Source organism: Piliocolobus tephrosceles, chromosome 3 (assembly GCF_002776525.5).
Source record: "Piliocolobus tephrosceles isolate RC106 chromosome 3, ASM277652v3, whole genome shotgun sequence".
Classification (NCBI taxonomy): domain Eukaryota; kingdom Metazoa; phylum Chordata; class Mammalia; order Primates; family Cercopithecidae; genus Piliocolobus; species Piliocolobus tephrosceles.
The window spans coordinates 133,633,058-133,777,236 of record NC_045436.1 but is presented as its reverse complement, the minus strand read 5'-3'; the positions used below and the strand labels follow the sequence as shown (position 1 = coordinate 133,777,236).

General features: G+C 41.1%; 1 protein-coding gene across 1 annotated transcript; it reads left to right on the top strand.

Moving 5' to 3' along the window:
* Positions 1 to 41,825: 41,825 nt before the first annotated feature.
* On the top strand, positions 41,826 to 124,698 carry KIT (KIT proto-oncogene, receptor tyrosine kinase). Its single transcript, XM_023183161.1, has 21 exons — positions 41,826 to 41,973; positions 79,997 to 80,266; positions 82,796 to 83,077; positions 84,144 to 84,280; positions 87,787 to 87,955; positions 91,172 to 91,361; positions 93,508 to 93,623; positions 107,566 to 107,680; positions 109,797 to 109,978; positions 111,222 to 111,328; positions 111,420 to 111,546; positions 111,827 to 111,931; positions 112,015 to 112,125; positions 113,339 to 113,489; positions 115,343 to 115,434; positions 115,887 to 116,014; positions 117,072 to 117,194; positions 120,485 to 120,596; positions 120,708 to 120,807; positions 121,161 to 121,266; positions 122,417 to 124,698. The coding sequence occupies exons 1-21, from the start codon at positions 41,907 to 41,909 to the stop codon at positions 122,543 to 122,545; spliced, it is 2,919 nt and encodes a 972-aa protein (XP_023038929.1). The 5' UTR covers positions 41,826 to 41,906; the 3' UTR covers positions 122,546 to 124,698.
* Positions 124,699 to 144,179: the final 19,481 nt, after the last annotated feature.

Below are 144,179 nucleotides of genomic sequence, written 5' to 3'. Positions count from 1 at the left end.
CTGGCTACTTATACCCATTTTGGGATCTGAACAAACTAGTTCTACCAGAGCTGACTGATGCCATCTTAGAGTCCTGGCCCTTTTCACTTCTTAATGCTTCTGGTAGACTAGTTTGTATTTAGGATCAGAATTGATAAATGCCAATAGCAAATTTAGTGGTCTTCTCTAAATCCACTAGGTACCAGTAACGCAGCTCCCACCCACCCCATTCTATGAATGAGAGATAAGTGCTGGATATTAGAAGGCCTATTGGTCTAAAAGACAGAAGGTTTGGGTTCAGACTCCTCCACTTACTAGCTATATGACTAAGGGCAAGCCAACTAACCTGTCTGAGCCACAGTGTTTTTTAATTATAAATTTAAAATACATGTATCAGTTCCACCAACACATCTGGTCCCAGAAAGCATTAGTGTCTCCTTCATCATTTCCCATAGACATGCTATTATCTTTCTTGGAGGATTCATCTCAGGAATGAATTGGCGTTGTTCAGATAGGTGAAAACAGGGCTCTGTTTTGGGGATGGGAGTGAGGGGAAGGAACCTAACTCAACAATCCATCAAAGCTTCACACTGGAATAGGGCCATTTCATTGAGCCATCTCCTTTTCCTTTAAAGCTAATAGAAGGACCATTTTTTCCATAAACTTAGTACTTTTGTGTGTCATTTCCAAGCCACTGATAGCCTATCTAAATTGATACTCATTTTATGTTTGAGCAAGTTTTTAAACTAAGGTTCAATGCATGGCATAGACTTGGAGAACTGGATTATTCACAGAAAAATCAGTGAAGCTGGTGATATATCATGAAATAGAGGTATTTTTTATTCTCAAAGATATAGCAAACTTCAGGATAATTTCATATATACTTGAATCAGTGATTGTTTTTTGCATTAAGCATATAGTGCTAAATGAGAATATAGATAAATATTTAAATATTCCCGTGTCCTCAACCCTCCTAGTGGGAATTGAAAAAAAAAAAAAAAAGTGGCAGGATAAAGTTATTGTATTACTATTGCATAGTTCTTTTCTGCCAAGAAATTCTAAGAGTTATGCTAATAATGCAACTTGTCCTGGACAAGGTGAAGTGATACCCAAAGTGTCTCAATTTAATAAGTGGGAAAACTGAGGCCAGAAGAGGTATATGCCCAGCTTGTCAAATACGCACAGAAAAGCCATACTGTAGGTTCAGATTTTCTGACTTCCATCCTGTAGCTTCTGTTTTGTTTATTCATTCACACCCACATCATTCATTCACTTATTACTCATTCAGTTGATACAATGGACATAGCAGTAAAAGGAGCTATAAAGAATACCAAAGAAATAGAAAATAATTTTTGGAGTTAAGGATCATAATCTAGCTGAAGAGATAAAACCAACACAGCAAAAACAAAACACAACAAAGCAAAGCCAAAATACAACGTGCCTGGTACTCTGGTTGGAAAAGTACTTTAAAAATTCAAAGAGTCCAGTATAGTGTGAAGCCTACCTGTTAAGGTTTCGCAAAGAGGGCGGAACTTGATGTCAGAAGTGACAACAGTTTTCTTGCGATGGGAGCGGCAAGATGAGGATGGTGGCAGGGTAAGTCTTTTCAAAGAGAAAGTTATGGTCTGAATATCTGTGCCCCCTATGATTCATATGTTGAAATCCTAACCCCAGGCACTGATATTAGGAGGTGGGGCCTTTGGGAGGTGATTAGGTTATGGGAGATTAGTGACCTTATAAAAGAGACCCCCGGCCAGGCACAGTGGCTCACGCCTTTAATCCCAGCACTTTGGGAGGCCGAGGTGGGCAGATCACCTGATGTCTGGAGTTCGAGACCAGCCTGGCCAACATGGTGAAATCCTTTCTCTACTAAAAATACAAAAATTAACCAGGCGTGGTGGTACATACCTGTAATCCCAGGTACCCAGGAGGCTGAGGCAGGAGAATAGCTTGAATCCGGGAGGTGGAGGTTGCAGTGAGCCGAGATCGCGCCACTACACTCCAGCCTGGGTGACAGAGCAAGACTCTGTCTCACGAAAAAATAAAAATAAAAGAGAGAGACCCCAGACAGATCCTTCATTCCTCCTGCCACACATGAAGCTACAAGGAGAAAATACCTGTTTATGGGGAATAGGCTCTCACCAGACACTGAATCCTCTGGCTCCTTGATATTGAACTTCCCAGTCTCTAGAACTTTGAGAAGTAAATTTCTATAGTTTTTAAGCCACCCAATCTATGGTATTTTATTATAGCATTCTGAATGGACTAGAGGAAAAGCATAAGCAAAATAGTAGGAAGGCAGAAATGAATATAGTTTATTAAAAAAAATAGTGGGGTTGTTTTGAAATGAACATTTCTTTTGGAAAAGAAGAAGGTGAAAGGAAGGAAAAAAAGCCAAAAGAAGAAAAGAAACCCTACAAGGGGAAAGGAGATGAGGATCTGTTGCATATGCAATCGACTGGCATTCAGAATCTATTTCCCTTGCCCCTGGTATATGTATGTACTGCAGAAGCTAGATAGCAAAAAAAGACATTTTCCCAGCCCCCTTGAAGTAGGGATTGTGGATGTTAATTAGGTCCCACCAGTCAGGCCAGCTTCCAGGCACGTAAGCTGTGTTGCATAGACCCCTTGCTCAGAAGGGCCCCAGGTTTGTTTTAATGCTCTGCTGCTGCAGTCTTGAAATCCTGAATAATTTTAGCTTTGAATTCATGTTTTGTAAGTGAAGTCCAATGGAACAGTGAAGCATGAGCAGAGGGAATATATGCAAGATGGGTGTCCACTGTGGTCCCTGCTGCCCCATTCCCATGCAGCTTCAGGGGTGCCCCCAAGCACAGAATGCGGTGGATCTAAGATGCAAGAGAGTTCAGCCAGGCTCAAAACTAGCACAGAGTAAGTGTATCAGAGAAACAACTGAGTCTGCAGGCTGCTGAGGGCATGAGAGGCCACGTTCTCCATTTGAGACAGTATTTACTTGGAACACAAAAAGGTGAAGGTATTCTAAGAAACGTGAACCACTGAGGTACTCTTATCATACGTTTTCCTACTTGTGTATTTCTTATCTCTCTGTATTAGGCAACCACTTACACTGAAAATAAAGACATACAAGGAAAGCAAAAGATGGGGCAACACGTAATTCCTTTCCCTTTCTTTCTGTCTTTCCTTATTCGTAAGCAAAGCCAAAGGTAGAGAACATTAATGGACTGTCAGCATATCAAGAAACAAAATACAAACAGTTGAGTTTGTTTTATGCAGTGTTTTCGCTGTTCTGGTAAGAACAGGATAACTAAGTATGTGTACAAGCTACCAGGTACAAACTGTGTGCTTTTGGTGATTCTACATATAAGTGAAATGCTATTATATTTGCTTCTGCAACTGGTGTTGTACAATGTAAAAATGAATGTTAAAAGTCATACTAATAATTTTAATGTTTAATTTTTCCTTACTTAGAAAGACATTAATACCAAGTAAAAAACACCATGACAAGAGAAATACCACAGAAAAAAGGCAAAAGCTTTCTATTTTAGTACCTTTAGTGGCACTTTTTTCCTCCTTTGTGAGCAAGATGCCCCGCATATTTTGTAGCAAACCCTGTTCACAAGTTTGTTTCCCATGTGTGAGATCTGGAAGGCAACAACAGTGTGGGCACGACCTTTCTTTCTACCCACTACCTGCATCCGGGTCATTGCCACTGCCTGAGGCCAGCCATGTTTCATGATTTAAGACACTTTCATCACAAGATGAAAACAACGTGAATCCCAAAGTAATGTTTAAATTAGTTTTGGGGTTCTTTTACTTATCCTAAAATTAATTCAGGGTTTTGAGAATAATATCAGTTTTAAACTCATTTTAATTTTTATTGAGGTAATACTTTTGTGTAATTTAACATTTCAAATAACATATGATTTTTTAAATTTAGATATAATTCGCAAACCCTAAAATTCAGCTTTTCAAAGTATACAATTTAGTAGTTTTTAGTATACTCACAAAGTGATGCAACCATCACCACCATTCTAATTACAAATATTTTCATCATCCCAAAAAAGAAACCGTGTACCTTATTGGCAGTCACACCCCCTTTCCCCTCTCCCAAACTCCTGTCAATTACTAATCTATTTTCTCTCTCTGTGGATTTGTTTATTCTGAATATTTTATACAAATGGAATCAAACGATATGAGAACTTTTGTGTCTCGCTTCTTTCACTTAGCACAATGTTTTCAAGATTTATTCTTGCTCTAACAGGTATCAATACATCATTCCTTTTTAGGATTAATATTCCATTGTATAGATATGCCACATTTTGTTTATCCGTTCATCCACTGAAGTATATAAAGTTTTGTGTTTTGTGATTTTGTAGCTTTTGTTTGTTTGTTTGTTTCTTGAGACAAGGTCTCATTCTGTTACCCTGGTTGGAGAGCAGTAGTGCAATCATGGTTCACTGCAGCCTCCATTCCCCAGGTCAGGCCATTCTCCTACTTCAGCCTTCAGAGTAGCGGGGACTAAAGTCACACGCCATCAGGCTTAGCTAATTAAAAAATTTTTTTTTGTAGAGACAGAATCCTGCTAAGTTGCCCAGGTTGGTCTCAAACCCCTGGGCTCAAGTGATCTCCCTAACCCGTACCCCACTTCAGACTCCCAAGGTGCTAGGATTATAAGCATGAGCCACCGTGCCTGGCCTGCAGTCCATAAGGTTTTCAGGAAATAAGAGTAGTTGGCCAGGTGCAGTGGCTCACGTCTATAATCCCAGCACTTTGGGAGGCCAAGGCAGGCGGATTACCTGAGGTCAAGAGTTCAAGACCAGCCTGGCCAACATGGCGAAACCCTGTCTCTACTAAAAATACAAAAAAAAAAAAAAAAAAAATTGCCAGATGTGGTGGCGGGTGCCTGTAATCCTAGCTATTCAGGAGGCTGAGGCAGGAGGATCGCTTGAACCTGGGAGGGGGAGGTTGCAGTGAGCCACTGCACTCCAGCTTGGGCGACAAGAGCAAAAACTCCTTCTCAAAAAAAGAAAAAAAAAGAGTAGTCACTTGCTCCATTCTTTCCTACTTTTCCTGCTCTCCAAAGGAAGTCACTTTCCAGGCTTTTGGTTATTTCTCCTGGTATTTACCTGTGTTTCTATATATCATCTTTATACTGCTATTTATTTATAATTTATATATATTTATTCTATTCTTACTTTGGAAGATGATCATGCATCATTTTTATACCTCTTCACATACTTATTCTTTCTTCTTCCTTTCTCTTAATATAGTTTCCTCGACAATTTTCGGTTAAATTACTATTTTGTGACCATGTCAAAGAATAGTCACTGCTGAGCCAAGAATTATATTCCTGTTACTTTTGCTTTTCTGAACTGTGAGAATCACCCCTTTTCCTGATCTCGCATGGGGAAATGCCACAGGGCCCAGGACTTGTGCTGCTGCTTTCCTCTGTCTACACTCCCTCCCTAGCCATCCTCATGGCTCAAATAGTAACCATGTGCTTTTGACTGCTAAATTCATACTGCCAGCCTGTCTTCACCGGAATTCCAGTCCCTTCCTTCCTTCCTTCCTTCCTCTCTCTCTCTCTCTCTCTCTCTCTCTTTCTTTCTTTCTTTCTTTCTTTCTTTTCTTTCTTTCTAACAGAGTTTCTCTGTTGTTGCCCAGGCTGGAGTGCAATGGCGAGGCTTTGGCTCACTGCAACCTCCACCTCCTGGGTAGAAGCGATTCACCTGCCTCAGCCTCTCAAGTAGCCTGGATTACAGGCGCCTGCCACCACGCCCAGCTCATTTTTGTATTTTTAGTAGAGAGGGTGTTTCACTATGTTGGCCAGGCTGGTCTCAAACTCATGACCTCATGTCATCTGCCCTCCTTGGCCTCCTAAAGTGCTGGGATTACAGGCATGAGTCACTGAGCCAGGACTGAATTCCAGTCTTCATTGGTTTTGCCCAAAGCTGACTTGACATTTGCTCTTGGATGTCTAACAAGTATCACGTACTTAATTTGTCCAAAACAGACCCATCTCCCCTCCTGGTGAGCCACAGACTTCACCATCTCAGTAAATGGCACTGCTATTTTTCCAGTTGGTTCATCCCCAAGCCTTGAAAAGATCCCTTTCTTGTTTTTGCTTTCATACTCTATATCTAATCCACAGAAAATTCTGTTAACTGTGTTCTTAAAATATATCCAAAATCCAACCACTTCTCACCACCTCTACTAGTACCTTCTCAAAGCCAGAACAGCAGCATCATTCCTTATGGTTGTTACTGCGATAACTTCCTGACGGGTCTCCCTCCTGCCCTCCTGGCCCCCTGCAGTTTTAGACACCAGTCATTTTCACATGATCCCTATAGCCAAATCTCCCCAGTGATTTCCTATGTCACTCAGATAAAAGGTGGTGTAAGATCTGCTCTGCTGTCTTTGACCTCATGTCCTTCCACTCTCCCCTTCCTCACTCTGTTCCAGCAGCACTGGCTTCCTAGACATACTTGGAAATCTCTAAGTTCATTCTTTTCCCCTTGCCATTCCTGCCTCTTGGAATGCTTTGCTCCCAAATAGCAACATGACTTGCTCCCTTTCTTCTCAAAAGTCCTGCTGGCTCAAATGTCACTTCATTGGCGTGGTTGTCCCTGATTAGCTTGTATAAATCTACACCCTACTATGACTCTCTCTATACCTCTTATTCTGCTTTATTTCTCCCCATGATATCTATCACCCCCTGACATATTACTTATTTATCTATTGTCTGCTTTCTTCCCATGGAAGGCAGGGATGTTGTCTGTTGTGTGTGCTACCATATCTCTAGTTCTAGAATGTGCCTGGAATACAGTAAGCACTCAACAAATATTTGATGAGTAAATGAATTAATAAGAAGTGCCAATGAATGCATGTATTCAATCTACAAGTTGAATTAAGAAGCAGAGTTTCATATTCTGCATTAAATTCCGTGTAGCTTCTCTTCATAAATGCATCCTTAGTCAGTAGGACTCCGTGTTTAAGTATCTTTCTCTCCACTAAAATGAAGATTTTCAGAGGAATTCTCAGTGCCTGCCTCAGAGGCCACTCTCAATAAAATGTTTGCGGGACTGTGCCACCTTAGAGATTTAAAGAATTAATGGACATAGCTGCTCATTAGAGTCACATGTTGTCCATCCCTAAAATATGTTTAGGAGTGAGTGTAATACATCAAAGAAGGATGATTCCAAAACCTCATTCATCCATTCATTCATTCATTCAACAGTTATTGATCGCATATGTATTAAGTACCTTCTCTGTGAAAGTTTCTATTTCCTGAATACTTTCTATTCTTGTGTCTAAATTACCACTCGATTTTCCCCCTCCTAGTGATCTAAAACACTGTTTCTTGCTCTGACCTCAGTGGAGCTGTGGAACAGCTGGGTACCAGCATCTATCTAATCACCCTTCATCCCTTGGCAATTGTTAAGACATGACAGGATGCTCTTTGCTGATGCCTCTCAAATTTAAAATGGGAATACTGGGTATTCAATACAGAAGCCTTGACATTTAAAATACCTGACTCTTCTTTCCCAGCCTGAGAGAAATGCCTGGTTGTTGACATTCAGGGTCTAGCACAGGCCAGCCATCCTTCCTTGGGGCTGGTGTTTGGTTTGGTGGATTGAGTTCACAATGGACACATTTTCCTAAGTCATCAAAGCAGGAGGAACCCACATCTTTGGAAGCAAATTATGGTAGCATGATAAAAGAGGGATAATATTTTATATGAAAATTGAATTCTTTTTTTTCTTTTTCTGTTTTTTTTTTTTTTTTTTTTTTTTTTTGAGATGGAGTCTCGCTCTGTCACCCAGGCTGGAGTGAAGTGGTGCAATCTCCACTCACTGCAAACTCCACCTCCCAGGTTCAAGCAATTCTTGTGCCTCAGCCTCCCTACTAGCTGGGACTACAGGTGCCTCCCATGGTACTTGGCTAATTTTTTTTGTATTTTTAGTAGAGATGGGGTTTCACCACGTTAGTCAGTCTGGTCTCGAACTCCTGATGTCAAATGATCCACCCGCCTTGGCCTCCCAAAGTGCTGGTATTACAGGCATAAGTCACCATGCGCAGCCAAATGGAGCAATTTTAAAATGTGGGGAAAGAAATGAGGCCAAATTGGAAACAAAGCTCCCAAGTCATATAGGAGGACTGTTTTGTTGTCAGGACTTTGCAATTTCTCTACAAAGTCCCTTGGCTCCTTGCACATTCTTCCAAACTTCTTGCTTTAGTTGGAATGAAAAGGTGTCCTTGGAATGAGTTTCCTGAAACTCTGCTCACTGTGTTATGTAAACAAACCAGTTTTATAAGAAAGTGCCATGGGGGACTTTTCCAGAGGGCCTTATTTGTAGGTCAGAGGTCAAGCAAGGAAGACAATTAACAGTATTTTGCAACATTTCTTCACTGTTTTTGTTAGCATCATTTTAAAAAGCTGAGCACTTGCAGGTTAAAGATATGTTTCATTTCAAGAAAACAAGAGACAAAAGTTTATTCTGTAGAAAAAAATTTTTAAAACCCTCAGAGCCTAACTCTTGTAACTCAAGGAGGCAATCTGAAAAAGCAAGTTCCCCTGTTGTACCTGAGTGTTCAGTTTGCACATACGGGTTTACGTACACACACTCTCTCACACAATTTGATTTATACCCGGCTTTTTGTTTGTTTGTTTTTTTTCTTCTGGTTCAAAGGTATTGTGTAAAAGGAAGCTATAGCCATTGATTTGCCTGTGGGACATTAGTAGGGGAAATGGGCTCATCTGCCTGGAAAGGTGAGCGGGGATTTCAGGATACAGTACTGACTGGGACCTGATTCCTATCATATACATTTGCCCGTGAAATGACCCATTTAGCTGTAATGAGGTAGAGTTATTGCCGGTGGCCAGATTGTTGGGAGATCTCCCTGGAGCCACTCAGGGACCTGCGGGTGAGGTGAGTTGGATGGTTTCCCCACACAGCTTCTGGGTTAAACTGGGGTCTTTTGTTTTCCTCTGGGAAGTTGGCTTAAGCCTTCAGAACCTTGCATGTGGCCAGTTCCCCTGCCAAGTGACTCGTCCTTCGGAAGGAATGGGCTGTAAATACAGGGACAGCCCAGGTAGGACACATGGTTTGTAATTTTTAACTAACACTGTGCTTTACTAACACTGTGCTTCTCCCAATATGCCCAAGCTTTCTTCAGAATCATTCTTTCCTTTTGGCTTCTTTCTACTAGGAATGACTGTCCTTTTCTCTCTTTAAAGTATTTTCAAAATCCTGTGTTCTTTATCCTGATTTTCCAAGTTTTACACTGTTCCCCATTATTTCAGGGAAGAACATTCTCAAACTGCATTTTTCCTCTGCTCTCAAACCACCACCACAGAAGACTTCTGTGATCAAAGATGTGGGGGGTTTTCCCCACACCCCAAGCAACAGATACCAGCTCGGCGGCCTCCAATTCAGTTCCGACACTATCTACCCAGAGATAATGTCAGATTCCACAGGTTGAGGGCTCAGTCCTACAAGACCTGTTCCCCCACTCCCCCAGTCTCAAGTCCAAGCCTCCAGCACTTCTGAGTGGCTTCAAGTTGGGGTTCCCACAACCCCCACTTCAGGTTTAATTAATTTGCTAGAGCGGCTCACAGAACTCAGGGAAACACTTACTTATGTTTACCAGTTTCATAAGAAGAATATTTTATTTTATTTTATTTAAGAGTTGGAGTCTCACTAGGTTGCCCAGGCTGGTCTCAAACTCCTGGCCTCAAGCGATCCCCTCCATCTCAGCCTCCCACAGTGCTGGGATTAAAAGCATGAGCCACTGTACCTGGCCCAAGAAGGATATTTTTAAAAGTACAAATAAACAGCCAGACAAAGAGATATATCAGGGGAGGTCTGGAAGGGCGCCAGGCACAGGAGCTTCTGTCCTCATGAATTTGGGGCGTGCCACCCTCCTGCGTGGATGAGTTCTGCTATGCCTTCCTGTCAGTCTCCATGTGTTCAGCTCTCCAGAAGCTCCCCAAACCCTGTCCTTTGGGCCTTTTATGGAGACTTCTTTTGTTGTCTGTGATGGAAGCATGGACAACTGTGAGGAAATGAGATTGGGCAAAAAGAGCATGATCTAAACCCAGCAAGACCTGTCTGTTCAGATTCTTCTTAGCCTCTTTGTGCAGGATTTCTTCCTCCAGAATATAGGGCAGGACCCTCTTTAGAATGAGGGTCATAGGATCCATAATCAGGTTAGAGTTCTGCCTTGGGCAGGTGAAAGGAGGATAAGAGAAGGTCAGAGAGAGATATTTCGTTTCCTGAGCCTTGAAATGCCCCCAACATTACAACAAAAGACTGTAACAATGGCTATGAGAGTTAGGAGCTAGCAACCGTGGACTAAAAACCATATATATTAATATAATCATAATATCCCATCCATCCTACCCACAGGTTCCAGATCAGAATGTTCCACCTGCCTTGTGCCCTCGATTTCTACTGGAATCACATTTCCTCTTAGCACGAATGCAAGCAGGTTGGGGATATTCTGGACTGAGCCCTCCAAAGAACATGAGCAGTCAGGTCACCCACTGATACCCGACTAGAAAAGCATTGTTTTTGATGCAGACAAATAACAAAGAAAACAAAAGCAGTACATCTTAGGGAGTTAAGCAACAGAAACAGGTGGCTGCAAATTCCTTTCTTAACTCTACCATCAACTCCCTGTGTGACCTTGAGTTTCTCAGACTTATCATGAATATAGAGAACTTCAGATAATTTCCTAGGGCTATTTTGAACAATACATAATAATTAATTGGTTAAATAATGCAGTGATTACAAATCATTTTCTGTATGCAGAACTTTCACTAAGTAATTCTGCATGACTTACTAAATGACTGAACTGAAAGCAATGAAAGCAATGGAGTGAAGTTCACATTTTTTTTTTTTTTTTTTGGCTATATAATGAAAGCTAACAATTATTAAAAGGTTTATTACATACCAGGTGCTTAGCTTAGATGATCTCGTTTAATTTTTCCCAACAACCCTAAGCTGTCAATACTTTTGTTTTTCCCATTTTAGAGATGAGGACACTGAGGTACGAATCAATTAAATAACTTCCAAAAGTCTTGCAGCCAAAAGGAGCCAGAACTAGAATGTAGACTCTCATAGTTCATTTTTAGAGTTAATGCTTTTACTCATTCTGCCATAATGCTCACATATGTCTGTAAGTCTCTCAAACCATTGCAGGAAAGTTTTGACAATTCTTTCTTTAAAACATTCAGTCCCGTGGATGAAATAATGAATAACTAACACTTATTGAACAATTACTATGTACAACTGCACATATTAAACCATTTAATTTTGACACTAACCCTATGAAGTTGGCACCTATATTATTGCCAGTTTAAAGATGAGGCACAGAGATGTTAAGAAACTTGTCCAAAGTCCCACAGCTAGCAAGTGGCAGAGGTCACAGCTTTGAACCCTGGGAGGTCTAGGTTTCGAGTTCATGCTCTTTATCAAGAAATATGCCCAACAAATGACTAAAAGTGTAGGGAAACATGTAGAGTGCTGTTATGGACTCAAGGAGTAGACTTGGCCACCAAACTAACTGTGTGACCTTAGGCTTGAGTTTCTTCATCTGACAAATAAATGTTCTCCCTAACCCTGCCAGCTTTATAATTCCGTAATTTAACATGTATGCCTTTCTTTTTCTTTTCTTTTTATTTATTTATTTATTTATTTTTTTAGACAGGGTCTCACTTCAATTGCCCAAGCTAGATTACAGTGGCACAATTTTGGCTCACTGCAACCTCTGCCTCCCAGGGTCAAGCGATCCTCCCGCCTCAGCCTCCCGAGTAGCTGGAATTAGGTGTGTGCATTACCACATCCAGTTAATTCTTCTATTTTTTGTAGAGATGGGGTTTTGCCATTTTGCCCAGGCTGGTCCTGAATTCCTGAACTCAAGCAATCCACCTTCCTTGGTCTCCCAAAGTGTTGGGATTACAGGCATGAGCCATCACACCCAGCCATGTCTGCATTTATAATAAGAGTCCGGAGACAACCATTGCAGTTTCAGAAACAAATGGGGTAGAAAAGATCAGTTTTAGGAATTTGAAAAGAGGCAGGAAGGATACACAGGTTTAGAGTTTCATTCAGGAGCCCTGGGGTGCCAGAATCCAGAAGTGCTAAGGAGACTTCAAGGAGATAAAGCCACTTGGCAGGAGAACAGCATTTTGATTCCAGCAGGAGAGCCAGCTGGTGTGGCTTATGGAGATATGAGCAGAGGGGCCCCACAGGATTCACCTAGAACAGAGGTGCCAATGGAGAGGAAAGGGAAAAAAAAATACAGTTTAGTAGACAACGCTGGCATTGTGTTTTGTGGACTGAGACGTGATATCAGAGAAAGAGTAGTCACAAACCCATTATTCTTAAAATTCAAGGTTTTATTTATTTTATTTTATTTTTGAGACAAAGTCTTGCTCTGTTGCCCAGGCTAGCACGCAGTGGTGCTAACCCTAGTCCCACTCCGGGTTCAAGCAATTCTCCTGCCTCAGCCTCCCAAGTAGCTGAGATTACAGGTGCACACCACCACACCTGGCTAATTTTTGTATTTTTAGTAGAGACAGGTTTCGCTATGTTGGCCAGACTGGTCTCGAACTCCTGACCTCAGGTGATCCACCCGCCTTGGCCTCTCAAAGTTCTGGGATTACAGGCATGAGCCACTACGCCTGGCCTAAAATTCAAGTTTTATGGTCAAGGCAGCATATAAAGAGCACCCCTAAGGGCTTTGTGGTGGGAGAGACATGGTTCGTATCCCTCCTCCACCACTTTTTAGCTTGTGATACTGAGAAAGTGCCTTAATATTCTCCTCGGTAAAATAAGGATCATACAGACACCAAAGAGGGGCTCAGTAAATGCTATTTTCCATCCAAACAGGCCAGGATGGTTTCTACCCAACCCCACCGTAAACCTAAGAAAATCAAAACCCAACTAACTCCTAGCAGTGAGGAAAATCTTTGATCTTGAAGAGGAAGATGTTATGTTTACTCCTGTTCCTCTTTTCAAGTTGCTATAGATTTCTCAGAGAGCTTAGCCCTGATATCAGAGAGGCAGGGATGGGAATACAGTGATAGGCAGCAAAACAAGCAACCCAAAATTAAGAGAGATGAACTTACTCCCAAAGGTATGTACAAGAGGGTTCTACCAACAGCATCGGAACAGGGGTTTCCCTTCCTCAGTCCTTTTTCCTCACCACCACCCCAGGTAGAGTCAGCTAGGCTGATGCTGGCCAATGGCTGACCCACTTCAAGGGGCAATTCAGAGAATGATATTTGCTTATGCAACTTCTCAGGGTCCCCCAAATGGAAGAAACATCAGGCTTAACGTCACTCCAGGGCAAAAGTGGGGAGATGAGATGTCATATACATAGATGCATGAGAGCAAGAGGTAGTGAGTGGGAAAAGTTGACCTACATTTGCTTCCTATCGTTGCTACAACAAATTACCACAGACAGTGGCTTGAGACAACACAAATTTATTATCTCATGGCTCTTGAGGTCAGAAAGCTAAAATGGGTTAGCAGGGCACCACTCCTTCTAGAGGCTCTAGTGGGTAACTCGTTTCTTTGCCTTTTCCAGCTATTAGAGGCTGCCTGTGTTCCTTGACTATGGTTTTAAACCATTCCTACCTCTACTTCCTCTTCACATCTCTGACTCTGACTCTGACTCTTCTGTTTCCCTCTTGCAAGAGCCCTTGTGATTCCTTTGGGCCCACTTGGGTAATCCAAGATGTCTCCCTATCTCAAGATCCTGAATTAAATCACATCTGTGAACTTCCTTTTGCCATGTGAAGTTAACATGTTCACAGGTTCTGGGGATTAGGACACAGACATCTTCAGGGTACCATTATTCAGGCTACTACACTACCTACATTTTGGTATCCAAAAATTTGTTTCATCTCCCTATTAACTTTGTGACCTCAAACAAGTCACTTCTCTCTAACCTTGCCATCTATATCAGTAGCAATATTTTACTTGATTTCTTTACTTTGAGGGTTTTATGGGGTAATCCATATAAAATGTCTACCACTGAGCCTTGCATGGTGTGAGTTCTACTTCCCCTTTCCCTTCTCTACCACATGAGTAGACATTGTGGAGATGATGGTTGGGAAAGGGCACTGGGACTCTTGCCAGCTGTCACAGGCTGAATTCCTAAGAAAATTGACTTTGCAATGGAGATATGCGTACAGAAAGTTTATTAAGACCTGGTCTTAAGATGGACACCTGTACAGGGGTATGAAAGAAGCAGGTCTGGGCAGAGGGAGAAGTTGAGCTGCCATAAAAATGCAACAAAGGCGCATGGGGAACCCAGAGTTGACTCAAGTTAGGACAAAGGGCCAGGCTTTTATATCCCTCCATGAGCTAGTCATTATATGTGAGTTGCCCAGAGAGGACCATGACATTGGCCAAGGTGGCTCTCTCCCATGGAGACAATCCTGGGTGGAGGGTCTCATCCGTGACCCACACTTCCAGTAGCTGGGGGAATGCATGCCCCAGTCATGCAGCAAAGACCTGGAGAGTGTCCCATGGCATCCACTACAGCAGCTAACCCTCTTGGCTCATTAAGTGAAGATCAGAGAGAAAACAGAAGGTAAGTGTCCTAGCAAGGCTATATACCTCAGAGGCTCAGCGGTTTTGATCCTAAGCAGGTAAAACTGAATTCAAATCCCTTCTTCCCATTGTATGATTTGGGGCATGCCCTTTAACATCTTTGTGTCTCAGCTTCCTCATCTCTAAATTAGAGGATTTATCTCTTAGAATTATTGTGAGGATTAAAAGGACAGTCAATATCTCTGCACCCATGAACAGTGGGTCCCGTACATGTTAGATTTTGTGATTAATAATATTCTCAGAATCCCTTGCCTACTCATCCTTTTTGGCTCAAATCTAGATGTTTAAAATATGGACTGGAAAGAAAAAAGAAGACTCCTACAAGAACACTCATCATGATTTAAGACATGTATCAGTAAAGACAGGGATTGGGGGTTAGAAGGTGGGAAGAGGGGGTGTTAAGAGCACACAACCTGGAGCCAAGCTGCCTAGGTGAGATTCCCACATGTGCCACTAACTAGCTGGATGACCTCGCACGTCATTGTGAGAACTAAATGAGAGAAAGCAAGTAAACCTAGTAAGACACTGCCCAACACATACTAGGTGTCGTATGTGTTGTAATAGTATTCTTAAACTACAATATAATCCACAAAGGCAACATTGAGGAAAGGTTCCAACCTCAAAGATTCTCCAAGAAGTTTAAAACACTCCAGACACACAAAGTGGATTCCTAAAGTTGGCTACAGACCCTCTGTCTCATCTGTTACCAGGTTAATCCTTTGCTACACCAATTCTTTGGATTATGTGTTTAGTCATTTACAATGACAACAGAACAGTCAAAGAGGATGATGTTTTCTACAGTTTCAGGGGGTATTGAGTGGAGAAAAGAGGTTCAGGAAAAATGATTCCAGGGATCAGCTAAAGGAATTTGTATTCCTTGAGAATCCTGCCGGCCCCCACCCCCATAAAGGTAAAATAAGAGTGTGGTAAGGTAGGTTCAAGTCTCCATGCATTATATGATCTTTTCATAATTGTTTTTTTCTACATGAAAAATTAAAACTTGTAGGCTGGGTGCCGTGGCTCACGCCTATAATCCCAGCACTCTGGGAGGCCAAGGCAGGTGGATCACCTGAGGTCAGGAGTTTGAAACCAGCCTGGCCAACATGGTGAAACTCTGTCTCTACTAAAAATACAAAAAATTAGCTGGGTATGGTGGCGCACATCTGCAGTCCCAGCTACTCGGGAGGCTAAGGTGGGAGAATTGCTTGAACCCAGGAGGCGGAGGTTGAAGTGAGCTGAGATTGTGCCACTGCACCTCAGCCTGGGTGACAGAGTGAGGCTCCACCTCAAATAATAAAAAAGGAAAATTAAAACTTGAGGAACTGAATTCAAGCACCCTTACAAACCTGCCATTTGCCCCAGTATTTGCTGTCTCCAATCTTTTTTCTCAATCCATCCCTGCCTGGCATACTCATGCTGGATAGGGCTGCAGAAGATATGAATTATCAGAATCGAGCTGGATCTATACTACTGGAATTGACAGACATAGAGAACAGATTTAAGAGAACACTCTCCTCACAGCTAGCCCAGGCTCCAAGCTGAGAGCACTTGCCCTAGCCATTCTCCTCATCTTGCCCTTTGTTCTGCAACAAGTTGGAAAGAAACTGCCATCAGAGTGAACAGGCAACCTACAGAATGGGAGAAAATTTTTGCAATCTACTCATCTGACAAAGGGCTCATTTCCAGAATCTACAAAGAACTCAAACAAATATACAAGAAAAAAACAAACAACCCCATCAAAAAGTGGGGAAAGGATATGAACAGACATTTCTCAAAAGAAGACATTCATACAGCCAACAGACACATGAAAAAATGCTCATCATCACTCGCCATCAGAGAAATGCAAATCAAAACCACAATGAGATACCATCTCACACCAGTTAGAATGGCAATCATTAAAAAATCAGGAAACAACAGGTGTTGGAGAGGATGTGGAGAAATAGGAACACTTTTACGCTGTTGGTGGGATTGTAAACTAGTTCAACCATTATGGAAAACAGTATGGCAATTCCTCAAAGATCTAGAACTAGATGTACCATATGACCCAGCCATCCCACTACTGGGTATATACCCAAAGGATTATAAATTATGCTACTACAAAGACACATGCACACGTATGTTTATTGCGGCACTATTCACAATAGCAAAGACTTGGAATCAACCCAATTGTCCATCAGTGACAGACTGGATTAAGAAAATGTGGCACATATACACCATGGAATACTATGAAGCCATAAAAAACGATGAGTTTGCGTCCTTTGTAGGGACATGGATGCAGCTGGAAACCATCATTCTTAGCAAACTATCACAAGAAGAGAAAACCAAACACCGCATGTTCTCACTCATAGGTGGGAACTGAACAATGAGCTCACCTGGACTCGGGAAGGGGAACATCACACAATGGGGCCTATCATGGGGAGGGGGGAGGGGGGAGGGATTGCATTGGGGAGTTATACCTGATATAAATGATGAATTGATGGGTGCTGACGAGTTGATGGGTGCAGCACACCAACATGGCACATATATACATATGTAACAAACCTGCACGTTATGCACATGTACCCTAGAACTTAAAGTATAATAAAAAAAAAAAAAAAAAAAGCAGATGTTCACTCTGATTTTCCTTTTCAAATGCTCTTGATTTTCAAGCCCAACTTCTTTGGGATACTGCTTCACTAGGCCCAGGCTGGCTTTGTGGACGTCCTACTCCACAGAGTGAAAAAACAAGTCACAGGAATCCCAAGTCACATAGCAAGTCAGTTTTTTTTGGACTCATTTAAACTTTGTTCAAGATCAACTTCTCATTAGTTTTATTTGGTTAAGGGTTGCTATAAAGTTTCTTCTGCAACTATGGTGTCCTTTTTTTTTTTTTTTTTTTTTTTTTAGCAAGTAAGTAGTAAAACGCATGCACTAAGTATTTTCTTAAGAGGGGCAACTCTGCTGTTTCTATCTTTTATAATCTGAGTAACTCCTTGTGACACAGGGTTTGGACATTAAGGGAGATATTTAGCAGACAGGATCACACCCCTGACTTTCATCCTTATGGACTTAAACTCAGTGAAAGTCAGTTCACAGAGATGTTTTTATTAGGCTGGAGTGGACTGTTCATTTCCTGCACTGACTTTTCATATCAGAAGACATTGTTGACTTTAAATCTTGTGATTTTTATTTCCTAGAAAAAGTCAAGAACAGCCTAACAGAGTCATGGGACTTGAGGAAAAAGCCCCTAAACAAACTACATCTGACATCTGTGCCCTTCTCACTATCTGCAATGTCACCATCCTAGGGCAGTCAGCCTTACCTCTTCCTGAGGTCACTACTTACGATGGCCTCCTCATTGATCTCCCTGTGTCAATGATTGCCTGATTCCTGTGTGCCTTCTGCACACACAACAGCCAGGAGGATTTTTCAAAAAGTGTGAATTAGATCAAGTCATTCCCCAACTAAAACTCTCTAGGAACTTCCCTTGTGCTTAGGGTAAACCTGAAGTTCTTACTGTGGACACGTGGCCATGTGTGGTCTGGCTCCTGCTTGTCTCTCCAGGCTCAGCCCACTATCTTCTAGCCCCACTGGATTTCAAGTCCTTGAGTAGCTCTTTCAGGCCTCAGGATCTTCACACATGCTGCTCTACTTGGAAACTTTTTCTCTACCCCATCCTTTTTTTCCAAGTGACTTTCTCCTTATTCTTGAGACTTCAGCTTAAATAACATTTTCTCGGGGAGAACTTGCCTGACTATCCTATTTCAACTAGACTTTTCATTCTTGTCATTAGTCTGTTTTAGACTTTTTCAGAGCATTTATTATGATTGTCATCATTTTTACTTTTTCTTTTTTTCTGATTTATTTTCTGATTCCCGTGGTTGAATGTAGAGAGCCAAGATCATGATTTTGTCTTTTGCATTTGTACCCTTTTTGTCTAGGAAGTCACTTGGCACAAAGTTAGGGACTCACCAAATAATTGTTGAATAAAGAAACACTTTATTGTGATAGAGAAAACAGCTGCATTTTCCAAGAAGTAGTCTTCTTTTTATTTATTTATTTAATTTTTATTCTTGGTTTTGTTGTTGTTGTTTTTAGAGAGAAGGTCTTGCTCTGTTGCCCAGGCTGGAGTGCAATGGTGCAATCATAGCTCATTGCAGCCTCAAGCTCCTGGGCTCAAGCAATCCTCCTGCCTCAGCCTCCCAAGAAGCTAGGACTACAGGTGTGTGCCACCATGCCCACCTATTTTTAAAAATTATTTTGTACAGACAAGGTCTTGCTATGTTACCATAGCTGGTCTTGAACTTCTCATCTCAAGCAATCCCCCTGCCTTGACCTCCCTAAGTGTTGAGATTACAGGTATGAACCATCACGCCTTGCCTGCTTTTAAAGCTTTCATTTTATTAAACTCTGTAAGACATTCTGAAGTGTCAAAATCGTCTAGCTATAACTTTCTTTGAGATTTTTCCCATCCAGCTCCTTATGTTTTGTGGTCTTGTCTATTGTGAATTCTATGAATATGAATGTAAGCTTCATTTTGTCTGCCGTATCTCCAGTATCTATAACAGTGCTTGGCATATAGTAGGTATTATATATGTACTGACGCGACAGAAAAGCTATCCAGGATGAAATTTCTAAATTGATTTAGCACTAGGGCCACAAACTCACAGAGCAGTGATTCTTAGAGAATTTGCAAACTGGTAGCCTAACGGCTAGCAGTGTCCCAGAAAATTGTATCATTTGACCTGGTTAATATTTTAACTTGTATTCAATCAGTTGCCAATATATTAGAATTGGGAGACTTCATATAAAAATCCTGATGTGACTTTTCTTAAAAAGCCAGAAGATCTGGTCATATGGGGCCCTCTGTGCCACGTGCCACAGTGGGGTCAAGCTGCCCCTTTTGGAGGTTCATCTCCTCTTCATTTGCATTTTCTATCCATTTGTGTTGATGAAAGAATCATACCCTGTTACAATCATCCTGAAAATAATAGTGGGGGATTTTAAAACTAGGTAAATATAGAATTCCATCAGAAAATTCATCAGAAATGAAGAACTAACTCGGGGAATATTTGTGCAAGACTGAGATGGCATCAGGCCTGATTAGTTCTTCAGAGATTTGTTCAAAGCTCTCTGCAAGTGGTGCAGTAGGTAGTGGCTGGAATAGAAATTATTTACCCTTGAGATCTTCTATCTTGTTAAATTCTGGGCATGGAGTAAGAAGTTAAACCAATTTCTTCCTCTCAGGAAAAAACTAACTTGGCTCATAATTATTCAAGGACACCACACCCACAACTTCCAAAGAAAGGAGGAAACAATATAAAGGCAATATTCAAATCTACTCAAGGTCACATGCCTTGAAAGTTGGCAAACAACTAGTGCCTTGACAAGTCAAAGTGCACATTCCATCAATTGAGGATGAGTTAGCAGGAGCACAGAATCACCTTCATCACCATCACCATCATCATCATCATTATCATTTTAGAAATCTGAGTTTTAATATGGACGTTTGGAAACAAGTTGCTATAAAGGGTGTGAAGGTACATTTGATCAGAAAATACTTTGGCCATGTGGGCAATAGGGTCAAAATAAGAAATGATCTATGAGAACTGGCGATGAGTTATTGGCTCAAGTAAATTTAGGCTGACTTCAAAATGTTAATTAAGTTTATGATAATTTTGCTCTTAGAATTTTATTTTTTGCTTCCATTTACTTGTTTTGGTCATCGTGGGAAAAAAAAATAGGCCTGATGAGGGTAAAAACATCCAGTAATGCTGAATTTGATTTGGCCTAGCAATTAGATACATTCTTGTAAGTGCTACTAATTGTCCCTTAAAATAAACTGGAATGTCATAGTCTAAAATTACTCATCTATTTTGAAATATAATTCATAGCTTCCACTGAAATGTTTACAGATTATAGTAAAAAATAAGAACTATCAAAATTATAAAATGTTTAAGTGTAACTTTGAGGAATTTATCATTCATGATTTAATTAAGCAGTTTTTTGCAGCTGTTCAGATTCATTCCTGGGTAAAAATATCTTGCTCCAGCAGTACTATTGAAAACCAGAATTTTTTCCACAACAAGTTTTGCTCTTTTTTTTCTTTAAAAATGTAAGAAAACAAGAATTTAGGAAATTAGAAAATAATTCTTTTTAAATGTGGAAAAAATTAGCTGGAACAGTAGCACACTGTACCACGTTAACGGACCACTACCTTGGATTGGGATTAATCTGCAATTTCTGGTCCACCTGGGCCCTTAGGGTAGAGCAGCTGAGCTTCAGAATCACTGATGGAGTTAATTAAAAGCATGCGTGTCCCTGGAGCCTCTGATTCCTTCATTCTAGGTTGAAACCTGAAAATCTGTATTTTTGTCAGGTGTATCTGAGGGTCACCCATATTAGACAAGTACTAGGCTAGTTCCAGAGGATTTAGAGACACTAGAGGGACCTGAAATGGATTTGTCATCTTGTTCTTCAAACTCAAGTGAACCTAGAACCCATGATCTGAACCAGACAAGAGCCCCCCAGTCTGATTTGGTCCTTACATTCCAATAGTCTCAGATTCAAATGCTTAATCTGAGTTGAATGATTTCAGGGGATTGGCAATCAGAAGACTTAGTTCTAGGCATCTTTTTGCTTATAACTGGCGGTATGAAATCAATCTTTTCTTTGGCATTACCATCTTGTAACTGTTACAGTTTTGTTGGCCAACGTGCCGTGATTCGACACACCAAGACACCAGGGTTTGCAGCAGAGAAAGAGTTTCATCATCGTAGGGCGGCAAAATGAGGAGATGGGAGGAAACCTCAAATCCACCTCCCTGAGAGGCTGGGGTATGAAGGTTTTAAGGGGTCTGGGTGTGTAATGGGCTAAAGTGTAAGGATTGCTGATTGGTCACAAAGTAAGAGGTGAAACCGTTGGAGAGAGAGATATAGAATCTGCATTCTTATGCTGAGTCAGTTCCTTGGCAGGGTCTTCAGATGGGTTGGTGTTTGCTGGAATTCATAGTCTGAAAAGCAATTTTGGGGAAAAAGGTCCAGTCTAAGATTCCATCTATAGGAGCAATGAAGGACCAGGTGGTCAGCGAGCTACCTGACTCTTGATTAGTAGGCAGCTGCAAGGAAGTGGGTCAAAGTGCATCAGCACAGCCTGATCAATCCCTAACTAAATCTGCCTAAAGCCTGGATTGTAATTCTCATTAATCTTGCGAGGGTAGTTTCAATCTGTAAAATGAACAAGGTGGGATAAATGGTCCCTATGAAAAGGATTACAAAGCAGGGTCCTGAGGGCATATCCAACCTGCAGACTAATTCTACTTGGGCCTACATGGTCTTTGAAAAGGAATTTCAGTTATGTCCCAAGTAGGGATATCTCACCCTCTAAAAATCTGGATTTTCAGATTCTCTTGGAAAATTTAAAATTCTGGGCAACACTGGGCCTCCCGTTCTTATCTTGTAACTATGCTGGGTAGAGTAGTGTTTGTTCCCTTGAAATAGGCCATGAGTTCTTATATTCCAACAGTAGCTTCCGCTCTTTCCCAGCAGCCTGCTCATCCATTTATGTTTCCTGCTCAGCGCCTGGAGCTGCTGGAACTTTTGACTTGCCCCTCGGTCATTTTCAGGGTTAAAGTTTCTGGATTCTCCAGTTTACATCTAAGAGCTGGGTCCTTTAACCAGGCCTGGCCTGATTGGCACCCTCCTTAATTTTTGAGTCTGAAAAGCAATTTTTGCTGTTTGTTTTTCAGGGTACAGTGAGTCTTTAAAGAAGAGGTGGCCCTGTGCGGTGGTTCACACCTGTAATCCCAGCACTCTGGGAGGCCGGGGCAGGCAGATCGTGAGGTCAAGAGATTGAGATCATCCTGCCCAACATGGTGAAATCCTGTCTCTACTAAAAATATAAAAATTAGCTGGGTGTAGTGGCATGCACCTGTAGTCCCAGCTACTCAGGAGACTGAGGGAGGAGAATTGCTTGAACCCTGGAGGTGGAGGTTGCAGTGAGCTGAGATAGTGCCACGGCACTCCAACCTGGTGACAGAATGAGACTTCCTCTCAAAAAAAAAAAAAAAAAAAAAAAAAAAGCAGGGTGGGGGGCAAGAGAGTAGAAGACTGAAGGAACGTGGTTGCTGCTTTTTCAGAAATGACCCAAAGAAACTAGAAAATTTCTATGTTTACAAATTCCTAAGTACAATATACCCAAGTGGGTCTTATTTGGGCCAAATGTTTGTACCATGGGTTATATGAAGTTCTAACAAGAGCAAAGAGATTAGTTAATTGCCAGACTTTTGCAAGTTATAATGAAAATTGTATGGCACTGAGTCTAAAATCTTTGTACCAACACAATAATTGCTGGATGACTAGAATTACTGAAAGGAAGTGGCTTTTCTAGGGAAACAAAAAGTGGGAAATTTTTTTAGCTTTTTCAGAAGCATCTTAAGCTTAAAGATGGGGCAGTTAGGATTGAGGTATATGTGTTTGAGATGCTATTGAACTGATATAGACTGCTTGTGAATTAATCAGATCTCAGAGTTATCAAAGGGACTGACTTACCAGGACGTGCCCTTCACACCACTTCCACTTAAACTCAAAATATGCCAAATGCAGAGTGGGTAGAGCAGATATTCTTAGCTTCCCCAAGGGAAAGTAGTGTCAAAAGTACACTTCCTGTCATCTCTTACCTCAAATCAAGCATCCCTGGTCCCCAGTAATGGGCATTTCTACATTACAAAAGATGGATACAATTTGAGCCCAGAGCTAGTGTATGTTACAGATATCTACGCAGGTGACAATTTTTTTTTTTTTTTTTTTGAGACAGAGTCTCACTCTGTCGCCCAGGCTGAAGTGCAGTGGCACGATCTCGGCTCACTGCAAGCTCCACCTACCGGGTTCACGCCATTCTCCTGCCTCAGCCTCCTGAGTAGCTGGGACTACAGGCACCCGTCACCACGCCTGGCTAATTTTTTGTATTTTTTTAGTAGAGATGGGTTTCACTGTGTTCGCCAGGATGGTCTCAATCTCCTGACCTCGTGATTCGCCTGCCTCGGCCTCCCAAAGTGCTGGGATTAAAGGCGTGAGCCACCGCGCCCGGCCAACTGTTGAATTTTTAAAGGAGCCCATTTTTGAGAAATAAACAATGTGCTATGTAAATAAGAGAAGGATATCATTTAGATTGGGCCTGGAAGGATGAGTTGGGTGGTGAAATGACAAGGAGCATTTAGGCAAAGGATCTGTCAATAGCAGCATGTGTTTGGGGGACCCCGAGTGATCTGCTGTGATTGGAGTTGAAGCTTCTTGGATGATGAGAGAAATAAAAAGGAATGAGAATTGGCAAGAAACAAGGTTAGAAAGCTAATTTATAGCCAAATTGAGTACAGTCTTGAATGCCATGCTATGGCATTGGAATAGTATTTTTAGGTAATAGTGGGTGTCATTGAATGTTTTTGAGATAGGCATCAGAAACACATTGTTTTTGTTTTTGAGGTGGGATTTCAGTCTGTTGCCCAGACTAGAGTGCAGCGTTGTGATCATGGCTAACTGCAGTCTTAACCTTCCAGGCTGAAGTGCTGCTCCCACCTTAGCCTTCTGAGTAGCTGGGACCACAGGTGTGTGCCACCACACCTGGCTAATTTTTAAATTTTTTCCGTAGAGACAAGGCCTCGCTATGTTCCCCAGGCTGGTCTTGAATTCCTGGGTTCAAGCAATCTTCTCACCTTGTCCCCACAAATTGCTGGGATTGCAGGTGTGAGTCACCATGCCCAGCCTGAAATATCATATTTTTATTTTAGAAAAATAACTCTCCCTGCCATGTGCAGCATGGATTGGAGAGGCAGGTATGATGGAAGATGGGTGGGGCGAGGAAGAAGCAACGTTCTATTGAGGTTTCTGACTTGGGTGTGTCATTATCTTCTGCCTTAAATCTAAAAAAGAACCATTCATATTTTGTTCATTAACATTTGCTAACTGTTAATTTAAGGTTAGATTTGAATAATAGTCCTTCCAGTAAATTGAATTATTCTGTTAAAATAAATAATATATATTATTTTATTCTAATATACTCTTTCATTAAAAGCATACATAAAAAATAAGCACAGCTTAATTATTTAGGGATTCCTCTCACCCCCTTTATGAATTTCCCCTTTATGTCTTTCACTGTAGTCTAAGCAATTTTTTGGTACTTTATGAGCAATACAATGAAGTTTGGCCACTGAATCAGTAATGGGAGTTTGAGGTTTGGGCTGGGGAGCTGAATGATTCTGGATATCCCTTCTCTCATTTGCTGACAAAGCTGCAAATGTTGTAAGACATATAGAATGGAAACTATTAAGTCAAATGTGGTAATAAACCAATAAGCAAGAAATCTTATTATGACAAGAAGTAACCATGAAAAAGATGCATAACCCATTGAGAAGGGGACGAAACATACATATTACTATTTCCAGCATGTTTTACATTGGTCCATTATATATGGGACCTGTTTCAGCCTCATAGAAAATGGATGATTTTCAGCAAAATCTACCAATGGCAGGCCTTTGGGGACACTGGAGGGAAAGGGAGCCCTTGTGTATAAAATGCAATTATAACCATGAGAAATGGCTTATTGTTGGGTCTGGTATTATTGTACTGCTCTGGTAGAGACATACTTAAATGTTCTATTTCTATAAACTGTGGGAAATGATGGCTGATAAAGAACATGAGGCTGTTTCATGAATTTCACATAACTTCAGACACATTCTGCCCACCTATATGCATGGGAAGAAGAGTTCCATGGAATGAGAAAAGACTGAATTTGATCTTTTTAACTTTGCTAATACTTTTATTATTTTGTAGAATTACTTATAAACTTTATGCATGCCTTTATTAAGTAGGACTGTTACTAATTATAGATGAATATTATCTTAGTAAAAATACTACAATCTCAGAATATTTTGGTTGGAATGATGGCAAAGAGCAATTAATAACTCATAGAAATCACACTTTGAGCTAAGAGAACAGATGAAGTTGAAGACACCTGCCTCCAAGTTCCTATACGGTGACAGTGATGGACTCTAGGAATTTATGGCAGCAATTCTCTGTCATGTAATCATAAAAGTCACAGTGTAACACAAGATTATTTGCTGCTTTCCTGCCAGTACACGGCGGTCAAGGTTAAGACCTCTAGAGTCAGACAGGATTGCTCTGGAAACTGCTGTGCTGCTTACTGTGTGGTCTGAAGCAACAGACCTACCTAGCCTTTCTGTAACTCACTTTTCTTGTCTGTAAAATGGAAATGACACTATTCTAAGGTTGTTTTGGGTTTTAAATGAGATAGTTTATTGAAAGCAGGATTTATCAACTTCAGCAGTATTGTGATGTGGGGCTGGATAATTCTTTGTTGTGGGAGGTTGTCCTGTGCATTTTAAGATATTTAGCAGCACCCTGGCCTCCATCCACTAAACGCCAGCTTCACCTCCCCAATCTCCTCCTCCCCTAGTTGTGACAACTGAAAATGTCTCCAGGCACTGCCAAATGTCCTCTGGTGTGCAAAACCACTCCTCCACGGTAACCAGTGGTTTTAGGAATCTACCTGGCACACAGTAAACACACACAAAAAATTAGCTCTCACAATTATTATTATTTTGTATTCCTATTAAGGAGCAGTAATTTTGTACTTACAAAATCTTTATTTCTTTTCTTGGCCTTCATGAAAATGTGTAGAAAAATGGTAAAATGCAAGGCATAGGGAAAAGATGAGCCACAAACTGTAGAACCAGCTTCTAAACAGTTTTGTTAAATGTAGTGATTATCTTTTTTTCTCATTCTCTAAGGAGAAGAAGGTGACCCCATACCTAACCCTTGGGTACTTTCTGATGTGTTCTAAATTTTACCATGCCCTGCAGATGCCTGAGTCAAGGGAATGTTGTCACCATACCAAGCCTGATGTATGAGGAAAAGAGAAAAAGATAACATGGTTAAATCTCTTGCATGCTATTAATACAAGTTGCGCTCTGGTGAGCCAAGTCATCCCCGAATGTAATTTCTGTGTATTTCTTCACCTCTCACCTTCTACCATTGCTATTACTTAACCCACTGACCCAGATAGCTGCTTATTAACATTTAATACATGTTGAAGTGTTAGTGGGCTTTGAACAAAACATGAAGAAGTTTCTGATTTGCTTTTAGCTCATTGCCCTTGAACCATTACATGAGTAATTCTTTAAAGTCCTGCTCTGTCATTGCTATAACTGTGGGATGCATATTTTCTTTAAGATAAAAATGAACAATTTATGAAAAAGAATTTCCTCCCTCCCCCATGCATGCAAGCTTTCATTCATTTAACAAATGTTGATGAGTTCCTATTATGCTAGATTCTAGGCTGGAGAGGTCACAATGAACAGACATGGTGTGTATTTTCCAGTGGCTTGTAGTAGGGGAGGTTGGAGGCTGGGAGACAGGAGCACATAAGAGGGGGATTACAACACAGTGTGAGAAGTACAAAGACATTCAAGGTGTGTGTCTGTAAGCACACAGGGGACAAGTGAAACCTGTCCAAGGGCCCCTAACCAGTCTCAGGGGTTAGAAATATTTTCTCCATTTAAAAACAAATGAAAATAGAAGTATCCTCCCTCCCCTCCTAAATAAATAAATAGTCACACTGAGAAAAATACAGGATTCAATCATGTGGGAACCTGAAAGTCTGTGACATCTGAAGTGTGTAACCCTCATATATGCAAAATGCAAGAGCATTTGAGAATAGGAATGTTTAATTTGACATAAATATTTATTAATTCCTAAGTTCATTCCAGAAAATATTTGCCATAACCAAATTGGGCAAATAGCAATTTTTTTTTATTTCTTAAAACGTAAAAGTAATACACGAACATGTTTGAATAAAAGTTCAAACATTACAGAAACAAACAGAGGAAGAAGTGAACTCCTCTACCTAGCCCCCTCCCCCTCATTCCTTAATGTTACCCTCCTAGCCAAAATGAGCAATTAACAGTTTGGTTCATGTCTTTTCAGAGATATATAAAGTCACATTATCAGCATCTTGGTATGATTCAACCTAATATTTAATCTAATTCAAATTATCCTATGCATATTGTTCTGTGACTTTCTCTTTTCTTTCTTTTTGAGACAGTTTTGTTTTAGTCACCCAGGCTGGAGTGCAATAGCGCGATCTCGGCTCACTGCAACCTCTGCCTTCCAGGTTCAAGCAATTCTCCTGCTGCTGCCTCCCAAGGAGCTGGGATTACAGGTGTGTGCCACCATGCCTGGCTAATTTTTGTATTTTTAGTAGAGAGGGGTTTTCACCATGTTGGCCAGGCCAGTGTCAAACTCCTGACCTCAGGTGATCCGCCCGCCTCAGCCTCCCGAAGTGCTGGGATTACAGGCGTGAGCCACTTCGCTTGGCTGACTTTCTCTTTTTCTTTAACAACATATCTTTAAACTTTGTGTGAAAAAATAGAGATTAATTTTATTTCTTTGGCACATAACATCTCTAAAAGCATTATTAAAAAATACTCTTGAGAAGATAGATTAATGCTACAGCAGAGATGCCAATGATGGAAGAGCTGCTGGAAAAATTACGAATAATAAGGGACAATTTGAAAAATAATTCCTGGTCACCTGAGGTCAGCCCAGAGGCCCAGTTCTTTCCAAAAGGCCCAGTGTACATGGTTAAGAAGCTTTTCAGTATGCAAACAAAAGAATGCCCCTGTCCCCTTCTCCCTGCTGGGCTGGCTTTTGCTGGCTGGTGTAATTTACCTTCCAGCCACCCAGCGCTCTCCAACTGCACTGTGCCGGGCTCCAAGCTGTCTGGGAGATCGGCTGGCTGGCTCCAGGACCCAGAAGCCGCAGTCTGAGACTCAGATGAAGTTTTTGTAGTTAACAACAAATGTTAACTTATTTTCTGATGACTGCTGGAGTCTTGGGATACTACCTGATCCTCCTAGATTGTTGTCTAGTATAATTTTTCATAATTTGCTATTTTTCATAACAATGCCCTAAGAGGGCAATTTGAGTAGAAGCAACATTGGATTTATGGTTTAAACATTGCGTTTAAACATCCACTCTCTCCACTGTTTATTAAAACAGATAGACTGGCTAGATCGCATATCCTCACTAAGCCACGATTAGTTTTAATAGCTATAAAACTAGAATAGTAAAAAAATATGTATCTGTCATTTATTGGGTGCCTCCTATATGCCAGGCACTGCTTTTAGCACTTTACGTATATTAACTCATGTAATAGTCATCATAGCCCTAGGAGGTGGTTATGACCCTATTCTCACCCTATTTTACAGATGAAAAAATTGAGGTACAGGGGGGAGGTTAAATAACTTGCCCAAGGTCACACAGCTAGGAAGTGAAAGCAAAAGTGCAGTGTTTGAAGAGGAATGAAGAGAGAATTAGGAGTGGTTTCGGTAGCTCCACTTGGCCACTAGAGCTAGCCAGGACAAAGAGGGAACTTTCTTTTTACCTTTAACTTTTTTTTCCCTCCCTCCCTTCCTTCCTTCCTTCCTTCCTTCCTTCCTTCCTTCCTTCCTTCCTTCTTTCCTTCCCTCCCTCCCTCCCTCCCTCCCTCTCTCTTTCTTTTTGAGACAGATTCTCACTCTGTTGCCCAGGCTACAGTGCAATGGGGTGAGCTCAGCTCACTGAAACCTCTGATTCAAGCCATTTTCCTGCCTCAGCCTCCTGAGCAGCTGGGACTACAGGAACATGCCACCATGCCCGGCTAATTTTTGTATCTTTAGTAGAGATGGGGTTTCACCATGTTGGCCAGGCTGGTCTTGAACTCCTGACCTTGGGTGATTCGCCTGCCTTGGCCTCCCAAAGTGTTGGGATTCCAGGCGTGAGCCACTGCATCCTGCCTTTTCCTTTAACTATTGCCCTCATATCAGATAATTAAAATTTTAGAGCTGGATGGAACCTCAGAGATAAGAGATCGTCTGGGGCAAACCTCTCATTTTAAGAGGGATAACAGTAGGTCCAGAACATTGAAGGGACTTGGACAAGGCTCAAACTTGCTGATAGAGTGCAGGGCAAAGATTTTGCTGACTATGGTCCTGCCATTCCCTTGGTTTTCTCCATTTGGTTAAATACGTCAACAATTTAAAACCACTGTTTATTGTGGAAAAAGTTAAACATCTACAAAAGTATAACGAACCTCTGCCTCCTGTCTCCCAGGCTTCAGCAACCATTTGGCCAATCCTGCTTCATCTGTCTTCCCACCCCCTCCCTATCACCCCTCATCCCTGCTCCACTGGAAAATGTTGAAGTGACTCCCAGGCACCATAGGATTTCATCATAAGTACTGAATATATCACCAAACTATAAAGACCCTATTTTTAATGTTAGTACAATGCTACTATCACACCTTAAAAATTATCTTGCTTAAAATCATCAAATATCCTTTGATGTTCAAATTACCCCATTTGCCACATGTATTTATTTTTATAGTTGGTCTGTAGGAAGCAAGTTTTGAACTTGTATTCAGTACAAGACACCGTAGAGGACACAGATATGGCTAAAAAAACAATCCCTTTGGTTCTAAACAGTAAAGTGTGAAGTTGAAAACCTACTATTACAATGGAACAATAGTGCACTATAGTCCCGTGGTGCAGAGGGAGGCAGCAGTGTGGAGGTTTGCCTGGGTCTATTCTATTCTATTCTTCTTTTTTTTGAGACGAAGTCCTGCTCTGTCGCCCAGGCTAGAGTGCAGTAGCGTGATCTCTGCTCACTGCAGACTCCACCTCCTGGGTTCAAACAATTCTCCTGCCTCAGCCTCCTGAGTAGCTGGGATTACAGGTGCCCAGCACAATACCCAGCTAATTTTTGTATTTTTAGTAGAGATGGAGTTTCACCATGTTGGCCAGGCTGGTCTTGAATTCCTGACCTCAAGTGATTCCTGGCCTTGGCCTCCCAAAGTGCTGGGACTGCAGTTGTGAGCCACCAAGCCTGGCCTATTTTACTTTATTTTATTTTTGAGATAGAATCTTGCTATGTTGTCCAGGCTGATCTAGAACTCCTGGGCTCAAGTGATTCTCCTGCCTCAGCCTTCTGAGTAGCTGAGACCACAAGCATGGTCCCAGCTGGCTACCTGGGTTCCAAGCCTACCTCCACCACTTCCTAACCAGGTGACCTCAAGTAAGTCACTTGACCTTTCAGTGCTTTCCTTTCCTTATCTGTAAAATGGGGCTAATGATAGACCTACCTCAAAGGGTTGTTTGAAGAAGAAATGAGATAATATAAGCAAACACTTCCATCAGCACATGAACCATCAGGATTAATTAACATTAGCTAGTATTATTTCTTGATATGGCTATGGCCCATAAATAAGTCTTAAAGTCACTTGTGTAGTAAAAAGATGAGTATTCTGATCATTATACCATGAATATACAATTATGTATTATTATAATGATAATGAGAATGATGATTATTTTGGCCAGGAATTTTATTTTTAATACACAAGTCAATACTATTGGTGTTTTTCTTTCTTTCCTTTCTCTCTCTCTCTCTCTTCCTGGAGAGAGTCTTGCTCTGTCACCCAGGCTGGAGTGCAGTGGCATGATCTCGGCTCACCGCAACCTCCGCCTCCCGGGTTCAAGCGATTCTCCTGCCTCAGCCTCCCAAGTAACTGGGACTACAGGCACGTGCCACTGCGCCCGGCTAATTTTTGTATTTTTAGTAGAGACGGGGTTTCACCATATTGACCAGGCTGGTCTCGAACCCCTAACCTTGTGATCCGCCTGCCTTGGCCTCAGGAAGTGCTGGGATAACAGGCGTGAGTCACCGTGCCCGGCCCCCTATTGGTGTTTTTCAACTGGTTTAAGCTCTCTCTCTCTCCCTGACACACCATAATCTTCACAACTTCCCCCAAAGCTGAGGTCAAAAGCATCAGTACTTGCAGCCACATTTCCAGGGCATTTCTGTCCTAAAGGGCCTTAGGGATAGAAGAGACCTGATTCCTAACTGAAAAGGGTGGCAGCAGAGAAGTTTCCACAACCCCTATCCTGAGGATAACCATTCATCCTGGAGTGCCTAGTTTATGCCTTTTGTTCTTTTTCACTACTAGAAGTGTCCTAGTATGGATGATAAATTATATGATCATCCTACTTATATGCAACTCAAAATATCAGGTGTGTTTTAAAAAACACAGCTTGTAGAGTCAACCTTTCTTTATTTATCTCCTTCCTCTTGCCTCTGGGCCATGCCAAATAAATATCCCCATCTCGAGAGTCACTTTAACCACTGGAGGCCTGTGGTCAAGCGATGATCAGAGACTCCTTCTGTCACTGGGAATGGTTTATGCTACAGCACCTGTACAATAAAGGCTATGCTCCTAGCAGGAAGAGCTGTCGAATTTTGTCAAAGGCCTTTTCTGCATCTATTGAGATAATCATGTGGTTTGTCTTTGGTTCTGTTTATATGCTGGATTATGTTTATTGATTTGCATATGTTGAACCAGCCTTGCATCCCAGGGATGAAGCCCACTTGATCATGGTGGATAAGCTTTTTGATGTGCTGCTGGATTCAGTTTGCCAGTATTTTATTGAGGATTTTTGCATCGATGTTCATCAGGGAGATTGGTCTAAAATTCTCTGTGTGTGTGTGTGTGTGTCTCTGCCAGGCTTTGGTATCAGGATGATGTTGGCCTCATAAAATGAGTTAGGGAGGATTCCCTCTTTTTCTATCGATTGGAATAGTTTCAGAAGGAATGGTACCAGCTCCTCCTCGTACCTCCGGTAGAATTCGACTGTGAATCCATCTGGTCCTGGACTTTTTTTGGTTGGTAGGCTATTAATTATCGCCTCAATTTCAGAGCCTGCTATTGGTCTATTCAGGGATTCAACTTCTTCCTGGTTTAGTGTTGGGAGAGTGTAAGTGTCCAGGAAATTATCCATTTCTTCTAGGTTTTCTAGTTTATTTGCATAGAGGTGTTTACAGTATTCTCTGATGGTAGTTTGCATTTCTGTGGGGTCGGTGGTGATATCCCCTTTATCATTTTTTATTGTGTCTATTTGATTCTTCTCTCTTTTCTTCTTTATTAGTCTTGCTAGCGGTCTATCAATTTTGGATCTAGAACTAGAATTACCATATGACCCAGCCATCCCATTACTGGGTATATACCCAAAGGATTATAAATCATGCTGCTATAAAGACACATGCACATGTATGTTTATTGCGGCACTATTCACAATAGCAAAGACTTGGAATCAACCCAAATGTCCATCAGTGACAGACTGGATTAAGAAAACGTGGCACATATACACCATGGAATACTATGCAGTCATAAAAAAGGATGAGTTCGTGTCCTTTGTAGGGACATGGATGCAGCTGAAAACCATCATTCTCAGCAAACTATGGCAAGAACAGAAAACCAAACACCCCATGTTCTCACTCATAGGTGGGAATTGAACAATGAGATCACTTGGGCTCGGGAAGGGGAACATCACACACGGAGCCTATTATGGGGAGGGGGCAGGGGGGAGAGATGGCATTGGGAGTTATACCTGATGTAAATGACGAGTTGATGGGTGCTGACGAGTTGATGGGTGCAGCACACCAACATGGCACAAGTATACATATGTAACAAACCTGTGCGTTGTGCACACGTACCCTAGAACTTAAAGTACAATAAAAAAAAAAAAAAAAAAAGAAAACAAATGATTTGACATTTAAGAATTGCAAAAGAATTCCTATGGGAAGAACCATAGACTAGAAATAGATAATGTTGGATGTGGAACTCTGCAAGACGCTATAAAAAACAGTGTGATGGGATATGTAAGGATTTGCTAATTGGACTGGGAATTTGTGAGAGAGAGGAGTTGATAACTCTGAAGTGATTTGGGAAAGAATATTGTGTCAGCATTATAATAAAATGAAAAAAATGGGTCAAAAACAAAATAAATAAAGGCCATGTTCATGTTGCTATTTTTCCATTGTGTTAATAGTTTCTGTCAATCAACAATGAGGGACAGGTGGCTCATGCCTGTAATCCCAGCAATTTGGGAGGCTGAGGCAGGCAGATCATGAGGTCAGGAGTTCGAGACTAGCCTGGCCAACATGGTGAAAGCCCATCTCTACTAAAAATACAGAAATTAGCTGGGTATTGTGGTGGGCGCCTGTAGTCCCAGCTACTCGGAAGGCTGAGGCAGGAGAATTGCTTGAACCTCGGAGGCGGAGGTTGCAGTGAGCCGAGATCATACCACTGCACTCTAGCCTGGGCGACAGAGCAAAACTCCGTACAAAAAAAAAAAAAAAAAAAAAAAAAAGAATGAGAGGCAGTCCCTGATCTGAGATCATTTAGTTGCAAATGTTAAGAATTGCATAGAGATTATAAACAGTTCTGTCTCCCCAGTCCCCCACCAATCAGGAAACTTGATTTATCTTTACTCTTTCTTGTGTTAAACACATATTTACTCCTTGTATTTACTCAATCACTTAAGACCTTTGTTCTTAAGAATAAAAAGAAAGGCTGGGTGAGGTGGCTCATGCCTGTAGTCCTAGCACTTTGGGAGGCCAAGGCAGGTGGATCACCTGAGGTCAGGAGTTTGCGACCAGCCTGACCAACATGCAGAAACCCCGTCTCTACTAAAAATACAAAAAATTAGCTGGGTGTGGAGGCACATGCCTGTAATTCCAGCTACTCAGGAGGCTGGAGCCTGAGGCAGGAGAATCGCTTGAACCTGGGAGGTGGAGGTTGCGGTGAGCCGAGATTATGCCATTGCACTCCAGCCTGGACAACAAGAGCCAAACTCCATCTCAAAAAAAAAAAAAAACTAGAAAAAAAGAATAAAAAGAAAACCAAGTTTTTCTCCTACAGCAATGTAATGTAAATTCTTTATCAGATCAGAAGGAAAATAATAAAAAGTAAAAAGAGTCATGGTGTTCACTACGAGATTAACATAGATTTGGATTATACAAATTTATGACAATAATAATAATATATTGGATTTCCTGGGGCCAAAACAAATCCTGATGAAGTAAAAATCACAGGGAAAAGCCTCCAGATGCATAATTTGTCAGTAATTACGGTTTTATAAACACAGTGCCTATTGGGTGCCTGGCTTGTCTGGCTTTGTTTTGGGTAAGCCCTTTGTTTGAGACTCACGGTTGACTTACAGTACAATTTCCTCAAATAATTTATTATTTAGTAAAGATGCTGTGACAATGTTACAAATAATTGTTATATAAGCCAAAAAAGGATATATGACTTAAAAGATGTCTGAACCATGTGCTAAGGAGATTTATGGAACTCTAAAGTTTAGAAATACTCCTAAATCTGGGAAGCAACACGGATTTAGATAAGATGCCCTATTACTTTACGTACGTATGTGTGTGTGTATGTATTTCTGTGCAGTGCCTCTGTTGCAGGAAGTTCTCAGGAATGATTGTTGATAATTATGAAAAAGTTACCTATTAGTATCATATTTTAAATACTCATATATATATAATGGGACTCTAGGATTTTTAAATTCACCCTACACACTTCTCCCATTTCTCACTGGCCTTGTTCCTTCTGGTGTCTAATGTTCATTCTTCTATCTTGGCTTTAGATTATGTTTCCATTTCCCTTTTCAAATCTCCTCCCCCTTTACCTGGATCTTCCAGATCTGTTTTTTTTTTTTTTCTTTTTCTTTTTCTTTTTTTTGAGACAGGGTGTCACTCTGTTGCCCCAAGCTCAATCGATTCTCCTACCTCAGCCTCCTGAGTAGCTGAGACTATCAGCACATGCCACCAAACTCAGACAATTTTTGGATTTTTTTGTAGAGACAGGATTTCGCCATGTTACCCAGGCTGGTCTCAACTTTCAGGCTCAAGCCATCCTCCCACCTCAGCCTCTCAAAGTGCTGGGCTTATAGGAAAGAGCCACTGTGCCAGCCCAAGATCTCTTTTCTCTGGTGCTTTCAGTAGAGCCTACAAACGCGCAGGGCTCCCCAATCTTCCCTTAATCTCTTGCCTCTTCCCCTCTTTCCTCATACCACCAAACTTGAAAACTTTCCAAGGAATAAATCCCTGGGCCTAACTTTTCACTTCTAACGTATTGCTCAACCCATTACATTCTTAATTCTGGCCCCACACACTGTGTATGTGTGTAGATGGGTATGTAGGTGTGACAATATGTGTTTAAAGTTACCAAAGACTTGTAGGTTTAGGGACGTGAGATATTACAGTAATTAAGCACAGGGGCTATGTCAAGGGTTCCAATCCTGGTATAGGATTCCAATTTTGTGCAAGTTACTTAACTTCCTTGTGCCTCAGTTTCCTCATTTGCAAAATGGGGAGAACAAGAGTATCTACCTGGTAGAGTTCTTGGGAAAATTAAATGAGTCAGTGTACATAAAAGAATTTAGAACTTTGGTAGACGTTGTCAGTTCTTATTACGATGACAAATTCCCACTGATGCTTTTCTGCCCTTATCTTATTTGACCTCCCTAAGAGATATGATACAGTTGAACACTCCAGCTTTCCTGAAAATCTCCTTTTGCCACAGCCCTTTTTTGCCTTTCTGACCCCTGCTTATTTGGATCCTTAAAGGAGTATTCTTTGTTTTTTTGAGACAAAGTCTTGCTTTGTCGCCCAGGCTGAAGTGCAGTGGTGCGACCTTGGCTCACTGCAACCTCTGCCTTCCAGACTCCAGTGATTCTCCTGCCTCAGCCTCCCGAGTAGCTGGGACTACAGAGGCCTGCCACCACGCCCAGCTAACTTTTGTATTTTTAGTAAAGACAGGTTTCTGCCATGTTGGCCAGGCTGGTCTCAAAGTCCTGATGTCAAATGATCTGCCGCCTTGGCTTCCCAAAATGCTGGGATTACAGGTGTGAGCCACCATGCCCAGCCCCTTTATGGGGTACTCTCTGCCTGTCCCTTATGGGTATTCTCCATGGAGAGGACATCTTTCCTCTGCTTTCTATGTAATGTACATTTTATCCGGAGTGACCTTGTGCAAATCTGAGGCTGCTGTCTCCTCTCTGCAGCCTGGTCCAGTGCTGAGCCCCAGGCTTGAGGATCTAGTGTTAAGAAGTCTGGCCTGGTGCAGTGGTTCATGTCTGTAATCCCAGCACTTTGGGAGACTGAGGTGGGAGGATCACTTTAGCTCAGGAGTTTGAGATCAGCCTGGGCAACACAGTGAGACCTCATCTCTTTAGAAAAATTAGCCGAGTGTGATGGCATGTATCTGTACTCCCAGCTACTCAGGAGGCTGAGGCAGGAGGATGGCTTGAGCCCAGGAGTTTGAGGCTGCAGGGAGCTATGAGGTCATCACTGTACTCCAGCCTGGACAACAGAAGGAGACTTTGTCTCTGAAAAAGTCAGCTGGGCACAGTGGCTCATGCCTGTAATCCCAGCACTTTGGGAGGCCGGGCTCAGGAGATTGAGACCATCCTGGCTAACACGGTGAAACCCTATCTCTACTAAAAATACAAATACAAAATTAGCCGGGCATGGTGGCGGGCGCCTATAGTCCCAGCTACTCGGGAGGCTGAGGCAGGGGAATGGCGTGAATCTGGGAGGCAGAGCTTGCAGTGAGCCGTGATCGTGCCACTGCACTCCAGCCTTGGTGATAGAGCGAGACTCCATCTCAAAAAAAAAAAAAAAAAAAAGGCCATGAGCATCTCAAAACCAACAGACTCAACTCCAAATCCTTGACTGTCCACTACCAACTACCTCCATGTCTTGCTGGATGGGAGCACATGTCCACAATACTTTTGGTCACACAGGCCTATTGAGTCTTCTTAACTTTCTTATTCATCCCCTCTCACTATTCTCACCTCTGTGGACTTAATTCAGTTCCCCGTTTCTCCCGTGGATCACTGCATTAGGCTCCTTACCGTTTTTTTCCTGCCTTAAGTTTTGCCCCCTTTCAAGTCCCTTTCACTGAGTTTCTTCACTGTCTTTCCAAAAACGTAAATCTTATCACAACAGGCCACAGCTTAAAGTCCTTTAGTGACTCCCCATAGCTCAGAGGATGAGGTTCTCATTTCCGAGTATTTACAGTTCTTGTCTGTCTCTGTGGCCTCGACTCTCCCCACTCCCCTCCAAGCCCCATTTCCTTGACTGGGCAGCACTCCTTGTTCTTCCTATTCCTCACGCTGTTTCCTGCCTCTAGCCCTGTGAGTTTGTCCTTCCCACTGCTGGAACATTCTTCTCTCCTTTCCCTTTCCCCCACTCCTGATCCTTCAGAGTCTAATGGCCACCTCTCTGGGAGGCCGCACGAGCTCACCGGACAGATGCTCCTCTGTGTGCAAGCATTACTGTGCATAGCTCTGTTAGAGTACTTCATGCCATGTAATTTTTGCCTCTTTATTAGTCTCTCCCCTCATTTGCTGGAAATCCCATGAGGGCAGCATCTGTGTCTTGTCTAACTTGGCATCCCTGGTACCTAATATACTACATCTGACACAGAGATGTTCATTCAATTAATACTGAATGAAAGCTGGAATGAAGACCACACATTATCTCCTTTCAGACTCACAAACTACGAAGTCGCTATTGTTAGTATAGAATCTAAACAGGGGAATTGTATTAATCTATTCATTTCTTCAACTTTACGGACAAAAGACTTTCAGGTGATTGCTGAAAACCAAGAAAAGCTATTAAAAAGCAAACTTGAAAAGGATTATACTCTTGGTGTAGTAATTCCAACCCTGGGTAGGAATGCATACTTAATAACTAATCAGAAGCAGGCAAGTTTTATTCACCAAGACATTAATCATCAAGTAATTTATGATAGTAAAAATATTGGGAAAAAAAGAGAGAGAAATGATTAAACACCCAGAATTATGCTACATCCATACAACTGAACATTATACTGCCATTAAACAGTATGTTTCCAAAGGATTTTTAATGATCTGTAATAATGCTCATGTTATTTGTGAAAAAGCTGGATAGAAAACTGAAAATATACTAAGATCTTACATATGTAAAGGGAAAAAAACCTCACAAATAAATAGAGAAAAAAGAAAGGAACATATTAAAACAAACTCTTCAGTGATTGTATCTTGAGTGCTTTTTTTGTTTTTTATAATTTTTGATATTTTCCAAATTTTCTACAATAAGCATCTTTACTTATACAGTCAGAAATATAATAAAATATTTTCAAGTTCGAGATTTTAGCTGTGTTAGTTGTATTTGGGTGGCATTATTCCTCTTTCTTCTGTTGATGGTGCATCAGTTTTTCTTTGGGGATGCACCCCTCCCCATCTCAGGCCACTGGTGTGAAGTGGACCCCTGACCCTGGCTTCAGGGGTGCGCACATGACTCAGACATGGCCAATCAGCATACTCTATCCCTCTGGCTCCTTCCCAATGGGCTCATGACTTAAGCCAGGTCAGTAAGACTCGGTTTCTCCCATAAACTGTTATAGGAGATGTTTATGGGGGCAGGAAAGCTCTACTTCCGTTGGTACTAGTGAGCTGTAAGCCTAGAGCCGCCCTGAGTGTATACAAGGATGGCAAAACAACACAGGAAAGTATTGTTGAGGATAAAGGAGGAAAGTGTACGTGCACTTGTGCACACATGCATCCACACACACTCACCCTTCAAGTCCTGAAAACTTTGAGTCCTTGGATCTACGAAAGTCTGAAACATTATCATCCCCGGACTTTCTGGTTATAAGAGCCAATACATTTTAGGCTTCTTTGTTTGCTTGCTTAAGTTAATTTACGCTGCTTCTATAAGTTGCAATCGAGAGTCCTTGCTAAAAGAATTATGAAAACAATGAAATACATAAAGCACAATCCCTGAACATGCCCAGGACTATCACAAAATACAGTATAGAATTAATCCATACATCCTACTTGAGATATACATTTCCATCATTGTCCATGTTCCACTGGACACTGCTGATCTATAATATAGTTCCTTATATATTATAGCACATATGTCCACTCATAGTGCCTTATATATATATACTTCCTTTCTTTATGTAACAGGCAGGGGGTATTATTAAAAACAGCTAACAACCCTAAAGGTACAAGTACTGGAGGTTCTCTGTTGTGGCCAGCATTAAAATTTTAATTCCTGGATCTAAGGAGATGTAGTATGTCTCAAGGTTGGGTTGGGAGATGTTTTAGGGGATTTTTTTTTTTTTTTTGTAATCAGTACAGAAGGATTTCAATATTGTGTCAACCAATAAGGCCAAATTGGTGTGTACCGGCTGAACACAAATTCTGTTAGCAGATATTATAGTTTCTTATTTGAGTACCTATTTTCCCTGCTGGACTGTGAATTCCCCTAGGCAGAGACTTTGTCTTACTCATTTATGTAGGTCTTATGCCTACCTAGATGCTCAAAAGATATTTGCTGAATGAAAAACTGGAATGACAGTCCAACATTGTATAACTCCCTATTCAGTTTTTCTTTTTTTTTGTTTCCTGATAGAAGTTTCTTGCCTAGAATTAAATTGCAATATGGTCTCTTTTCACCCATTCTTTTGAAGATGTTATCCTCTCCAATATCAGCTGATTGAAGAAGAAAATTGTAAATTTTCTCTCTCAGGCATAATGTTGATATTTTAACTCATAGTGATTTTTTCTCAATTCAAAATGGATTTTAGAAATAAATCAAGATCCCAGAAACTTATGATTGCTTTGAGTGGTATCTTTTATCTGTCATCCTAAGAAAAACATGAGATCTGATGGCCCAGAGCACAGAGACCTTTTGTATTTCAGTTCTCCTACAGCCACATGACTCGAACCTTCTGCTGGGAGACTGGGATGTAGGTCCCCATACTTGATTATAAGGACTGTGAGGGCAGAGGCCACATCTGCTTATCTGTCTATTAATAATAGTACTCTTGGTACCTAGCTCCTCCTTGCTCCACAGCAGACACTAAATAAATGCTTGCTGAGTGAATAAATACTTACATTTAAAGAGAGGCAATTATACACATTGATCATTTGATCATCCTCTAGTACTGATAATTTTTAAGTGATTAACTTTAAAAATCATTTTTCTTACATCAACCTGGGTCCTCACACTATTAAACAACAGGAGAGCTTTCAACATTAAATGAAGTGGGGCAGCTGGGCAACTATAAATTTTGGATGATACTTCAGAGAAGAGTCTAGGTGTATCTGTTCTATCCCTTTTTCTCATGGGCATCTGCCATTTATTTTCCATTCTTAAGTTCTCAAGAGGGATGTCTTTTTAGTTTATCAGAATCCATAGGGAAAGCCCATCTTTCTTGGAGTAGGTCTTCAAATAAGGGTTCAAGCCCTGGGTCTTCCCTCACTACAATAATAAACATACCTGCTCTATCCTCCTCACAAAGCTGTTATCGTGAGCATGAAGAGTCGGTGTGGGGAAGAACTATTAACCCCTATACAGATACCGTGTTGCTTCCGTTCAAGGATCCACCGTGAGACTGTGGGTAAAGCACTTTCTGGGCAGTGAAATCTGGCTTAAGAGAATCATTGTACTTTTGTTTTGCTCCTGAGACCAGCAAGGGCAGTTAAGAGGAACACAGGGATCCCTAGCCCTAAAACTGTCGTCTGATACAGAGGCAGATAAATCATTACTGGGGTTGGCAGCGTTGGGGGTGGGGGGGAAATGTGTATGAAAACCTGGGCTCCCAGAGCAAACTTTGCAACGCACCCCTCCCCACTTCACCGCCCCAATCTCCACACAAGTCCCGGCAGGGGCTTCTTGGGCGGAGGCCACGCCGACCAATAGGAACCCACTGTGTTCTTACAGGTTACGAAGCAGGTGGAGAAACTGAGCAGAAACAATTAGCTAAGCCGGGCTCAGCCTTTACTGCGGTGCCACGCGCTCCTAACAGGCCTGGACGGTAATGTCGGGGCTCAATTTCCTAACGCTCCCCTCCCCATCCCAGTGTCACCTCCACCAGCAGCGGCGTCCAGCTTCCTCCCGCCCGAACGTGCTCGAAGGGCGGGCAGCCGTCCTTTATTGTCTGGGGAGCACCTGGCAGGTGGCGGGCCCGTGCCCTAACGTGCGCGTGGTGCCCAGCTTCACAAAGCGAGCGGGCAGCACCTCTTTCGTCCGGGAACAGCCTCGGGCGGGCCGACTACATCCCAGGGGTGGAGAGGTGGAGAGAGAAAGGGGCTCCGGGGTCAAGAGCTGGGAGCTAGGGCGCGCGCGCGCCCTCCTCCTCGCAGGCACAGCCCCCTGGCATTAACACGTCGAAAGAGCAGGGGCCAGACGCCGCCGGGAAGGAGCGAGGCCCGGGCGGGCGCGAGGGAGGGGAGGCGAGGAGGGGCGTGGCCGGCGCGCAGAGGGAGGGCGCTGGGAGGAGGGGCTGCTGCTCGGCGCTCACAGCTCTGGGGGCTCGGCTTTGCCGCGCTCGCTGCACTTGGGCGAGAGCTGGAACGTGGACCAGAGCTGGGATCCCAGCGCAGCCACCGCGATGAGAGGCGCTCGCGGCGCCTGGGATTTTCTCTGCATTCTGCTCTTCCTGCTCCACGTCCAGACAGGTGGGTCACCGCGGCGCGGTCGCACCCCGACCGTGCGACTCCCCGGCGAAGCCTGTGCCCGGGAGGGTGGTACACGCCGGGGTGCATCCGGAGAGAGGACTACGGGCCCTCTGTGCCCGTGCGTTCCAGTCTCCGGGGGGAGACTCCAGGTGGCCCTCGGACTCTCCTGCGCCTTGCCTCGCTCACCTGCGCTAGGAGACCCCAGCTGCTAGTGGTGGGGACGCGAAGCCGGGGTTCTTAGGGAATGGGGACAGCGAGGGGAGGTTAGGCGTGAGCGAGGCTGCAGGCTGCGTGCGAGTTTGGGGTGGCTTTTGTGCCGACGTTGCGCGGGGGGCGGAGGCGAGGGGCTCAGGGGTTCCCACCGAGCGCCTTCTCTCGCCGTGCGAGGCGCGGCCGCAGCTTCCTTTTGTTAAAAGTTGCGTGTGTGTGACCGGTGCCCAGGAGGACCTGCCTGCAGGTTCTCCGCCGCGCGGAGGGCAAAGTTAGAGAGCCCTTTCTCTCCTCTGCGGTTGCTGCCTTCCAACCGCAGGCGCTCTTTGTGCCCAGAGCTGGGGACCGACCCGCTGCCGCCTCTGCTCACTGCGCCACCCGTGGAGACGAATCGAAGCCTGCGGATTTCCCCGCCTCCGGGTTAGGGTTTTGCGCTGGGAGTGCGCTGCGTGCGGCTGTGGGGCCGGACTCCCGCGAGCCTGGAGGTGGTGGGTACAGGGACAACTTGGGCAGGGCGTGTGGAAAGCAGCCGCTAGGTTGCAGACTTTTTGCTTCCGTATATCCCGTGCTCGCCCCTTTCGGCCGCGGCGCCGTTTCATTCCTGCCACGCGCCCCGGGGCGGCTAGAAGCTGCGTTTGCCGCCTTCTCCGGGAAGGCAAGGGACAGCGTGCTGGGACTATGCGTGCCCTGACCCTGGCTGCCTAGCACGCCGGCCAGTGTGCCCGGCCTGCCTGGCGGCCTCTGGAAGCCCCTAGTCCCGGTATCTGCGACCTGTATTCGCAGATCCTGTTTTCTTTGGAAATTTTTGAGATTTGTGACCGCCTGCCTCCCTGTCCCCGGGGAGGGGACGTCTATACTTCAGGGCTGCCTGGGGGTGGGGTGGGAGATGGAGTGGAACTTTCTGCAAATCCTACTCAGTTCTTAAAGCTGTAACAAAAAACCAGGTATATCCGCGCGGGAACTTGGGTCTTAGGTGAAGGATTCGCAGGCTGCTGGAGCCCCTCGGTCAGATTCCTGCCTCCCGTTCCCTTTTTTCCAGGTGTCGCTGGTGCGCGCGAGTGCAGGTCGCCCAGCTCACCCCTGAAGCCCTGCTCTCTCCCAGGTCATTTTTAAAACAAACCTTTAAGGTTACCTTGATGGTGTAAGGATAGAAAGTGAGTCTTAGCTGGAATCAAGCGCTTGAAAGGAAGCGGCGCAATGAACGGTTGTGAGACTGTCTACTACCGGTCAGTTTCTCTATAAAGTCTCCAGGCGTAGTCTCCTGTGTCCTGGTCTTGTAACTATTGTGAGGGCTTTCCTGTGGGGGCAGAGAGGCCTTGCATCTGGACCCCTGTGCAGCAGGAGGGGTCAGCAGGGGTCACGAGGGAGTGTTCGGATTCCCTGGAGGATTTGATCACCTAGCTTAAAACAACACATCTGGTCTTTATGTTTTTGTGCCTTGACCTTTTTAATATCAGTTAAGGTACGTGAACTAGACACCAGTAGGAGACTAGAAAGACCACATCGAATATCTATCTCCCGTTTACAAAATTAAAAGAATCAATGGTTTTCTTCTTCCCAATAGATTTTTGGCAAAGGGAATTTTAAGGTCTGTCTCCTGGGGGGGCAGTGTGGTGTAACGACAAAGCCTTGCTCTGTCCCCTGGGTTCTCCTTTTCTCTGCCATTTCTTGGCTGCGTGCCCTTGGGCAGGTTGCTTAAGGTAGGTTGCTTAAATTCTGGGGAACCCAGTGTCCTCCAGAGTACAAGGAGGCATCTGCATCATGAAGGATCCTTTGGGTCCAGAATTCTCCTCCAATGTTCTGAGTGTAGACTCAGCACTCTTTTCAACTGTTCCCCCGGTCCTTGTCTGCCTCATTGAAATTCCTCTGCCTCTCCTGCTCACGGGGACCTCATGGAGTATGGGTGCATCTGACCAGTCTGCCCCTGGCTGCAGCAAGGAGCTGTGGCTTATGCTTCCCACCCCTCAATTCCCATATATTCCTCTGCATTGCCCTTTGAGGGCTAGGAGGTGCCCACTTTGTCCTAACAGTCATTCTCCTCCTCCCCCCACCACCATCCCATTATTACAGCTCCTGTGCCTAACAGGATGAAGCTGCAAGGAATGGTGAATCATACCTTCCCCGCTTCGTTCCTGCAGGTGTGAGGCTGGAGTCATTCTCAGCAGCTGTACGCAAGGCAGTCTAAGTTATTATCCTGCTGGAAATATCCCAAATAAATATCCCAGATAATTCATTTATCCCTATTCTGTTTTTTCCCCCACTCATCCCCATATTTTTTCCTCATGACTCTCTAAATCATGTATACTATGCATTTATAGCATGCTTTGTAATGGGCCTTAAATTTTGTATGACATGTGTGTTATACATAGTTGTTGCTCTTCAGTTGGAAACTGTGTGCCAGGCCTGTTGCTTGGGGCTTTACCTGCTATTTCTAGTAGTCTCAATGAGCCTAGTAAGTAGTAGTATTATTACCCCTAACATTTTACAGCTGGAGAAACTGGCTAAGGATAAGCGCCAGGTCATCAGTGGTGAAGCCTGATGAGGTTGGCTGTATGTGCCCAGCTCTTTAACCATTCACATGATTCACTAGAATCTGTAGTAAGACTCATTCAAAAATATTTAATGAGTTTTTACTATGTGCCAGGGATTGCTGGAAGTTCTGGGAATGCAGAATGGCCAATGTCACTACCTTCCCAATTTTGGTGAAAAATATTTAGAATTGCGTGTCTTATGAAAGGGGACTATTTGTGGAGGGAGGATTAATTAAATTTTAGCTTGGAGGAAGGGTTGTAGGCATTTGACCCTGTGGTATGCTGGCTTAGTTGTTAGCTGTCTCATTCTAGTTAGCGTTCCTCAGAAATGAAGGTAAGCTGTTTCTAAAATGATGATGCAAGCCAGTTAAAAATTCATCTCCCACTCGAAAACATAAAAATGGTCTTGTGCATAGGTGTGAAAGAGAACACCCCCAATTATGGCTGATGCCATTGGCTATTTACCCTGGATAGCACGACAATATACCATCCAAAGCCATTTTTTCTCCCAAAAGAAATTCTCCTCAGAAATGTGCCAAGTATTGTGCGGGCTTCCCTTGGAGCACATTTATATACAGATGTTGTGGTGATGAATTGTGCTGCTATTGTTGACAGCCCTTCGAAGTTACCCTTAGGGTTTTGACTCATTTCCTCAAGTCTCTTCCAGGGGATTAAAGAAGGACACAAGGAAATGAACCTCGGTGTCTCTAGCAGAATTCTCAGAGCTGGACTGCAGTGTGGGGACCCCTTCAAAGTAGTGGTCAAGGCTGTGGCAGCGTTTTCTTCAGAATGAATTTAGTTTAAGAGTTGGCAGGCTAGGATGTGGGAAGTGCTTTCTTTTGCTGCATTAATGTGTGGTAACTTAAAAGTTGAGCTCAAATGACATTTGCAGGAATCCAAATATGCAAATTTCATGTGCAGTTTTGGTAACTTGAATAGATATTGCCACAGCTATAAGTCCAGAATGAGGAAGGCCTGGGAGTGAGTTAGAGGAGGTAAAAGTTTGCCTGGAGGGCAAATCCAGTGTAAATCTTTGTTGTATGTAGAGAGGAATTGAGTTGAGTCGGCTTGGCGCAGCAGCTCTGATTTCTGACATTTTTTGGACATGATCATACAGCTCATCTTTTGACCTAAGACTCTTAATAAGTAAAGAGCAGTTGTAATCTGATAGCCCGCGGAGACATGTTTTCTTTGGCCTACATGATGCTTTTCAGAAAACATTGAGGCGCATTATTAAGCAATCTAGAGATTTTAAAATCAAGATCTCTATTTATGTCTCCTCTTTAAGAATTATAGGTCATGGCTCCTGCAGATGAGGCCTGTGCTCTTCAGGTTGCATTAGGCTCTAGGGCCTGCCATCCCTCAGGCATTTCCCACTGGGCACTGGTGAGTGCAGGAATCCAAATATGCCCCTGGAACCAGGCAGATGACAAGTGGGAGGAGCACAGGCCTGCCTACCTTGTGTTGGTCTGATGGCTTCATGACTGACAGCTTGGTGGCCTTAGAGCAAATTGCTTAACCTTTTTGAGCTTTCATTGTTTATCCTAGTTTTGCCACTTACTAGCTCTGTGACTTTCGACAAATTACTTAACCTCTCTGTGCCGGTCAATGTGTTGCTACATGTAAAACTTTTGGAATGGTGCCTCATAGTACAGGCTCAATATGTGTTAGCCATAATTATCATCTGTAAATCAGGAATTAGTATTGTCCCTAAAATGGGAATAATGCCCCCTCTTTTAAGATGATTGCCCTAAAGATTAGAGAGTTTTTTTTTTTTTTTTAAGAAAATGTCTCACCCTATTGCCCAGGCTGGAGTGCAATGGCGCAGTTTTGACTCACTGTAACCTCCGCCTCCCGGGTTCAAGCGATTCTCCTGCCTCAGCCTCCTGAGTAGCTGGGATTACAGACACCCGCCACTGTGCTTGGCTAATGTTTGTATTTTTAGTAGAGACGGGGTTTCACCATGTTGGCCAGGCTGGTCTTGAACTCCTGACCTCAGGTGATCCGCCCACCTCTGCCTCCCAAAGTGCTGGGATTACAGGCATGAGCCACTGCGCCTGGCCTTACAGATATTTGTAAAGGTTCTTGGCACAGGGTTTGGGATGGGATAGGCACCTAATAAATGAGTGAATGCCTCAGGTATATATAGAACTTGACTACTTCTCTATGATTCTTGAGCATGGGTAGCAGTAAATATGAACTTGACAGTTTTTTTGTTTGTTTTCGAGATTGAGTTTTGCTGTTGTCACCCAGGCTGGAGTGCAATGACGCAATCTCTGCTCACTGCAAACCGCCACCTCCCGGGTTCAAGCGATTCTCCTGCCTCAGCCTCCCTAGTAGCTGGGAGTACAGGCACCCACTACCATGCCTGGCTAATTTTTGTGTTTTTAGTAGAGGCAGGGTTTCACCATGTTGGCCAGGCTGGTCTCAAACTCCTGACCTCAGGTGATCCACCTACCTCGGCCTCCCAAAGTGCTGGGATTACAGGCATGAGCCACCATGCCCAGCCGACAGTTTTTAAAATAAACTTTAATTTTTTTGGTCTTGTTTTATTTAGCTTTTGATAAGAGGAAATCTCTAGTCTTAGAGATTGAATAGATCTTGAACTTTTTCTTTCTCTGAGGGGGAAAAAAAACAAACTACACATCTTATAAGATTTCTTCAACAGAAACATTTGTGTCTGGTACTTTTCCCATTCATCTTATGTTTTAACTGTCATGCTTACATTTTGGTTATGACACACTTGTTAGACATCTTCCCATGCATACCTTTCTGACAAGTTTTCAACATTTTTGCAAAATTTAAGGTTTAAGTCAAATTATTATTCAGGACATGTGGCATCAGTTAATTATGAGCTTGGGCTCTGAAATTGACACCCTGGATTTTTATTCCAGTTCTGCCTCTTCCCTGCTGTGTGCTCTGGGACAAGACACTTAACCTCTCCTTAAGCTTCATTTCCTCATCTGTAAAATGGAGATGATGACATAGGGCCCCTGTGAGGATTAAATGAGATTCTGCATGTAATATGTTTAGCACAGTGCCCCTCATAGAGGAAGTGTGGGGACTCCACTATCGGGCTGATTTTCTTATGTTCCCCTTTCAGCTTTGCCTCTTAGAAAAACGTTGAAAATGTGTAAACAGAATATGTAGAGTGTTTTTTTTTTTTTCGTATTAAGATGAAGTTGTTACATTTAATTAATATACTGCAATTAGTGGTAATGCATATTTATATGCTTGGCCCTTTGTTTAGCTGTATTCTTGGGTTACTTTCCACCAAAAGAGATACAAATTTCTCGATAAAAGTTTAGATGGGGGAATGTCTGCAAGTGGCCATTTTCTCTAGGTGAATAAGTTCATGTAGGCAGTCGAGGAGCTTTTCCTTGACTGCTCTGTCTGGGAGTTCAAGGACCAAGCTGAACTTGGCCATTGCCCCAGGCTAGACACAGTGGTTGGTGTTCAATAAGTATTAGTTTAACATCTTTTCTATTCTCCAGCACTTACACTAAGTTTTGAACATAATAAATGCTCAGTAAACATTTTGGATTCAGTTTAACAGGCTTATCAATCCCCATGCCTTGGTCCTCTGTTACAGGCTGGGGGTGGAGGAGGGCCAGGGCAAGAGCACAGCCCCTGATTCGAAGTAGAATTTGGTTGTCTTACGTGCAAAGTGCTCTGGGCAGGATTTTCAAGGAGATAAGCTTAACTCTTGATGGGCAGGTAATAGAGATCAGGAATCAGTAAAAGCATCCACATAGGAGATAATATTTGAGATTAATTTCTGAACCTTAAAGGAAGAGGGCAGTATAGTTGTGGCTTCAGGTGGAAAAAAACTGCAGTACATGGAGCAAGGCATTAGGATCTTACTTGAGGATTATCAAACCTTTCTTTTGGTATTATGTTTGGAGGTAGGGAATTGACTGGGAAGGTAAGACTCCTCTTATTAGCCTCAAGGAGCATAGAGGGCATGTGTATTTAGTGCTGAGTTTGGTCTAGGTTATGAAGAAGGCTTTGAAGTCAAGGCTAAGGTGGACTCGACCGAGGAGTGGCCCCCCAGGCTTTGCTTACTAGTCCAGGGCTGCCTATTCCACCATTCTGTTCAGTTAGGCACACTCCCCAAACTGTTTCAATAGTCTGACGAGGCCAGAGGCCAAGCCCTGCCTTAAAACTTGGACACTCCCTTGCTGTAGGCAACCAAGACTGAGGGAGAGTCTGTTTTTATTATTCATTTATTTATTTATGAGACAGGGTCTTGCTCTGTTGCCAGGCTGGAGTGCAGTGGCACAATCATGGTTCACTGCAGCCTCCACCTCCTGAACTCAAATGACCCTCTCATCTCAGCCTCCTGAGTAGCTGGGACCCCAGGCGTGTGCCACCACATGTGGCTAATCTTTTAAATTTATTTTTTGTAGAGAGTAGTCTCGAACTTCTGAGCTCAAGCGATCCCCCAGCCTCAGCCTCCCAAAATGCTGGGGTTACAGGTGTAAGCCACCACACCTGGCCTGTTTTTTTTTTTTTTTAATAGTAAAACATACATAATGTTAAATTTACTTCCTTAATCATCTTTAAATGTATAGTTCAATAGTGTTAAGTACATTCACATTGTTGAACACTTTCATCTTGCAAAACTGAAATTCTGTACCTATTGAAGAGCAGCTCCCCTCTCCCTCCCCCAGCTTCTGGAAACCACCATTCTACTTTCTGTCTCTGAATTTGACTATTCCAGGTACCTCGCAAATGCAGAACCATTCTGAATTTGTCTGTTTTTTTTGGACTGGTTTATTTCACGTACTGTACCATACGGTAACATCCTCAAGGTTCATCCCTGTTGTAGTATAAGTCAGAATTTTCTTCCTTTTTAAGACTGAAAAATAATCCATTGTATGTATAGATCACATTCTGTTTACCTATTTCTCCTTTGATGGACATTTGGGTTGCAAACAATGCTATAACGAACATTTGCATACAAGTATCTAAGGGAGATTTTTTGTGGAGACTGTTTAGGAGGGTTAAATTCATGGCTACGAGCTATGTGTTGGGGAGCTGGGGAGAAGATGGGCTCTTTAGATTATCTCTGAGTGAAGGAGTATAGGACCTGGGTATTAGGGTGCATGCTTTGGAAAGAAAGTGCCCTTAAGACACAAGAGGAGGATAAAGGTGCAGGTCTTCACTCACTCGGCCTATTTATGGGCACCTTCATCAGGCACTGTTAAGACTGAGGGGAAGGAGAACTGGAATTATCATGGGTGTAGGTAACTGGGAGTAATGTCGGTACTATGGAATTAGTGGAAATAAAGCCAAGAGGAGGGGTGGCCTATTTGAGGGAGAGAATATGATGTTGGACTCTGCTGTTTGTTCATTGATTATTTGTGAGCTGCATTTTCTTGAAACTCAGTTTCACAGACACGGAGGGAAGATGTCAGTGAAATTCTTCTTAGGGTCAGGTCTCTGTAAGAAATAAAACTAAACCCCAAAGTCACAGAACATGGCTCTATAATATTATGGTAGCATTGGGGATTATAAAGAATGGTGTGTTAACTGTGAACCAGTCATATGGTGAAAAGGAAGTTTTCATGAAAGAAGGGTATACTAGGAAGAGAATCCTGGATTCTTCTCTGCATTAGGCCATGTTGAAGGTATGTTTTTTGTTTTTCTCAGAATAAAATGGCCATAATGGGTATAGAGGAGGACATAGAATTGATGAAAGCTTTGGGAAATAGGTCCTTTGAAGGCAACTTAAAGAAATTGGATTTATTAAGCCTGGAGAAGATAAGGTGAGGGAAGTTTTAGTGAATGACAGTCTTAAAATATTTTTAGTGTGTGAGTGAAGAGCAGAACAAAATGAGAGTCATTTAAATTGCCCCAGAAGGAAATTGAATTTTTTTTTTTTTTTTTTTTTTTTTGAGACAGAGTCTCACTCTGTTGCCAGGCTGGAGTGCAGTGGTGTGATCTCGGCTCACTGCAGCCTCCACCTCCCGGGTTCAAGCGATTCTCCTGCCTCAGCCTCCCGAGTAGCTGGGACTACAGGCTCACGCCACCATGCCCAGATAATTTTTGTATTTTTAGTAGAGACAGGGTTTCACCATGTTGGCCAGGATGGTCTCAATCTCTTGACCTTGTGATCCACCCGCCTCGGCCTCCCAAAGTGCTGGGATTACAGGCGTGAGCCACTCCGTCCAGCAATTTTTTTTTAATGGGAAAATACTTTCATTGGAAGGGTTGGCAGAGACTTTATTTGGTTATAGGGCCTTTGCTGGAGCTGTGAGGAAAACCAAGTAATTGTCATTTTGAAATGGTTCTTAGGTCCTCCCCAACTCAGTTGGTTTGACCGCCCTTTAAGGGCCTGCCTGACATCGTTTGGGAATAATTCGGAAATGGGAAAATAACCGACCGTTTTTCTTTCCTCACTGCCTTGGCTGTGGAGCAGAGTTTCTCATAAATGCTGACTAGACTTTAACATAATCCACTACTATAGTCACAATTTCGGCTATATTGAGAACAGCCAGTAAAGAACCCACAGCCTCAAAATGGGTTATCGATCTGTTAGGTGTGGCGGGATCTAACCACAGAATAAATTGTACTGTGTGATAGCTTAAACTGAGTGTCAAAATAAGACAAATAAAAGGAAGCTCAAGGTCTACAGAAATCCGTGATTAATCATTTAGCTCTACCCTAAGAATCGCTGTACTGTGACACAGCACGTAGGCAGAAAGTCTGTAAGGATGAAGGACGGCTCCCAAAGTCCTTTTCTCTTGATTACTCAGGGATGGATTGGTTACCCACCACTCTTGACTACCCTTTCCATCTGTCCTTTCCCTCTGGTCATTTAGTGGTCATGGCTCAGTGGCATGTTTGAGATCAAACTGTGGTCCAGTGGGGAAGGTGGTAGAAATGAAATTGCAATTCAGCAGCTATTGGTTGATAACATTTTATTAATACCTGTCACTTCGAAATTGATATCTGAGATGGGATCCCTGCCTTTAAGGAGCCTAGGACCTATAGGAAGATGGTCCTGGGTAGGCGCCAATGTTACAGGATTTATAATAAGATTTAAATTAACAATTTGGGTCCTATTCATTACCATTGGTTTGGAGGACATAGGCATCACTTCTTGAATTGAATGGCCAATTGAAAGGAAGATAGGGGCCGGGCGCGGTGGCTCAAGCCTGTAATCCCAGCACTTTGGGAGGCCGAGACGGGTGGATCACGAGGTCAAGAGATCGAGACCATCCTGGTCTACACGGTGAAACCCCGGGCGAGATGGCGGGCGCCTGTAGTCCCAGCTACTCGGGAGGCTGAGGCAGGAGAATGGCGTAAATCCGGGAGGCGGAGCTTGCAGTGAGCCGAGATCGCGCCACTGCACTCCAGCCCGGGCGACAGAGCGAGACTCCGTCTCAAAAAAAAAAAAAAAAAAAAAAAAAAGAAAGGAAGATAGGGGCCTGAATTAAATCTTAGAAAAGTGGGGTGGAATTTGGTCAACATGTGAAGAAGAGAAGCAAAGGTTAGAGTTAGCCAGAAGGCTCTGCTCCCACCGACGGAACGTCTGTAGAGACTAGTGGGAGATGAGATGGGATAATTTTTAGGGCACCTGGATTTTTATTCTTCAATAATTGAAGTCTTTCCTGCAGTGCTATATGTGATGAGAGTTTTGTAAATCTAATCTGGCTGAGTAGTTGCCTATTCAGAGAAATAACTTAAAAATGGAAAAGTATGGATATCACTTTCGCATGTATTACCTATTCAATGTGTTCAATGCACAACCAGTATAGATACGTATTTTTAGTTGTTTTTAAGTCCAAGGCTAATTCTTCTCCCTTCTCCCTACCCACCTTCCCCACCCCTAGCCAAGATTAGAGATTTTGTGGGCTCAACTTCTGATTGTGGCAGTAGATGACCTTTCATTTGCTTATTAACATATTTTAAATATTTAGCAAAATAATACACCTTATTTATGTCAGTTCATTCATTGAAGCAAAGACAGCAATAAACAAGCCTGCAAACCTTGATAAGGGGCCTGTGTGGTTTGGAACATTTTGAGATTCTTCCCCGGATCCCCCTAGTCCTGTTTTAGAAAGCTATTAGGGACACACTGGTGGCCGCCCTCCCCAACCCAGGGAGTCTGGGGAGGGAGGAGGAGGTGGCTGTTTGTGGTGGGCAGAACTCTGTCACTTAAGGAAAAGGCATGTCTGATAGCACTTGCCAGTAGTGAATGCCTCATTCTTGACCAAGTAGAAAAAAGATAAGAGGGAAAATGAAAAAGGTGAAACGGTTCTCCTTTACCTTGTATTTTTAAATTGCTTAGTGAGGCAAAATATCCACCTTCTTTTGGCTTTACCCCAGGTAACTCATTTCAGAGGGTGTTAGAAAATTCTTCCAAACAACTCCGGGACTCCAAGTAATTTAAATATAATGGCCTACGTAGGTTCTTAAGCAGAGGAAGTAGTTGACAGAGTTAGAACAAAGGAGAGCATTATCACAAAGAGCTCTGGAAGTTAATGTGTCTCTTTTTATTGGAAAAGAAGTATTTCTAGAACGGGATTCAATTGGCTTCTGGGGAAAATATTTACTGGAGATTTTAGAAGTGTGAAAGGTGGCAGGAGACGTTGGCTGTCTATTATTCTACTTGGCTAGTGCATGCTTAAAAATAAGACTATGTTAAAAAGATCTTGAGAATTCTACTTGGAAAGACTGAAGTAAAGATAGTACAGGTACTTTTCAAAGAATATAAATTTTGGCTCATAAAGTATTTTAAATGCAATTCCATCCTAACTTTCACAATGCAGACTTTCTTTTTATGGCTGATGTTGAGAGAAGGTACCTGAGAAAGATTTTCAATTCAAGAGATGGGTGATATTTATTTGGTTAATAAAACACCACAGGGACTGGTTTTTAGAATTTTTGTCATTGTTAAGCCAGTATTCTTAACCTAAAATATATTAGGATAGTTAATGAAAATACTTAATTGGAATGTTTAAATGTTTCTTTACTTAGTATAGTCTGTATATGTACTGCTGGGAAATAGTATATACATTTTTAGCCTAACCAAAAAGCATCACTTTGATAAAAGAGGACCCCCCTCCCTTTGCTTTTTTAAAATAAATCAGCATATGTAGAAGGGTTTGTGCGTTTTTTTAGTAGATCTGAATGTGTTGCCCAATTTACATTCCAGCATTTTCAAGGGATATTATTTAACAAGATCATCTTGGTTTCAGAACCACTGCCTTTCAAAGAGGCTGGCCCAGAGCATGTGTGTGTGCCTGCAAGTGATTTGGGTCCCCCACGGGGGCTAGTGGCTTTGCACCATCCTGGCCACTGGGAACACCAGCTCTGGCCATACAGCGGGGGCACTTAACATTACAGCGTCTTTCTCCATTCTTTTCGTCTCGTCTCATATGTTTAATCTGACCTTATACCAGAAATCCATAGATTTATTCACAAATGAATAAATTTGAAGCATCGGAGGTATAGCAGTGAACATACCAGGCAAAAGTCTTTGTCCTCTCTTGGGGCTTATGTTTTAGTGAATTATTTTTCTCTCCAGGAGAGAGGAAAGTCCAGGAGTCCAGAAAGAAAAAAAAAAAAAAAAAGAAAGATGTAATTTGAGGTGCTCTCATAGAAAGCAGTTTAATTTAGACTTATTTCAGTTCCACATTATGGTTAGTTAAGGAAGAAAGAGAAAAGAAAGGTTATGCAGAAGGTCCGAGGGCACCAGTTCAACAAAGAGGAAAGCCAGAGAAGGCAACTAGAACAACAGGAAAAGGAGATTCAGGGGCTAGGGGAGACAGGCAGGAGTGGAGTCAGGGAAGCTTTGTGAGGCGCTTTTCACTACCTGCCACCAGTCCTTCCCTCCAGAGGACTGAGCACCAGCTCCATCCCAGCATGTCCCTGCCCCAGTTTCTGTAACTTCAGAGCAGCAGGCCTCTTGATTCAACAGGTGTTTTTGATGGAGGATTTACCAGAGAGGGTTGACTAGTGACAGGTGTCTTCACTTTCAGGACCTTTGGCGCCTTTAATGTGCTTTAGTCTGCAGGTTTGGAACTGTTTGTTCTGGAATGTGCTGGAATGCTCTTTCACAGCTGAGAGAGATGCTTCAGGGTCCAGGCTAGATGCTCTTTGGTATCTCTCCAAGGACTGGAGGTTCCGCACCTCTTTTTAAAATTCATTCATGTTTTTCTTAAAATATGACCGAACTCCTAACTCTTGCTAACCATACATCTGGGATTCTTAGGCCCTCAGCTGAAGAACTTGATGAATTTCAACTTTAAAGAGATTCTTCTAACACTTGGCCATTTCAACCAGGCTTTGCTGTAAAGTTCTGTGGAATCTGGGGACTGAAAGCCAATTACTTAGATCACAACTTTCCTGTGAAAACTGCAAGGACCTGCTGTCAGGGCTCATTAAACCCCAAAGCATGGCACCCTGGCATGCAGACTACCCTGACCAAGAGGAGACTGGAAGGCGTCAGAAGCCAGGGCTTTGTCCTCTCCTGGTTCCTGCACCCTTTTCTTCCCCAGAGTGAGTCACAGAAACCAGAATTCTTTTTCCCCAAGGCAGGTCATAGAAACTAGAACTCCTTTCTCCCAAAGCCAGTCATAAAACCTAGCAAGGTCACTGTCTCCCTTCTCCCTGGAAGATCTTCATTCCCGAGGGGTCCTGCCCCGTCCCCAGGGAAGGGGGAATTGTCCAGAGCAGTCTTGCCGGGTTTCCCCACTCCATCCATCACCTTTAGGCCAGATCCTTTGTGTCCAATCACATTTCTGCATAGCTGTTCATTCATCAAACCTAAATATAAAAATAAAGCTTTTCCCTGGGGGAGAAATATGACAGACTTCGGTTTTAATCATAACTTGTAATAACTGTCAGTCTGTTTGACACGGTACTGGTTAGCTACCATCAGCCCTGCTGCATGTCAAGTTTCAATGCTCCTGTTACTGTAGCTGGCCTGGGTGAGGTGCCAGCAGAGAGGTGACAGGGTGACTTCATCCGGCTTTTTGCATTTTCGCTTTAGGGTGACCTTTCACAATTCCATGAAGTGATAAGCTCTCCAGTTTCAAATGAAGGACGCCTCAAATTGAGAACTGACACCATTGCATTCCTCAGGAAGGGAAAGTTCCTTCTGTCAATTCTTGGGCACTGGAGTAGGACTCTTGCTGCAGATGGTATTGTTCTGGTTCTCAGGCAGGAATCCAAGATAAAGTCTGTCTGGGGATAGAAAGTGGTACCCTCTTGGAATATGGGCAGGAAGGCATCCCTAGTGACCATAGCCTTGGTTGAAGGTATTAAAGAGGAATCTTGAGGTGCTTGGCAGGGTGTCAGTTGACAAGTTCAATGAAATTAGCAGCGTTAGGTCTGTAGGTGGCTGCTTAACTAATTATAAACTCAGCTGCTTAACTATATTTGCTCCAGGTTTCACAATTCCTTTTACCTACAGTAATTATCACTGGTTAGCACCTATTGTTTTGGGTGAGAATTTCAGGGTCTACATTTAAGTAGACCCTATTTAAATTTATTATCAGTTGACTAGGGAAGGGTTGAAGAAGCAGTAGGGAGTCTATGACTTCTAGAATATTCCCTGGCTTGTTTGAAAATGTGTTAGCAGCCATTTTATTTCAATATGAAAGAACTGAACTTTAAAAAAATCTTTATTTTTATTTATGGCAACATTTCAAATAGGATAGTGTAATGAACCCTCATATAACCATCTAGCTTCAACACTTACCAATATAGCCTCTACCCACTTTATCTCCCATTATTGGCAAGCATGTCTCAAGCACATAGAATTTCATATATAAATATTTTCAGTGGGTAGTCCTCAACTACAAAGACCTTCTTTTCTGAACATAATGATGATGCCAATATCAAACCCTTCCAAATAAATATAATTACATAATGTCATTGAATATCTAGTATTCACATTTTCCTATCGAAGGTAAATAAAAATATAAACAAATGTTTGCACGTTTAAAAGAAAGCAAACAAGATCTACACATTGTAATTAGTTGATATGTCCTTTAAGTCATTTCTTTTGTGTAGATGTTAGCCCCTTTTTTGTTAAGGAAACTGCAGTTGTCCTGTGCAGCTTTTCATTCTGATTGCATTCCTTGGTCTTCACCTGTACCATTTTGAATATGTCCTGTAAATTGGTAACTTAGACGTTTGATCATATTCAGTTTTTTTTTTTTTTTTTTTTTTTTTTAATGAGGGTACTGCGTAAGTGGTGTGTTCTCTTGTTTTGCTTTCTCTTTTTGGTGTACCTTTGGTTATTTGTGAAGATTCATATTTTTTGTTAGATTTGTATTTTTGGTTTTAACGATTGCCTTCAGACTGATACCTTTCAATAATACCCTTGTCTGCTCTTTTTGAGGGGGCTATTTTTCATTGGTTTGCTACCATAACATTTAAATTAGCCAGCGTTTGTTCTTTGCTCTCTCTTTACTCTCCTGAGCTGGGGATTGGAAGTAATATTCTTTTACTTCCAGTTAATATCTAAAAGGCAATCAGCAAACATATTCTACTTTTTGGAACTTCACCTATTCCCCATTTTTCCGATGGCTGTACTCATTTTTCAGAGCATACAGCAGTTATATACTCTGCTGTCTCCCTTGTTACCATCATTTAGTTTTAGCTGTACAGGTAAATATCTGTTTAATGCTGGGGGCCAGTCCTCATATCATGGCTTTCCTGGCATTTTCGTTTTCTGAAACGCACCCTCTAATAGATGCCTAATGGGAAGTAGATCCTGAATTATATGTCCACAACGGCGAGTGTGTGGTCTCTATATTTAAAGGTCAGGTTGGCTAGTATAAAATTGCTGGCCCATCTTATCTTTGCTCAGATACCTTTATTATTTTACTGTATTGCCTTTTGCCATAAAGTAGTGTCAAAATGTGATGATGATCTTATTTTCTTTCCCTCACATTTAACTTGGTGTGTTTACCTAGATACCCAAAGGAATGTTTTTCCACCTTTATTCTTTAAAGTCCACAAGTTAGTTTTATAGTATTGTCTGCTGTAGGTTGATTTTTTTCCCCATAGACACAATGTGCTGCTTTAATGTGTACTTTTGAGAGTTCTTTTTTATTTCCTCTCCAGTGAAGATTTCATTTACGATTTGTTCTGTTCTTTGTTGGCTTTAGGACCTCCCGTTATTCATGTTAGACCTTCTTTGCCTGTATTCTGTATCTGCCACTTTCCCTCAAATCCTTCCAATCTCATCATAATCCGTTTGAATTAAAAAATTTTCCTCCTTTGTGTCTTCTGGTTCATTTAAGGCACTGTTCATATTTATTTGCTCTCGTGTTGTCTTTACTTGTCATTTCTGAAATGATTATTTTCTTTATTTTTAATTCTTAGTTCTTTTGCCTCCATTTTTAAATCTTCATTTGCTTCAATCATTTCTGAGTTTTAAAAATTCTGATTTATGCTGTTCTTCATGGCATCTTTCATTTAGTTGATTTCTCTTAGCTGCTTCTGAAATATTAGGTCATAGCTTTCCTTTGTGCCCTTCTAGCCTGATTTTATTGTTTACACGATGGATGTCATTCTGCTCCTTAATTTTTCTTTAAAAATAACTATGTGGAATTCAACTGTGATTCTTTTCTGTTGTTAACTGAGTTTTTCTATACTTTTAGGAGGGCCAGTGTAGGTTTCCTAGCATCAGAGAGCTAGGAGACTCTTAGTTGTTTTCATTTTATTTTATTTTATTTTATTTTTGAGACAGAGTCTTGCTCTGCCTCCCTGGTTCAAGAGATTCTCCTGCCTCAGCCTCCCGAGTAGCATGTACCACCATGCCCAGCTAATTTTTTGTATTTTTAGTAGAGATGGGGTTTCACCATATTGGCCAGTCTGGTCTTGAACTCCTGAGCTCAGGCAGTTTGGCCGCCTTGGCCTCCCAAAGTGCTAGGATTACAGGCATGAGCCACTGCGCCCGACCTCATAGTTGTTTTCATAAAGTGGTAATACAAATATGAACTCTACTTTCCTATATCCTAAGACTTTTTTTTTTTTGTCCCTACCCACACTGCTCACCTGCCCAGACTTCCCCTTACCGTGCCCCTATTTCCTTATCTTAGATATCATCCCCAGGAGCTTCTCCCCAGTGTGGGGCTTTGCCTTGGCTTGTTAATTCATAGGAATTGGACCTCTCCCACTCCAGAACATTCTGGCACATTGGACATACAGGTGGCACAGCCCTCTCCACACTCACTAATTAAACTGGACCTTTTTTCTCTGTCTGCTCTCAGGACGACCCTCTGAGCTTTCCAGTCAGTGCCTGATGGTGGTTCCTGTAGCTGATGGTAGTTTGTCATCTAGAGTTGTTGTGGATGTTGTCCATGGTTTTTGAGTCTGCTCTTTGTCAGTTTTTATGGTTGGGGAGAGTCAGTAATTACGCTGCCACCACTATCTTCCCAGAATCTATATTGACATTTTAACATAAAATTTGGCAACCTTTGGGTCGACCAAATCTGGACTGAAGTCCTGTCTTGAAATCTCAACTCACAAGTAGCTGTTTTTCAAAATAATTTGCTTCCAAAATAAGTTATTAAAAATTTCTAACTATCTGCAAACTGATTACTATGGAAATGAACACTGTATGGCCTACCTAACATTAGCTTTAGAAAGCTTATCGTTTATGACAAAGTATAGTGGCTGAAATCATCCGAGTGCCAGGAAACTCACTGCTGAGCTATTATTTCTGAGGAAAATTTATAAGAACTGACATGCTTTTGTCATCATTTGTTTGGTGTGAGATTCCTTGAGTTCTGAAGGAGAGAGTGCTATTTTATAGTTTTAAAAGTATTAAACCATATTTATACTTAATGCCATCTAATAAAGATAACATTTCTTAATTAGGTGTATTTTTCTCTGATTTTTTTTTTCTACTGAAAAATTTGCGTATCTCTAATTATAATCATTTCTGGAAAAAATGCTGCTAGGGATTGACATAATTTAGATTTCCAAAAATAATAAATTTCCTTCCTCCAACTTGAGTTTTCCTCCAATTGGCCATTGATTTAAATTACCTACTAAAAGGTTACAATTTTAGAATTGACCTCTTTACCCCTCTGCTTTTGGGGATGGCCATTATCCTAAAGCCATATAAAGAATAAGGAAAGATTTCTCAGTAGAAATATTGGAAACTTTTGTTATTTAAATTCTGGAAAATAGAGCAAGATTGTTTTTAGACATTTCCTCTTGTTTTCCACAAAGAGATTGAGAAGAAATCATTTCAAACACAGGGCTGGTCGTTAAGAATTCTTTGCAAAGGGAAACGGGCTTAATGTATTGCTCTAAGTGAATGTCACCCAAGAAAAATTAAGGGAAAAGTGAATACTCATTAAGCAAATTGACCAGCAAGCGTTCTGATGAATGTTGAAACAAATTCGAATAAACTAATTTTGTCCATTAGTGTGCTTTTAAACCAATGTGATTGTTTGGCCTAATTATTTTCTATTTTGCTTATTCAAATGTAGAATGGTTGCAGAATTAACTATTGCAGCAATTATCTGATTAGCAATTTAGAAAATTGGTGAATGGTATCTGACTACTCACCAAGAAATATCTGGTATTTCATAGGGCTGTGTGGAAGAACACAGACTGTCCAAGGAGTATAGTTGCTGCTTTTCACTCACTACAAATGGCAGCTCAGAGACTCTCGCTGGATTAGTATGGACTGTGGATGTGGGCTCCGGGCTCTCAGATGTAGTGCACCAGATTGAGGTCTGATGTGCTGCAGAAGTTGTATTTGCCACCCGGTGTCACTATTCTGGAGTCCCGTAGCTGTGACTGGAGAATTCTGCAACATTTCCCACTTCTAAAGCTTGGGGATTCGAGAAATCTGTGCCCGACTGGCTGCCAAAGCTTGTCAGGGGGACCCAGTGCTAGGCCGATTTCTAGGTGTAAAAGCCAGGCAGATTTGCTCACTCAAGAAAATCTGTTTTTGCAGGTTTGCTTTGAGTTCCAAGATACAGATCCCGGTAAAATTGTTTGCTGCGCTAATGCCCTGGGTTTCTTCTGGTAACTGGGTTCCCGAGTGTGGTCTGGACCAGCAGCATCAGGGTCACCTGGCACTTGTTAGAAATGCAAACTCTCCGCCTCTACCCAAGACCCGTTGAGTTGGAAACTCTGAGAGCAGGGCCCAGCAATCTGTTTTAACAAGCTCTCCAGGTGATTCTGCTGCAGGCGAAAGTTTGAGAACCATTGGCCTTGAGTATAAAAATTACTGGGCTTTGTCACAGCTGTCAGCTGTGCTAGTTAAAAAGTTAAAGCCCTCGTGGATTCTTCAGTCCTCTTAATGTCAGAACGTCAGACCAGGGTGCAATTCTCAGCTCTCCTTTTGTCAGACGGAGAAAGATGGATATGCGTTTCGGTTAGTCCAGACAGGAAAACAGACAATTGGAGTACCGAAGGACTGCGCTGCAGTAGAAGCTTCGAGAAACCTGCATGGGTGGAGGGAGCAGGGGAAGAGTGGTATTTTAAGAGGACAAATACGATAGTGTCCCACTCTGATTAAAACCTTTCAGAGATTGCCCAGTGCTCTTGGAATAAAGTCTGACCCCATAGATCCCTTTCAATCCTCCAGTATCTCCTTTTGATCTCCATTTTGCACACAGCACCTGCCTCATTCTTGGCTCTCAGTGCACCCTGCACCCCCAAAGGTGTCCAGCTCCTATCCACCCATCTGTGGCCTCTGCAGGAGCTGCCCTTCTGTCCACTGCCAGAGGCCCCATGCTTCTCCCTGGCCTCCTAGTGCACTTCACAGCCCAGCTCCCACCCCTCCTTTGCAATCTTCTCTGACCTCCCAGGGCAGGTCAGATCAGTTCTCATTGTACAGTGTGCTTGTACGAACGCATCACATGGTAATTATCTAATTGTATAATTATTGGTTTATTGCTGATGTGGAGTTAAATATAAACTCTTTAGGTGAGGGGTGGGGAAGTCTTGCCCTCTTGACTGTCCCAAGGGTCCAGCACACAGCAAGCTTTATTATTGGATGAATGAATGGTGGGGCAGTCCCCATCTTTGTTCTTAGGACACATGGGCTGGTTAATATATTAAATTTTGAGGTGTCACCTGAGGTTTAGACCTCTCCATCCCTCTCACCCCCGTCCCCACCCTCGTTCTGGGAGCGTTTGCCACCACCATTTCATTCTATGGGAAAGGCAGGTCCCTGGCACAGTGGCAGTGAAATTTCATAACTTGGTTCTAACTTGAGGTCTGCCCTGTGGGACACTAGAGAGAAGTTCTTGAGTATCAGTATTTCAGGAATATGGGGAAGGAAGAACTCCTTTGCTTTTGCAGACATTCATAATACATGGATCAGAAGCCAGCAGCCTGAAGAGTAAAGGTGGCCCCTGGAAGGTTTTCAGGGAGAATGACTGTTGCCTCCTCTTTCCTCGGGGCTTCCAAGAAGTGCTGCCTCCTTCGCTCACAGAAGTTGATGGCAGGCAGGGGGTTGTGGGTTGTGTTTCTTCCCACCCACTTCCACATCTATTTGATAGAAGATATGCACTCCTTTGCCTATTTTAGTCAATTTACTTTGGCCTGGTTAAAGCCAGTGTTTTTTATTCCTGTTCTAGAAGGTAAAGGCATGGAAGTTGCCCTTCAGAAGCAACAGCTGTGCAACATTAGGACATTTGTCTAAAATAAGAAACTCAGCCTTGCTGATTTAATAGAAAGCTGGACAATAGCTTATAAAAATACATACATTGAGAATGAGGGCTCATTTTTTGTGAAAGATTGGGGTTTCAAGACCTAGAGGGTAAAGAGGCTGATGTGTTTATGGGAATCTTGCTTTTGATGGAGGAACTGGTAATCTGTTGACTATTTGCACATTGATTGATTGTTGTGTGGTTTTTGTTTTTTACATTTGAGGCTCAACATACTCTCTCATACCTATTGTAAATTAGATTAAGTGAATGTAATAAAACACAGTAAATTTGGGAAATATTATAAACACAATTCCTCAGTCACTGTCAGAATACTGTAGCTATCATCTGCCAGCAGTGTTGATAGCAGGAAGAACTATAATTTTGTGCTTTGTTATCTGTTTCCTTTATCTTCATCAGGTGCCATTTTTCTTCTTAGCTTCAATGCATTCCATGGCTGACTCGCTCCTTCCTTCCTTCCTTCCTTCCTTCCTTCCTTCCCTCCCCCAATCCCTGTGAGGCAGTCTCCCTTGCTCCTTCACGTTGCCTCACCCTCTTCTCTTCTTGCTGTAATTATAGTACGGTAATTACAGTAGTAGTAATAACAGGACCATTTTATTTGAGTATAAAGCATTTTAAAGGATTTGAAGGTCACGTGAAGATTCCGACCTATTTTACCCCCATAGATGTCAAAACTGAAGTTTGTAGAGGTCAAATGAGTTTTCCCAAAGTCTCACATTGCTTAAATTGGAATCCATGCATGTCTGACTCCAAAACCCATACCTGTTTTCATAATATTCCTGTTGTTTTCACCTGCTCACCCAAGCTCAGAGAGACACCGTAATTTCCAGTGTCTGATCCTCCTTCTAGACTTTCCAATATTGCTGAATAAAGTTACAAAGCTGGACCCACTTTTTGTTTTAAAGCTCCTTTTTTGGAAAGAATTTCAAACTTACAGGAAAATTGCAAGATGAGTACAGAGAACTCCGGTACACCAGTTGTTAACATCTTGCTACATTTATTTTGTTTTATATACATATTTTTTTCTGAACCATTTGAGAGTAAGTTGCTCGCATGACCCCCTCCCCTACCTTTGCTGTGCCCCTTTGAAGACCCACTGAAGGAGACAGCCTTGTGTTCCATGAGAACACTGAGACCACCCAGGGTGAGTTCCTCTGTCTCCACCCAAGTGCAGCCTTTACCCTGTCCCTCTAGAGCTGAGGGCCCTGCTCCAAGGAGTGACATTGTGAGCTGCTCACTTGTGAGCCCTTTAAATTAAACTCGTATTCTAAAACACGTGCACTGCCTTCCTGGAATTGGCTCTCTCTAGCACTTAAAAAACAGATCCTCCTCTATGGCAAGGTAACACAAAGGCAAGTGGAAAGGGGCTTCCTGAATGTTTCTACCAACTCCAGAAAGAGGGGAGAAAGGAGATTCGCCTCTGCTTGTTATCCGGAGCTGTAGGTAAACTGTTCTGCTGCTGATAATACAAGTCTGTTTGCAGAACAGTTATCAAGGGCAGTAACCTTTTTTCTAGCAACGGCCTCAGATAAAACTTGTTTTTCTTATTAATAATTTGTTTTTACTTCCTTTGGTATAAACCATCCCTGTGGCTATAAAGTGACAGTTTTGAAAGTGGAAATAGATGGAAAAATGTCCTCTCTGTTCAGTGTGTGGGGTGGAGGGGAAGGTGCAATTTTCCCTATTTGACAGGCCCATTAAAAGCAGGATTTCAGAGCACCTCACTAGCAAAATGTACTGATTTATCCATTATAATGAAAATTAGCTTAAGTATCTAAGTCAGGTATAATTTCTAGCATTTTTAAGAGCTAGAAAATCAGGCCTTTCCAAAACGTAGATCATAATTGAAGACAGGTTTTAAAAATGCCTTAGGGAAATAAAATGTCAAGACGAATGGATAAACAAAAATATAGCATCTACACAATGGAATATTATTCAGCCTTAAAAGGGAAGTCAACTTTTGCAAATGGTACAACATAGATGAACCTTGCAGACATTATATTGAGTTAAATAAGCAAGAGAGAAAAGGACAAATACTATATGATTCCACTTATATGAGGTACCTAGAATAATGAAATTCATCCAGACAGAAAGTAGAATCATGGTGATCAGGGGTTGGAGGGTGTAGAGAATGGTGAGTCATTATGCCATGGGTACAGTGTTTCTGTTTGGGATGATGAAAAAGTTCTGGAAATGGATAATGGTGATGGCCGTACAGCAACATGATCGTACTTAATGCCACTGAACTGTACACTTGCAAGGTTAAAATGGTAAATTTTATGTCATGTATATTTTACCATAGTAAAAAATTTCTGAAATGCCCCAGTTGCCAGATATATGTGTATATATACACGTGCACACAGATACGCATATGTGTATGTATAAATGTTAATCAGTCTCTCACTTATCTATGTTTCATTTGATATCATTCAAATTAGATGCCATACATTAGAACTAGAGTTTAGGGTTGTCACACTTTTTTACGTCTTGAAGTTTTCATTCATTCGTCCTTTTTTGTTGTTGTTGAGAAGGAGTTTTGTTCTTGTCACCCAGGCTAGAGTACAGTGGCACAATCTCGTCTCACTGCAACCTCTGCCTCCCAGGTTCAAGCAATTCTCTTGCCTCAGCCTGCCGAGTAACTGGGACTACAGGTGCCCGCCACCAAGCTTGGCTAATTTTTTTGTATTTTTGGTAGAGATGAGGTTTCGCCATGTTGGGCAGACTGGTCTCGAACTCCTGACCTCAGGTGATCCACCTGCCTCGGCCTCCCAAAGTGCTGGCATTACAGGTATGAGCCACCGCGCCAGCCTTATTTGTCTTCCTCAAAACCCCATTTTCCCTCCTGAGTCTGCAGGGAATTGACATTTTGCAGAAGTCTGCGTTTCCTGATAGGAGGAAATTTGGTGATCAGTGAATATTGGAGCTCACACTCACTCACACCCGCGCATGTCCAGGACAATGCTAACATGAAGGCAGTTTGCACTTGACAGGTCCTCCGGCAGGATCTTCTTGTGAGGATCCGGCTACCCCCATCTGTTTGTAAAGCGTGCAGCCAGGAGGATCTGCTCGGAGGGGAGACTGCACCAGGGCTCCCTTATTGTATGTCCTAGGTCTGGGGCAGGGGTGAAGCCTTTGACTAGTGTGGCTGACCTCTGCCATGCTCTTTTGACCTGTTTCTTTTTACTTTGTTCTGAATTGTTCTTTAAGTGAAGGAAGCGAATGTTCAAAGAAGGGATGAGCTCTCTACCCCCACTCCAAACTTCACAGATGGTGAGGGCCTTGCTATGGTGTTTATTGGATTCCAATCCTTAGTGCTTTTCTGGTTCATGTTTCAATATGTGCTTTCCAGAAATCAAAACACAGAAATCTACATATTTACAGCAGCAGGGGGCAGGTAGAGAAGACTGTGCTAGGCTCTTGGGAAGAACCCGCTGGAAATGGGAAAGTTCCTCCTTTCTACTCAGGGGTGGATCCCAGCATATTTTCCTTGTTACATCCAGACCTTATGCAGCTCCCCAAAGACTGACTTCATAATGGCAGAGAAAGGTTTCTTCTTAGTCTGTCTCTGAGATCAAAAGGGAAGGTCTTTCCTCAAGCCTTAGGTTGTATTTTTGTTAGGATGAGTGAGTGAGAAGAGAATATATTTAGTAGTCCTATGAAGGTCTTTGCTGCTGGTAATGTGTGCGTATCTAGGAGAAGTTTGACCACATAATTAGCTGAGAAAGGTAAGTCTTTGAGTGGCGAATGATACTTGCATCTTCACAGTTAATTATAAGATGTCAGAGCCATAAGTCAAATTTCATGTTTAGGTCCTTATTCTAATTCTGTGTCCAAAGAGTAGTATAAAAACAAAGTAGGCCTGGCATGGTGGCTCACACCTGTAATCCTAGTACTTAGAGGCCGAGGCAGGTGGATCACCTGAGGCCAGGAGTTCGAGATCAGCCTGGCCAACATGGTGAAAATCCAGCTCTACTAAAAATACAAAAATTAGCTGGGCATGGTGGCGGGTGCCTGTAATCCCAGCTACTCGGGAGGCTGAGACAGGAGAATCGTTTGAACCTAGTGGGGACGGAGGTTGCAGTGAGCGGAGATCATGCCACTTCACTCCAGCCTGGGAGACAGAGCGAGACTTTGTCTCAAAAACAAACAAGTTATATATTTTATATATATATTATAAAAAATATTTAAAAAGTTATATATTATAAACACATATATGTTTAGCTATATGTTTATATTATAAGGGAATCACTGCTATTCATTCTTGCCACAAACATTTGAGTGCTTTCTATGTACAAGAACTGAATTTTCCTTTTTTTTTTTGAGACTGGATCTATCTTTGTTTCCCAGGCTGGAGTGTAGTGGCATGATCACAGCTCACTGCAGCCTCAACTTCCTGGGCTCAAGCGATCCTCCCACCTCAGCCTCCCAAGGAGCTGAGAGTACAGGCACATGCCACCATGCCCGAATAATTTTTGTATTTTTTGCAGAGATGATGTTTAGCCACATTGCACAAGCTGGTCTCGAGCTCCTGGGTAAGCAGTCCTCCCTCCTTGACCTCCCAAAGTTCTGGGATTACGGGCGTGGGCCATGATGCCTGGCCTAAGCACTGAATTTGTATTAATGTAAGAGATTTATCTGTTTTTTTCTTTTCTGTTTTTTTTTGAAATGGAGTCTCACTCTGTTTCCCGGGCTAGAGTGAAGTGGCACGATCTTGGCTCACTGCAACCTCCACCTCCCAGGTTCAAGTGATTCTCCTCCCTCAGGCTCCTAAGCTGAGATTACAGGCACATGTCACCATATCCAGCTAATTTTTTTGGTATTTTTAGTAGAGACGGAGTTTCTGTGTTGGTCAAGATTGGTCTTGAACTCCTAACCTCAAGTGATCCATCTGCCTCGGCCTCCTAAAGTGCTGAGATTACAGGTGTTAGCCACTGTGCCCGGCTGATATTTCTTTATCTTGACGGTTTTTTTGTTTTTTTTTTTTTTTTTAAGACAGAGTCTTGCCCCGTCACCCAAGCTGGAGTGCAGTGGTACAATCTTGGCTCACTGCAACCTCCGCCTCCCTGCAACCTCTGCCACCCTGGTTCAAATAATTCTTGTGCCTCAGCCTCCTGAGTAGCTGGGATTACAGGCATGTGACACCATACCTGGCTAATTTTTGTATTTTTAGTAGAGACAAGGTTTTGCCATGTTGGCCATGCTGGTCTCAAACTCCTCAAGTGATCCTCCTGCCTCAGCCTCCCACAGTGCTGGGATTACAGGTGTGAGCTACTATGCCCGGCCTATCTTAACCTTCCTATGGCCTATGTGTTTAATTCCAAACATACAATGTAGAATAATTAAATCAGGATAATTGGGGTTATCCCATCACCTCAGCATTTATTTCTCCTAAGCATTTAATTACAGATCTTAGAATTGTTAGTGGCTTTAGACTAAATATTTACTTCGTCAGATGAGAAAAATGAGGTCTAGATAACCTAAGTAACTTGCCTAATGATTTAGAATCCAGAACTGCTATGTCTCTACCAGTATATTTTTCCCCTTCACATCCTTCACTAATTGCTTAAAAGTGTGCAGTTATGGCCGGGCACGGTGGCTCACACCTGTAATTCCAGCACATGGGAAGGCAGAGGCAGGAGAATAGCGTGAGCCCAGGAGTTCGAGATCTGCTTGGGCAACATAGCGAGACCTCATTCTCCACAAAAATGGCGGAAGGCGGCAGCAAGGGGAAGACAAAAACCCCCAAAACCCAAGTATAACTACCTGCAAAAGTATGCTGTTATACATTTCATCTGATATATACAGATACTAAATATTTACCAGACTCCAAGCATTTAATAATTTTGCTTATCTTCTCCAGCCTGAGAAAAGCTGTGACAGATGTCCTGTCTCTAAAACTCACTCATTGGAAGCTTGAGTCCTTGCTGCTGGGTCCTCTTAGTAAGTTTCCTTAGAAGCACACAGAACATTTAACATGTTTTCTATCTTGGGAGTGCTGTTCAAAAAGCAGAAGCAGCCTGAGGGCATCTTCTTTTGCCACCAGGTGGCACGCTTGTGAATTGGGAACTGGTGGAAGGAATGAATCAGGGTGAGGGTTGCACTAAAATGAATATCCTAGCTGGGCAATTTTGAGGAATCTGAGTGGGGAAATGCTTCATCACAGAGAATGAAGTCCATCTGATTTGCCCAGAGATCACAAAAATAAAAGACAGAAAAGCACAACATGAAAATGCTACAGGAAAGGTGGGATCGACACAAACGATACCTTGGCACTATGTCCGTGTGGTTTAAGGCAGAAAATTGAAGGGCTGACTTGGCCCTTCACAAAGCCCTGAGGAGGAAGCTACTCAGTAGCAGAGGCAGGAAGGGCCCAAACCACAGGTGAAGCCACCCAGGTTGAACGCCCACACAGAGGTGCGCGGGTGGGGTGGGGTGGTGCAGCCTGACTGCCTCCACTGCAAAGGATGTGCCTTTGTGTGCAGTGCGACATCCCTCTCTAGCCTTGGGGAGCCTGGGAACCACTTCCTCTCACATGTCCTTGGAAATGTGGGACCCACATGTACCATGGGCTCCTTTGTACCACTGAGAGTCTCCTGAAAAGAGTAGGTCCAAAAAAAGGGCGTCTTGAGCCCAAAATGAGCTTCTGCACCTTATGGACACATGTATCAGCTCCTGAGGCTAATGGCAGCAGTCTGGAGTCTTGGGCAGGTCATCTTAGGAGCCCTCCTAGTCACCCCTCTGGCTATCCCTCCCCTCAGTTCCTTCTTTCTTTATTGCCATCTTTCTCTGTGGATGTTCATCTCCCTAACTCTTCATTCTGAGCCCTCTGGGAGCACCCTGTGTCTTTATGCCGCCATCAGGCACTGTCCCCCACACTCACTGATTTTGAGGGTCCTCCCTCTACCTCCTCCCCCAACCTCTTCCCTGACACCAGCCAGCCCCTGCGGTTGCTGCTCCCCCAGCAGCACGACAAAGCTCCCTTCTTCCATGTCCCACTTCTGCCATACCAATGGCCAGGTCTGATTCTACTGTACCAGTCGCCACGCCCTGCATCTAGAGATCCTGGTTTGACTACTGTAGGCAAAACTCTGATGGTTCTGACATGCAGCCGGGCTTGCTAATGAGTGTATGAGTTCTGTGATTGTCTGTCCTCACTGCTGTCAATGGCCAGTCCTGTGCCCTGGAGACTTGGGGGTGGGTTCCCCGTCCTTCTCTGCTACCCCACCTACTGCCTTGTCCTCAGAGATTCTAGTGTCCATCTATTTTGCTATTAAAAGTAATGGCAAAAACCACAGTTACTTTTGCACCAACCTAACAGAAGGCCCTGTGCACTGTCTGATCTTGAATTTCCTGGTTCTCCTTTAGCAATGGAGTCATTGCCATCTCTACCCTACTTAAGCCACCCTGGGCCTTGTCATTTCCCTCTGGCCCCTCTGTTCTTTGTAGTCTCCACTCCCTCCCTGGGGGACTTCATGGCCGCCACTACCACCCTCGTGTGCCAGTAAGACTCCAGAGTGTATTTGTGGCCTCGACCTACCCCACCTCCTGCCTCCAGTTTCCAGAACCTTTATGCTGCTGCCTGCTGGGCCAAATGCCTCAAAATCTGTTTTACCCCTCCAATCTATTGGCACCCCATCTCCCCATCATGTAAGACAAAACCAGGGATATTTTTCTCCTTCTTGCTTCTTCACTGTCCAGGGCCAGCCCAACCAAGGTCCTAGGCTCACCTGGCATATAGCCACCCTTCCCCTTCACCCCACTGCCTCTGGTTGATGCCCTTGTCAGCTCTTTTCTGGGTCACTGACTGGTTGTCTCTGACTGACCTTGTCTCCGGTTCTTTTCCCCTTGCACTGTCCTTCACTGCTCCCAGAGGAGTCCTCCCAAAACATACATCTGCAGCTCACCCCCTTACCATGATGGAGGAGGCCTCCGGGGGTCCTGCCTTCCATTCCTCTCTGGCCTCACACTTGCAGCAATTCTGAATGATTTTGTGACTCCTAGGCACTGACTCTACTAGTTCTGTGATACTTGGTCTTGAATGTCTCTCCCTTCTCCCCCAACCCGAGTGATAGACTTTTCTCCTCTTCTACCCCTCAGCCTGGCCACATGCATCACTTGTTTTGAGCCCTAGGAATCTTTTTCTGAGCCCTCTCCACTTGCCCACTGCCTTAGGTTCCCAGCTCTCCATAATACTCTGCCCTGTGTTTTAGCCTGTACTTGCTTTATTGTATGGTAATTAGATGAGTCTGTCTTCCCCACCAGGCTGTGAGCCCCTTCTTTGTACTCCCAGGCCAAATGATAGGAGCTCAATTCCCATTTCATCAACGAGGACACGTTACAGAAGTGCTTGCTTTGTTACTGATCCAGCCTTGTTTGCCATTAATTACTGACACTCTAGCTTTAGCTTTATTTCTCTGTTCTGTGATTCCCCTGTGTCAATTAGTTCATCTTTAGACCAACCTTGAAATATACTTAAGGAGCTATTAAAAAAAAAAAAAACAAAACTAAGTATGCTGTAATGAAGTCTGTTATTTTGTGAATTTTAAATGGCTAATCATTTTAAAATGGTATAGTGCTATTGCTTGAAACCTTAAACTGTCCAAATTCTGTAAAATCACTAAATATCATGTACATAATACAGTACTGAGACCTGGCATGCAGATAGAACATTTCTTTAATTTTTAACAGCTAAACAGAAATTTGCTTTGTCTAAAGGAACTGGTTTCTCAGGCCTGGACATGGGAGTATTACAATGAAAGGTAAGGAGGAAATGATGTCCAACAGTTACCTATCATTCACCTCATGACTAAACCTGAGAAGGTTTTTTGTTTTTCTTGAAATGGGGCCTTACTCTGCTCCTCAGGCTGGAGTGCTGTGGCACAATCTCAGCTCACTGTAGCCTCGACCTCTTGGGCTTAGGTGATCCACCAACGTCAGCCTCTTGAGTACCTGGGACTACAGGAGTGTGCCACCACACCCGGCTAATTTTTGTATTTTTTGTAGAAATGGGATCTCACCATATTGCCTAGGCTGGTCTATAACTCCTGGACTCAAGTGATCTGCCTGCCTCTGCCTCCCAAAGTGCTAGGATTACAGGTGTCAGCCACCACGCCTGGCCCTGAGCAGATTTTAATTTGAGTTCTGCCTATATACGTGCTTTAATCTCTGTGTTACTGGATTAAAGATAGATCTGAACTTTCTCTTACCCAGGAAAATCTTTGGAAATAGAAAGTGTGATCCATCCAGGCATGCTCTCAAACTTTTCCATGGAATACGTTTAAAGATTGGAGGGACCAGGGGTTTGAGTGGGACATTTGGGAATGTGTAGTTGTAAAGTAATTCAGTTTCTTCGAAAACTCATGTATTTCCTCCTGAAAAAAATACATTTGATTTTACCTTCTATATTACAATATGTAAAACAATATGAAAGACTCTTGAAAATTATTTACCACTGAGTGAAATCGACCTTCAAGAAGACTCATAATCAACTTTGGGAGGCCGAGGCGGGTGGATTACCTGAGGTCAAAAGTTCAAGACCAGACTGGCCAACATGGTGAAACCGCATCGCTACTAAAAATGCAAAAATTAACCGGGTCTGGTGGTGCACCCCTATAATCCCAACTACACGAGAGGCTGAGGTGGGAGAAATGCTTGAGCCCAGGAGGCAGAGGCTGCAGTGAGCCGAGATTGCGCCACTGCACTCCAGCCTCGGCAAGGACAGAGCAAGACCCCGTCTCCAAAAAAAAAAAAAAGACTCATAAACATCCTCAGTGAAAAAGCATTGCTCTCTGCTCTCTAGGGTGATACCACTAATTATTTAACCATTCTTTCCTTTCTGCCCCTTTGCATTTTCTGTACTGTAGAGATTCCTTCGCTCTGCACTTACTGAGCACGTGCCATATTCCTGGCACTGGACAGAGACCTTACTTTGGATTGTGAGAGCTCACAGTTTGGTTGGGTTGGCGTCCCCATAGGACTAGCTTTTCCTGAAGCACCGCACCCGTTCATGCTTTGAGAACTTTGTCTTTGCCTTCCTTTTCCTTGAATACACGTAGAAACACATACACATGCAAATACATATACAAAGTCTTCCTGGCTCAGCTCTCCCCTCCACCCTTTCATGATTCTTCTGGGCAGCACAGGCCTGTAGCATGTGCATCACCTCTTGATATTTTTATTTCATTAGCATTTTGTCTTTGCACAAGGCTGTGAGTTCCCCCATGAGCACTCGTTCCGGTTACACAGTACATGCATGTTGAAACGTCACACTTTAATGATGATGGTGGAGTGGGCTCCCCACAGTAGAACAGGGACAGTTTTGGGACTCTGTTGCATGACTTCCTTTGGTTCATGTGGGTGATCCAGAGTTGATTTAGTCTCCTCACTTCTGGGCAAGAGCATTTTGAGGACTTGTGTGGTTTTCACTGAGTTCATACTCCCCCTCCCCCATCTGCACACTATTTCCAGTATCATCTCTTTGTTTGTAAAGCCTCATGGGTGTTGTGGGCGATTACTGGGATCCTTCCATCTTGGTTTTCATCCAGTTTATTCCTATGGGGATATAAAAGTATATCAGAAACAGTATGATATACAAATCATTAGCTTTTTTATTACGAATTGTGGTTAAACACTATGTGAACCGAAGAGTGGTTGAACTGCAATGCACAGGCTGTGCCCTAGTCACAATTCTTCCTGCTCTACTTCCCCAAAACTAGAATAGGTCTCTCTAATGTGGTAGATTTTCTTTTCTTCCCCGCCATTATTTTGTCTAGTTCCTTATATCTGTGTCTAAAGGAGGACAGGTTTAGAAAGGACTTCCTTACTTTTAACCCCAGCTATCAATCCAGTTGTTGGAGCTTTAGCCTTTTGTGAAGGATAGAAAGACCTTGCAGTCATGGTTGACCTGGGCCAGCCACTGCTCAAATTGCCTGGGAGCACCCTTGGGCTCCATCAACAGGTCTCTCCTACTTCCACAGATCACTGAGCCCAGAATTGCAGTCTCAACTAGTCTAGGAATTGACGTGTTAAAAAAATACTACAGGTATGCTTGAATATTTTATTTTTACTTAAAAACAGAAGATAGGACAGTTGCCTATCTTCTGATGGAGGACCAAAGCCTCCTCTTTGAGTTTTGGTTGAGCGATGGTCTTTCTCAGGAAAGTTCTGAGCTGCCATTCTTTCCATACACCACACCCACAGTGCAGGATTTGTGATTCCTTATTTTTGTGTCCTTAAATGGAGTACTTGTGAAACAATCCAAATGCAGAACCCCCGCTAAGGAGGCCCTCCCCTGATTTGCTAATGTTTGCCACATTAATTCAACAGTAGGCTTTCTTTAGTTGAGCGACCCATAGAAAGCCTTTCTTAGTTACGGAAGAATTAGCAGCCTTCTCCCCGTAAGCACACACTCATTTTTCACCAATTTCTATAATGTGCACTTTATACATATAATTTATACATAATAAAATATCAAATACAACTCCTATAAGCAGGTTTGGGGATAAAACCACATGACTCATGGTGTGAGTAGAAGAGCAAAGATACACTAGAGAAGGACTTGATAGCATTGGACAATAAAAATGCCTTGGGCAAGGTCAGTGTGGTTTAAAATAAGAGCTAGGTCTTTCTGCTCAGAGAGTTAAAAGACCTTCCCCTGCCAATGCTTATTTAGTATAAGCTCAACTGTATAGAAAAACTAAATAAAAATAGTGAAGCAATTAATTTTTTAATGACATGATTTAAAACAACATAGAGGGGTTTACAGGGGCCAATAATAGAGGCCAGTGTGATGAGATTAAAAAAAGCATCCAGATACCTGAGGCAAGTTTTAGATTTAGCTGGGCATTAAAGAATTGTTGAGTTTTAAAAAAGTTAATTGTGGTAAAATACATGTAACTTAGGATGTACTATTTTTAAGTGTCCCAATTCTGTGTGGCACCAAGTATCTTCACAATGTTGTGTAACCATCACCACTAACCATTTCCAGAACTTCTTCATATCCCAAACAGAAACTTATTAAATAATAACTGTCCATTCCCCTCTGTATTCCCTCCCCACACCTTGGTAACCTGTTCTACTTTCTGTCTCTGTGAATTAGCCTATCCTAGGTACGTCATATAACTGGTATCATACAATATGCCTTTGTGTCTGGCACATTTGACCTAGCATACTGTTTGCAAGGTTCATTCATGTGCGGCATATATAGAATGGTCCTTTTTTTTTTTTTTGGCTGAGTAATATTCCATTGTATGTATATACCACATTTTATCCATTCATAAGTTATTGGACCACATTTGGATTGTTTCCACCTTTTGGCTATGGTGAATAATACTGCTGGGAGCATTGGTGTACAAGTATGGGTTTGAGTTTCTGCTTTCAATTATTTTGGTTGAATTTTATACTGCTAATGATGAGGGAGACATAGCAAGTACCTGAAGAGGTTATAAGCAGAGGGTTTGTTGGCATTTCTTTTATTTTGAACTATCACTAAAATCTTGCATTGTTGACTGTTCCTAAGTATCCCCTTCCTCCTTAAAGCTCTTTGAAAGCAAAGGCCATTTTCTAGGTTCAGCACTTATCAAGTACCTGCATTTACTGAATAAGTATTTACGGAAGAGTTCCTGGAGCTCCTAGCTTAGAGCCATCATTCCTTATAGTACTAGCTGGTCTCCAGAGTGTTGGGTTTTGCCATCTATCGTTTTTTTGGGTTCATTAATTAACACATGTTCAGGAAACAGAAAACAAACCTTAATATTAGCCTCAGCCAAACATAATTGGGGAAGTACATTTGCTAATGCAAAAAGTCCTGATGCAGATAAAACACAATTCAAGAAACATTTGTTAAGAACTTGCTGTCTACCACACACTTTTCAAAATTTGGAATTTCAGAGCAATTTCAAAGCTAAGTTGGAATACCTTTTTGAAAGGCATTCTCTTAATATGAAGCTCTACTCTTTTGAACAAATCTTTACAGTTTTTAAAAATTGTGAGACTACTATAACAATATTAAAGACAATTTAAAAAAGAGAATAAACATTACAGTCCCACCCTAATAAAAGCGCTATTTTCATTTTATAATGTGAGTTTATAAATCATTTATTTTGAAAATAAAACCCTGAATACTTCTGGTGGCAATTAATTATTTTTTAAAACTCTAGAAGTGAAGCATGAACTCATGATCTTGAATTTAGAGGGCCCTATTTGGAGATATGCATGGCTTTTTGATTTAATGAAGCCAGGCTTTTCTTGGTGGAGCAGCAGAATTGACATGGGTCATCTTTTGGGGATAGATCTGTAGACTGTTGACATCTGTTATAGGGACTGGGTGTTTAGGAGCCTGTCCTCTCTTTATTTTTTCATACGTCAGGATTGAAGAGAATGTTTGTATTACTGTGCTAGAGGGAAAAGTACGATTTAGGATCCTTACCTGCAGGATCTAAGACCTTGGAGTGGGTGTCGGAGATATGGACACAGTTGAACATCAGTACAAGGCAAATGAGTGATGGCAAATGAGCTGCCTTTGTTGGTGAGATTTAGTAAGGACAGGTTATCGCGACATGGAGTGGCTAGGGAACAACATCCACGAAGGGGCTGTCTTCAGTGAGGCTTTACACAAGATAAGACGTGTCCAAGGGACACAGGCAGAAAGAATGATGGGCATGACAATGGATGAAGAATCTTCTCAGGATCCTTAGCCAGTCAGCCTAAGGAGAGGCAGGTTGGGTCTGGGGAAAACAGCTAGAAGTTAACCCCCTGACAGTTCCTTTAAAGTTGTAAGAGCTGCTACTGTTAGCTGCTGCTGCCTCTGTTGTGGTTTTGAGGCTGGGGGTGGAGTTGTTTAAAAAAAAAAAAAAAGATAATTGTTTTAGGCTGGACCTCAGAGCTTTGAGGGAGGATGAGTTGGGGTGGGGTGGGTGGCGGCTGGCGAGGAGTCTTTTAGGAGAGGATGTTACCTCTGTGAAGTAGTTGGCTGGTCTCGGGTAGGACAGCAAGAATGGAAGGGATACAGGGTGTGTGGAGGAGGCTCTGAAGGAAAGAATGCTAGGATGTGCTGCCCGAGATGGGGAAGTCAGGTAGGAATGTGTTTGGCAGATGATGGGAACTCGTCCCATACATAGGAAGCGGATGAGTCTGGACTGATTTGGAGGGCCAATAAGATGTTCCATTTCTGGAATCAGTGTTCCTGACATTATGTGTTTTCCATGTACCTAAGCATAGTTCTAAGAGCTTTACATAACGGCCTTATAAAATAAGTACTGTTACTATCCCCACTTTACAGATGAGAAACTGAGGGCAGAGTTGAGTAGGAACTTGCCTCAGGGTTACACACTTAGTATCAGAGCCCAGATGCAAGTCTAGACAGTCCTAACTCAGGAGCCAAGCTCTCACTTGGTATGCTGAAAGGCTTTCCTGCTTTTCTATGATAGCATGTATTAAAAACTGTCCAGTCCTGTTTTAATCTCCTTGCATGTGTTACTTCACCTGATTCTCAGAAGAATTCTATGAGATGAGGGTATTTTTATCCTCACTTTCCAGGTGTGGAAACTTGGACACAGAGTTAGGGTGATTTGCCTATGTCACACAGCTAGACTTAGCTGCATTGGCCTGGTGTGTCTTAGGAAGTCAAGGATGTTTCCTTGACTGGATTGTAATTATCTATATCCATCAGATCAACCCATGAGAAAATGGAATTGATTGAAATAGATTGCAGTATAAATCTTTAAGAATTATTGGGTCAAATTTGCTATCAATATCATGCACATTCATTGGGAACTGTTCCTTTTTTAAAAGGAATAAATAATAGAAATAACATCTCTATTTATTGCTGCCTCTGTTTTTATTATTTAGTGCTCTGTACAACTCTGAAAATAATCCTGGCCACTGCGTGTCCATATTCTTGCTGCCACATTTAGATGCTGCACTGAGTGGACTCAACGTCTCACTCTATAGCCTTTATCACGTTGTTGGTGCCTAATAATATTTAGTGTTTATAATTGGCCTTATTGTCTTTTGATCTGGGGTGTACTTTGCTTGACATAATGGGGCTACAGTGGATGCCACCATAGGCAATATTTGGCTAACAAACAGGAATTGAGACTGGTCATCTGTACACACACCTGCAGGAAGCAGTTTCCACCCTCCTATAAAGCACCTTCAGTCTGTCCCTACCCATAAGTGCTCTTCTTTCTATCTCACATGCGAGGAGGTCTCCTGTTTTCTTTACCTTTAAGCCTGGTTCGGCTACAGATCTCGATTTCCGTCTTACACTGCCAGAACTACCCAAGGGAGAGCTCTGCATTTGCAGCCTGTAACCCTGGAGCGAATGACACTTCCCACTCAACTGAAATTGTACTTTAGAATTTCCAGCGGTCTCTTTGTAACCAGATTAGGGGTCTTTTGTTCATTTCCTGCCATCTTACTGTGGCATCTGCCCTTAAAGCCACCACCCTCTCTTTGAAACTTTGTACTGCATTGCCTTCTTTGCCACTTAGCCTCTCTCCCCTTTCTTCCTGGTGGTTCTTTTTCTTAAATCTCTCATGACCCTTTACTACACCCTCTTGGCTGGAAGATCCCTTTAAGATCAGTGCTTGGTTGGTTCCTCAAACCCGTTTCTTTAATGATCTGATCTTGTTTGTTAACTTCACAAGGTGTCACTGGACCATCATCGTCTGAATTCCAGGTTATAAGCAACCCACTGCTGAGAAGTCCCATTACCAGCCAGGTTGTACCTATGAGCAAATGACACCTCTCACGTCCCCTCCCCTCAGACTATGCCCCCATCCCCTATCCTCAGCCATGCTGAACTTGTGTGGCTCACTCAGATCAGTCCTCATCTGCAACCTTGCATATGGTGGCAGGGGACATAAATCTGATGTGCATGAACCATTCCCCGGACCATTCCCCTGACCATTCTACAAGAGGTCACTGAGAGCCCCCAGGGAGTCTTGTTATCACACTGCCCAAGCCCACCTCACCTGGGGACCTTGCCTTCTGCCTCCTCACTGAAGTCCTCCCTGAGTCAACCTTTTGCTTTTTCATCCCACTGACATGTCCTTCCTCTGACAATCTATGGTGTCCTTTCCTCTTTATTCTGAATTCCTTACTGTAGGTTCTCATTACTTCTGCCTGTGACTGGCACTTTTTAATCACTTCTTTGAATCTAGTTGATTCTCTAGGATCTCACTGTGCATGTCACTTCTCTGCTGAAAAACCTAGAGTGAATCTACAGGGTCCCTGAGGTACATTCCCAGAATTTACACCCAGAAGTTCAGAACCCTTGGTGGATCTGGTTTCACTCCATGTAGTCTCACCTGTCACGTGCTCCACAAGGCATCGTTTTTTAGCCATGCTTTCGTCTTCTCCTTCTCCTCCTTTGCCTTTATGATATGGTTACACTCCAGCCCACCTCTTCTTCTTCTTCAGATTCACAGTAAATCTCATAGCTATGTTTTACTTCAGTAGTTTGTTCTATTTTTTTTTTTTTTTTTAAGAGAGACAGAGTCTCACTCTGTCACTCAGGCTGGAGTGCAGTGTTGCAATCACAGTTTGCTGCAGCCTCGACCTCCTGGGCTTAAGTGATCTCCCGCCTCAGCCTCCCATGTAGCTGGGAATACAGGTACCCACTACCATGTCCAGCTAATGTTTTTTCTAGTTTTTGTAGAAGTGTTGGGTGGGGGGCGGGTCTCACTGTGTTGCCCAGGCTGGTCTCGAACTCCTAGGCTCAAGCGGTCTTCCCACCTCAGCCTCCCAAAGTGCTGGGATTACAGGCGTGAGCCACGGCACCTGGCCAGCAGTTTGTTCTTTAAACCCTGAAATGTATGTGAGGATCATGTCTCACACTAGCATGAACTTTTCCCCAGCATCTATCATGGTGCTTTTGTTAGATGATAATGAATAGGTATTTGATTACATGGAGGCATGCATGATGGAATGAATTGGCTGTTGTAAAATTTCTAGAGTTCAGGTTTCATATTCAGAGCCTAAAGTTTGCATCTTTATAAACTAAATAGTTTCCTATCTAGGAAACCTATTTAGGCATTAGGGTGTTAAAACAGGTGTATCATTTTCTGCCTTAGTGTTTAGAGATTTGTGAATAGTTCTCCTTTTGATGAACATTGCCATGTAAAGGGAATTATATAGAAATAACTGAATTCACACAGTTTTAAGGAAAAGCTTTTCTATGTCATGGTCATGTACATTCTGCCAAAGAGAGTGACAGGCCAGTAGTTCCCCGCCCCCCCATAGTGTGAGATTTTGTTTCTGTTGTTTCTAAGCTGGGTGTCTGCATGTCCACACTGTGAAGATGGTCCATATTCAGAATGAAAACTTGACCCAGTTGTATGTTTAACCCAGAGAAGGCTGTGGCATCCAGCACATCCTGGCTTGGGGACCAAATGTGACCCTCAGGATTCATTGAGGGTTGGAGAAAATAACTTAATTTTCCAGATGAACTTAAGAAATTTTAGGCAGAACTGTCTTTTCAGCCATAAATAGCAGGGCAGCTTTGTCCTATTTTTATTGTAGAGTACACAGAAGATGGAACTCAGTATTGGAATAAGTGCTTTATTTCGCCAAGGAAGACGATCATACTCAACACGATTCTGTTTTTCTTGGCAGGCTCTTCTCAACCATCTGTGAGTCCAGGGGAACTGTCTCCACCATCCATCCATCCAGCAAAATCAGAGTTAATAGTCCACGTGGGCAACGAGATTAGGCTGTTGTGCATTGATCCAGGCTTTGTCAAATGGACTTTTGAGATCCTGGATGAAACGAATGAGAATAAGCAGAATGAATGGATCACAGAAAAGGCAGAGGCCACCAACACTGGCAAATACACGTGCACCAACAAACACGGCTTAAGCAGTTCCATTTATGTGTTTGTTAGAGGTAAATGCTTGGCTTTCTGCAATGCTGTGCTTTCGAGAATTTAATATCCTGCTCTTAATTTTGGATGACATATGCATCACTGAGCCATAGATAAAATATTTCTGGCTGGGTCTAGGAAGCCTAAAACACGTTTCTTTACTGTTCTCCCCCATCTTTTGATATGATACATAGTGGCTTTGGGTATGACCCCAGCTGGAGGACTGCAGGACTATGATACTTTTCCTAATGAGATTACAGTAGGTTTAGCCCATTTGTGCTGGTGCTTTGAGTAAACCCTGAGAATCAATTAGACCCTTTGGGAAAGCTGCATTTTAATGCCTTGAGATACTAGATACTCCCACTTAGTAAAAACACTTCAGGGAACCAAAGGCCTCTCAAGGCCTAACCAGACCAACACTTCAAAAGATGTGGCCCACTCTTAAGGAGTAAATTTCAGAAAAATAACTTGGTCAGCTAAACATCCCATGTCTGTCATGGGTTCTTTGTAGAGTTGTCCGTAGAAAACGTTGTGACCTCTTATAAACAAAAGAAAAATAAATATGGTAGTTGGAGTTCTATGCCTCATTTCCTATGACAAGTTCAGTGATTTGTCTATGATTTTAATAGCCTTGTCAAGAGTAGGCATGCTGGGCAGCAGTGTATCTTGTAGTTGATGTAAAAACTGATCCACTGACAGCCTAAGGGGCATATCCAAGTGACGGGAGGAGAAATAGAGTCCTGTTTTCTAGTTCTCGGTGTCCCTAGACTGGGGCTGTCTTTGAAACAGACCTGAGTGAGAGGCCTTATCCATGGTATTATGAATGAATAATGGATACTTTTATTCTAGATTGGAGATCGTAGGTGCCTCCTGAGTTCAGTTCCTTACTACAGTATTTGGATAAGATGATCCATTCTGTCTTGTCTTCCTTACATAATTGTTAGGGAGCCCGGATGGTACAAATTCTAACATGCTCCATCAGGAGCGAATAAAGCTGACTCGAAAGCTTGACTGTGCCTCTCTGCTTTATCAGTTGTCCTTTCCTAAGTAGGTAGCTGCAAAGGGATACACCTTGGTAAGTCACCACTTCGCCTCAGGGCATGCTTCTGTAATTGCTGAGCTAACCCATGTGCTGTCCTTTACATTCAGGAAGGCATTCTGCAATTTCCAGGTGGCGATGAAGTATCATGACAGTTGAGTAAATGAGGAAAACTGTTGAATTGGTTAAATCACTCTAACAGGGCTCACAGACTTTCTTTATAGGGAAAGTCATCTTCTGTATCTTGGAACTATCCTTCATTATAACGAATGTAAGATGTTTGAATACTTAAGTAATCTGTGTTATGGCAATGAAGGAAGGTCGAGCATCGTTGTAGGAGCTAGACTCAAGTGACCAACAAAGAGTAGATAGAACAGTAACTAGCTATGGCCTGGGACCATACATAGTTCAGCCATCATGAAGTCATTTGTTTGCAGAATAAATTAGTAAGGCTGGGAGATGCGTAATTTATCTTGGAAAACTGTTTTTCAAAATTGGTCAAGGTTAAGGATAAAACACAAACCTATTTCAATGATGTCAAGTTCATGTTTGTGAAACACCTGATTTTCAGATGGAAAGGACAGTTTAAAAACAGATTTTAAATGTAATCTGTGGGCCTAAACATGTATCTATTATCATTACACTGTAGAGGGTGGCAGCATATTGTGTATACGGAATTAGGTTTGTCTGGCTTCTGTGAGGCCCCAGTCAGCCTGAGCCACTCCCAGTCTGTGCCTGGTGTCCTGTCATAAAGACTAATAGCGTTCACTTTCACTCACAAGCGTCCTGGCGGGCTACGGTATTTGTTACAGCATTCCTGAAACTCACAAGCTCCCCTTGTGCATTTGAAATAACTTGATTTCCAGAAGTTACATTTGCATGTTTCTTCAGAGGAATATGAATCAAGTGAGGCTCACCTGTCATGGGTACTAGGTGGCCTGGTGAGAGTTTTTTGGATTCTCTTTAGAATCCCAAAGACTCTGGAGACGGGAAACCCTGGAAAGGGCCCTGCACCGAGGGGTTAGAAGGAGGAAGCCTTTCCTGCTCTCACTAGGAATCATCACACTGGCTTATTGGCGGATGATCCCTGGAGTTGTAATAAAGTTTTCCTGAAATTTTAAGAGCTCAAATGCTGCTCTCTGTTGGACCTGGGTTTGAGTTCCAATCAGCCATTTCCAGGTCATGTCACTTTAGGAGGGTTGCTTTTATGATGGTGCAGTTTCATCTATGAAATGGCAATAATGATAGTACTGATCACGGGAGGGGCAATTTGAAGATTAAATAAGATTAAGTGTAATGGTGTCCAAGCTTAGTGTGTGATACATGGAAAGCGTTTAATAAATGTTAATTCTCAATAGTACTAGATGGATAAATTTTGCTTTTGTTTACACAGAAAAAAGCAGCCATTTGTGCCACTAGTCATGAAAGGCAACATATTAGATCTTTCAAAAAGTGTTTTCAGTGTCTGTGACCAGCCATTCCAACTACTAATTTTGGATATGCGCCTCTACAGATCCTGCCAAGCTTTTCCTTGTTGACCGCTCCTTGTATGGGAAAGAAGACAATGACACACTGGTCCGCTGTCCTCTCACAGACCCAGAAGTGACCAGTTATTCCCTCAAGGGGTGCCAGGGGAAGCCTCTTCCCAAGGACTTGAGGTTTGTTCCTGACCCCAAGGCTGGCATCACGATCAAAAGTGTGAAACGCGCCTACCATCGGCTCTGTCTGCATTGTTCCGCGGACCAGGAGGGCAAGTCAGTGCTGTCAGACAAATTCATCCTGAAAGTGAGGCCAGGTACTGGCTGTTTCTTATCTGTTTCTGGGAGTTGAGAACTCACTCATCTAAAGAAGACTTCTCTTCTCGTTGGTCCACCTTAGTGTAGTCAGTCAGGGAGCTGGCTCTTCATAGTTCCCCCAGCTTCAAAAAATGTCATCTGCTTTTGAGTTTGTTTATTTCATGGTCCTGACCCTGTGTGGCGGTTCCACAGCTGCCTCTCATAGAGGCAAATGTGTCTGCCATCGATTGGCATTTAGACTGGACTGACTTAAGTCAGCCCAAAGTTTCATAATTACATCAAGTATTCCTTCCAAGAGAAACCCACGGGGCAGCTTGAATTATGTTGGTTGAAAAGATTAGCATGCAGATGATTCATTCTTTGATTTACTATTGACATGTGAATTGGCTTTCCCTTCAGCTGATCAATTGCAATGCATTCTCAAACTGTTTGAGATCTGAGAAGGAAAATTCCAGTTGACTGTGGAACTTGTTATTGTTATGCCATCATGTAGAATATTTCGTTAGCTGGAAGATAATCTAGGTTTTAAATCTCAGGGATCATCTAATTCAACACCAGCTGACATTCAGCTATTGAGTACAGTTTTTACTAAGGCTTTTGAAAAAGTATACTTACTGAAATTAGGGAAAATTTGATTATTTAAAGCCTGGATTTCCAGAAGTGAGCAGGGTAGGATTTGCATGAGAAAGATGCCTGTTTGCTTGAAAGAATGTAAGTAGTTGTTGGTCACATCCTCATGACACCATCAAGGTTGTTCGAAGTAAAGATTAAAGCAGCTTCCCTATGCTAGGGCTTCTCCTTGGTTTTGAAAAAGCATTTTCCAGAAGCATTATAATCTCACAGTGGGCATTTCTGTTATTTTCACTCAATTTACTTGAAGGAGGCGTGATTTAATTGCTGATACCTTCAGATATGCAAGTAGTACAGGTAGATTAGCACCATGCTTTGTATTTTATTTAAAAGATGACAAAGTAAGCTGTACACATTTGAGGAGAAATGGTAAATCAAAATTCCATGCTATAATACAACAAATTATTTGAGGGGCCACATTTCTTTTCATTCTAGCCTTCAAAGCTGTGCCTGTTGTGTCTGTATCCAAAGCAAGCTATCTTCTTAGGGAAGGGGAAGAATTCACAGTGACGTGCACAATAAAAGATGTGTCTAGTTCTGTGTACTCAACGTGGAAAAGAGAAAACAGTCAGGTGAGTGAATTGCTTCATTCTTTTCAACATATTGTTCTGTCTCTGTGGGAGATGATAAGGTTTCTCTTTAAGAAGAGTCTGTCCTGGAACTACCTCGGTTAGTGTGTCTGTCAGAGGTGGATTGTCTGGGAGAGTGCTGGGATTGCATATTTCCCCCTTTCATACCTCCACATGGAAATATATACATTTATTATTAGTAACAAATTAATTTTATACATTTATTTTGAGAAACTTGAGGGAACTCATGCTGTTTCTTTGAAAAACTCTGTTAGGGACTTAAAAAACATGGTTAACTGCATGAATACTTTGATTTAAACTATTATTGATACTGTTTAGGCCAGATTATTTAAAATATTGAAAAGCATTGCCACTTCCATACTTAAAAAGAATAGACAGTCTCAGATATTCACCAGAAAACTGTATTTTCTTTCTCTTCCTCTTCCTCCTCCTGCCCCATATTCAACCTTGGCAATTTTATACCTGTTTAAAAAACTCTTTGCTAAACAAATAACCATGGTGATTACCATAATGCAAAGACATTGTGATGATATTCATGTAGACCTGTGGTGGATGATATCTTGCTAAATGAAGCCTGCCATTGACTGGGAGAATGGATTGTACCGTACGTAGACTTATTCTTTCAAACTAATGACTCAGAGAAACATTTTAGTTTTTGTATCATATAATGTAATAAAAATAATAGCTTAGGTATGGATTTTTGGCTAACCTTACAGAATACAATTCCATATTAATTGGCTTTCTATAATCCTTGATTTCAGATGAGAGAACAATGTAGACGGGGTGTGCATTTGAGCCTCTGTATAACTTGAACATTACCCTTTTTTGAGATGAGAAATTAAATTGCCCCAGGCAGTTTTGTTCTGAACCATTTTTCCCAGGAGCCCTGCATGCCATTCCCAATTAATCCACTGGTGTTGGTAGATAAGCCTTCAGTGTTAGGAGCTCTTTGGGGAAATCCCAGTGCGCACCTCCAAGGGTTAAGGAAAACCAAATCACGTGCAAACAATATGTAATGTGTGACTTGCAGATGGGGCTCATGGCTGTCTGCCAAGTTTCATCCATGAATCTTTTATTGATATCTTTTGGCTTAATTTGGAATACTATTAGCACTATCAAATTATTCAAAAATCCATAATATTCTGACCCTTTGGAGTAAGTTTAACTCACAATGTAATTTAGGGTAAAATGACTTTTTAGCATTGTTGCCATTGTTTCAGCGCAGGGGAGTCTTGGAGTTTGTTCAATACTGTTAATCTTGGTTGGTTAGCTTTCTTAATGCCTCTAAACCCTCGCATTTTTACTTACTTATAATCAGAATCTTTGACAGTATCCTAAATTATGGGCTTTGGGTTTGGATGTTCATGCTGCATCTCTTATGACTGCACTATTTTCCTTTGAACGCTGACAAGTTCAGTGTTCCTGTTTGAGTTCTGCTGTGGACTCTTGGGCTCTCGAAAGAACTAGAAGGAAGATACCTTAAATCGAGACTTTGGTATGTTATCTGTCCATTGTCACTCTGCCTTTGTAGAGAAGTCTGTAAAACTATGAACTGGGAAAAGCCAGTTTGAAAATGTTGCTTCACCTTGCTTTTACATCTTCTTGACAATTGATCTTATGCTGTGAAATGGTACATTTCTGCCAATTATTAGAAGTCTCTCTTAGAAGGGGGTAGTAGGAAATCTACAAAGTGTTACACACTGGAAAAGCCTTTAAAGATAGGTTTGTTCCCAAATACCCTTTTAGAAACAAAAGTCAAGCCTAGTGATGCTCTTGACTTACCTAAGATCTCACAATTAGTTAACAGCAAAGCAGGTTTCTGTTCTTTTTAGTTTGAAACATTCAGGTTCAGCAGTCAACTTTTATGTGTGGTTACTTTAATGTAAAAATATTTGTACAACCATAATAACATTAAAAAATAGGTATAATCCCACCATCATAGATAACAATGCTGTGTAATAGAAATACATGAACCTTATGTGTAATTTTAAATTTTCTAGTAGGCACATTACAAAAAATAAAGGTAAAATCGATTTTAATAATATATTTTATTTGACCTAGTGTGTCTAAAATATTATTCCATAATGTAATGAACATAAAAATTACTAATGAGATGTTTTACATTTTTTTTAATACTAAGGCTTCAAAATCCAGGACATATTTTATATTTACAGCACAACTTACTTTGGACTACCAGATTTCAACTGCTCAGTAGTCCCAAGTGTCTAGTCCTTATAAATGCTATATAGTCTGCATTTTTTCATATTTTTTTATCTTTTCCCCTATGCATATATATTATCACATGATTGCAATTTTAAGGTACATTCAATTTGTGCTTTTTAAATAGGTAAACACCTCTCTTACAGTCATAATGCTATACTTGATATACATTTAGGTCATTTCTGAGTTTTTACCACAACCAACATGTTGGAGCTTTTATTTTCTGTTGAGCAATTTCCTCAAGTTAAATTTGCTAGAGTTGATCAGAGGGTATGAACATCCTGGCACGCTCCTTTCCAGAAGGATTTTTCTGATTTATAATACTGTCAGATGCTTTATTAGGTTTACCAAAGCCTCGCCAAGGAATCACTGTTGGTCTCATTCCATGTCAATATTAGCTCCTTTTACTTTACTTAGTTGGTTTTTTTTTTTTTTTTTTTTTTTTTTCCCATTGTGATAGGAGTGTGTGTACATTACAGAAAATTTGGAAGATGCAGAAAGCTATATTTGACTTTCTTTAATCCTTTCAGAAAGCTGTTGTAGCTTATGTTATGGTTTCCCCCATGACTTTTTAAATACGAGAAATCTCTCCATGTCTCGTCTGCAGACAAATAATGAGTGAGATGGTATTATCACAAGGGTAAATGCACAACCTTTTCTTTTCAGCTCATGCTTAAATAATTTGGGACTTGTTCTTAGATGTCTCTTATACCTTGAAACTCCCATCAGTGGTTCACAAGATTCTGCTGGGTGAGAACTGCAAGATGAGTTTCCAAGCTAGTTGTTGACATTGTGATTCTGTTTTCATTCTTACAAATAATAAATTTTAATAAAATAGAACATTATTGATATTAGCAGTGTGTTTGCTCTCAGTTGTTGGGACATAGAATAGAAAATGATGTAACAGGACATGACAAAAATATGCTGACTCATATTACAAAATATCAGTATCCTATAATATTTCATATATAGCAACTTTTAAAATTTAGCGTTGCATAGAATTTGGAATTATACATACTAGGGTTAAGAAATGAATTTTCATTTTTTCCCAATCATTAATAATGACTGTCTTTCAATATAATCCTGTAATATGAAGTGTTCCAATGGCAGACTTGTCATGACGTTTTATTATTCTTACTTAAGTAGTGTATAATGAAAGCTAATATGGAGAAGTTAATTGCTGCTATTTTTAATTTATCTAGGAAAGATTCTGAATATAAATTATATGGTAATCTTTATTTTTTTTTCTCCTTTTCTGAAACAAGCAGACTAAACTACAGGAGAAATATAATAGCTGGCATCACGGTGACTTCAATTATGAACGTCAGGCAACGTTGACTATCACTTCAGCGAGAGTTAATGATTCTGGAGTGTTCATGTGTTATGCCAATAATACTTTTGGATCAGCAAATGTCACAACAACCTTGGAAGTAGTAGGTAAATACCTCTATGGGAATGTTTAAATTACTGGCAGTAGTGAAAGAAGAAATTACTAGATAGTTTCCTTTTTATGTCAATGGAATGTTGAACAGATTCTTAGAATTTTGTTATCACCGAATGAATGAATGAAAATTATTGTAGCCTCCTGCAATGAAAGCACAAAACCAAATTCTACCAGTTTATTGGAGGAAAGTGAAAAGCTGTTACTAAAATTGTTCAAACCTATTATTCTCTGTGCACCCCACCCTCCTTTCCCCACCAAACAAACAAAAGTTGAGGTTTTTCAAAAAAGCTAGTGCTCGCTGAATGACTTGAGTTTGCAAATGGATGTAGAATTTATCAAGGATCACAAATGCTTAGAGCCTGAAGTATTTCTCTGAAACTTTTGGTAGGGGCTCTGCCCCTTGGTTTATTGTTTTGCCACTCATCAGCTCTAGTTCCTTGTGGTAAGGACTGAATTGGACTTTTCCTCCCTAGTATGCCCTACCTCCTTATCTCACCTGTTCTCTAAGCATAAAGATAATAGCATAAACCTTCAGGAAGGAGTGACATTGGGACACAGGTCTTTGGTTCTACAAAGCATAAACTACAACATGGTAATCTGTCCCTGGGCCCCATCATATCTGGTATGCACAGTTGGTTTAGCCTTATCTTCTCTACTCTAGAAATTTCACTAAATATTTATTTTCCAAGCATCTATTTAAAGAGAGCAGAGCGTAGTGAGTTTCTTCATGCTTTTGATTTACTGAGATTAATAATTATTTTTAAATTACTTTGTTTACAATTTTTTTTTGTCTTTTGAGTATTGTTTGAATTTAATCCATTTTTCTGTCTTTTTAGTACAGCCATGTTCCTAGTGCTTGACTTTCATTAAATACTTGTAGGGTGGCAAAATTCTTTATCAAAAACAGTAATAAAGTGATGCAGTATTTATTTTCATCTCTTTCCCCGCCTCACCAAATTTCTTCAATAATTTATGTGGCAATATTAAAGCTTTATGATTATCCCACAATAATCTCGTAAAATTTTGGCGTTTCTGCCCATGTTATAATGGAAAGTTTCTCCCCAGACTGAACATGGAAAAGATACTTTACTTGCAATTATAGTCAGCACACAGAAAGTGTACTACTTTGTTCCTAAACATGATTGTGAACCATTTATTAATTTGAATAGAAGGCTATGCTTTTAAAATATTAAACTCCATAAGCACTAATTTGCTAAGTTGATTAGGGAGCATGTTGATATATCAGCTTCAGCTCCAGAAAGCAATTAGTAAGGATGTTTTGAGAACATTGTTGTATGTAATCGGATTTTTAAAATCCATTCATCACTTTCCAAGAATTATCACTGTATGACTGGAAGGACTTGTGGCTGTGAAACCTGAATCTGGTTTTGTATTGTTTTGAGAATGGGTTGGGGTGGAACAGGAACAGGAGGAGACAAAGAGAAAAGTAATTTTTTGTGGCTGGGAGGAGGATTTGGATCCATCATGGAGTGATGAAGAGAACAAGGCTTTGGGATCACTCTTTTTTTAAGAAATAATTTTTTTTTTATTGTATATTTTTAAGATACACATGATGTTATGGGGTACATATAGATAGTAAAAAGATTACTATAGTGAAGCCAATTAACGTATTCATCATCTCACAAAGTTACCCTTTCTTTGTTTTTGGTTTTGTGATAAGAGCTGCTAACATTTTACCTGGTTTTGAATTGGGGGCTCTGCCTGTAATCCCAGCACTTTGAGAGGCTGAGGCGGGCAGATCTCTTGAGCCCAGGAGTTTGAAACCAGCCTGGGCCACATGGCGAAACCCCATTTCTACCAAAAATACAACAATTAGCCAGGCGTGGTGACACATGCCCGAGTTGCAGCTACTTGGGAGGCTGAGGCAGGAGGATTGCTTGAACTCAGGAGGTCGAGGCTTTAGTGAGCTGTGATTGTGCCACTGTGCTCCGGCCCGGGCAACAGAGGGATACCCTGTTTCAAACAAAACAAAACAAAACAAAACAAAAAAAGACTAAGGGTCACAATTATTAAGTAAAAGGTATGCTAAAGTACTTAAAGCAGTTCTTAGGACGTAGTAAGCACATAAATGGTGGCCACAAAGATAATGTTAGCAATTACTTTATTGCTTTCTTTTTCAAGATCTTTTTAATATTATCATATAACCTTTTCTAAGGATTCCATTATTTATTTAACTAGTTCTCTGTTTTGCCATTTTAAAAATGATGATAGTGTATAATAGTGTAAATAGCACTTTTTTTTTGGCCTGTAGCTATCTGTCTCATTTTAGGAAGAGTTCTCATATGGAAATTACAAGATTTGATCAAGGAATAGATACTTTTGAAAAATCTATATTGCTAAATGCTTCCTAAAAGAATTGTGCCAATTTACAATGTGTAATGCAGCATGCTACTTTTACCACACTGGCAAAATTATTGAGTTTAGTTAAAATTAGTTTTGCTATTTTTGATAAGTGAAAAGTGATGTCTTATTTTAATTACTAGTTTAGCTAAACATTTTTTCTACATTTTATTCTTCTCTTTTTCCTGTTACATTATTTTACTATATAGACATTTAAAAATATTTATGGATTTAAATTTGTCTTTTATGATGTTTTTCTTCTGTTGCTTCTAAAATGCCTAGAAAACTGCCCCCTCTGTAGAAGTTTCATAGGAGTCAATTCTGTTATTTAGTTAAAAATACCATTTTATTGTTAAAATGCTCTTTGATTTATCTGTGATATATGGTAAGAAGACCTAAGGTTATTTTTCTTCAATACTAAAGAACATTCTTTGAACATTTTTATTAAACATTAGGGCTCGCTTTTTTTCCCTTGATTTATGATACCTTATCACATATACAATTATATTGGGTCTGTGTATGAACTCTCTATTTATTCCAAATATTTTTTAACCTAATAAACATCAAGACTAGTATATTTAGAAGACCTTTAAGATGGTGACAATCTTTAAGAGGATTGCTTAAGAGAGGGAGATGGAAGAATCAGTATTTCAAATGTGTATCCTTTCTCACTTGTGACAGATTCTACAAGAGCAGAATAAAATAGAAAACGGCTAGTTAAAATGCTCTTACTGCCAATTAATACTGGAAATCAATCAATTATCTTTGTAATTCCAAGATGAGGTTCTGTTTTTTTGTCCGGTAGTTGTAGGTAATGGTTTCTTTCTGTCTTATTTCATTCTAATTAGATAAAGGATTCATTAATATCTTCCCCATGATAAACACTACAGTATTTGTAAATGATGGAGAAAATGTAGATTTGATTGTTGAATATGAGGCATTCCCCAAACCTGAACACCAGCAGTGGATCTATATGAACAGAACCTTCACTGATAAATGGGAAGATTATCCCAAGTCTGAGAATGAAAGTAATATCAGGTAAGAAACAGACCTTGCCCTAGAGATTACACATTACCCACTTTTCCACTGGGCTTATCAGATTATTTCTCTAACCCGTAAATCCACAAGAAGATACCTGGTAAAGAAGAAAGTCTGGGGCTGCCTCCTGTGTCCTCATCCTAGTATTCCATTTTGTTGTGTGTTTAGAGCATGCACATGTGCACACACACACACACACACACCTGTGTGCCTCGGTTTTCTCACTTGTAAAATGGAGGACAATTTTCTAGAGATCTGAGCTTAGCTCAAAGCAGTAACTGGCATGTACTCGGGATACAGCAGGTCTCTTCAGAGAAAAAGGGAAGTTAATACTTCTAATTGTTTCTTAAAGCTCTTAGAAAACTAAGAGCCAAATAGCTTCGCTTCAGGCAATGAACCCGTGTTCTTTTACATTAGACCTCTCATTTGACCCTCAAAACATTATAGTAAAAATAGTAGCAATAGTAATACTTCAGGTAAGACATAAGGGCTTTTTTCTGAAGCATGGTTCTAAGTACTTCACATATATTCACCCACTGACCTGAAGCCTCACAGACATTGTGAGTAGGCATTCTTATTTCCCACCATTTTTATAGAAGAGGAGACAGAGGCACAGAGGGGTGAAGTAATTTGACCAAGACGGAATGGCTAATGAGGGCTAAGTACCTGGATAGGGTTTTGCTCTCTTTTTCCAGTCAGGACTGTTGACTGTTGGAAAAATATGGGTGAGAGATGATAGCATCCCGGGCCAAGGACTAAAGGTTGGAGGGAAGAGGATAGATTTGGGAGGTCTCCGGGTGATTGAGAGGGCAGGAGAGGCAAGGAGGAGTTGAAGATGGCTTTAGGTTGGGTGGTGAGAGACCATACCATTCAGGGAGAGGAGGAGGAGGCGGAGGGGCAAGTTTCTGAGGAAAGACAGTGACTTTGGTTTGCGGTTTGTTGGATTTAAGATTGATAGTGGGATCTTGAGTGGGATTGTTCAGGTAGGAAGTCTATGAGGTCAAACGCCCTAGAAGCAGAGCCTGAGACAGGGATTCTGAGGCAAGTGACTTATGCAGGGAGAGAAAGACTGACCAGGGAGTAGGGGAGGAGGGGTGGGGGGGAAGGGAGGCAAATAAGGATGTGGCTCAGATGACTCCAAACCTCAGTCTTATCCAGGAGCTGAGCGGGGCTTTTGCACCTCTCTGGCTGTCAGTCACTTACTGACTGTAGACCTGGCTGTACAGTCAGCTTCTTCCAAGGACTGTGCAAGGGCAATCCTTGGGAGAAGGCTACAGTCAAGGGCTTGGGGGCGTGAAAGTAGCTCTGTAGAGGAGACATGGTACAGAGAACCCTGCACTGGAGGTAAAGACGTGAAGGTTGTGGGCCAGCAGCGAGCAGCTCAGTGTGAGAGAGTGGGCTGCCCAGGGAGCTCGCACAGTGTGAGAATCGCAACACCGCCTATGGCAAGTTGGTGTTGTGGCCCATGTGGATTGTGTGTGTCATGGGCTGCCCAGGGTGACACATGTACATCGGAGCCCCTGCCAGTAACCCCGACAGGATGGTAGGGTGCTCAGTGTACACAGCCCTATATGGCGGCCTTGCAAGAAGTCAGAAGCTTGAGCAGCAAATACTACCAGGAGCACTGAGAATCTCTGGGGTGGAGGAAAACCAGGAGATGGGGGTGTTGCAAGAAGGAAGGTGAGCAGCGTGGACCTCGCTGAGGGCCCAGAGTGTCTGTGTGAGGGCAGTGAGCATGTGCATGCAGAGCAGGCAAGTTCAGGACACTGTGGAGAGCAGGCTCCTGCAGCTCCTCTCACTGTGGAGAGCAGGCTCATGGGCAGGGGAGGAAGTGATATGGGGACAGCCCGGAGTGGTAGGGGAAGAGGGAGGTGGTGGGCCAGTGGAGAGGCTGCAGCCTCTGTCAGGTTGCCTTTGTGCTTAACTTTCCCCACTCTGTGTTCTCTCACAACAGGTGTTTGTCCCAGATGGAATATGTGTGTGCGTGTGTGTGTATTTGTTAATGTGGATTTTGCTAATATTTACTGAATTAAATGAGTTATATTTTTCCTCAAACAGGCGTAGATTTCCAGGTAGAAACTGAAAAAGACATGCCTTCCAAGGCAGACTATCCACAGGTGATTGATTAATTGTCTTTTCTTTGTAGATACGTAAGTGAACTTCATCTAACCAGATTAAAAGGCACTGAAGGAGGCACTTACACATTCCTAGTGTCCAATTCTGACGTCAATGCTTCCATAGCATTTAATGTTTATGTGAATAGTAAGTAACACGAAGGGCTCCTTATCTTTTAATTCTTTATTCTTTTAAAGTTGTGGCTCGTGTTTGTAACAGCTGCAAGGACTCAATTTGTGTTCTATGTAAATAACGTTTCATGATAATCTTGACCTTCACAGAGACTTCATGGTTTGGTGGTTAGAGTGTGTCAAAAAACCAGTTCCTTGTCCTACATTTCACTGACCGCAGGACCTTGTAGAAGTTGCTCAAATTCTGTGTGCTGCCTTTGAAGTAAACAAAGGAGCCATGGAAGTTGACCATAACAGTTGTTTGAGGGAAAATGTATTATTATTGATTGTTGGAATGGGGGGCTAATGGTTGAATAGGAGCTGAATTACTGTATTAGGAAAGAGATGCTATTGAGCCCTGACATGATTTCTTTGTTACAGTGCCATCTCTTTTGAGGCTATGATGTTATTTGTGTTTAGATTGTTCTTCCACTGAGACAAATGCAATATTGACAGGCCCCTGGCTTACTACTGAGTACCATGTGGTATGTGGGAGAAGGTAGCAGATGGTTAAAGATGGGAGATGGGCAAGATGGGCATGGCCATGGGCATCTGTGGGGTCCCACCCACCCCACTCCTACAGCCCACCACTTCTTAGAGAAATATCTGCTCTGAAGTCGAGGCCAAGGGAGCCCGATCATGAGCTAGAGCTTTTGCCAAGTGTGGGGCTTCTTCCCAGCTCCACTCTGGGCCCTGTGTGCATTTCCAAGGAAGGTGCCTGCCACACCATACCTGCTAGGGCAGGGGAGGCCCCCAAAGACTAGGAATTCCAAGGGAGTGGCCCAACAAATGACTATCAGAATTGGTTTTCCTGGGTGTGTGGAGGATGAGGAGACACCTGGAATATTTCATAGAGAAGAGCTTAGGAGGTGGGCACTTTATGTGTGTTGGGCTATAGGGAGTTGTGGGAACGAAGGACTGGGGCCAATTCCTTGTCTTAAAGGAGCTTACTTTCTGTACAAAGTGTTGTGGTTTTGTTTTTTTTTTTTTTTTGAGACAGTCTCTTGCTCTGTCTCCCCAGCTGGAGTGCAGTGACATGATCTTGGCTCACTGCAACCTCCACCTCCCAGGTTCAAGTGATTCTCCTGCCACAGCTTCCTGAGTAGCTGGGAGTATAGGCGTGCCACCACACCCAGCTGATTTCTGTATTTTTAATAGAGATGGGGTTTCACCGTGTTGGCCAGGATGGTCTTGAACTCCTGACCGACCACAAGTGATCACTTGCTTCGGCCTCCCAAAGTGCTAGGATTATAGGCATGAGCCACCGCTCCCAGCTAGATGTTTTGTTCTTTTGTTTGATTTTGAGACAAACATGTTTTTGTTTTCAAACATGTTGACAAACATGTTGAGCCAGCGTCTGTGTCTGTCACCCAAGCTGGAGTGATCATAGCTCACTATATCCTTGTACTCCTGGGCTCAAGAGATCCTCCTGCTTCAGCCTACCAAATAGCTGGGAGTACAGGCACGCACCACCACACACAGCTAATTTTTAAATGTTTTTTAGAGACGGGGATCTTGCTTTGTTGCCTAGACTGGTCTTGACCTCCTGGACTAAAGCGATCCTTCTGCCTTGTCCTCCCAAAGCACTGGGATTATGGGAGTGAACCACAATGCTCAACCTGTACGAAGTGATTTTACATAATTGTCTTATTTGATGCTACAGCTCAGGAAAGATGGTAGAGTGGGTGGTGTGAGCCATTTATAAATGAAGAAAAGAAATAACTGGACAGATTTTTGATTGCTAATCCAGAGTCTTTTGACTATATGAGCATTTCAAAAATTGTGTTTTCTGAATAAGACATTCATACGAGTTTAGATGAAGAAGGTCACATTCATGTAATTAAACACATCTCTTTATTACTGGGCCTTCCCAGAATCCTAACGTGCTGATGTGACTTTGCCGGAGGGGGCCATGGGATAGGAAGTATATATCCCAAACTTATTTGATCACACAGTTCTCCCTTTCCAAGGGAGACATTAATTATTATCTGAGTTCCAACAAACAGTTTTGATTACATAGCATTTCACTGGCCCTCAATTCAAGTATCTCTAGATTAATTTCAATGTGAATCAGAAAGTAATAGTATATAGAGGCTGGACGTGGTGGCTCGCACCTGTAATCCCAGCACTTTGGGAGGCCGAAACAGGTGGATAACCTGAGGTTGGGAGTTCGAGACCAGCCTGGCCAAAATGGTGAAACCCCTTCTCTACTAAAAATACAAAAATTTAGCTGGGTGTGGTGATGAGTGCATGTGATCGCAGCTACTTGGGAGGCTGAGGCAGGAGAATCATTTGAATCCTGGAGACAGAGGTTGCAGTGAGCTGAGATCGCACCATTGCACTCCAGCCTGGGTGACAGAATGAGAGTCCGTCTCAAAAAAAAAAAGTTGTAGTATACAGAGCTTAGTATATTACCCATGGACAAAATTACTTGCTTCTGAAAAGTCTTAATGTTCATCTCGTTTAAGGGATGACTTGAGGTAAATCCATATCCTTGCAACCATAATATGCATATTCATACAGAATTGTATTGTGGCTGCTCTTGTGTGATGCATCTCAACCTTTCTATGGTAAAAGACTTTCTTTTCTAAGATTCCCAATTCATTGTGGATCAATACTTCTTGTAAAATATAGTAAAAACCAATTACTAGAAAAGTGAAATGAAAAAGAACAGCGATATACAAAATACAAGCTCGGGTTTTTCTATGTTTTAGATTCAATAGATATAAAAATTACTCTCTGTCAAATTGCTCCTCCTCAGGGCTTCTTCTGAGTTTCTTATTTATCTCCTATGCACCAGCAACAGCAGACCGTGGGTGGGCCCACTCCACAGACCTCACTGAGAGCTCAGTGGTTGGGAATTTTATAAAGCAAGGTGCTTTGTGTTATTGCTGTTTCCCTGGCTTTAAGTCCAGAGGGGCGTTTAGATGTGTCTTTTTTCCTCCTTTTTCATGCTTCCATTTTCCAGTGTGTGGTCTGCCAGTTGGTCATGAGATACTGACCTCAGGAAGGTGTTTCTGACTTTGCTGTGGCAGGGATAAAATTGCTACTATTTTACTTACCAGGCTAATTTGCCATTCCAGCAGGCTCAGTTTTAATCAGTGCTGCTGGTGAACCCATGCCTATTTGAAACTAGATAGGATATGTTGTTAACCTTCCAAAAGGATATCTCCTTGGATTCCCTGTAGATAGGAGGCCTTTTCTGCATTCCGGAGTGTGGGTCTCTTAATACCCACCCAGCACTTCCTGAGGTCCCACTGTATTTCACTGGATATACAGATGAGGATCATGTTGGTCCTGACCTCAAGTTAAGCTCTTCAGAAGGTCTTTTCCTTGATGTCAGTTTGTTACAATTAGCAAATTGACAAAGGCATTTATTTCACTTACTTAACACATTGGATTTCTTGATTGCCAAACGTTTGGACAGGGGTAGTAGCATTTATGTTTGAGCTTTAAACTGTCTCTGAGGTATGTCACAGTTGCTCTTTACAGATATAGTTAGCTGATTTGTTTGTTGATTTTTTAATTGAAAAAAATTCTAGTTAACATTATTATGTGGTAGTATTCTTTTAAATTTTATTTCAATAGTTTCTGGGGAACAGGTGGGTTTTAGTTACATAGATAAGTTCTTTCATTGTGATTTGTGAGATTTTGGTGCATCTGTCACCCAAGCAGTGTACACTGTACCCATGTATAGTCTTTTATCCCTCACCCTCCTTCCACCCTTCTTCCCAGGTCCCCAGAGTTCATTCTATCATTCTCATGATTTTGCATCCTCATCGCTTAGCTCTTGAGGTAGGATTTTTTTCATGTTAAAATTTAAAATCGAAAGCTAAAATAATTTTACAGTTTTAAACTTAGGATAGTTGTGGCCTTTTTGACATCATGTTAGCTGAGCCAGTTACATATGTAGGTGTACTGTATGGTTTATTTTGTAAATAAGCTCAGCTTCAAGGACAAAAGGGATTGTGTTCTGCAAAAATCAGAATTGATAAAAATCAGAATAATGAATGCATAGTGTTAGTGCCGAAATTCAGCCTACTTTTACTCTGTGGCACTAATGCATAATTGCTTAATAGATTCGTCTGCAAGAAATGCTAGTGAAATCCTTGATTTGGCCTGGTTAAATGTTTGGCGGTTGAAAAGTCTATTTGTTTTGAAAATTCCACATGAAAATTTTAGTATATTGAATGTGGGGAAGGGGCATGTTTTAACTGCTTATATGGTAGACTTTAAAAAAATATTGTGCTCTGACAATTTATGTTAAGAAAATCAGTATATAACAACATGTTAAGCTTAAATGTTCTAATACTGTTTCTAACCTCTCTAATCAAGCCATGATTTACATGGATGTGTTGAACTGACTCAGTGACATTTAAGGTGGTTTATAATGGCCAAGAGCTATAACATGGTTGCCATCTTTGAGAACTTCTAGTGGAAACTGATAGGAATTTTCATTAAAAAACAAAGCAAAACCAAAAATTAGTGATTATATCTGCATTGAATTTGCATTACTCTAATTACTTTTGAATTGCTTATCCAAGATGTGTATAGAAATCAAGTTCTTAAATCTGAAATGTTTGATATCCTTCAGTGAAAATGGTGATTTGTTTTTCTTGGAAATGAAAATCAGGAAAAAAGTAGAATTTTGAAACCTTACCTCAAAGTGCTTTCTTAATAGGCATTACCCTTTCCAAAATTATTGGAAATATTAGAAAAAATGACATTGCCAAGATGCTATGGGTAGCTTATGCTACTTATTTAGGAACTGATGGCCTCTTTGGTTGTATTAAATGTCACACAATGAGGTTTTTTGCCAGATCCAGGACAAATAAAAGGCCAAATATGCACTTTAATCCTAATATATCCATTTGGCCTTTTTTCCCACTCCATCTCGTATTTCTTGAATAAATAACAAACTTTATAGTGGACTGAAAGGATAATCAGTAAAGTAAATATTTTGTAGGTTTATTTTGGCTTTAATTTTAAATACCCATGTGAATCCCGAAGTAATTTACATAATTGTAGAAATAAATTATGATTGATATGATAAGCCAGTTGTTTTTCAAACCTTTGGAATGATTTTAAGAAGATCCTATAACCTTAAAGTGGATAGTTCAAAACATGATCTGGTAGCATTTCCAGGGCGGTATTATGCATTTAAAATATGTGGCAAATGGTATTTAGGGATCATAAATAGATCTCTTTCCCATCTTAAAGGCTTATCCTTTAATGATGAACTTCAGCCAGTGTAGTGGGAGTACTGTGATCCTCACATGGTGGTGACGGGGAGGCAGACATTGAGAACTGAAGGGCTCCCTTTGATCATTAGCCTTAATGTTAAGCTAGATTGAAACCCAAATGGCTGCTGAAGTGCACCAAATTAACTCAGAAGTCACCAATTTCACTGCATTTATGGAAGGGTGTTAACAGGGAGTTGAGAAACAATTTAAGGAAATGTTAAATAATGTATTATTTCTAAATCATTGCATCATATAGTTAACATCCTATCTGCTGTTAGCAATTATTTATAGGTCATACAGTATACCAAAATCAGCCAAAGCAATAAATCACCCAGAATAAGGCCTCTTGATGAGAAAGATACCCTTTGACCATGTTTGCAAAGTCTGGGCTGCCTTTTAGTATTTTTGGTCATAGTTAAATCCAGTTATGGATGGCTGAACCAATTCTAGGGAGAAACTCCTGCAGATAAAGCACATAGCCAACTAGCTTTTGGCCAGCCAACCAGAAGTGATCACAGGTAGACTACTGTCAGTGCATTTGTGTTGCTGTAAAAAAAAAAAAAAGCCCAAGGCTGGGTGATTTATAAAGAGAAGAGGTTTTATTTGGCTCAGAGTTCTGCAGGCTGTAAGAAACACCTGCTTCTGGTGAGGGCTTCAGGAAGCTTCCACTCGTGGTGGAAGGGGAAGGGGAACAGGCATCGTGTGGCGAGAGAGAGAGAGAGGAGAAAAAGGCTGCCAGGTTGTTTTTAAAACTCAGATCTCGAGGGAGCTACTAGTGCGATAAGTCACTCATTCCCTCTAGGACAGCACCAAGCTAATCATGGAAGAAAGATCTGTCCTCATGACACAGACACCTCCCATCAGGCCCCACCTCCAGTATTCAGGATCAGTTTTTAAACATGAGATTTGAAGGAGACAAATATTCAAACTGTATCATAGACCTGGGAAGCCAGCCATATAGATGACTTCACCTGTTTGCCAGTTCTCTGGGTCACCCACCTGATTGGAATCTCCAAGTACCCTTATCCAGAGTAAAATAATAATGGCAGTCTTGCCTGCAAGGACTGCTCAGATTTGGTCCTTAAGGCCACTGTGCCCTTCAGGAAGATCCTCACAAAAAAGAGTGAAGTTACTAGAACTTCAACTTTTTTGGAAGATGGAAATGTCTTCCCACCACTTAACCTATTAGCTTTTTATTTCCATTTTTTAAAAAAATGGTAGGGCCTTTCAAAAACATGCGTGTCCAAACCATACTTGTGTTAGAGGCCACAAATTTGAAGACTTGCTGTTTATTTTTGCTTGAAAGTCTTTGCTTTTCAGTGTTTTCCCCCATTAGGTGGATTCTATTAGAGTGACTTCCTCTTATATTAAATAGTTAGAATTTTTAAACATTAAATAAAGTGGTGAATAGGACTCCTTTCTGATTTATTTACTTGCTTTTGAGAGTTTGCTCTAAGGCTGCAGCAGTAACTGGAACATAGCTTGGTTTGTGTGAACATTTGTATACCGCATATGTTTTTAAATTAAAATAATTGTTGCTTATTACAAAAGCATTATGTGAAGGGTAGAACAATTAGAAAAAGTAAATAAGCAAAAATAAAAATCATTTTAAGTTTATTTTTACTTTTTATGTTTCTTTTTATGGATTACCATTACTAATATTATTTGTTATATATTCCTCCAGACCATTCTTTTTTTAATAAAAATGAGATCATATTGCTTTAGAACCTAGATTTTTGGCGCAGCACCACAAAAACATTGTGAATGTCTTTCTATAACATCATTTTGGCATCTCAGTGTATGGATCTTTTATAATTTCTCTAGCCCATGCGTGATGCAATTTTGAGACATCCAGGAGTGAGGTGGGACTTTGAAATGATGTGACTGAATTTTAAAAGAAACCTGTCAGATGATTATTTAAAGTTTATAATTATCTTGTTTAATCTCTAACGAGTGACCTTGCTTAAGTGACTAGAAGTTAATAAAGTTATCACCTGTCGTTATCTTTCATGCCCTGTGTCTTCAACATATGATATGGTAGATATACTGTGCTATCTTTCAGGATAGTTCTAAATTAAGGAATAATTTTCAGATCTTCTTAGTGTGGTAACTAATCTATGTGAAAATCATTGCTTGTCTTTTCACATTAATCTTTTTCTAGATAATGTGTGTTCATTTGAGATATCTAACAGTGTTTGAACTCTGTTTTTATTTTCTCTTCCTGAGCTTGAAATGAGATTTTGTTCTCAAATTGCTTGGGAATTATGAATGTTGTTTTTGATGTGACACTCTAATATCTCTTTCTCCTTATAAAGAGGATCTCTGTGGAGGCAAGAATTGTTATAGATGTTTAAATTGGAAAAAAAAAAAAGATATAATGGCAACCTACTTTTAAAGTAGAACTTGATTCTCTTCTGTTCTGAAAAAATTTAGCAGATGTAGCTCTGAACTAAGCTAAACATCTTCCCCTCCTCAAAGGTTGGTGTCATTACTGTTCCTCCCTGTCTCATAAGAAAGTTGGTCTGGTGGGTGTGTTGCTAATTTAGGGGCCTTGATGTAAACACTGAACCTGTAAGAGAACTAGGTAACCTGTCTGGATCCATAGCCCTTGGTTGCCCCTGTTTGTGTGGTTTGGCTATTTTTTTATATTGATGGTGGAAAGCAGGAGAAACAGGTTTAGGTATGTAGCCATATAAACTTCTGCTGGAATTGACTCTAAACTTGGATACATAGACTTTGCTAAAAGCATTGAGTGGCCCCTTTTATATTGTGGACTTCCACTCTGTGGAGATTTTCTTTTCAATTGAGCCACTTGTTTTTACATCAAATTAGCTTCCTTCATTTACAGATGTATGCAAGGTCACCTGTAATGTAGTGAAATTTAAATTAATCCAAGAATAGGGACTTAAAGTTTCCATGTGCATTCTGTCAATACTCGTCTTCTCCACTTCTGAATTATGTGGCAAAATGAATTAGCTACTTTTCCAGAGTAGGAAAAAGGAGACTTTGTCCCATGCCTGCACTCCTTGGCAGCAAGCAGAGTGGAGTTGTGATGTGTGTACAGGTCTTCTTCCCCACGGCTGGGTGATACAGCAACAGTGCTCCTGTAAATTGAACAGTGATTCTGGCTGAAGAAATCTCTCTCCAAGTAGTTTCATCATTTTTCAACATAATCTCGCGATTGGGATATCTTTTTGATTGCTGTTTAGAAAAGGGGTTGGTAGAACTATAGTCTGATGGCCAAAATTGGCCTGTAGCTTGTTTTTGTTTTGTTTTGTTTTGTTTTTTGCTTTTGAGACAGAGTCTTGCTCTGTTGCCTGAGCTGAAGTACAGTGGCACAATCTTGGCTCACTGCAACCTCCACTTCCTAGGTTCAAGCAGTGCTCCTGCCTCAGCCTTCTGCGTAGCTGGTATTACAGGCACCTGCCACCATGCCTGGCTTATTTTTGTATTTTTAGTAGAGACAGGGTTTCACCATGTTGGCCAGGCTGGTCTCGAACTCCTGACCTCAAGTGATCCTCCTGCCTTGGCCTCCCAAAGTGCTGGGATTACAGGCGTGAGCCACTGTACCCAGCCTATAACCTGTTTTTGAATGGCTCACAAACTAAGAACGTTATTGAATTTATTTTTGAGTAGTTGAAAAAAATCAGGAGATTTCATGAGACATGAGAGTACAACTCAAATGTTAGTGCCCACAAGGAAAGTTTTATTGAAAACAGCCATGCCTATTTGATTATCTATTGTCTATGAGCACATTTGTCCTACAACTGCAGAGCTGAGTTGCAGGAAAGACCTTATGACCCACAAATCTAAAATAGTCACCTGAAATATTTATCTCACCCCTTTATAGTAAAACTTTGCTGAGCCCTAGTTGAGAACATCACTTCATTAAGCGAATGATTTTTTCTTTTTAAAATGACAGTCGCTGTTAAAGTAAATAGGTACAGGAGATTGTAGTTGAGTTTTGTTTTATTTGTTAAATAAACTTCTGTTAGTGTCCATATGCCAGTTTCTGGATATCTTTAAGAATGTATAAGACACAGTGTATGTCTAAAATATCTATTCTGGGAATTTTTTAAAAAGTGTAATATTCCTTTTATAAGTAAAGTTGAGTTATTTTTATACTCCAATTTTAGCTGACTTAAATTTCTTTATTATAATGGTATTATGGCACAAGTGTAGGTTTTACACAGACCCCAAAACCGGGATAGTGACAAATTCTGGAAAAGCACTGCTTCGTTGCCATTAAACACCAGCAAACCTCGAATTTTAAAAACAGAAATTCATTCTTATGATCCCTCTTCGTTTAGTCTTTTATTATTTGGATACTTAAGTGTTTGCGTTTTTTGTCCTGCTGATTATAAAATGTGGTCAAATGCACATTTATAGCGGAAGTTGGTTAAAGTGGCTGGGGTGAGAGAACTCTACTCAAAAAATGCCTCCCTGCATTTAGATGAAGAAAGGAAGACCCCTTCTACCACTGGCTTGTGTATTCCCTTTCAGCCACCAGCCCTCAGCTTTGTTATCTGTATTGTGTTCTTAAAATTCATTTTGTTCTTGCTTTCCACATGGACTGGATGGTGATGAAAAGGAATATTTTCCAAGATCACAAATCTGTGGGGTAAATCACTGGATGTGTAGGAGTTTTAATTGCAAGAGCAATAAATTCTCAGCAGAGTTATAAGCATCTGAAATCTGCCTACAAGCTGATCGGTGTTGTTGGAGATACCCGAATGACTCAGGTCCACAATGTTTTTAAAGGCAAAAAGGCTATATATATATTTTTTTTATCTCCACAGTAAATGCATAACTTATATACCTCTTAGGCTTATCTAAACCTCCAACTTGGGAGGAATTAGGGAATGTGTCATTTGCTATACTGCTTATTGCAGAATATCTAAGAAGCCACGGCTCAGATTTAACCTGGAGAACTGCAGAGTTATGTATCTTTAAAAGCAAGATGTATATTTAATGCCAAACACGGTGCATTGAGGCACTTACAAAATGCAAATGAGCTGAGATTTTCATTTTTAGGAATTAGATTTCTACCTGGCTCATTCTTTATGCATTAAATATTTTCATAATGCAACTTGCCATATACAGCTCATGCTGTACTAGTATGTCTCATCCTTTTCAGAAGGTGGTCTCTTAGCACCAATGTTAGGGAAAGGGCTGGACCGAGGTGAGGCAAGAAAGGCAACTAGAGTGTGAAATGTAAGGAGATACTCGCACAGGTACCCGCTCATAGGCCCTTTAGGGTTAGTGCCCTTCTTATTTTTATGCTCTGGTGCTTCTCTTGACCTACTCTAGTCCTGGCTTTGATAAGCATTCCTTAAAGGCCCTTTAAAATGTACACTGCTGGGTCATATCCTCAGCTTACCAGATCTCTGGAGGTGTGGCCCAGGAATGTGCATTTATCCTCTTCCCTTGGAGAGTCTAAGGCATATTGAAGATTTAGGACCCTGTGAGCTTGGTTGGCCAACCTCAGGCCAACAGGACAAAAGCTGCTCAATTAGCCTTAGGTTATGACCCACCTGGGATAGGAACTTAACAAAACTGCTTAATTAACCGGCACATGGGAACAAGTAGGCCAGCCAGACCACACCGTTGGCAGCCATGGCTATTGTATAACTGCTACCAGGTGTCACGCTAGAAGGCTTGGATGTTAGAGCACACTTGTAACCAAAGCTAAATGGAATTGATTATGTAATTTTGAGCTGTTCCAATTTTTTAATTAAACAATGTTTTATAGGTTCACTTTCAGCTACCCATTCATTGCAAAATAAAATTAGAAATAAAAGAATAAAATAGAAACTTTTCATAATCCTACTACCCAGAGATAATCATTGTTGACATCATCTTAAAGTGTGCTTTCAGCCCTTCCTCTGCCTATTGAGTTAATATTCAATTCCACTAAGAATTTACCATGTAGTGTTATAAGCATTAGGAAGTATGAGTGTTAAGGGAATACAGGTATGAGTACATCTGTTTGTGAACTTAGCTATTTGGGTCCTATTCAGTTATCTCTATCATCTTAGTGTAGACTGATCCCACTCATCATTCATCTCAGTGTTATGAAGAATTCATGTGGTCAGCCACTTGGATTTCTTATCTCATGGCCCTCTATTGCAAAAATAATAGAAATAGTGCCGTATTTACAAAAGTCACCATTAGGCTGTTCTCACAGTTCTCTTCTTGTGATTCTATAATTGAATGCCTTTGGAATCTTAGAGACTTGTTTCTTTGCGTGGGGTCTTCATCATTCAACAGCTCTTACTGTGCGCCTGCTGTGGGTCACACTGAGTTAGGAGTTACAAGTATATTCAATCAGTAAGATGTCATTTCTGCCCTCGAGAACATCGAGTCTGATGGAGGAGGCAGACCAAGATCTTGCATACCAGCATCAGGTGTTCATAAATGCTTTGGGAATAAGGAAAGGAGAGAGACCAACTTGGCATCAGAGAGTTTAGGCTTGCTTAGAAAAGGAGGTGACACTTAAACTGAGTCCAGAGAGACCCACAGTATGGCACCTAGAGTCCCCAACAAATAGCATCATCCTAAGGGTCTGCTGATTTTTTGTGTTGTGTCCTACTTTTCAGCTTGATCACACAGTTGCCCATGATAATTAAATGAAACTTGCCAGATGGATGCTTTCTCAAGACGATAGCTTGTCTTCTTGCTCTATTTGTGAAAGCTGGCATTGGATCCAAACTCTCAAGGATGCCCCTACCTTGAGATTGTTTTGGAGAGTTTCTCTTTTGTGTATATTAGCCAAATGGCCTGCTCATCAGCAGGGCCAGGTTGAGTGACAGGTGGGTGTGTCATGCATGTGGATACTCTGATCTCTGCCTACTGATTTGCCTCCAGGGAGGTGAGGTGCTGAGAGGTTGTTCTACAAAGATGTCGTTTATTATCAGTGTTACCTTCCTTTGGGGAAAGAAACTTCCTAAGTTTCTGATCTGTCAGTCTTTCCTTCTCACTGCTTTTATTTTCCCTATCAGTTGTAACATAATTGATGTTGAATTCCCTGTGCATTGGGTTAAAATATATACCTTATCAGACTATTTTAAAGAAGGAATTTTTAGATTATTGAGGAGAATAGAGTGGCAAATACAGTTCATTTCATTTGTAGTGAAATTAATTATCCAAGAAAGGTAGATATTCTGATTGTAAAAGAATAACTCAGGAATAATAGTAACAAAAAATTTTCTTTTTGAGATGGAGTCCTACTCTGTCACCCAGGCTGGAGTGCAGTGGTGGTCACTGCAACCTCTGCATCCCGGGTTCAAGCCATCCTCCTGCCTCAGCCTACCGAGTAGCTGGGACTACAGGTGCATGCCACCATGCCCAGCTAATTTTTGTGTTTTTAGTAGAGATGCGGTTTCACCGTGTTGCCCAGGCTAGTCTCCAACTCCTGACCTCAGGTGATCCACTGCCGCAGCCTCCCAAAATGTGCTGAGATTGTAGGCTTGAGCCACCGTGCCCAGCAATAACAATAATAAATAACTGTTTCATTTCTATAAGTCATTCTTAGCTCTCTCTATGCGCCATCTCATTTAATTGTCTCAATATCCCTATGAGATGGGCACAGTTATTATTCCCATTTTACACATGAGGAAACAAAAATTTAGAGAGATGTAGAAACTTACTCAAGTTCAAAGACCTGAGAAATGTAAGAGCTGGTATTCAGATGTGTCCACTATGCATGGGGCTCCTGTAATTCTGTGCTTAGACTTGGCACAATCAATGCTGTACTCCGAGTACAGGGTGAGCATCTCACCATCCCTGCCATCCTGATGCTTCTGTTGAGCTTATTTATTCTCAAAGGGTTAGAATCCTTCAGATGTATTGCTATCGAAACCACCGAGTGCATCTTCCTTTCACTTTGTAAATAACTTCAAAAATTAGAAATTCTTGAGCATCAGCTGGTTATTGTAGTTACATAGAAATACCAAATTAGAGCATTTCTGCTGTTACAGTGAATATATTCAGATATATATATATATATTCAGGTTCATATATACATAAATACATAAATCTTGGGCTGGTTTTCTGTTCATATTTTGCATTTGAAACAAAGATTTTAAGTAAAGCCCATATTGTATTTTACTCTTTATGTTCTAGCTTCTGTGTAATTAGAGTGATTCAGCTTTTAATCAGCACCACCCTTCCACCCCCGAAAAGGAGACAATTCGTGTAAGAGCAAAGAGTGGGGCTTATCTTTTCCTCTAACAACTCCCAATTTCATCCATTCCAGTTCCCACAATAACTTGAAATTCCTAGGGCAGGTACAGTTGCTTGAAATCCCATTGGCAGGAATCCTTTAAAGTGGATTTTTACCTATAAAGCACTTTGGAGTCCTGGAGTCTTGATTAGCAGCAGTCTTTCAGATCCCCACTCCCTGAAAGCAGAAACTCTGCAGTTGGCCCTGCGACCTCTGCCTCAGCCATCTGCTCTGGGGCTGGGCCACTGTCGCTGGGAAAGCCTTTCTGGGTTGGACCCTGACAGCCGCCTCCTTGTACCTTCCACTCCCTGCTTCAGATTCTGCCCTTTGAACGTGCTCCCTCAGCCTCCTCAGCAGCCTCAGGAAGGTTGTAGGGATTAGACAGGGAGTGAAGTGAATGTTGCTGAGGTTTTTCCGCACTCTGACAAATGGCCACTTCTGTTTTCCTGCAGCAAAACCAGAAATCCTGACTTACGACAGGCTTGTGAATGGCATGCTCCAATGTGTGGCAGCAGGATTCCCAGAACCCACAATAGATTGGTATTTTTGTCCGGGAACTGAGCAGAGGTGAGATGATTATTTTTGGCACTGCTTATAATGCAGAGAGGAAGGACTGTAGTTCACTTGAATTTCAAATATGTTTTCTGATATTTTTTTAAAAAAAGCTTTGTTTTGATAATTTTTTTTTTTCTAGCCATGTGGCTTTTTAGACGGGATAATTGCTGTATTTTTCTTGGTAGACATTAATTTTGTTTGCTGGAAAATGATTACTGAATGACTTCTCTATTTTGGTGGTTATCTTTCTGGATTTATCATGCAATTTCTAGCCTGCAGGTAGATAAAGCAATTTTGCAGGACAGAGTAATTAGATTTCCATTCTATACACAGGAGGTAATGTGTGTGGGAAATGTGACTGTAGTTATCATGAAAAAATTACCTCAGTAGTTAATTGCCAAGTTACCAAAAAGTAATGATCGCACAATTACAACATACATATGGCGTTTGCAAGCGACCGCTTTTAAAAAGGGTTTCTTCTTGATTAGGTGCCCAGCCCCTGAACAGAGAACATCTGGCACTGTGCTGCTTGCCCCCCTCACCATCCACACTTAAGCCTTAAATTGTCCTTTTGCGTTACCTGAAGACGAAAATGGGGTCACTATAGCTGTTTTCATCCATCAATTGCTATTTTATGCTCAGGCTTTAAAAGCCCAGGTTAACGTCACAATTGAATAGTCAGTATGATCGTGGAAATTTTATTTTTCATGGAATAAGCCTCTTTATCACAACAAGTTGGAAGGGGTTACATCAGATTGCTGTTTTCAGCTGGGTTTTAGGAGAGTGTTTTCTTTTGGGGAATACTAAGGAGCCCCTGGGAGGAATGACCACAGCGGAAGCAAGCCCCGTAGTTACAGGCATTAATTCAGTAGATACACAGGGAGTGGCGAGTGTGTACCAGACACTATTCTAATGGATAGAACACACCCAAGTCTTTTTGCCTTTATGAGTTTATATTCTAGTGCAGGGGTGTTCAATGTTTTGGCTTCCCTGGGCCACATAGGAAGAAGACGACTGTCTTAGAACACTAATGATAGCTGATGAGCTAAAACAAAAATTGCAAACAAAACTCATAATGTTTTAAGCTTTATGAATTTGTGTTGGGTCGCATTCAAAGCTGTCCTGGGCCACATGTGGGCTGCAGGTTGGACAAGCTTGTTCTAGTGGGTAGAGACACATAAAAGATGGAATAAACAGTGAATGTATGTAGGTGTTAAGAAGGGAAACAGGAAATAGCTAGGTGTTTAGAATAGGGAAGTTGGGGTCTGGCTCATGAAAAGGATCCCTTGCAGTGGTGGTCTCAGCCACTTGCAGTACAACTAGGCCTTCCTGCTTAGAACTCAAACTTCGGTCCTCACTTTGACTATTTCCCGGTCTACATTCTTGATTTTTTGTTGTTGTTGAGACGGAGTCTCACTCTGTTGCCCAGGCTAGAGTACAGCGGAGTGATCTTGGCTCACTGCAACCTCTGCCTCCTGGGTTCAAGTGAGTCTCCTGTCTCAGCCTCCGAGTAGCTGGGATTACAGGTGCCTGCCACCATGCCCAACTAACTTTTTTATTTTTAGTAGAGACAGAGTTTCACCATGTTGGCCAGTCTGGTCTCGAACTCCTGACTTCAGGTGATCTGCCCACCTCAGCCTTCTAAAGTGCTGAGATTACAGGTGTGAGCTACTGCGCCCAGTCCCTTGAAGATTTTATATGCTTTCCTCCTCTATGCTATTTATTTTCAACCATTCATGTACCCTTTTGAAGCTTGTTTATTTTAGGGATCTGCTGTGTACCAGCATATATGCCTCCCATTTTATGGAATTCCTTTCCAGTCCTTTCAGTAACCCTCTGCAATGGGTATTACCATCCCCGTTTTACAGTGGTAGAAACTCAGTCTTTAACTCATCAGGATTCAAACCCACATCTGACTCCAAAGCCTCCTCTGCCCTTTCTTCTCTTCCCCAGTGCTTTTTTCACTCACTAGGTCACCAAAGTGCTTATTCTTAGACACTTGTAAAAGGACATTTTCTGTTGATTATGAACCTCTAACTTTGTTTTAAAAGTGTGCCACATCCCAAGGGTCTTATGTATTTATTTATTTTCCTAGAGTAAACCTGGGCTTTTGTTTTCTTCCCTTCAGATGCTCTGCTTCTGTACTGCCAGTGGATGTGCAGACACTAAATGCATCTGGGCCACCATTTGGAAAACTAGTGGTTCAGAGTTCCATAGATTCTAGTGCATTCAAGCACAATGGCACGGTTGAATGTAAGGCTTACAACGATGTGGGCAAGACTTCTGCCTATTTTAACTTTGCATTTAAAGGTAACAACAAAGGTATATTTCTTTTTAATCCAATTTAAGGGGGTGTTTAGGCTCTGTCTACCATATCAATCATGATTTTAAGTTCATTCCAACATTGACCATGTCATTTCTGGTAATACGTACATCACACCATATTGTCATCAAACTCGCTACGTTTCATTTTGTACTAGCTTGTTAAGTATATGTTTTTACCAGAGCACTTTTAACCATGCTACTTTATATATTTTATACGTATGTGTGTCTCTTTTATATAATTAGTTGTATATTTACAATTGTCTCCATTAAAAAGGGGTAGAGAAAGCAAATGGGGGGAATATATTTACCTTACACCCAAACAGAATTAGAACAATCTAACATTTAAATTCAATTAAAAATTTCAGTTATTTAAAATGAATTATTTTAACACTTTGCCAGACACTGTATCCAAAAGTTAACACTGCCTTTATGAAGTCATGTTAGCAAGTTATTTCTTTAAAATATTTAAAATTTGATTCATGTGTGACTAACTCTCTTAACATAAGTTAAAAGTTCCTTGTGGGCAAATTGATGAATTGGTACAAAGTGGGAAGACAAAGAAAGTGGGCACTTACTTTTTAGGCCTTCTTGGGTTTTATTTGTTTTTTTTTGTTTGTTTGTTTTTTGTTTTTTGTATTTTGTATTTTGTTTTTTGTTTTTTGTTTTTTTGAGTCGGCAAAGACTAGTGCCAAAAAGTGGCGTATTTTCTCAGGTTTTGAGTAATGAGGGGAAGAATCTTCCATTGTTCTACATCATCGATTTTTCAGACAGAGCAACGAAAAGAATACCTTAAAAATGGTTTTTTTTTTGGTTGTGAAAGACATTCATGTTCAGTGTAGAAAATTTAGAAAATACAGGAAAGTATAAAGAAGAAAATATAAACCATCCATAAAGGAAGCTTCTTTTTTAAAGTTGTACAAGGCAGGAATTTGACTGAAGTACAAAGTGCATTCAGATGTTGCTTTTCATTGAAAAACAGCATAAATTATTCCTTTTCTACAGAAATCCCAACTTCTATTCTGCAGTATTCTGGTTTCAAGTTATATTTTTAAAGATTCATTTGAATAACAAGAGTACGATGTAACCAAGGTGAACCTCTGAGAGTCACATAGCTTTGCTTCCTGCCATGGGCTGTGAGTTGGGAGGTGGGTCAGTTTGGGAATGAGTGGCTGTGGTAGAGATCCCATCCTGCCAACGTTTGTGATTCCACATTTCTGTTTGATTTTAGAGCAAATCCATCCCCACACCCTGTTCACTCCTTTGCTGATTGGTTTTGTAATCGTAGCTGGCATGATGTGCATTATTGTGATGATTCTCACCTACAAATACTTACAGGTAACCATTTATTTGTTCTCTCTCCAGAGTGCTCTAATGACTCCGACAATAATTCTTAAAAGGTGATCTATTTTCCCCCTTCTCCCCACAGAAACCCATGTATGAAGTACAGTGGAAGGTTGTTGAGGAGATAAATGGAAACAATTATGTTTACATAGACCCAACACAACTTCCTTATGATCACAAATGGGAGTTTCCCAGAAACAGGCTGAGTTTTGGTCAGTATGCAACAGGGGCTTTCCCTGTCACCTTTTTGGGTACACATAACAATGACTTTAAGGAACTCCAGTAGCTTCCTTTGTTTTGTTCTACCCGAAACAATGAGTTTTCTCTGAAACTGCACCCCTTTTGATAGGTGTGGCATAGAGAACATTGTAGGAAAATGTCTCTAGACAAAATTGTTTTTAATTCCTTTATTGATTTTGAAACTACATAAATGATCCTTCAATTCCACCACCAGCACCACCACCACTTACCTTGTTGTCTTCTTTCCTACAGGGAAAACCCTGGGTGCTGGCGCTTTCGGGAAGGTTGTTGAGGCAACTGCTTATGGCTTAATTAAGTCAGACGCGGCCATGACTGTCGCTGTAAAGATGCTCAAACGTAAGTTCCTGTATGGTACTGCGTGCACTTGACATCAGTTTGCCAATTGTGCTTTTTGCTAAAATGCATGTTTCCAATTTTAGCAAGTGCCCATTTAACAGAACGAGAAGCCCTCATGTCTGAACTCAAAGTCCTGAGTTACCTTGGTAATCATATGAATATTGTGAATCTTCTTGGAGCCTGCACCATTGGAGGTAAAGCCATGTCCAAACTGCCTTGTATTGTCTGTCAGGTTATCAGAACATGACATTTTAATATGATTTTGACAATGCTAGATTATAAAGTGCTTGGAAGACTTTTTACCCAGACTATTGTTCTCTCTTGCTAGATTTTGTTTTCCTTATTGTTCTTAAGAATGCAGATTTTAATTTTATCATTATGGGGTAGAACAGCCCAGGACATAAACTAGTTATTGTCGTATTTGTAACATCAACAACATTGGCCTCTTGAATATCTCATCCCGACCAGAAGGCTTCTCTTACCTTGTAAGCTTTATATATTTCTTGATCATATTTAGCCACTGAAAGAGTTGATATTAATTTGCATACTATAATTTAAAATAGGCCCCTAAGCCTACTGGTTCTCAAATATACACCAAATGAAGCAAACATTTCACTTCTGTAAAAAATAAGTTTCCAATTTGAAGCCTTAGTTGAGGTTCCCATCAAGGAAGTCTGTGATGTTCGCAGAAAGTATTTCAGTTGAAAGAAACAAAGATGTGTAAAATGAGCTATTTCTGGAGATCCATGGTAAAGCTGACAGCTTTATATAATGTCTTCAAACAACCCCCATAAATGTTGCTTCACCACATCATGAATTGTTCATGAGAAAATTTCTTTCCCAAGTTAATTAGTTGCCTGTTACTTCCAAATTACAGTTTTAAACATTCATAACACCAAAAAATTTTTCAACTAGTAGTGCTCAGAACACAGGTCATTTTAGGTTTTCACTCACTTTCCAGTCTCGTCCCAGCTGGCTGCTTCATGTGACTGATTTTCCTACTATGCCGCAGTTTGTGCCTTCATTATTTCCATAATAACGTTACAGTGAGTGTGTGAAGCCCTGCTGTAAACAGAAGTGAATCAAAGGATTCACGTAGGAAGCTTGATCATAGTAGAACCTTTGAAAGCAGTAACTTCTGTCTGTAAAACCAGCAATCACGCTTGGCCCCAAATACTAATGTCGTTTAGAAATTCAGATTAAAAGAGACTTGCTTGTTTTATGTTACTCCACGTAATGCTGCTTTTTTGATAAGCAGTGTTAATATATAGGATTGTATTGGGACTAAGTAGGCTTATCCACTGAAGCTAAATATTAGTGGCCATGACCACCCTTGGGTATTTTTATGGGAGGCAGAATTAATCTATATATCTCACCTCTTTCTAACCTTTTCTTATGTGCTTTTAGGGCCCACCCTGGTCATTACAGAATATTGTTGCTATGGTGATCTTTTGAATTTTTTGAGAAGAAAACGTGATTCTTTTATTTGTTCAAAGCAGGAAGATCATGCAGAAACTGCACTTTATAAGAATCTTCTGCATTCAAAAGAGTCTTCCTGGTAAGACTGATTTACATAAATAGTTAGCTGTTGACAGGCAGTTCATGGGGTCATAAGGGTTTGCAATCAAGGCTGATTCTTTAAAAAATGAACTGAGGTACTTTGAGGTATGAAATCAAAATTATTAAATCATTTAAATGTGATTAACAGTTTAGAAAGTTCAAATTGTGTTTCTAAAGATTCAAACTGTGTTAAACCTAGATTTTTGCTGATTTTTAAAAAATGCATTTTTAGTTTTTTTCTACTGTTTCATGCAACTGAATGAATTCTATTTCTGTTTCTCTTACGGTTCTGTCCTGCATGTATTTCCATTTATACCGTTGAGCTTGGTACTATATGCATGTTTCCAGTGAGATACTGTTTATAGGGAAAATGCTAAAGCCTCTCAAGTTGCCACAATAAAGTCCCTTTAAAACCTTTAGCAGAATGACAGAGAGCTCTGAACATATCTCTACATGTAGGCTTTTTGCCATCGACCTCTGGATTATTCCTATATACCTTGCCTCTTGCCCCTTTTAATTCATCATGCTATTAAAAGTCGTAACAATTCCAGCAAATTTTTAAAAATTCTGGACATTATTTTCATCTCTTTTGTCATTGATGCCATTCTGAATTTGAATCATGTATAAAGAGCTTCGAGTTTGATTTACAACCAGAGAAGAATTCTTCTCATACCTTGCCTATTCTTTCTTTGGAAATGCTGTTAAGAGCCACCATTTGAGAAGACTTCCTAGATGTACCCAGTCCAACAGAAGTCATGGTTATTTCGCCCAGTCCCCTATACTGTATATTGCTGCAGTTGTGTGGTAGATTTCTCCTATCCTTTTTATGCACTTTATATCCACTGCATCTTGCGATGGCAAGACATTGCCTCCTGAACTCTTAACACCAGGCCCTCAAGGAGACCTCAGTAAATATTATTGACTGGCAATTACCTTTTAAAGCCATTTTTTGTACCTCTGACTAAAGTTTAAAACCCCAGGTGAAACTTTTATGTTTTTTTAATCCTATAAACTTGAGTAATGTAAAGTGGTAGTAGAAACTGTACAAAACCACTTTACTTTTTGTTAGTTTCTCTTGGGCATGTGCTCATTATATGAAGAAATGAGCCATTTCGCTTCTTTCCGAAACCTTGGCCCTATATATATCCTTTAACTTTCTGATATAATGGCCTAAATTGTTCAATCCTGTGTGATGTTCTTTGTGCTTTGGGATCCCATATGGGATTGGAACCACCAGCACACTCTGAAGGAGATTGTTGTCATGGTGTTTCTATGCTAATCAGAAGCAGGAAGTACTAGAAATCTTGAAGAGTCTCCAGCCAAATGTTGCAGATTGAAGAGGTCCAGATGGTTCAGAAAATCATCCAAATTATTGGTGTTTATCTGAACCAACTTGATTTTTTTTAAAAAACCTTTTTCCATCAGTCACTATATGTTAACGATCTCTGCCTCCCCCATAACACATCTTGGAAGCTCTTCTTTGTCTTTCTTTCATCTTGTCTCCTGGGGCTCATTTAGAGAGTTTGAGGTAATACAGGATACCATATTTGGCTCTCTGTCTCCCATTAAATTCATTGTGTCAAGAGATGGAAAATTTCTAACCTGAGTCCTCTATATGATTAAACACAAAAAGGACACCTAGTTTCTGGGCATGGACCCCAATATCAAATATTAAAAAGTCATATCTTACAGAACAAGATTTTCAAACTCTTTATTCAAACTTTACATGACTTTCTTCAAATTGGTCCAGTCTATTATGTAGCAAAGGGGATGAGGAGGTAGAGCCTGACCCGTGAGTGCCCTTCTGCATGTCCCACTTGATTCAGTCATGACTTGTTTCATCTCTCCCAGCAGCGATAGTACTAATGAGTACATGGACATGAAACCTGGAGTTTCTTATGTTGTCCCAACCAAGGCTGACAAAAGGAGATCTGCGAGAATAGGTGAGTACCTACCTATCAAGCAACAAGAGCAACTTTATTTACAAACAGTATATGTATCATGCTGATGTGGCATATAACATCATTCCCAGTAGCAACGATGCAGACCAGTTCTGCTTTACGGTAGCAATGCCAATGGTCAATGGCAGTTAGCGTTGTAAATGGGAATTTGGGGTCAGAGCATTTGTTTTTGTGCCTGAGCATCTTACTATAGATATGGGATCTTTGTATTAATTCGCCATCCCTCTCTATGGATTTTGTAACCCAGCCTAGGATTGTTAAATATTAACTTTGTGATTCAGCATCTACCTTTGCTGGACACGAGAGAAGTGATCTGCCTGCAAGTTCACATTAGTTCATTCATTACCAGCCTTTGGTATTGTCATTGCCCCTGTCTTTTCCTTTCCTAACCTTTATGGTTTTAATCGCTAAGAAAAATCCTCTCTTCCTCACAGGCTCATACATAGAAAGAGATGTGACTCCTGCCATCATGGAGGATGACGAGTTGGCCCTAGACTTAGAAGACTTGCTGAGCTTTTCTTACCAGGTGGCAAAGGGCATGGCTTTCCTTGCCTCCAAGAATGTAAGTGGGAGTGATTCTCAAAAGAGTTTTGTGTTTTGGTTTTTTGATTTTTTTGATTTTTTTTTTCTTGAGAACAGAGCATTTTAGAGCCATAGTTAGAATGCAGAGTGTCATTTTGAAGTGTGGTAACCAAAAGCAGAGGAAATTTAGTTTCTTCATGTTCCAACGGCTGTCTCTTTGGAATTCCTGTTCTAATTTGTAAGCTTTAAAGTGCAAGCCTTTCTAAATGAGTTTTTCTATGAATATTCTTTTATATGCAGTGAAATTCATTTAAAACTTTTGGCTTTTAGGATATAAGGATATGTTCCTAGAGAACAGAATCATTTTATCAGTAAAAGCAGAGGGCACCTCATAGTTACAAGGCTTAGGGTGAAGCATAGACTTGAGTTTTATTGAAGTTAGATCCAAATATTATATGTGTGGCTTATGAAGTATCAGGAAATAAGGGGTCAGAGAGAATAATAAACACTTGGGAGAAGGATAGGAATGGAAAGAGAATGATGGAATGAAAACAAGGAGCATGGTCTGTGGAAGGGTCAGAGGAATTCCTTAGGAAGTAAGATTAACCAAACAGAATGGGGTTACCAGTCCTACCCTTAAATGTCATAGGTGACATTTCCCAACAATTACCAAACTAAGAAAGGATATAGGATGGCTGAAATAAAGACCTTCTTCCGTGTGTCCTTGGGAGATGTTAGATTGAAGTTGCAAAGGCATGTTAGGAACTCTGTGAAAGGACATTCAAAGAAATGCATGCAAAATGAATTATGATATGACTATTTCTTATGTATTTCCCTATGAATGAAAGCAGTCCTGAGAAGAAAATAGCATTTATTAGAATTGCTTTTGAAAGAGATTATAGTAATTAGACTCTTGATTATGTGAACATCATTCAAGGCATACTTTTGATTTTTATTTTTGGTGTACTGAATACTTTAGAACAAAAGTATTGGATTTGTTATAATATAAGCAACACTCTAATATTCAAAAGTTAGTTTTCACTCTTTACAAGTTAAAATGAATTTAAATGGTTTTCTTTTCTCCTCCAACCTAATAGTGTATTCACAGAGACTTGGCAGCCAGAAATATCCTCCTTACTCATGGTCGGATCACAAAGATTTGTGATTTTGGTCTAGCCAGAGACATCAAGAATGATTCTAATTATGTGGTTAAAGGAAACGTGAGTACCCATTCTCTGCTTGACAGTCCTGCAAAGGATTTTTAGTTTCAACTTTCGATAAAAATTGTTTCCTATGATTTTCATAATGTAAATCCTATCTAGGGATGTCACACATTTTAGCAGTCAAATTAAGTGTACTTCAGCAAAATTTGCATGGTATGCTGAACATTACTACAACTAATATTTGATAATAGAATTCCTAATTCTAATTGTGTAATTATGGGGCAGGTGAAGGAAACAGAAATAGCCTTAATTTTCATTATAGCCTGAGAATAGCAATGAACTTGATTTTGCTCAAGTGTAACAAATGTAGGTCATTGAAGGTCACAGCAGGATAAATTTTGGCGGGATTGACATGCCGTGTGAAAAATACTAAATTCAAAGATCGTGTTCAGAGTTAGCCATATAGAATGTTGGATCCTAGAATACACCGAGAGCTATTAATTAGGTTCATAAGTAATAGTGGGTTTGTAGAACATAGTAAATGTTTTTCAAAGTGCTGTATTTCATTGCCAATTACTGAATCCTCAGAACAAACCCTCGTCCTATAATTGCAGCACCTTCCTATTTTAAAAGTTGGAGAAACTAAGGCATAGCATATTTTAGTGCTTTTTACCTGAGGTGACACAAGGCAGTAGAGACTGAAACCAGAGCCTGTGATTTCCAGATTGGCATCTCATCGCCATGGAAAACCATATCGCCCTTTATATTCTTCTGTGCCTGTCTTCCTGGGCTCATTTCTACAGTCAGATTTATTCCTGGAGGTGGATTTGGGGCCCCTTATGATAATGTAGTGTACCCCTCATCACAGCGGCGTCTGTTGGTAGCCTGTACCCGACTTGGTTTTGTAAGAGTGTTGCTGTGTTTATCTCCTGGCCAAAGCATGGATTTCTGAAAAGGCTGCCCTGAAGCTAGATATTATCATCAGGAGTGATAATGAAAACAACTTCTCTTCATCCTCGTGCAATTTTGGAAGGAAGAATGATAAGTTGTTAATTATCCAGTCCTCTGAATATTGACCAAAGGGAGGAGGAGGAAGGTGGCAGTCTCCAGGCCCAGTCTTGATGAATTCTGTAATCCGTCTCCATTATTTCCTGGCTGTGTAATTTCATCAAGAGTTATCCAATACCTCTGAATCTTTGTTTTTCTCCCCTTGGGAATAATAGTGACTCCTGACTGAGAAAGTTATGAGTTAATATATGTAAAGTGCTCAGGACAGTGCCAGACATATTGTTACTATTCTTTATAGATGTCTTATTTATGATCTAAATAATCATGATGATGGTTATATACTGTCTTGTTATTGGTTAGTGACCTTAGTTTGAATTGACAGAGGGGTTGGCTCCATCAGGCTTCCAGACTGTAGAGTCCAGTTCAAGTCAGTTGAACTAACCAATCACAGACGTCGCTTTCACCTGTCTAGTGGGTAAGGAGAATTTCTGGAACAAGATAAGAAACTCAAACATGTTACTGTCCTGCATTTATGTCATCATCATTTGAGATCTCCTTGTTGTGTCAGGTTCTCTGAAGTTCTTTCCTTTCACGTGAGGTCTTCATCATTTTTCATGTCATGGCCCCTTTTAGAGTCTGGTAAAGCCTATGGAACCCTTATCAGAACACTGTTTTCAACGCCTATGATGAAATATGTAGGATTACCAAGGAAAACCGTTAAACCGCAATAGCTATCAAGTTATCAAGTAAATTTGTGATATGTCAGTACATGTGTTTACTACAGAGAGTAACAGGCTCTGTTAGGTTGGTGCAAAAGTAATTGTGGGTTTTGCTATTACTTTTTTCTAAAAACCACTGTAATTTTAGAGTGGTGATTAATGTAAATATGATTTTGAGATACCTGTAAAGACTTAATAGGATATGAAGATGTTCATGACAAAGTCTCAGGTACACCTAATACTACTGTGGTTTATCACCTTTGTTAGTAATTTGAAGAAATGCTAAATTTCATCTAGAAATTAGCAAAACTAAGGATGTCATTTTTCCTTTCCAAGTTCACAGGCCCCTGAATTTGACACCCATAGATCTCAGGTTAGGAGCCCTCATAGGAACTTTAGCACAACATCTAGGAAGAGAAGGGATATTGGAAGTTTGTTTTGTTTTGTTTTGTTTTTTAAACTGACTAAAATAACTTTAACACCAAAAAAAAAAAAAAAAAAAAAAAGCTTTCCCAGATTTCAATCCTAAGTGAATTAAGAGAAGGATTGATTTAGCTTTTTATGGCAGATTAAGATTGGGAATCCAGAATGCATCTAAGAGGAATAGTTACAGAAAGTTCAGCTCAACTTTAATGGAGAGAGTTCTCCAAAGAGTCATGATCACAAGCCTCTACTGTTTATTGGGTACTTGCCTTTATTCTAGGCAGTTTTTCAGATAGCACTGAGTCAGGTGGTGCTAAGCATTTGTACCCACATTGTCTTATTTAATGGGACAATTCATAAAATTCATAGAGGACAATTCATAAAACTAAAAGTGTTCATTTTGTTTCACAGAAGATAGGGAGGTTTAATTACAAATATTTTAGTGACTTTCCCAGTGTATTAGAGTTTTGGGTTTTGACAGAAAACCCAAAATAAAAGAAGTCTAAGGATAGCAGGACAGGATTGGTATAAAGATTCCATGGAGTACCTGGGCCAAGTCTTTCCTTTCCATGCTTAGCCATTCCTGGGTATAACCCCCATGTGCATGGTCCAGGATGACCACCAGGTAGGTAGCCAGCCATCACATCCAGAAGGCAGGGGGCCCTTGCACTACAGAAGAGAGGGCAGAGGGCACATGCCAGCTGTATTGTAAGGAGGTTTTCCTGAAGCTGCCATACAGCACTTACAACTTGATGGCCAAAACCGAGTCACCTGACTACAGCTAGCTGGCAGCAAAGGAGGCTGGGAAATGTAGTCCTAATTGTGAGAGGCCATGTTTCTGTTTTTAAGGAAGGAGAGGGACATATTCAGTGGAAACTAACAAATCTCTGCATTACCTAAGGCCCATGATAGAGCCAGAGCTAAAATGTCTGGCTGTCTCTGACGTTTGTGCTCTTAATCTCCATGCCGTACTGACATCGTGTTCACATCTTAAAATGGGGATAATGAACTTGTGAGCCATGTATTTCAGAGGTGATTGGGATCATCTGAGATTATATAGGTAAAAGGTTTTTGTGAGATGGTACTTAAGTTATCACCCCACATTTCAGCAACAGCAGCATCTATAAGAATATCTTCTGTTCAGTTTTGTTGAGCTTCTGAATTAGCATTGTTGACTCTGTTGTGCTTCCATTACAGGCTCGACTACCTGTGAAGTGGATGGCACCTGAAAGCATTTTCAACTGTGTATACACGTTTGAAAGTGACGTCTGGTCCTATGGGATTTTTCTTTGGGAGCTATTCTCTTTAGGTAAAATGATCCTTGCCAAAGACACCCTCATTAGACTCAGAGCATCTTCTTGAGGTTTCATTAGTGTCCTGCTTCCTTGTGTTTAACACTGCTTTGCAAACTGTGTCTCAGGAAGCAGCCCTTATCCTGGAATGCCAGTCGATTCTAAGTTCTACAAGATGATCAAGGAAGGCTTCCGCATGCTCAGCCCTGAACATGCACCTGCTGAAATGTAAGGGTCGAAAAATTTTTCCTTTAGATCACATTTTCCCTTTTATTTTTCTTTTTAAAGACAGAAACCCAGATGTTGAGGGTTTTCATAACACAGTTTGAAACATCACTTGGTTTCCTTATGACACTCTGGTCAAATATCATTTCTGTAGTTTATTTTCATAATCTCTTGTCACCAAAAATACAGAAAGTTTCAGCAGCATTTCATACATGCAGTGTTTTATGTTATCCATATGTCAGTCCATATGTCCAGTTGCATAGCCCTGGAATTATTACTGAAGTTGCTGGATGCCATACATTTGAAAACAGACTGAGGGTGTTGAGGAAGGATAGTAAATGGCCCTTGTCTTGCAGGTATGACATAATGAAGACTTGCTGGGATGCGGATCCCCTAAAAAGACCAACATTCAAGCAAATTGTTCAGCTAATTGAGAAGCAGATTTCAGAGAGCACCAATCATGTGAGTATACTCTGGCCAGACATAGAATCCCCCTTCTCCCAGTTCCAGGTGTGTCTTCCTGCTCAGGTTTTCAAGGTGAGGACTAACCTCCCAACCCCTTCTCTCCTCATCTTAGGTTGCAAATTGGGCTTCAGGTAGGGGAAGTAAAGCAATGGAAACCAGTTCTTTGTGCCCAGCCCTCCTGTTCTGAGCCAAAGAAGGATGTGAGATTGAGGGGGAAGGGTGTAGAGTTTTGTACTCAGTGGAAGTAGAAGTTTCCGTAAGGATTTACCATGTTTCCTTCCCTATCTCAAATGCTGGTCATGGGGTCAGTATTTTCTCCCTCTCACATGTCAGGGCCATTCATCCTTTGGAGGGTTGGGGTGATGTGAATAGAATAAACGCATAGAAAAGACAGCTTGTTACTGCAGTGAAATAAGCTTTCTGATCAAACAAGCATAGCCAGAAAATGGCAGATAGCTGTCATGCCCACAAGCCATGTAGAATGAAGAGCTGTTTGAAGTTGGGAGATCCCTCCCAGTGATTTGGGAAGTGGGGGGGAATGAAAACTCAAATCCCTTATTTCCTCTCTTGCTTTTAAGGAAGAATTAGTGATACTTTGACTCTGATTTTTTTTAAGCTGCTTTCTTTACTGGGCTGTGTGCTTGGAGCTATCTTTTCTTTCCTAATAGCACACCACTGATAATTTTTGGGTTAAAGCTTGTTCTTCTGGGTGTCAAAGCGTGTTTCAACTTAAACAGCATTTTCTACCCAGTTACTTTGATTCTTGACAGGAGACCCCTGGAAGGGCCATGGGTTTCTCAGCAAATTACATTGGTTGTTGGGTTGTAGTTGGCTGTAGAGATTTACAAGCTTTTTTAGATAAGTTCGATAGTGCTTGCTCCCTGGTGTGCCCCATTAGAAGAGCTAAGCTTGTGCATGTTTTGTCCCTACTTCTTGTATGAAGTCATTTCCTTTGGAAAAATGAAGGAGAAAACAAAGCTTATATTTGTTTTGTCAGTATGACTTGGGTTTTGGCCATAAAGTTCTTGTAAACCACTTCTCAAGAGTTTCCATCAGTTAGTGGTGATCTTTACACTGTAAGTATGCCTTTTGTTGCTGTGTTCATTGTAGGGACCTGGTGTATTGACTATGCGCTTGTTTTCCCCAGATTTACTCCAACTTAGCAAACTGCAGCCCCAACCGACAGAAGCCTGTGGTGGACCATTCAGTGCGGATCAATTCTGTCGGCAGCACCGCTTCCTCCTCCCAACCTCTGCTTGTGCACGACGACGTCTGAGCAGAATGAGTGTTTGGGTCACCCCTCCAGGAATGATCTCCTCTTCTTTCGGCTTCCATGATGGTTATTTTGTTTTCTTTTGACTTGCATCCAACTCCAGGATAGTGGGCACCCCACTGCAATCCTGTCTTTCTGAGCACACTTTAGTGGTTGATGATTTTTATCATCAGCCACCATCTTATTGCAAAGGTTCGAACTGTATATATTCCCAATAGCAAAGTAGCTCCTACCATGAACAGAAAATATTCTGATTTGGAAAAAGAGAGGGAGGTATGGGCTGGGGGCCAGATTCCTTTCCAAGTCTCCTCCAATTCTGCCCAAAAATATGGTTGATAGTTTACCTGAATAAATGGTAGTAATCACATTTGGCCTTCAGAACCATCCATAGTAGTATGATGATGCAACAAGATTAGAAGCTGAAAATCTAAGTCCTTTATGTGGAAAACAGAACATCATTAGAATAAAGGACAGAGTATGAACACCTGGGCTTAAGAAATCTAGTATTTCATGCTGGGAATGAGACATAGGCCATGAAAAAAAATGATCCCCAAGTGTGAACAAAAGATGCTCTTCTGTGGACCACTGCATGAGCTTTTATACTACTGACCTGGTTTTTAAATAGAGTTTGCTATTAGAGCGTTGAATTGGAGAGAAGGCCTCCCTAGACAGAACTTGTATATACGCATCTATAAATTGTCCGTGTTCATACATTTGAGGGGAAAACACCGTAAGGTTTCGTTTCTGTATACAACCCTGGCATTATGTCCACTTGTGTATAGAAGTAGGTTAAGAGCCATATAAGTTTGAAGGAAACAGTTTATACCATTTTTTAAGGAAACAGCATAACCACAAAGCACAGTCTAAAAATCTCCTCTTTCAGCTGATGAACTTATTCTATAGATTGCACGGAACAAGTCTATCAGCTTCAGAATGGCATTGTACTCAATGGATTTGATGCTGTTTGACAAAGTTACTGATTCACTGCATGGCTCCCACAGGAGTGAGAAAACACTGCCGTCTTAGTTTCAATTCTTATGTAGCAGGAAATAAAGTTTAGGTTCAGCCTCCTTCACAGGCATGTCCTGGACGCCGGGCCAGTATCTGTATATGTGTGTGTACGTTTGTATGCGTGTAGACAAATATTTGGAGGGGTATTTTTGCCCTGAGTCCAAGAGGGTCTTTTAGTACCCAAAAAGTAACTTGGCTTTTGTTATTAGTACTGCTCTTGTTTCTTTTCACATAGCTATCTAGAGTAGCTTACCAGAAGCTTCCATAGTGGTGCAGAGGAAGTGGAAGGCATCAGTCCCTATGTATTTGCAGTCCACCTGCACTTAAGGCACTCTGTTATTTAGACTCATCTTACTGTACCTGTTCCTTAGACCTTCCATAATGCTACTGTCTCACTGAAACATTTAAATTTTACCCTTTAGACTGCAGCCTGGACATTATTACTGTAGTTTACCTCTTTAAAAAAACAAAACAAAAAACTCCTTCCTCACTGCCCAATATAAAAGGCAAATGTGTACATGGCAGAATTTGTGTGTTGTCTTGAAAGATTCAGGTATGCTGCCTTTATGGTTTCCCCCTTCTATGTTTCTTAGACTACATTTAGAGAACTGTGGCCGTTATCTGGAAGTAATCATTTGCACTGGAGTTCTATGCTCTCGCACCTTTCCAAAGTTAACAGATTTTGGGGTTGCGTTGTCACCCAAGAGATTGTTGTTTGCCATACTTTGTCTGAAAAATTCCTTTGTGTTTCTATTGACTTCAATTATAGTAAGAAAAGTGGTTGTTAGTTATAGATGTCTAGGTACTTCAGGGGCACTTCATTGAGAGTTTTGTCTTGAATATTCTTGAAAGTTTATATTTTTATAATTTTTTCTTACATCAGATGTTTCTTTGCAGTGGCTTAACGTTTGAAATTATTTTGTGGCTTTTTTTGTAAATATTGAAATGTAGCAATAATGTCTTTTGAATATTCCGAAGCCCATGAGTCCTTGAAAATATTTTTTATATATACAGTAACTTTATGTGTAAATACATAAGCGGCGTAAGTTTAAAGGATGTTGGTGTTCCACGTGTTTTATTCCTGTATGTTGTCCAATTGTTGACAGTTCTGAAGAATTCTAATAAAATGTACATATATAAATCAAGTGGAATCATTTGATTGTTGAGATTCGTGAGATTAAACTTTAAAGCATTAAAGTGCATTCATCCTGACAACGTTTTGTACTCAGTTTTCATAAAATATGTGCGAGACTATCAGATCATACTAGGATTTACATACTTAGAGATTGAACAGATATCAAGAATTTTCATACGTGTGATATTTTCTCATTTTAGTCTTACAACCTGAGGTCTCTATTTAAATTGAAAAATAGATACAGTGAACATTCTAAAAATTTTACACATAGCTATGATTATTATTAGATTGATTCATGTGAATTTTTGGTATTCATGTGAATTTGCTGCCAATTTTGGCAGCAAAATAATGGTCAAATAATAGCAATTTCATGTGGCTTAATTTAATATGACTGGCATGTTTCCTCCCAGAAGAGACTGTCTAAAAACATGAACAGTAAAATAACAGACCAAGTTAACATGAGGAATCCCAAGAAAGTGGCTTGTATTCTTGTTGGCTCGGGTTTTGAAGACAGGTTATTTCAAAATGAGATATTCATGCTCCACCTGAAGTCCTTATTCTTTCTTGCTTCTGGAACAGAGTTAGGTTCCACTTCTACTTGGAGGGAGGTGCTTAGTATGTATGAACTGGGTGCCGTCATGCGGGTGAAACATTCTGCATGCCCAAGTGGTACTGTCCAGACCACTGGAACCCAAACAGAGGCTGAGAGTTCTTCAGCTTAAAACAAAGGAAGCACCCTGAATCACATAATCCTATTAAGAATGAATTAGGCACCCACACACTCTCAGTCATGACTGCCTTTATTGATGTGACATCTACACCTGCAGAAATGTCTCCTGAAAGGAAAGGGAAGGGGTGAAAAGTGATCTGTAATGAAAAAGAACCCTTTTAAAATCAAGAGGGAATTGTGTGGCAAGGAATGCGTCAATAATCAGTGAAAAACACCCACATTTCAGTCAGGCGATTCCCATTATTTTATTACAGACAGGAATGAATGCTAATTGACCACAAAACAAAGAAGTCTTTTCTTTCCAAATGTTTTTGCTGTCATTTAGCCTTTGTCATGTGTGAGAAATTTGCGTTAGAAGCAGTTGACAGGCCCCTGTGTTAGGAGTCTAGCTAATTTTCCTCACCAGCCTAGCTTTTCAAAGGAAAGTAATACCAGGTCTTGGTGCCCAGGCTCAAACTTGGTTCAAATCTCAGTGCCACCCCTGTCTCTACCACTTACTGTTGTGTGACATTAGGCAGATTAGCTCTTGAAATCTCAGTTCGTGGGAGTAGTGTCTACCTTGATGTATTAATGTGAAGCTGTCGAGACCAGCTTGTTCATATGCCTAATAAGTTTTGCCATGGCCAATTCACCTTATTAAGCAGGGAGGGCGGTGCTTCTGTACTGACACAACTCATATAAAATTATACAGTCAAAAACTTGCTTCTGATTTTCTTTCTCTTAGGTGCAAACAGTATTGTACAAGTGTGCTGCAAAACTTCACATTGCTATAAAGATTTCTGGGTTGTTGTGGGTTTTTTGTTTGTTTGTTTGTTTTGTTTTGTTTTGTTTTGTTTTAATCCCAGTGTTTGGCCAGGAATTCAAAATTCTCTATTCTTGCTCCAGCCTTCCTACTTCTCTCCCATTATCGAAGGCCCATGAGTATGCCCCATGCTCTTCTCTGCTTCCATTCTCAGACTGCATACTGTCCCTTCTCTCCAGCAAGACAGACCAGCAAAATCATCTCAATGGGAAGTTGTCGCTGAACTCCCACAGCACTCTTCACTTTTTATGGCTCTTACAATTGATTTTCCGATTATTTTGGCTCTTGTCTTGTCCCCACCCCCACTATATCCAGACTTAAAATCAGTTAACATAAAATTCCCCTATGTGCCAGGGTTATTGCATTTACTTGTTTAAATATTGAATTGTCCAGACACTCAGGAGTTAAATTGCCCTAGAGGTTGCAAGAGTTATGTTTTGCCCAAGTTCACTGAGCAGTACATGAAGCCAGACTTAGAATCTAGATCTGTACCTCAGTGATGGCAAATACCTGGTCTTCCCACGCTGGTGTCTCCAACCACCCTGGCCATGAGACATCACTCATCTGCAATCACACCCTCCAACTGAGCCCAGGTGCCTTAGAAGTCACAATCTTCTCCAACAAGTTGATATGAATCAATTGGTGTTAGCCTGTGAGAGACTTACCTGTCCCCTTTAAATGATGACCAAGTTTCCATCTTCCTGAGGGACAGATATTCTTCATCTCAGACTCCCCAAAGCTGCTAGCACAGTACTTCAAAAGTAGTTCTTTTTGAACAAATAATTAAACATCCCATCAGTGTTTGGAGTGAGAGAGAGCCATTTGGGAGGAAATGGGCCCAAGAAAGAGGGAAAATAGAAGAAGACAGAAGGTAGTGAAGTTAGCTTAATTTCACATGAGGGGGTGGCACTTTGGGGAGAAGGGAAAGGGGAACTAGAAACATTCCTTTGGACGGCCTTACTGAGGCCTATACAGAGGCTTTGTGGGAACAAGGAGAAGAGAAGAAAAGGAAGGCGTTGGTAGATGGGGAAGGGTGGAGAGGAAGGGAAAGTGGCAGGAGCGCTCTTCCTTATTCAGAAGTAGGGAGAGGAGCTGAAGCTGACAAGCAGTTTCTGGGCTTGAGGTGCAGAAGCTGAAGACAGGAAGACCGTGTCACCCCACACTTGGTCTTGGAGAAGGTCAGCAGCACTGGCGTCTGCATGAGAAAACGCCCCACGGGAGAGGTCTCAGGATGAGCAAGGCTTCAGGAAGTACCAGCTGGGCAGCCTTTGAGTGAACCTTTATGAAGAAAAGTGTATTGGTTTGCTAGGGCTGCCATAATAAAGCAGTTGAAACTGGCTGGCTTCCATATGGAAATTGATTGTCCCACAGTCCTGGAGGCTAGAAGTCTGAGATCAGGATGTTGGCAGGATCAGTTCTTTCTGAGCACTGTGAGAATCTGCCCCATGCCTCTCCCAGCTTCTGGTGGTTTGTTGGCAGTCTTTGGCATTCTTTGTACATCTCTGTCTTCAACTTCAACTTCACATGGTGCTCTCCCTGTGTGTGTGTCTGTGTCCAAGTTCCCCCTTTTGGTGAAGACACTAGTCATATTGGATTAGGGATTCAACCTATTCCAGTACAACCTCATCTTAACTAATTACATCTCCCAAGACCTTATTTCCAGTAAGGCCATATTCTCAAGTACTAGGAGTTATGGATATGACTTCAACATAGGAATTTGGAAGAGACACAATTCAACCCAGAACAAAAAAATCTCAAAACCCTCTTGATTGCAGGTGACCTGGTCCTCCCTAGAGTACTGAAATGACTCTTGAATGATCTCCAAAGTTCCAATTTCAGAGCCCTCTCTTCAATCATTGCATTACCTAGAGCAGTGTTTAGAACAGAGTCTGGTCTGTAGCAACCACTCAATTGTCAAATAAATGAAGCTTTATGCATTGAAAGACTGCTCCTTGTAACTTGCCTTCTTGCCTGCATTCGCTGCTCCTCCTCTTTGTCTTCCTCCAGCACCCCTTTAAAAGTGGCAGTTCCAGCGTTTGGTCCTTTCTTATTTCAGCTGATACGTTCTCCAATCTCTGGTCAATCTCATCTAATCCCTGAGATGTGGCTATCATCTACCAACCTACAATTTCCAACTCTGTCTCTGGCTCTGACATCTCTCCCTTTGTATAGACTAGAAATGCCAGATAAAATAGAGGACATCCAGTTAAATTTGAATTTCAACATTTAATATGAGTATGTACCCTTAAGTATTTGGAACATATGGATCCTAAAAAATTATTGTGCACTTGAAGTTCAAAGTGAAATTGATGATCAGTATTTTGTTTACTAAATCTGATAACCTTGTCTAGATTGTGAGACTCTTGAAATTAAAGACTGCACTTAATTAATTATTGGATATTCTAAGTCCAGCACATGGAAGAAATGCAGTTTCAAAGACACTAAAATATGGAAGAGGAACTCTGTTTTATTGAAGATCTGCAAGGGGCAAACCCTTTACTTTTTGATGTCTAAATTGTCATTTCACCTTCATTCTTAAAAAAGTATTTGCACTAGATATAGAACTCAAGGATGGCAGTTATATTTTTCAGCACATTCGTTTCCACCCTCTTCGAGTTTCCATTTTTTGCTATTGAGAAGTCTGTTCAGATTGTCATTCTCCTGAAGATATAATTTTTTTGCTTTCATTATTGCCTCTATCATTTTCTCTTTGTCTTTGGTCTTTACAGTTTCACTATGATATGTCTAAGCTTGAATTTCTCTTTACTTATCTTATTTGAAATTATTTGGACTTCTTGAATCTATAGATTGGTGTCTTTAATCAATACTGGAAAAATCTCAGTCCTTTTAAAATTGTTCAATCTTTAAAAAATCTTTCTTCTCCATCTTGTTTCTCTCCTCCTTCTGGTACTCCAATTCAATGCATCTTAAAGTCTCACTGTATCCTCCATGTCTCTTAATCTGGCTTTCGTATTTTCCTTCTTTTTGTCTTTCTATGCTACACGCAAGGTAATAACTGTTCTTTCTGTTATCCGAATTCCCCTTCAGCTCCTGTCCATGGAGAACCATTTTAGTACCTTTACTGAGGTATAATGAACATACCATAGACTCCACTGGCCATTGTAAGTATAAAATTCAATGATTTTATTAAATTACAGAATCGTGCAACTATTCCCACAATCCAGCTTTAGAACATTGCTGTTATCCCCAAAATGTCCCTTATGCCTGTTTGCAGTTAAAAGGTATTCAAATAATTTTAATGGATTAATTTTCAGTTACTTTTGCCCTGTGAGATGATACCACATATTTGACTTTCTCTTATATTACTCACTCATTGAGTCATTTATTATCTCTGAGCTCCTTCTAGATGTTTTAGTTATATAAATAACAGTGATAATCAACAGGTTGCCTTGGTTGGAGAATTATCAGTGGTGATAATACTGATGATAATGAGAGCTACCATTTTTATAATGCCTATTATGTCCCTGGATCTTTATTGGGTGTGTTATACGCATTACTTTATTTGAGCCTCACAACAATCCTGGAAGGTAGGTATTATTTGTCTCCATTTAAAGGTGAGAAAACTTGGCCTCTGAGAGACTTGCTATCTTGCCCTAAACTTCACGGTTATGGGCAATGGAATTGAGAGGTAAGTTCTAATTTGACCCGAGTCATAGGATTTTAAGCAGCAACTTCACCAAGATGAGCAAGTCCTTTCTTGTCTTTTTCTCAGTGTTGGATGATCTTTTAGCCATTTCATTTCACTTTTAAAAATACAAGAGAAGGCTGAGCATGGTGGTTCACACCTATAATCGCAACACTTTGGGAGGCCAAGGGGAAGGATTGCTTCAGCCCAGGAGTATGAGACAAGCCTGGGCAACACAATGAGACCGCATCTCTATAAAAAATAAAAGTAAGATAAATAAAAATACAAGAGAAGGCAAGGAAATCAAATCAGCCACTTTGCTACTTACTACTAACTCCTCTAAAATGTTGGTGAGAATGTAGTTGAAGTAAATGCTAATATAGGCTCCAGAATTATCTGTTGATGTCACAGGTTTGTGATCTGCCCACTTCCTGGTGTGCCATGTGAACTTCCCCATGTCCTTCAGGGACATTTATCCCTCTGTTTCAAAGAATAATCTTTTTCATTTGAGCCTAGTGAGAAAAACAAAATGCTGGATTTACAGAGGGGTGTGGAGTCTGAAGTGTGGAGAGGAGCACTAGATAGAGCCAATCAAGAATTTCAGATCAATGAGAGTGTGGGTGAAAATACCGCCTCTCTCTCGATCCGACAGTTGTTATTGTTGATTATAAATTAACAAGCTGTTACCCATATGTCTCCTCCACTGTTGATTCCATGTTCATTGGTTGAATGCAGCTTCTATGATGTGGGTTCTTCTATGAAGGGTTTAACTTCACAAGGGCTACGTCCTCAGGGTAAACGCTCCTAGTTGAAATAAATGTTCTCAAGTGACTCAGCTGTGTGTCTCCATCCGTGGCTGACTTTGAAGTGTGCGTGCCTTTTTGAGCACATCAGCAGGACTGTGGTGTATTTTATGATACTGACCTTTTTCTTTGTGGTCTGTGGCTTAGCAGCCACTCTTGTTCTATAGCAAATGAAGAATGAGGACAGGCGAAAGGACTTTCTTCATGGCTGCTTGTCTCAGGATATGAATAGGCATCCTAGGGAAACTGAAAACACTTGTGTCCACACAACAGGCCACCTGGGTGGCCTGAGTGCCAAACCCTCTTATATGGCATAATTTGCTTCTAATCAGGGTGCATTTTACTCCTATGGAATGTTTGGTATAGAAAGCAGGTATGTGTGAACTGAATTTCTCTACTGCTGCATTCAGATAGTCCAGCTGGCATGATAGCATGATGTGATAATAGTTTTTATTGAGTGATTTGGTTCATTAGCAAAGACATGAAGTGACTTTGTTGAGAAGGATACAGAGGCTTCCAAAAGGTTCAGTGAGAAAGAATGCTGTGGTTAAGTGCTGTCTGCTTGGACACAGACATGGGGAATTGTATTTTGTGTGCTAACTCTTACATAGCACCCATATATAGCTCGTATGTTCTCAGTGCTTTACATACATTCATTAGTCTAATCCTCTCAAAAACCATATGTAATAGTTATTATTTTACAGATGAGGAAAATAAGGCACAGAGAGGTCAAACAGCCTGCCAAATGTTACAAAGCTAGTAAGTGGCCAAGGCAGGACTGGAATCCAAGGAGCCTGGCTTCAGAGTTTGGGTTCTGAACCACTATGTCAAACTGCCTCTCTATGTACTTGTTTTCCCATTCCAATCAAGACAGACTACCTAGGTCAGTTGGGTTCCATACAGACCTCATATTTTTCCCTGGCCTAGGATGCAAGAGGGGGTCTTCTCCACACAGATGCCTCCTACACATGAGTTTCATGGGACTTGAATGCCTTTCTTTTCTCCTAGGCTGACAAGGATTCAGATTCCTGACCTTGCAAAATGAGATGGCTTTTTCAGGCAGACAATTAGGAAGCTCCAAGGATAAATAGGCACCCAGAGCACATGTTCGTGACAATTGAACTGTCTCTGAAACGCATGATATCTAAAGATGATAGGGAAAGTAGAAGACAATGGTACAGTACAAGGCAGCAGTCCCTAACCTTTTTAGCACCAGGGACCAATTTTGTGGAAGACAATATTTTCATGGACGGGGTGAGGGGAATGGTTTCGGGATGAAACTGTTCCACCTCAGATCATCAGGCATTAGATTCTCATAAGAATTGGGCAACCTAGATCCCTCGCATGTACTGATTAACAATAGGGTTCATGCTCCTATGAGAATCTAAAGTTGCTGCTGATCTGACAGGAAGCTGAGCTCAGACAGTAATGCTCCCTTGCCCTTGCAATGAAGCCTGGTTTCTAACAGGTCATGGACCAGTACCGGTCCCTGTTGGGGACCCAGGTTGTAAGAAGTCCCAAGCCCATCCTCTTGCCTTAGTTGTGCTACTATTTACCACTTACCTGACCTCCTTTCTTAAGCAACCATTTATTAAGCATTAAACACTTAACTTGCATTATTTCATCCTATCCTCACAACAGCCCTAGGAGATAGGGAGTTATCTGTATTGCAAAGATGTGGAAACTAAGACTCAAGGAGTTTAAGTAAATTTTGTTTAACTCCAAATTCCCTCTCAATGGAAGCAGAAAATTTCCACTGTTGTTACTGCTGAACCCCAAATTAAGTCCCAATAAGCAAAGTAGACAATAGCGATAGGGGTCCCTGAAGTCCACTTGCCCGCCCAGCTCTTCCTCCACAGCTACCCTGCAGACTCTAGTCTCTCACAGCCACATTTGGGAAACCACTGGAAGTTCCCTGCAGTTCAGCAGCTTAAAATCCCACCTTGTAGTGATGTGGTTGACTGTGGCTGAGGTCTCCTCTTACTGAAAGACCTCCAGTCCCTGGGGCACCTTGGGGGAATTCCCCAGTCTCTTAAACTCAGCCTCTTCTATTGACTCAAACAGGAAGATATGGAAGGAAGCACACCTTCCCTGTCTACAAGTTTCCGAGATTTCTCCAGCACTAAGGCTCTTGTTTTTAAATTTCTTTTTAACTTTTATGTAAAATGCTATTATATTCAAAAGATCTGCTGAGCTCTTATTTTCCTTTAGGTAATCAATGTTAACTTTGATATAATATCTTTCTGTTCTTGTGCATATATTTATATCTATTATTTAAAGAAACGGGATTATTCTATTAAGGAAGGCAAAGAATTTTTATCTGAGGAATGTGAGTCCTTTCTAACTTTTAGGCCTAAAAAGTCATTAAAATGAGAAACAATCACATCCTACTTCCCTGCTTTGTGAGCTATGCATTCATCCATTGAACCTGCTTGCTATTGCCTATAAATTAATCTAATAATGCCACATCAAACACTATAACCCACACTCTATAGTTTAACAATATATAGCCAATCACTAATCAATGTTATTTCTGTAAACCAATGAGAATTCCTGACAAACAATGAGTGTCCTATCAGCCCACTCCCTGTCCCTCTTTTTTTCTTTTTCCTTTAAAAATCCATTTGTAACTTCCACTAATTGAAGTATACATTCATGGCAACTTGAATCTATGCTTCCGAGTTGCAGTCCTCAACCTTGGCCCAAATAAATTCTCTGCTTATATTAATTTTGCCTCAGTTTCTTCCTTTCCTTTTATGTCAACATTATATATATATGTTATATATATACACATATATATGCAACTAACATTGCATTGCATATATATATGCATTGCATGTATATATTCTGCAACTAGCATTTTAACTTACAATGTATTATGATTGTCACTCCATATCATCACATATAGATTAAATTTACAATTTTCCACAGTATGGCTCTACCACAAACCTGATATTTTCAGGTAAGAACTTGTCACATTGGCTATTGGCAGTCTAAGATCTTATCATTTTTGGTCCACTTCTACCAAATGTAGAAGATGGCATACATTTGTTTGTTTGGACTAAAAGCTGAGTCAGGGGGAAGTATGTGATATTCTATTTTGGTCAGTTTAGTAAGTAAAGATAATTTATATGAGAGGGCCTAGTGTAGTGCCAGTTGAGGCACATGTGCTCATTAAATGTTAATTAAATCTCAAAATACAATATGCTTTGGTAAGTAAGAATGAACTGAGAAAGTAGAAGGAATATTAGTGTGCCTGGACTGATTTTTATTGAATGTATTTTAGAAGTAAGATTATTAGCTTTTTGTAGATGTCTAAAGGAAATGGGAAGAAAAGGAGTTATTTTCCCATCACACACATACTTCTATAGATTGTCTGCCTATGATTAAAATAGAGCCAAACCACACCAGGGTTGCATTAGACATTCCCCCTTCAGATAACAATAGGTTATCACTTTCCTTTTGAACTGCTCTCCAATGAATGCAAACCCCCTCCTCCCAAGAATGTCAATCAATCCTTACTCCAGTTTGGGCTGATTGGTAAAGCATTAGCCTGCTCTTAACCGCAATGAAAATAGCTGCACTCCAGGTACTTGTCAGGCAGTATAAGCACCAACTCCCTGGCATTCAAAATCCATCAAAAGAGTGGTTGATAGAAACAATACTTATGCACAATTGTCTAAAGAATAATCAGTTCATCTGCCCTCTCTTTTGAAATTCAAGTTCTATTCATGAACGTAAGAAAGCTGTGTGTATGGGTTGGGTTATATTGTACCATAACCCCAGAAATGCTTTTGCCAAATTATGCTTTGGGTTTAATCCATCAGCTTTCACCACAGATTAAAGAAATTGTTAAAGAAGAACATTATTATGATTAATGTTTATTGTTTGGAGTCCAAAAGAGTTGAGTTTTCATTCCACCTCTGCCATCTATTAGCCATAAAGTCTTTAAGGAAATCATATAATTCTCTAAAATACAGAATTTAAAAGAAACAACAACAACAACAACAAATAATCACATTCACAAATGGGCAAAGGACATGAATAGGCATTTTTCAAAAGAAAACAAATAAATGGACAAGAATATGAAAAAATGTTCAATATCACCAGTCATCAGAGAAATGCAAATTAAAACCACAGTGAGACATCATCTTATACTAATCAGAATGACTATTATAAAAATGACAAAAAATAACAGATGTCAGTGAGGATGTAGAGAAAAGGGAACTCATACACTATTGGTGGGAATGTAAATTAGTACAACCTCTATGGAAAACAGTATGGAGATTTCTCAAAGAACTAAAAATAGAACTTTTATTCTATCCAGCAATCCCACTACTGGGTATCTCATCAAAGAAAAGGAAATCAGGCCAGACTTGGTGGCGAATGCTTGTAATCCCAGCACTTTGGGAGGCTGAGGCACGTGAACTGCTTGAGTTCAGGAGTTCAAGATCAGCCTGGACAACATGGTGAGACCCCTATCTCTACAAAAAATTCAAAAATTAGCCACATGGTGGCTCTCACCTGTGGTCCCAGCTACTTGGGAGGCTGAGGTGGGAGGATCACTTGAGCCCAGGAAACGGAGGTTGCAGTGAGCCGAGATCATGCTACTGTACCTCAACCTGCACTGAATGAGACTGTTTCAAAGAAAGAAAAAGAAAAAGAGATTACATCAAAAGATACCTGTACTCATATGTTTATCTCATCACTATTCACAATAGCAAAGATAAGTAATCAATCTAAGTGTCCATCAATAGAAGACTGGATAAAGAAAACGTGGTAAATATACACAATTGAATACTATTCCGCCACAAAAAAATAAAATCACATGTTTTGCAGCAACGTGGATGGAACTGGAGGCCATTATCTTAAGTGAAACAGCTCAGACACAGAAAGACAAATACCACATGTTCTCACCTATAAGTGGGAGCTAAATAATATGTATACATGGAAGCAGAGTGTGAAATAACAGACAATGAAGACTTGGAGGGGTTGGGGTTTGAGGGGGTGGATAGTAGGAGGTTGCTTTGGGGGATACAATGCACATTGCTCCAGTAATGGATGCACTGAAGGTCCTAACTTCACTACAATGCAACACATCAATGTAGCAAATTGTACCTGTACTCCATGCATATATACAAATAAAAAAATGTTTAATGAGGAAAATGCTATTTAAAAGCCTAGAAGAAATATATAGTCAAAATGCTTCACAAATTATGTAACTTCACACTCCAATTTAAATAAACTGAAATTCAAAATCATAGATGATGTATTGTGGATGTGATGTATGTAAGAAAAATGGCACCATAGTTCAAATCAGAGGACTTTTAATCAAAGAAAGGGCATTGAAAGATTGGAGAATGAATGTATATTCATAGAATTAATTTAAATAAAAGGTTTAAGGTATTACTGAGTGATTTTTTTTTTTTTTTGGCTTTTGTTTTTGTTTTCAATCAGTCAGTGAGTTACTAGACCCAGATAATTTTTATTGTATTATTTTCACTAACAGCACTTTTAAGACTCATGAAAGAAATCTCATGACACAGAATGTTTTGGCTTATTGGATTTTGTGAATCAAATAATGTTTTTTTCTCTTTGTAGTTACTCCTAGAAAGCTTGGAGCCAAATGAGTGATTTACCCCTTGCAAATGGAGACCATTTGATGATACACATTTTGTATTAATCTTGTGCTTGGCTCCTTGTTTCCTCCCTCATTTCATTTTCCTTTATTTGTTTTAAAGATTTATGTTATTTTATGTAACTGTATGTATCATGCAAGATACAGATATCAAACCTGCGACCTTTCTATCTCAAGCAGAGAGGGATTTAGTGTAGAATTAGGTGCTTAATCAGGGGCTGCAATGGTGGGTTCTAGCCTGGTTCTCCAAGAATATCTTCCGGAAAAACACTGCTAAACTGACCACAAGGGCTGCTGCTGCCTCTGACACAGCCAGGATATGAACATTGGGAGGCCACCACTGGAATCGTTGATCTCAAAATCTCACCTCATAGCTGTATCCCAAAGGTGAGAAAACTACTGTTGCTCAGGTTGCTGCCTCTGCTTTCTCATGCTCATAAAACTAGGAGCTGTGCAATGTAATACAGAAAAACACCCTTCCCAGTGCCCGTGTTTCCCAGCAACAGCAGCTGAAGCAGGAGGGAAATTACTGCCTCCACCTCACTTCCTCCTGCTACACCTCGGATAAGTACTGCTGACAGGTGGAATTGAATTCACAGTAAGAATCCTAGCTTCAAGAGAGTCCAGGAAATACTTTCTTGTCAAGCACTCTGCAGCACTGCACCCAAACTAGAAGAAGGCTGCAATGAACGCTAAGAGCCAATCCAACTATAAGTATTTTTGTGAGTTGCCATAAATCCTTTCCGGTCTAAGGTAGGGTGGGTAGGGATATAATTAGAAAGATGCTCCGAATCCCTTCACCTTTTAAAAAATAAGAGTAGCATATCCTCTCCTTACATTATATCCAACATACCTATTTTTTTCCCTCACACAAATATTAAGAGTAACACTTGGAGGAAAGAGGAGACTGGAAATTAATAAACTAGAGCTGAGCACTGATTCTACTAGCCATGGGACATGAAACAAGGCTGAGACCCAGTTTTCTCACTATATAATGAGCATAACAGTAACACCTTCCCTAACTACCTCACATTATATTCTAGGGATAAGGATCTCTTTATTTTTGCCTTTAAAAGACATGTGGCATTTATGTTTCTAAATCACATTTTATCTGCTGTACACCCCCTATCCTACCAAGCTGGCAAGAGATTTAATCTACGTCATTATAGGGCTTCCTCTCTTCCCCAGAGAGGATTTACACAGTAAGAGAGGAGAGACGGTTCTTTGCCTTTGGTCCATAGTAGTCAATGTAAGATCTTCATTTAAAAGTCATGCATGATCCCTTGAAACCAGGCATTTCTGTTGCTACCGTACCAGCTGGGGAGCCAGGTCTTTGGTGCCAGACAAACATTGGTAAATGAGGCACAGACAGCGTCCTTAAGAAGTAGATGGGCTCCTGGGAAATAGAGATCATAAATACATAATTTATTACAATGGGATCGGGGTAGATATACAGAATGCCTTAAAAGCATAGAGAAGGGAATGATTAGTTTTGTCTGGGGAGTCGGAAGAGACTTTATGGGGCCTGTCATATAGTAGCTACTCAATAAACCTGGGGCCTGGCTCTTCTTTGTTTTTCAGAGTATTCCTAGAGTATTGAGGTGTCACAATGCATGAGCCCCACTTGGCTGCTGCATGGCAAAACCCCTATTTCCTTGCGAGTCTCAGGAAATTTCCCCAAATATCCCTTATCCCCTCTGAGAAAACCTAGCATAATGCATTCTACAAGCCCAGGTTTTAAAAAAATGAAGGCTACAAAAAGGAACAGGTGTTGTCTTCTGGCAACTTCTGCCTGCCACACAAATTAATCTCTCAACAAATTGTACTGCCACATCTGAAAAAGAGTTCTCAGACGTGTCAAGTGTTATATAAATGAATAGAACAAAACTCAAGGCCTTGCTGTTTGTCTAATCTAGTACGAGGCTGGTCCTAACAAGTAGCGGCATTTTGGCTGCAAGATTCAGAGAATGCCCTGAAAATTGTACAAATTAGAAAATATACAGCGTTATTTTAATTGTGATTTTTAGAAGATTAGAAAGAAAGGAAGCAGAAGGTCATAATGAAGGAAAACCTTCTTCGGGTCTGTCTAATCCCACCGATACGCTGCTAAGCGGCTGGGGGACTTTGCACAGGTCATTTAAGGTTTGTGGGAGCTGGATTTGTCATCTTTGAAATGAGATGACCGTGATATAGCAATGGTTTTCAACATATTCAGTGGGCATGAGGATGGGGGTGGATAGATCTCTAACCTTGTTTTAATTAGAACTATCTGACATTTATCTGGTTTATAGATTGGGTAAGAAGAAAGAATTCTGCGCTCAAAGCAAGAAAAGGTTTTGAAAACCACTAGACAGATTGATCTCTAGGTTCTTTGCTTCTGTGAATGCAGGTGAATCTTCTGAGAACAGGTGGTGCATGCTGTGCCGTCGAGGTTCTCTATTAGATGCCAGCAAATGATGGCTGCAGCCCCAGCCATGGGCTCAGAACCCAAAAATGCTGTAACAGGACTAACCCTCCTAGGCTGTGCACAGCTCCTTGGGAAACAGAAGTTGATGGTGCAATGCCTCCTACTCTGGCTTTGCCAATCCCTCAGCCTTGTTTTCTTTTTCATTTTTTTTTCTTGTAATCTTGCCTTGGGGTGCACATGTTTGAGGTAAATGAATCAGGACACAGGCAGGCAATCTTACACTTCTCTTTCGGCTGCCTTCACGGCTGCTCTGTCGTTTTCCATATTGGTCAAGTAAAGCCCACAATTCTAGAATCTAAGCCACTAGCTCCAAAGTCACAGCAGATAACATTAATTTTTTTAACCACCACAGTCTTCTATGCAACAAACATTTTCTGCATACCTGCTCTGTGTGAGGCACAAGAGTAGGTGGCAGACATACATTGACGAAGAAGTCATAGACAGCGTCCTTAAGAAGTATATGGGCTCCTGGGAGATAGAGATCATAAATATATAATTTACTGCAATGGGATCAGGGGTAGGTATACACAATGCCTTAAAAGCCTAGAGAAGGGAACAATTTCTTTTGCCTGGGGGGTCAGAAGAAACTTTATGGTGCCTGTCATATAGTAGCTACTCAATAAATATTTATCAGTGAGAAGATGTTTGAGGTGATAGACTTTGAAGCTAGACTGCATAGAATTGGATCCCAGCTTCATCACTTTATCAGTTGTGTAACTTTGAGCAAGATATTTAAGTTTTCTGTGTCTCAATTTTCCTATCTGAAAAAATGGAGTAAATTGTACTGGGGTCAACAGTTGTGGTGAGGATTAAGAGTTAATGTAGGTAAGGTACTAAAACAGTGTCTGACGTGGTAAATGCATTGCATAGGCTTGCAGCTTACTGTGGGCATTGAACTGGAGTGTGCAGGGTAGAGAAAAGAAGGACAGATAAAAACAGATTAATCTGGGATCCAGATTAAAAACAGAATTTTTCTTTTCCTTTTTTTTTTTTTTTTTGTAGATTAAGAATTTCCCATGTTTGTATTTTTATTATTTCTTTTTTTAAAAAAATTATACATTATATTCTAGGGTAAATGTGCACAACATGCAGGTAAGTTACATATATATACATGTGCCATGTTGGTGTGCTGTACCCATTAACCCATTAGGTATATCTCCTAATGCTATCCCTCCCCACTCCCCCCACCACACAACAGGCCCCGGTATGTGATGTTCCCCTTCCTAACACTGCATATTCTCACTCATAGGTGGGAATTGAACAATGAGAGCACAAAAACAGAATTTTTCAATAACTCAGTGAGGAAACTTGCTCTTAGTGGAATTAAAGAAAAGGGGTGGGGCTGGTGGGGGAGGGCAATGCGGGAGCCCCAGCTGCCTGTACTTGTCTTCCCTTATTTTCTGTCTCTGGCCTCCTGCCATCTTCTTCTCTAGCTCTCATTTTTTGTAACGTTTTGTTCTCCCTTCTTTCCTTCTCCTTTTTTTTGACCCCATTTCCCTTTTCCCTCCTCCATCTTTCTTCTACTCTTTGCTTTCTCCTCTCCTTCCCTCTATCTCTCTTTAGCCTCCTGAAACCTGCTCTTTGCATCCTCTGTTTCTTCCCCTTTTTAATTCTCCGGAATCCCTGTTCTTCCTCCCCCTGCCCACTCAACCAAGCTGGCTCTACAGATACTTTTCCAAGGCCTGAAAAACCAGACCTTCTTCTTCTCTCTGCCCCCTTGCCCCTGGCAAGAAGCATAGTAATAGGCTTAGGACAGACAAGAACAGAGAAGTAAATCTTTTTTGTTATTGTTGCTTCTCAGAGAATGATACCAGTGGTTGCCCTTTTGTTCCAACATAGCCAGGGCTCTCTTTATGACATGTGTAGCTTGGGGTGATCATGGCTTTTGGTCTTCTAACTTCTCACTGTCAAACATTCTAGCAGTTTTCAGGGTTTAAATGGCAGTCATTGGTATGAACAGAACCACCCCTGCTGACACCCTGAAGGGGATAAAGCCTGAATCTTCAGAAGGAAAAATTCATGAGTTTTCTACACTCAGAAATTAATGCTTGGGCATGAAGTGTAAGCCTGGAGGTGGGGCAGAAGGCCTTTGAGAAGTCTGGCCTGGGCATCTCCTGAGAGGGGCTTTCATTTTCTTTTTTCATTCTGCAAATGATTCCTGCACATCGACTGCATTCAAGGGGATGCAACGTTGACAAGACAGACAAGGTACTTGCCCTTTTGGGATGACTTCTAAGGGGGCAGGTAGACCATAACAAGTCAAAACATGAAAGAGTTACTTTTAGATAGTAGCACTATAGTTACTTTTAGATTACTAGTGCTATAAAGAAATTAAGACAGTTATTAACACAGGGATTTTTATGGGGAAAGAATTTGCTTCAAATCACATAGTGAAGTCCTCCCTGAAGAAGAGCCCTTTGAGCTGGGTCTTCAATAATAGTAAGAAGCCACAGAAAGACCTGGGGAAGGGAATTCCAGCAGCCAGAAGGGCGAATGCCAAAGATTGGAGATGGGAAGAGTTTAGAGAAAAAAGACCCCAACAGATGGAGAGTAGGGACAGAGTGGAGAGGGTGGTATGTGATGAAGCTGGGGAAGGAGGCAGTGACCAGGATATACAAGCCCTTCTAAGTCATGCGTGTAAGTCCATTTTGTAAGTGACAGAGACTGACTGGCTGATTATATCAGAAAAGTAATTTGTTGAAAGGAGCTTAGGTGTCCCACAGGATTGCCAGGGAAGGATATGGAAAAGAGATTAGATCACAGGCAGTAGCTGGATACTTGCAACGCCAGTGTTATACTACCACCTTTGCCATCACTAAACAGCAGCCTTGTTGCCTCTGCCCAACACCTGGATGGAGTGGTGGGAAGATTAACATTCTGATGTTAATGTTAATCTCATTCAAAAACACCTTCGCAGACATACCCAGGATAATGTTTAACCAAGTATCTGGGCACCCATGGCTCAGTCAAGTTGACATGTGAAATTAACCATCAAAATGAGCAAGTGCAACTGATTGGCTGAGTGGTCATGAGCCTATTCCTTCAGAATATGAAAGCCTAGGAAAATGAGTATCTAGGGTATTCTTGAGTGAAAAGCAAAGTCTACCACCCAAAACTCAAAAGGTGGGGAATTTCCCAAGGGTAGAATGTGGATTAGGATTCTAGATAACAAAGGAAATGACAAATGTCCACTTTAATTAGCAAGAGTTATCTTTTTATTTAAGTGCAATGGGAATTCATTGGTGGACTTTAAACAGGAAGTGATATGATCAAACTTATATTTTTAAAAGGTCTCCCTGGCTACAAGGTACAGAGTAAATTATAAAGGGGCAAAAGTGAAGTCGGGACTCTCCTGCAAGAGATAATGTTAAGAGATGATGTTGACTTGACCAGCATGTCTGCAGTGAAGGAGGTAAGAAATGGTTAGATTCAGGTTCATTGGAGGTAAAATAAACAACACTTCCTGATGATTTAAATATAAGGGATTAGGGAATAGGGCTAATCAAGGGTGACTCTAGTTTTCCAGTTAAAACATTTACTGGATGGTGATGCAAGCTACTGGGATGGGGTAGGAAGACAGGGGGTGAAAGAGGAAGGGAAAAATCAAGAGTTCACTATTGACATGTTAATTTTGACATGGATGAGGTTCCTATTAGTTACCCAAGTAGTGATATAAAGTAGATATTTAGATGTTATAGGCTTGACTCAGGAGAGAAGTCAAGGTCAGAGATAGAAAATGGCAGGATGGACTTTAGAGCCAGTCAGCTTTGCTTTGACTTTTGCTTCTGCAAATTACTAGCTGTATAAACTGGAGCAAGTTGCATAATGTCTTTGAGTTACAGTGTCCTCAACTGTAAAACAGGAGCATATTAGTTTTTTCAGGCTACTGTAACAAGGTACCACAAATTAGGTAGCTTGAAACAGCAGAAATGTATGTTCTCACAGATCCAGGGGCTAGAAGTCCAAAATCAAGTTGTCAGCAAGGCCAACCTCCCCCTGAAGATTCTAGAAAAAAACTCCTTCCCGGCAATCATTGGCATTTCTTGGCCTGAAGCTCCAGTCTCTGACTCTGACATCAAAGGATATTCTCTTCTCCCTTTTCTGTTTGTTTTTGTGTCTCTATGTTCAGTCTCCTCCTTTCTTTTATAAGTATACTAGTCAATGGGTTGGGGGCAACCCCAATTCAGTATGACCTTCCTCATCTTGATTACATCTGCAGAGATCTTATTTTCCAAATAAGGTCATGTTCAGGACTTCAACATATCTTTGACACAATTCACAAAGATATGTGTGAACAACATATCTTTGACACAATTGTGTGGGACACAATTCAACCCACAAGAAGGGATATCTATTTTAAGTGCCTGCTATTAAGTAATTGCTCAATTAATGCGTGCACTTATTCTTTAATTTTTTTTTTTCATTTCCATAGGTTATTGAGGAACAGGTAGTATTTGGTTACATGAGTAAGTTCTTTCGTGGTGATTTGTGAGATTTTAGAGCAGACATCACCAGAGCACTATGCACTGCACTCTATTTGTAGTCTTTTATCTCTCACCCTCTTCCCACTCTTTTCTTCTGAGTCCCCAAAGGCCATTGTGCCATTCTTAGGTCTTTGCATCTTCACAGCTTAGCTACCACTTATGAGTGAGAACATACAATTGTTTGGTTTTCCTTTTCTGAGTTGCTTCACTTAGAATAATAGTCTCCAATCTCATCCAGGTCACTGAAAATGCCATTAATTCATTCCTTTTAATGGCTGAGTGGTATTCCATCATATATACAATCATATAACTGCAATATATATATATATATGTATATTTCTTTATCCACTTGTTGAGTAATGGGCATTTGGGTTGGTTCCATGTTTTCACAATTATAAATTGTGCTGCTTTCATATAATGACTTCTTTCCCTCTGGATAGAGATACCAGTAGTGGAATTGCTGGATCAAATGATAATTCTACTTTTAGTTCTTTAAGGAATCTCTACGCAGTTTTCCATGGTGGTTGTACTAGTTTACATTCCCACCAGCAGTGTAGAAGTATTCCTTGTTCACCACATCCATGCAAACATCTACTACTTTTTGACGATGGCCATTCTTGCAGGAGTAAGGTGGTATAGCTTTGTGGTTTTGATTTGCATTTCCGTGATCATTAGTGATGTTGAGCATTTTTTCATATGTTTGTTGGCTATTTCTATATCTTCTTTTGGGAATTGTCTGTTCATGTTCTTAGCTCACTTTTTGATGGGATTTTTTGTTTTTTTCTTGTGGATTTTTTTTTAATTTCATGTAGATTCTGGATATTAGTCCTTTGTCAGATGTATAGATTGTGAAGATTTTTTCCCACTCTGTAGGTTGTCTGTTTACTCTGCTGATCATTCCTTTTGTCATGCAAAAGCTCT

What these genes read in the sequence shown, in the direction of transcription:
- KIT (XM_023183161.1), top strand. Translation starts at nt 41,907, where the DNA reads ATGAGAGGCGCTCGCGGCGCCTGGGATTTTCTCTGCATTCTGCTCTTC. An exon ending in GGAAAAGAGAAAACAGTCAG is followed by an intron (nt 84,281 to 87,786) that starts GTGAGTGAATTG and finishes TGAAACAAGCAG; the next exon opens with ACTAAACTACAGGAGAAATA. An exon ending in AACAACCTTGGAAGTAGTAG is followed by an intron (nt 87,956 to 91,171) that starts GTAAATACCTCT and finishes CATTCTAATTAG; the next exon opens with ATAAAGGATTCATTAATATC.